The sequence below is a fragment of the Thamnophis sirtalis genome, unplaced genomic scaffold (genome assembly GCF_051295495.1).
Source record: "Thamnophis sirtalis isolate CommonGarterSnake01/CBP01778 unplaced genomic scaffold, rThaSir2_p1.2 scaffold_1, whole genome shotgun sequence".
In the NCBI taxonomy this organism is placed as follows: Eukaryota; Metazoa; Chordata; class Lepidosauria; order Squamata; family Natricidae; genus Thamnophis; species Thamnophis sirtalis.
Window position 1 is genome coordinate 168,103,808 of NW_028261381.1, and position 121,896 is coordinate 168,225,703.

The following is a 121,896-nucleotide window of genomic DNA, read 5'->3' on the forward strand; positions in this document are numbered from 1 at the left end:
GGCTCTTCTCCGGGTAGTTGCCAGACGACATTGGCTTGTTGATGGAATTCGGAGGAGGCCTAATCTATGCGATCTAATCGGTCTAGTGGAGGTAATTGGCAGTAGGATTAGGGGACTGGAGACTAAAACATAGACTGAAGAACGGTTGCAGGAACTGGATATGTCTATTTTAATGAAAAGAAGGACTAGGGGAGACATGATAGCAGTCTTCCAATATCTCAGGGGTTGCCACAAAGAAGAGGGAGTCAAACTATTCTCCAAGGCACCTGAGGATAGAGCAAGAAGCAATGGGTGGAAACTAATCAAGGAGAGAAGCAACTTAGAACTGAGGAGAAACTTCCTGACAGAACAATTAATCAGTGGAACAACTTGCCTCCAGAAGTTGTGAATGCTCCAAAACTGGACGTTATTAAGAAGAGATTGGATAACCATTTGTCTGAAACGGTATAGGGTTTCCTGCCTAAGCAGGGGGTGGACTAGAAGACCTCCAAGGTCCCTTCCAACTCTGTCATTCTATTCTAAGTGTAAGTTTAGAACTACAGGTAAACCTTGACATACGACCACAATTAAGCCCAACATTTCTGTTGCTAAGTGAGTTTTGCCCCATTTTATGAACTTGTCACAGCTGTTAAGTGAATCCCTGCAATTGTTAACTTAGTAACATGGGTCGTGAAGTGAATCTGGCTTCGCCATTGTCTTTGCTTGTCACAATGTCACAAAAGGTGATCACATGACCCCAGGACACTGTAACCGTCATAAATTTGAGTCAGTTGCCAACATTTGAATTTTGATCATGTGACTGGGGAATGCTTCAATGGTTGTAAGTATGAAAAACAGTCATAAATCACAATTATAAAGTTGTGACTGCTCCAACATTGGAAGTTTTAAAGAAGATGTTGGATACACATTTGTCTGAAACGGTGTAGGGTTTCCTGCCTAAGCAGGGGGTTGGACTAGAAGACCTCCAAGGTCCCTTCCAACTCTGTTATTCTGTTCTGTTCTGTTCTGTTCTGTTCTGTGCTATGCTATGCTATGCTATGCTATGCTATGCTATGCTATACTATATTCTATATTCTATATTCTATATACTATATACTATATACTATATACTATATACTATATACTATATACTATATACTATATACTATATACTATATACTATATACTATATACTATATACTATATACTATATACTATATACTATATACTATATACTATATACTATATACTATATACTATATACTATATACTATATACTATATACTATATACTATAGGCTTCGCTGATAATGGATAAGAGCCTGTGGCCTAATGGCTAAGATTTCTGCCTAGTATGTAATATAGCCCAGGTTCAAATCCCAGTAAGGGTATGGCTAGCTGATGAGAGCTAAATAGCTTGAAATAGATCTATACTAGTCTCCCTTTATTTATTTATCAGCACAAATAAAAAAACACAAATATAACAAAGGCAACAGTAAAAGTATTGGGTTTCTGTCGTGATGGACTCTTGTGACGAGCCGATTGACAGGTGATGGAAGCAGTTAGCTTCCTCCCATAATTAGGGCTTACCAGGGGTTGTAAAAAAATCTAATAGATATATACTATATACTATATTATACTATACTACTTTTTCAGTGCCATTTTAACTTTGAACCGTCACTAAATTGTTGCAAGTCGAGGACTGCATGTACCTGTAGTTGAAAGACATTTTCAGGATCTTCTGAATTATGGGAAGTCAACCTATATTTCCAGGTTAAGGAGAAAACGCGGACCTTTCCAGAATTCCTTAGCCACTCAACTTTTTGAGAAGGCTATGAGCCAATATTTGCAATGACTCTTTCGTTTGGAATTTTATTATTACAAAGGCGCTGCTGTTTAAGCTTCCCCCTTCCAGTTTCTGGACCAGGTTGGCCTTTTCCCCTTGTCGGAGGTAGGGAAAAAGGAGCGGGTACGGAGGCATCTCCATTGGAAGGAAGGCCCCAGGCCCCAAGCCCCAGCTGCAAGCGAATCATTAAGGCATGAATGCAAATCCTTCTTCAGCCACTGGATTCATTAGCAATTGGGACTTGCCGGGAATAGCAATTAATCTTGACAGGGGGAGAAGAAAGGGGGGAAGCATGGGGAGAGAGAGAGGGGGGAGAGAATAAAAATTGCTTATGGGGAAGATGTTGCCTTGGTATGATATACATACCCCATGTTTAAAAACTTGACAATCATAGATGGAGACCTATCTATGAGGGAGTGAAAGATGAGAGGGGGTGGGGGGTTGGCCCATTCTTTCCATCCAGGAGAAGAATCTGTTTTTAATTTTAATTAATGGCCGGTAAGTTTCCTTCCTCCCTCCTAACTTATAATAAAATGAGATTCTAATCCAGGAGGTGTTGCTATTCTCTCCTTTGTTTAAGTCGTATCTCATCATCAGGAGGGCAGAACGTTTTTCAAAAGCAAAGAGACAGATTCTCCCTCTTTGACGAAGAACCAGCTAAATCCATGGCCGAAAGGAGCAAAGGGAAGAATATAGATTATAGAATAACAGAGTTGGAAGGGACCTTGGAGGTCTTCCAGTCCAACCCCCTGTTTAGGCAGGAAACCCTACACCACTTCAGACAAACGGTTATCCAACATCTTACAAACTTCCAGCGTTCTTGGAGCATTCACCACTTCTGGAGGCAAGAGAAGGACAAAATTGCCACAACAACAATGCAACAATCCATGCTACCTTTATTTCCCATCTAGAGAATGATGAGAATTGCTTGATTAACACAACACAGAATTGCAATCTCTCGGTCTCTGTTTTTCTCTGGTGTGGCACTGGGGACACCTGATTCTGTTGTAAAAGCACTATCCAGGTAGTCCTCAACTTATGACTACAATGGAGGCCAATTTTTCTGTTGCAAAGGGGAAGACGGTTGTTAAGTTGAATTTTGCCTCATTTTACGACCTTCCTTGCCGCAGTTGTTAAGTGAATCACTGAAGTTCTTAAGTTAGTAACACGGTTCTTAAGTGAATCTGGCTTCCCCCATGGACTTTGCCTTAGTTCTCAAATCTAACTTAAACCAGATTTGCGAAGGCACAGAACTGAAGGAATTGGGGCCATGGGAAAAAAATGGAATTCCTTAAGAGAAAAAGGACTTCACTTCTGCAAGGCCAAATATTGGTTCATTTTTTATTCATTGAATTTATCCAATTTCAAGGCTGCCCAGCTTCTTAATATCTCTGGGCAGCTTACCAATAAAAAGAAGAAAAAAATATATATGAATAGGAATAAAAAGAGATCCTCACTGACCTGGAGTTCAACACTTCCACGTCAAAGGCAAAATTACTCAAGGGAGCATGGCTGGCTCAGGGATTCTGGGAATTGAAGTCCACAAGTCATAAAAGGGCCATAGGTCCCCACCTCTGACCTAGGAGAACAAGGCTTTTAACAATTTCTCAAACCTCACAAAGATGTTCTTTTTGTTAGTTGTGAAGTTTGTCTCCGACCCATTGTGACCCCATGAACAACGTTCCTCCAGGCCTTCCTGTCCTCTGCCATCCTCTGGAGTCCATTCAAGCTCATGCCTGCTACTACAGTGACTCCAGGTGGTGGGTTCCAGGTGGGTTCTGGCTGCCATTACTATCGGTTCGGTAGTAAAAAAAAAAAAAGATGCATGTGTGTGCACATTTTCATTTAAAATGATCTGCGCATGCGCACAACATTAAAAAATGAATAAAAATTACATTTTTAATGAAGATTGTTCTGCGCATGTGCAGAACAGAACACCAAGATGGCGCCGCCGATCATAGAACCAGTACGGACCAAATAGGTAGGAACCCACCTCTGAGTGACTCCATCCAGCCACTTCATTTTCTGTCATCTCCTTCTTCTGCCCTCAATCTTTCCCAGCATGAGGCTCTTCTCCAGTGAGTCCTTCCTTCTCATTAGGTGGCCAAAGTCTTTAAGTTTCCTCTTCAGGATCTGGCCTCCTAAAGAGCAATCAGGGTTGATCTCCTCTAGGACTGACCGGTTGGATGGCCTTGCAGTCCAAGGGACTCGCAGGAGTCCTCTCCAGCACCAGAGTTCAAAGGCCTCTGTTCTTTGGTGCTCAGTCTTCCTTATGGTCCAACCTTCACAGCCATCCATTGCAACTGGGAAAACCACAGCCTTGACTATACTCATTTTTGTTGGCAGGGTGATGTCTCTGCTTTTTAGTATGCTGTCCAGATTTGCCATAGCTTTCCTTCCCAGGAGCAAGCGTCTTTTAATTTGTTGGCTGCAGTCCCCATCTGCGGTGATCTTGGAGCCCAGGAAAATAAAATCTGTCACTACCTCCATTTCTTCCCCATCTATTTGCCAGGAATTGAGAGGGCTGGATGCTACGATCTTAGTTTTCTTAATGTTGAGTTTCAAGCCAACTTTTTCACTCTCATCCTTCACCCGCATCAAGAAGCTCTTTAGTTCCTCTTCACTTTCTGCCATTAGAGTGGCAATGTATGTGTCAGGGTTCCAAATAGCATCCAAAATTAAATCAAGAGTCTGAGGCAAAGGGTTCCTCAAAGTTCCAATTTATGAAGAGTTGGCACAAGTGGGAAAACCCAAATCTGAAAGTTTCCCGGTTTTCCTACCCAGTTGAAAGTTCAAGATCTTGCTCCCACACCTACCAGTCCATCACATGGTTCCAATCTTCCACTGCCATGCTGGCAACTTCCACCCATCCAGTTCCAGTCAGGTGCAGAGATGAAGGATGACCTTGGCTTTCTAGAAAGAATTTTGTTACGGCTGCATATCGTACATCGCCCCTCCCATTTTCCCACAATCAAAAATGCATAGTAGGATAATAGAAAGTGAGGTCCAAAAGAAAAGATGACTTGCAGGCCTCACAATCTGCATATCTTTCTCCCAGCAATCTTAATTCCAACTTTTGATTCACTGGCCTAGGAGAACAAGACTTTTAACAATTTCTCAAACGTCACAAAGGTGAGAGCCACACTAATCTCAGGCAGGTGCTGCCCCCCCAGGCTAAGTGCATTCCAGTTGCCCCGAATGGAGCCAGGCTCTGAGCTGGCTTTCTCCCGAGGGCATCATCAGACCCAATCAGGCTGTAAATCTTTACAAGACAGAGTCCCTATTTCCGCCTTATTGTTCATATCAAGTGATTTCAACAGCAGAGACAAAGACAACAGATTTATGTCCCAAGAGGGAGAGAAAGAGAAGGAGATTGCAAGCGGAGTTGCGGGGTGGGATGAGATGTTGTCATAAAAAATACAAGCAGTGGCAACTGAAGTGTGATAGAGAATCGGAGGCAGGCAAACAAGTGTCTTGACTAGGAAAATGAGTAATAGCATCCTGTACTAGACGGTGTCTTATACCATCAATGTTTTTGTGGTTGTTGCCTTCATTGTAAACAGTAAGAACAGATTTATTTATTTTTTTGCCTGGGGCATTTCCTGGTGTAGCTTCAGAGTTTAAAGGCAACCAAAGCATTGCTGGAACTAGAGTCTGACCTAAGCACAGTGCACAAAATTGTCTGCTACAACAGTTGGAACGGGGCCGGCGGCGTCCTCCTCATGGATGCGCACGGCGTGCGAGCACACACGGGCAGCGCACGCATGTGTCTTAGCGCCTCCGTGATGCTTCGTGATGCTCCAGCTGCTCCGCGGAGCATCGCGCAGGCCAGGGGTGGGTTTCTCGTCCCGTTCCAACCGGTTTGATTGGAACGGGGCCGGCGGCGTCCTCGTGCACGCGCGCAGTGCACTCATGCGTACTAGGGTCTGTGCGATGCTCCAGCTGCTCCTGGAGGATTGCGCAGGCGCTGTATGCGTCCTGCGCATGTGTGGAAGCGCAGAACTCGTCAAAACTGGGTAAGAAACGCGGGCGGGCGGGTGGACCCTTCGGCGTTCCTGGAAGTTACTTACTTCCGGGTTCGTCGACCAACCGGTTCGCGGGGACCGCCGCGAACCGCCTGAAACCCACCCCTGGAGCAGGCGCTGTACAGGCCATGTGTGTGCACGGCAGCGCAGAAGCTTTAAAACACAGGTAAGGAGTTCAGGTGGGCCCTCCGGAGCACCGTACCGAAACAGTATCCGTGCTCCCGGCTGGCTCCAGTACGCTCGTATCCGGGGCGTACCGCCTGCAACCCACCACTGGCTACAACATCCTATCTGTCAATGATTACTTCAGCTTCAACCTCAATAACACACGGGCAAACCATCGATACAAACTCAAGGTAAACCGTTCCAAACTCGATTGCAGAAAACTTCAGCAACAGAGTGGTCAACGCCTGGAATGCTCTACCTGACTCTGTCGCTACATCTTCTAACCCCCACAGCTTCGATCTCAAACTGTCTACTGTTGACCTCACCCCATTCCTAAGAGGTCCGTAAAGGGGACGTGCATAAGAACACCATCGTGGCTACCGTCCCTGTCCTACGGTCCCCATTTATTTGCGTTCATGTCCTTTGTTCATGTCCATGTTCATACCTCTACCTGTTATCTTGTACCTGTTTGACAAACTAAATAAAAAAAACAAAAAATAATGGCACACAGAGATTTTCCTTCTCTTAATTTTCCTCCTCTTCCTCTTCTCTCTCTTTCTCCTTTTTCTCCGCTTCTCCTTCTCCTTCTCTTCTTTTTTTCCTTTTTCTCACTTTATGACCAGCCTTCTTCTTCTCTGCTTTTTCACCTTCTTTCTTCTCTGCCTTCTCCTTCTCTTCTTTCTCCTTTCCCTTCCCTTCTTTCTCTTCCTTCTCCTCCCCCTTCTCCTTTTCCTTCTTTCTCCTTCTTTTGTTCTCCTTCCTTCCTTCCCCTTCCCTTCCCTTTTTCTTTCTGCTTTTCCTCCTTCTCCGTTCTCACTCAATTCGGTGAAAGAGACTCGTTTTCCAAATGGCTGTCAAAAGAAAAGAGAACTTTAGAGAATCTAACAGGTGGCTACCCAGATATTCCTGGGCTCTTTTAGCGATGATGTGAACAGGCTTTGTAGATGGATATTCTGCTTTTCAGTTGGTTTACAGCCTCCCTGGTTTTCCACACTTTCATTCAATACAAGGGGAGAGAAAGGTAGTCCTCAACTTACAACCATTTGCTTAGTGACCATTTGAAGTGACAAAGACATTGAAAAAAGTGACTTATGACCCATTTTCACACCTATGACCATTGCAGCAGCATCCCCACGGTGAAATTGGACGCTTGGCAACTGGTGTGTAATGAGAGAGATGCACTGTTTCAGAGTCATGTAATCCCCATTTGTAACCTTCTCAGCTGGCTTCCGACAAGCCAAATCAATGGGGGGAAACGGATCTGCTTAGCAACATTGTGATTCACTTAACAACCCGCAGTGATTCATTTGCCGCAGCTACTGTGGCCAAAAAAAAAAAGTTGTAAAATGCGGTGCAATTCACTTAATAACTGCCATGCTTACTAGCAATGGAAATGTTGACCTCAATTGTGGTCGTAAGTCAAAGACTACCCGTGTCAAGCTTTGGGATTGCGTGATGGAATGTGAACCTGGGGAGGCAGGAGAGGATTCCTGGTGGCACAGAGTTTTCCCAAGAAGCTTTAATAGCAATAGTCCTTAGACTTATATACCGCTTCACAGTGCTTTTACAGCCCTCCCTAAGCTGTTTACAGACTCAGCCTATTTCCCCCAACAATCTGGCTCCTCATTTGACCCAGCAGGTGGAAGATGGAAGGCTGAGTCAACCTTGAGCCGGTGAGAATCGAACTGTTGGCAGTTGGCAGAATTAGCCTTGCAATACTGCACTCTAACCACAACACCACTATGACTTTTGTCTCCCTAATTCTTTTCTTAGCATTTAGACTTATATACCACTTCACCGTTCTTTACATCCCACTCTAAGTGGTTTACAGAGTCATATTTCCCCCAACAATCTGGCTTCTCATTTTACCCATCAGAAGGATGGAAGGCTGAGTCAACCTTGAGCCAGTGAGAATCGAACTGTTGGCAGTTGGCAGAATTAGCCTTGCAATACTGCACTCTAACCACAACACCACTATGGCTTTTGTGTCCCTAATCCTTTTCTTAGCATTTAGACTTATATACCACTTCACCGTGCTTTACAGCCCTCTCTAAGTGGTTTACAGATTCATATTTCCCCCAACAATCTGGGTCCTCATTTTACCCATCAGAAAGATGGAAGGCTGAGTCAACCTTGAGCCAGTGAGAATCGAACTGTTGGCAGTTGGCAGAATTAGCCTTGCAATACTGCACTCTAACCACAACACCACTACGGCTTTTGTCTCCCTAATCCTTTTCTTAGCATTTAGACTTATGTACCACTTCATAATGCTTTACAGCCCTCTCTAAGTGGTTTACAGAGTCATATTTCCCCCAACAATCTGGCTCCTCATTTTACCCACCTCGGAAGGATGGAAGGCTGAGTCAACCTTGAGCCTCGAACTGCCAAATTGTAGGCAGCTGGCAGTCAGCAGAAGTAGCCTGCAGTACTGCATTCTAACCACTGTGCCACAACTCAATCACAGAGTTGCAACGGCCACCTTGATTTTTTAACACCTTCTTTGGCACACTCCCTGGAAAAGCCTTATCCATGGCATTGAAGCCTTTTTGGCCTGTGTACTATAGGTAGTCTTCAAATTACAACAGTTCATTTAATGGTCGTTCAAAGTTACAACAGCACTGGGGAAAAATGACTTTATTTTTCACACTTTACGACAGTTTCAGCATCTCCTTGGTCCCATGATCAAAATTCATGCTTGGCATATTTATGACGGTTGCCGTGTTCTGGGTTCATGGATTTCCTTTTTATGACCTCCTGACAAGCAAAGTGTCAGGTTTCCAAAAGATGTCCTAATTAATTTATGAGACAAGTTTCAAAAGAAATTCAGTCGTTTATTAGGAGCAACATTGCAGCAATTACCCAAGCGGAGTCAGATCTGACCTCACGTAAGTTACGACTGAATTTTGCCCCTGTTTCCCCACTCCCCTCAATCTGTGTCATAAATCACATTATCCAACGAGGTGCTCCAGCAAGCTGTAGAATTCCACGCCTCACAAACCTTCTGTGGTAATCTGAAATCCGACCCTGGCCGAAGGTATGCGTCAGTGGTGGGATTCAAATAATTTAACAACCGGTTCTCTGCCCTAATGACCAGCTGGGTACGCGTGGCTCGGTGAGCATGTGACTGGGTGGGCATGCCCAACTCAACATCACTCAGGTCGATGGGCACTTCATTTTAGCTGAGATAATGTCATAAGGGTTAACCAGAGAGGGAGTTTCTGTAAGCAGGGCAATAAAGATGAGGCTAGAAACAACACCAGAATATTTCCTTCCTGCCTTCCTTACAGGATTAGCCCTGTAAAAGAAAAAAAAGAGAGATTTCTTCCAACAACCGGTTCTCCCAACTGCTTATAAAATTAACAACCGGTTCTCCCGAATAAGTGCGAACCGGCTGAATCCCACCACTGGTATGTGTGGAATGTGCTCTCCCCACTTCCGCCCATGGCAACTCGATAACAGACATGGAAGTGCTTTGCGAGTTGACACAAAGTCAATAAGGAAGCCAGATTCACTTAACAACTGTGTTACTAACTTAACAACGGAAGTGATTCGCTTAACCACGGTGGCAAGATTTGGTTGTAAAACAAGGACAAAACTCATTTAACAACAACTGCTAGCAACTGTTCCGTTGCTTAGCAATGGAAATGTTGGGCTCAGGGGAGGAGGAGAGGGGAAAGAGAGGGGAAGAATAAAGAAGGAAGGAGAGGAGGAAGGAAGAAGGTAGAGGAGGGAGGTTGAGAAGATGGAAGGAGTAAGGTTGTGGCGAAACAAGATGGAGGCAAGAAAGTGACCAAAACTATATTATATACGTGTGTGTAAAAATGAATATAGAGACTATGATGAATAGACAAATGTTAAATAGCAATTATAAGAATGTATATTGATGAATTTGAAAGGGAAAAATAAAAAAAACTTTATACAAGACATACAAGACAAATAAATACAAATACAAATACAAATTTATATAACAAAAAAAGGTGAAACTCATTTAACAACTGTCTCGCTTAGCAATGGAAATTTTGGGCTCAGTTATGGTTGTAAGTCAAGACCTGCCTGTAATTCCTCAGCTACAGCAAAAGAAAAAAATAGCACACCCGATTCTCAACAGATTCCTTGGCTGAAAACACACAGTTTCCTGTTAAACACACAGTTTCTTTTCCGATTGACTGCTTTCAGGTTTTCACCCCGACCTGCACATATGTGACTCCTGCGTTGCCAGCCACCCTCCGAAGAGCGTGAAAACTTTTAATTGGACTGTCTTCTCCCTCAGCCCATCACCTTTTCTCTCCTGGAGTTAATTTCCGAATCTGGAGCTGTCATATCAGCAAGGCTCACCTTCCCTTCTGGATGCAAACCAAGGAACAATTATCGGAGTTGACAGATGAAGAGAGTCACAACTGCCTGCCCTTTTGGCCTCTGAAAAATCAACCATCCCTTCTCAGCCATCTGGAAGGAGTTCCCCAGCCTCCTATCTTGATAAACCCCCCCCCTTCCCACCCACCCCCCAAATGGTGTGGAAAATTTCACCCGTTTCAAACCTATTATTTTGAACAACATCACACAGAGCAGTACAGATCACACCTCCTGGTCTCTGTGACCAAAACGTTGCAGCCAGAAAGTCCACCAGGAAATGATGAAGGCCTCTGTTGTTTCCCGTTATCGTGATGGTGTTTGGAAGAAGAAATCTGGTCCTGTTCCAAACCAGAGAAGGATGCTGTAGAAATGAACTGGAGGCAGGCTGCATTTTTTGGGTGGTGGAAAGGAGTTCTCTGTTTATGTGGCAGCCAGAAACTACAGCAGCATGTTTCTGGGGTGGCTGACAAAAGTGAGCTTTTATACATTCGCTGGGGCTTTGGGATTGAGATGCCTGTTCCTCTGCAAGAATATGTCCTTTAAATTTTTAATGGCTGTTGCCAGATTCCTATGGGATCATGTAGGGGTCATGGCTGGCTCTACAGGCAAAAGGGGAAATGCAAATCCTAGGTGTTTTGTTTGTCTGAGCTAATCTTGTCAGCTTTGGATCCTTGCCTATTGTGTTGCTTGTTCGGAGTTTCTGGCTGCCCTTTGTTTATGAATAGAGTGGCCCAGCCTTTCTGAATGGGGTACAAAATTTCCATTCCTAAAGACTAACTTCTTCATGCTTCTGTTTGAGGTTTGTTTTCCTATAGCAGGAAGACTGGGCTGCTTTCTGCCTTCAAGAAGATGTCTCTCCTCCAGTGGTGGGATTCAATTTTCTTACTGATGGTTCTGTGGGCGTGGCTTTGTGGGCGTGGCGTGGCTTTGTGGGTGTAGCAGAAGAAGGATACTGCAAAATCCCCATTACCTCCCCACTCCTGGGGGAAGGTTACTGCAAAATCCCCACTAACCTGCCTCCCCACCCCACTAACCTGCTTTCTAGCTCTGTTCTCCTGTTCAGGGCAACAAAAGATGATCAGCTGGGAGGCAGCAGGGGCGGGGCCAGCCTCAAACTACTCAAAATTCCCGCCACCTGTTCTCCAGAACTGGTCAGAACTGGCTGAATACTACCTCTCCTCTCCTCTTCTCCTTTAGGGGAAATATTCTATTCTACCTCTTTTTAATATTAAGAACAAAGAATAATTTATTCTGGGGAGTGGGGGTGTTTTCCTACAATAGGTACTTCTCCTCAACCTACAACCATAATTGGGATCCTTTTTAAGCAAGGTGGTTTTTAAACGAGTCGCACCTGATTTTATGATTTTTGCCTCGATTGCAATTCACTGCAATTTTCAATGAATTGTGCGGTCCTTAAGTGAATCTGGCTTCTCCATGGACTTTGCTCATCAGAAGTCAGCTGTCAAGGTCGGAAATAGCAATCATGTGACTCAGGAAAGACTGCAGTGGTCATAAATACCTGCCGTTTGCCAGGGGCACCCAAATTTGAATCATGTGACCATGGAGCTGTTGCGATGATTGGAAGTGCGAGTCCAGTCGTAAGTTACTCTTTTCAGCAGTGTTATAACTTTGAACAGTCACTAAATAAATAGCTGTAAGTCAAGGATTACCTGTATGGGTAGTCCTCCACTTAAAACAGATCATTTTGTGACCGTTCGAAGTTACAGCGGCACCAGAAGTGGGTTGCTACCAGTTCGCACCGGTTTGGGAAAACTGGTAGTGGTATTTTGGCCTGGGTCGCAGAACCGGCAGCGACCCAGGCTGGCCACGCCCCTGAACCAGTTCCCCGGTCTCTGCTGCTGTTGCCGGCAAGGTTTTTATTGGTTTTTAATGGCCCTTGTGCATGTGCAGAACAATTTACATTGAACTATGCATGCGTGAGCAATGTGTGGCTGGTGTGCGCGAACACAAAGCATGCGCAAAACATGCACAAAGCCTACTAGCAGCAATGCTGGCAGCAACTCACCCCTGAACGGCGCTGAAAAAAGTGACTTATGACTATTTTTCACACTTACAACCATTGCCGCATCCCTATGGTCATGTGATCAAAATTCAGATACTTGGCAACTGGTTCATATTTATGATGGTGGCTGTCATGCCCCAGCATATAACTTTTATATACTGTTGTTGTTCTCTAACTCCATCTACTGGCCGGAGAGACAAACACCAATTATATTGTTTGAAGCTGACCCAACCCCTCTAGTCATCAGTCCACACTCTCAAAACAAGTGCACGCTGGGAAGCCAGACTCCCTTTCCTTTGGCATTTGGAGAAGGCAGAAGCACAAAGAAGAATCCATCTTAATCTGTGGCACATGGTCATCCAAGGACAAACCCACACCCCACACACAGAGCATAGCTGGTGGGATTTAAATTACTTGTGTTTATTAACTGTCACATTCAGCAGTAACTCAATACTGCCTATCTTGTATTTGGTTCTCAATGTATGTATCCCTATTTTCCCCAGTTTCACCATATCCTGTTCCTTCAACAAAGCATTCCGATCTACGCACACAATCTGTTTTATTGGAGGATAGGTGGGTTTAGCTGCATGTCGAGCTAACGTGTAGTGAGGACAGAACAGTTGTGGTGTCTTGGGGGGGTCATGCAATCCTCTTTGCGCAACTTTCCATCAAGCAAAGTCAGTGGGGAAGCCAGATTCACTTAACAACCCAATGTCAGGGATCCAAATAGCATCCGAAAGTAAATTAGAGTCCAAGGCAAGATGGCTACAGGCCAGACACCCATATTATTAACTTAAGAAGTGCAGTGATTCACTTAACAACTGTGGCATGATAAGTTGCAAAGCTCGTTTAACAAACGTCTCGCTTAGCAACAGAAGTTTTGGGCTCAATTGTGGTTGTAATTTGAGGACTATCCTGTTTTCCGAGTGGCTGGGATTCAGAACTGAGCTGCCCCCGAACAGGAATACGGCACATCTCTGTATTTAATAATAAAAAAAAGCTTTCCAGGAGGTCCACCTATTTTAATGACCAGTGCAACCACTGGTGCAGTGCAGACCTTTCAAGTATCTCTGAGCAGTGAGTCCCAGCAGGGAGAGCTGGTCCCTATTCTTTCCTAAAGAGGATCATGTGAAGCCTTTCTTTCCCTCTGTTTTGCATTGATGCACTCTGTTTAGCAGGGGGGAAACAGAGCTTAGTACATGGAAAGAAATTTTATTTAATAATTTTATTAAGAACTAGCTGATAACCCAGTGTTGCCCGGGTATTTATTTATCCTAATCTTGCATTAGACAGGAAAAGCATTTTGGCAACAATTAAATTAGTTACAAATATTTTCCCTGTGCCCCCGGAAGCCATACGTTTGTCCTCAAAAATAATCAAAGCCTTGTTGAAAATGTCCGGACCAAACGTAATTTCTAATGTTGGATTTTACCCCATACCAGAGAGAGCCCCCTTGTGGAGTACTGTGCAGCTGTTATCATGGCGACTTCACTACGCTGTACAGTAGAAGCCATTTTAGGGCAGTGTGGTAGAATCCATTTTAAGGCACAACAGGCTGTATCTTAACAGAACACACACCCCAAGGGGTGTTAGGGGTATCTTACCCCCCATAGTATTTGTTTCCAGAGAGTAAGTCATCTGTGTACCAAATTTGGTTGAAATTGCTCAAGGCGTTCCAGAGTTGTGCTGGAACGTACGCGCACGCGCACACACACATACACACACACACACAGGGGGGAAGGAGGGAGGGAACCATATATATAGTCTCCCTTGATTTATTTATCAGCAAAAATGCAACACAAAAATGGTTATATAGATATACACACATGCATACACACACACACACACACACGGATAAAAAATGCAAACAGGAAAAATACAAAAAGAAAAAGTGGATGTGAAAAAGGAAAAGAAAGAAAAAAAGGAAGAGAGAAAAGGGGGGCGGGAACACAGCCTCTCTCTTCACCCCAGCAGGAAGAAAACAGTTTTAATTGCTTATCACCATCTCTAAATAAAACATAACCTCTCTCTTCTCCCTCACCTCTTAGATAAGGAAGACAAAACCAAAATGCTACGTCAATCAAACCTTGCTAGCCAGAGCCCAGGAAGGGCAACCAGATAGAATGATTGTCTTCATAATCTCTCTTCTCCCAATAACTGGACTCTTATACAAGGAAAGAATTTTAAAGGGTGACAAATTGCATCTGCTCTAATTCCAAAATTAATATTGAGGCACAAATGGACCTGCACCAACATACAGGTAGTCCTCGACTTATGACCACAATTGGGAACACAACAGAGGTGAGTTCCTACCGGTTCAGTGGCCTGGGTTGCTGCAACCAGCAGCGACTCAGGCCTGCCACGCTCCCAAACCGGGGCGTTCTCCTACGTCGCCACCATCTTCATTTTCGGTCCTGCACATGGGCAGAACGATTATAATTGCACAAATTTATTTTTTTTCCTTTTTTTAATGTTTTGCGCATGCCAAGACCTACTTTTGTGCAAATGTGCACTCGTTTGTAGCACGGGTATGGCGTGCGCACCAAAGTTTTGCATGCACTGAACTGGCCGTAATACCGGGAGCAACCCACCCCTGGAACACAAGTCCTATTGTTAAGCAATGGAGCCCCTCCATGAGGGAGATGGGTAGTTATTAAGTTTGTGATAGCAATTGTTAGACTTACATACCACTTCATAGTGCTTAACTGTTGCAGAAAATGACAGGCTTTAGACTTCTCAGGATACAGGGAAAGTTTATTTGGCAGCCAGGTTCAGAAAGCCAGCCCATTGCAAGTTCTGAACAACCTTCATTATCGAAGCACACGTTCTTATACATTCTCAAAAGCATTGCAACACGGAAATACTTAACTCATTTCTTATTGGTTATTTTGGGGGGAAAGCCTTATGAGTAGATGAGGGTCTTACTTCTCCTTTTGTTACAGGTATGGACTACGTGTCATTAATGAACTTTATCTGAACCTTGTGGTTTGGATTTTTGACATAGGGGCGTTGGCTGGAACATCTTGTGGTTAGAGGCTGATAATATTTCCTTTAAGCAGTCTTCTAACTGTCCCTTCTATGCCATGTCTTCATTCTTATATTTTTAGTCCATATTTTATTCTGCTTTATAACAGCCCTCTTTACAGAATCAATCTATTGCCCACAACAGTAAAGCCAGACAAGGAATAATGGATGGAAACTGAACAAGGAGAGATTCAGCCTAGAAATAAGGAGAAATTTTCTGACAGTGAGAACAATCAACCCATGGAACGGAAGTTGCCTTCGGAAGTTGTGGGAGCTTCATCACTGGAGGTCTTTAAGGAGAGACTGGACAGTCTGAAATGGTATAGCATCTCCTGCTTGAGCAGGGGGCTGGACTAGAAGACCTCCAAGGTCTCTTCCAGCTCTAGTCCGATTCTGATAGAGCAATTGTTAAACGTATTGCACCCAATTTTATGACCTTTGTTTTGCCATGGTTGTTAAGCAAATCACATAAATTATGTGATCGTTAAGCAAATCTGACTTCCTGTATTGATTGTGCTCATCGGAAACCCGCTGGGGAGGTCGCAAATGGTGATCCCATGACCCCAGGACACTGGAACCATATAAATAGCATGCTGGTTGCCATTGCTTAGATTTTGATCATGTAACTGGGGAATGCTGCAATGGTCGTAAGTGTGAGGACCAGCCGTAAGTCATTTTTTTCACACTGTAATTTCCCATGTTCATGAAACGAATGTTGGTAAATCAAGGACTATCTGCATTACATTGCATAGCCTCTGTAATAGCGTTCCGCCCAGCTACCCAGCCAGGCGCTGCTTCCTTGCGTCTCTGATTTTTGTTCTATTTTGTTTTTCTTGCCTGGCTGACATTCAGCATTCTGTCACTAATGAGCATTCTCTATTCTTACTGTTGTTTGGAGAAGGGTGTTATTCTTATTGCTATTATTATATTGCTGCTATTATAATATTTCTGCAAAATCTTAGGCTTTCCCGGAGGATGTCAATAACTCCCTCTTGTTTCTCAGCAGACAGATTTCTGATTACCCCAGACATGTCAGCCTGCGCTAGCTGGGTTTACTATTAAAAGGAGTGAAAACAGAACACAGTGCATTTCCAGAAGAATAAAAGAACAGAACAGCAAACCTGTTTGGTTTGATTCTGGGGCCATAAAGCTCAAAAGAGCTAACCCTGTTGCAAAGAAAAGGAACAGAGAACAGCCAGCTAGAACAGGGCATACGTGCTCAGATAAGAGCAGCAAATTGCGGGTTAAATTTATGGCTACAATTAGGTATTAAATTAAAAGTAGGGAATAAATTATGGTCAAATTTAGGGTTTGGTGTCGGTCAGCCCTATACATTTAGAATAGAATGGAATTGAATGGAATACGATACGATACGATACGATACGATACAATACAATACAATACAATACAATACAATACAATAGCTACCTGTGCTTTTTCTCTATCTACTTCACGAAATGAATAGAACAGAATAACAGAGTTGGAAGGGACCTTGGAGGTCTTCTAGTCCAACCCCCTGCTCAAGCAGGAACTCTAAACCATTTCAGACAAATGGCTGTCCAATCTCTTCTTTAAAACCTCCACAATTTCTGGAAGCAAGTCATTCTACTGATTAATTGTTCTCACTGTCAGTGGAGAGTTTCAATCATCAGCTAACTTAAGGTTTGTAGGAAGCACACCAGAATAGTAGTGGGGGATTTTAACTACCCTGACATCAACTGGGAAACAAACTCTGCACCAAGTGGAAGATCCAACAGGTTCCTAACAAACCTAGCAGACAACTTTGTTTCCCAAAAAGTAGAGAAGGGAAGAAGGGGATCAGACTTATTGGACTTAATTCTCACTAACAGAGAGGAAATTATAGAGAGTGTTGAAGCCACAGGAACCCTGGGGGCAAATGACCATGCAATATTGGAATTCAACATTATGCAAACACAGTAGAACAAAGTGAAACTAGAGTCTTGGATTTTAAGGGAGCTAATTTCAATAAACTTAGAGAGAACTTGGGAAACATTCTATAGATGAGAATCCTCAAGGGGAAAACAACTCAAGAAGCTTGGGAAATTTTGAAAAATGAGATTACAAAAGCCCAGTCTAGCACAATACCAATGAAGAAGAAAAATAACAGCTCCCAAAAGAAACCAGCATGGCTGCATAAAGAACTCTCTGACAAATTGAAAGACAAAAAAGATAAGTATAAAAAGGGTGACGGAAAGGGGGGGGGAGAGATAACTAAGGCAGAATATCAGCAAATAGCCCGAGTATGTAAAGATGAAGTGAGAAAAGCTAAGGCTCACAATGAAGAAAGTCTTGCCACAAAAGTAAAAATTAACAAAAAAAAAGCTTCTTCCAACATGTTAAAAACAAGAAAAAAGTTAAGGAAACAATTGGTCCATTGCTGGGAGAAAGTGGCAAGAAGGTGACAAGCAACAGGGAGAAAGCAGAACTATTTAACTCATGTTTTGCATCTGTCTTTACACAAAGGGATAAAACAGTCCATCCTATCAAAAACAGCACCACAAAAATCAGATTAGAAGAAAATGGTAAGTGAGCACCTGTCTACCCTAGACGAGTTCAAATCACCAGGACCGGATGGATTACACCCCAGGGTTCTGAAGGAACTGGCAGACGAGATCTCAGAGCCACTGAACTATATCTTTCAGAGATCCTGGAGCACCAGGGAACTGCCAGAGGACTGGAAAAAAGCTGATGTGGTTCCCATCTTCAAAAAAGGGGGGAAAAAACAGATCCAGGAAACTACAGACCTATCAATAGCAATAGCAATAGCAGTAGACTTATATACCGCTTCATAGGCCTTTCAGGCCTCTCTAAGCGGTTTACAGAGAGTCAGCATATTGCCCCCAACAATCTGGGTCCTCATTTTACCCACCTCGGAAGGATGGAAGGCTGAGTCAACCCTGAGCCGGTGAGATTTGAACCGCTGACCTGCTGATCTAGCAGTAGCCTGCAGTGCTGCTTTTAACCACTGCGCCACCTTGGCTCTATCAGCCTGGAAAGATACCAGGAAAGATTCTGGAAAAGATAATCAAGCAACGAATTAGCGAACACCTAGAAGCAAACAAAGTAATAGCCAAAAGCCAACATGGGTTTGTCAAAAACAGATCATGCCAGACTAATCTTATTGCATTCTTTGACAAAGTGACAAAATTAGTGGACCAGAGGAATGCCGTCAATATAATTTACTTGGACTTCAGTAAGGCATTTGATAAGGTAGACCATAACCTACTACTAGATAAAGTAGAAGAATGTGGGTTAGACAGCATCACCACCAGATGGATTCGTAACTGGCTGACCAACCACACTCAACGTGTAGTCCTCAAAGGAACTGCATCTTCATGGAGGGAAGTATGCAGTGGGGTACCCCAAGGCTCTGTTTTGGGCCCAGTACTCTTCAACATCTTCATCAATGATTTGGATGAGGGAATAAATGGGGAATTCATCAAATTTGCAGATGACACCAAGCTGGCAGGAATAGCCAACACTCCAGAAGATAGGCTTAAGATACAGAAGGATTTTGACAAACTTGAACACTGGGCACTATCTAATAAAATGAAATACAATGGTGAAAAGAGTAAGGTTCTACATTTAGACAACAAAAACAAAATGCACAGGTACAGTATAGGTGGTACCTTGCCCAACAGTAGTAACTGTGAAAAGGATCTTGGAGTCCTAGTGCCCCCCCCCTCACAGCCCGTTTTTGCTCCCAGGAGGCTGCAGGGAGGCCTACTAGGTCCAAAACGGTGTGCAGGGAGGTCGCGCACGCATGCGAGAGGAGAGCATGGGAGGGTCACATGTGCACAGGGGTTGTCACATGTGCATTGCATTATGGATGTGGGCACGCAACTGCGCATGTGTGTGTTGTCATGGGCGCGCACAGTTTCGGCACACAATGACAAAAAGGTTAGCCATCACTGCTCTAAGGATTGGTAGACATAGTTAGAAAAACTAAGTATAGCTACATGTGCTCATGGCCACCTTGGTGCCTTTCAACTGCATACTTTTCAAGGACCAGAGTGAAGATGCTGTTCAAAAAGACAACTGGACTATCTTGTGGGGGGGGGGTTGTTTCCTCTTGAAAACGTTTCATTTCTCAACCAAGAAGCTTCTTCATTTCTTGCATGAGAAGCTAACTGTTTTCAAGTTAAAAACCAAGAAAGTCCAGGTGCCTTCTGGGTAAGAACCTTTGGGACAACGATGGCCTGGATAGATTTCCAAGATTACTTTTCAGCTGCCCCTGGGTTTCCTCTATTTCATCCTTTTCCCCAGTTGCGCTCCAAGTAGTCCTCCACTTACAACCACAATTGGGGGGGGCAGTATTTTGGTTCCACCACAAAACCGCGGTCGACTAAAGCGCGCTCGACGAAACCGCATACCTGACGTCATCACAGCGTGATGAAAAAAGCACGCTGTGAGCGGTAAAGCTAAAATTAACGCGTAAACCTAAACCTAACCCCCCCAAACCTAACCCTAAACCTAACCCTAAACCTAACCCTTAACCTAACGCTAAACCTAACGCTAACCCTTAACCTAACCCTAAACCTAACCCTAATGCTTAACGTAACCCTAAACCTAACCCTAACCCTTAACCTAACCCTAACCCTAAACCTAAACCTAACCCTTACCTTTACGTGAATCGGCTTGCTTTAAAAGCGCTTTTTAAAGCGCCCTTTTTTCTCCGCGGTCGTTTTTGTCGCGCTGCTGATGACGTCAGCGGCGCGCTTTAATCGGGCGCGCTTTAGTGGACTGCGGTTTTGTCGTGCCACAAGTATTTCAGTTGCTAAGAAGACCATTATTCAGCGAATCATGTCCGATTTTACAACCTTTTTGCCATGGTTGTTAAGCAAATCACCCACCATAAGCCACTTTTTACAGTGTAACTTCAGTCACAAAATAAATGGTTATAAGTTAAGGACGATCTGTATGGTTTAATTAAGCGCGATGGGGATGATACCCCAAACACTCTTTGCAGACTATAGATCATTATTTCTCAACCTTATCAACCTTATTGTCCGCTGGGGAATTCTGGGAGTTGAACGTCAACACATCTTAAAGCTGATCAGGTCGAGAAATATTGCTATAGGCTATAAAAGGTTATTTTTATTACTTTTATTACTTCACAGCTTTGATTTTCATTGCATTCCAGTCTCCCATATTGCTGTTTCAGGAGGAGAAATTCAGCAATTCGTTCCAGAACTTCATGCTGCAAAAAAGATTCAGTCCTTTCTATAAAGGGACAGCGTCTTCCTCCTTAGATGATTGATGCATCAATCATTCTTGCTCGGATGAAACATTGCAAAAAAGTAATCTATATTTCCTATATAGATAAAAAGCAATCTATATTACTTCTCTTTAACATCTGCAAGAATCTCCTAGTGGACATCATGCATCGGTTTGGGATGAAATATCATCAGGATCTGATGCTACCTAATTATACATCCCAAACCTGAGCTGAGCAGAGATGTGGTAGAAGGCCTTACCCTTGTCTGGAGACTGTGGGACAATGGATGGGAATAAATAGACTTTATTCATTAAATAAGGGAGGGCTGTTTATTCACAACCCATTTGTCGGAATGAAACTGTCCCAGTCAGAAGGAGGAGTCAAGCGGTGGTAGAAATTACAGTCTCCTGTTGATTTGGCCCAAAGCCACCAGCTGGCTTTCGTGGCAAAGGCGGGACTAGAACTCACAATATCCTGCTGATTGGCCCAAAGTCAGTCAGCTGACATTCATGGGACTAGAACTCACTGTCTCCTGGTGATCGGCCCAAAGTCAGTCAGCTGACATTCATGGGACTAGAACTCACTGTCTCCTGGTGATCGGCCCAAAGTCACCCAGCTGGCTTTCGTGGCTAAGGCGGGACTAGAACTCACAGTATCCTGCTGATTGGCCCAAAGTCAGTCAGCTGACTTTCATGGGACTAGAACTCACTGTCTCCTGGTGATCGGCCCAAAGTCACCCAGCTGGCTTTCGTGGCTAAGGCAGGGCTAGAACTCACAGTCTCCTGTTGATTTGGCCCAAAGCCACCCAGCTGACTTTCATGCCTAAGGCAGGACTAGAACTCACAATATCCTGCTGATTGGCCCAAAGTCAGTCAGCTGACATTCATGGGACTAGAACTCACTGTCTCCTGGTGATCGGCCCAAAGTCAGTCAGCTGACATTCATGGGACTAGAACTCACTGTCTCCTGGTGATCGGCCCAAAGTCACCCAGCTGGCTTTCGTGGCTAAGGCAGGACTAGAACTCACAATATCCTGCTGATTGGCCCAAAGTCAGTCAGCTGACATTCATGGGACTAGAACTCACTGTCTCCTGGTGATCGGCCCAAAGTCAGTCAGCTGACATTCATGGGACTAGAACTCACTGTCTCCTGGTGATCGGCCCAAAGTCACCCAGCTGGCTTTCGTGGCTAAGGCGGGACTAGAACTCACAGTATCCTGCTGATTGGCCCAAAGTCAGTCAGCTGACTTTCATGGGACTAGAACTCACTGTCTCCTGGTGATCGGCCCAAAGTCACCCAGCTGGCTTTCGTGGCTAAGGCAGGGCTAGAACTCACAGTCTCCTGTTGATTTGGCCCAAAGCCACCCAGCTGACTTTCATGCCTAAGGCAGGACTAGAACTCACAATATCCTGCTGATTGGCCCAAAGTCAGTCAGCTGACTTTCATGGGACTAGAACTCACTGTCTCCTGGTGATCGGCCCAAAGTCAGTCAGCTGACATTCATGGGACTAGAACTCACTGTCTCCTGGTGATTGGCCCAAAGTCACCAGCGACTTTTATGTCTAAGGCAGGACTAGAATTCACAGTATCCTGCTGATAGGTCCAAAGTCAGCCAGCTGACTTTCATGGGACTAGAACTCGCAGTCTCCTGGTGATTGGCCCAAAGTTACCCAGCTGGCTTTTCTGGCTAAGGCAGGACTAGAATTCACAGTCTCCTGGTTTCTAGCCTGATATCTTAACCACTCAACTAAACTTACAAATTGGAAGGTTTGAAACGCTTCATTCTTTCCTAAATAGTCAAAAATTAAATCACCAAAATAAAAATCAGGTGTAACTGATCCCAAGAACGACCAATTTCTGATTCAGTCTCCAGTTTCAATATACACATTCTGTCCTGTTTCTCTGTTCCAGGTGCTGTCCTTTTTTGTTTCACAAACCCTGGTAATTTGAACGTATTCTTGGACAGTTTATTAATACACATTATGATAATACCGTATCTTATGCTACCTTTTGAATATAGAGATTATTTTTTTAATGGCCAGACTGGCATTGCATTCTATCCATTCGATTCGATTCTTGGCATGCATATTTTGTAAACATTTGCTGGTTCTTGACTGAATAAAAGTTAGTGTCTAGACAACACCAGATTAGGAATGCTTTAATCCTGACTTAAGGGAGGAATCCTACCTTAGCTAAAGGCCTCCAACTCTTACAAGAATAGTGAAATAACTCCTGCCAGAGAAAAGCCAAGTTGCCATGGCGATGGGGGAAAGGAAGGAAAAATCAATTCATTCCCCCCTTCTTGTCCCTTCCAGCCCCTAACCCCAGCTTTAATCCATTCTGCTCCAGATCCATTCTAAGAGGAGCTGAAAAGGACCTTTCGCGAGTACAATCCGGACAGAAAACCGACCATCTTTTGTCCGGCTTTGCGGTCACCCAGAGCTAGCTGCTGCTCCATCAAAGCTACCACAGATGACAAGACAAAGGGCTGCAGAATTCTCCCCCCCCCTCCTTTCCGTCCTCAAAGAGACCAGTGCCCTGGCTCGTCATTATTTTTATTTTAAAAGCTACATCTGCCATGCCCTCCACTTCCCAGTTCCGGACAGTTGTCAAAAGAAAAGCCGTTGCTGAGATGAAAAACACCTTAATCAAAAGAAACAAGAGAACAGGACGGATCTGAAGCACGAACCCCAAAACAGTAGAGTCGGATGAAAGGTGTGTGAAAACAAATACCTGTGGATCCCTTTCCTGAACAGCTGTAAAGAGGGGGCCTTACTTATTTATTCAATGTACGTGCTGTTGCCTATCTCACTGTCCGCGATTCTGAGCCTTGGCTTAGTTTCAGTGGGTGTGTCTCAGTGGTGGGTTTCAAAAATTGTTCGAACCTACTCTGTAGGTGTGGCCTCCTTTGTGGGAGTGGCTTGCCGCCCATGTGACTGGATGGGAGTGGCTTGCCACCCATATGACGGGATATGAAGTTGCTGACGATACTTGTCAGAACCACCTTAAATTACCTCACACACAGCACTGGCATGCATAAGAATATGATGTAAACTTGTTTTTTAAAAAGGCATCTTTGGTTTGCGTTAAAACAACTTCAACACACGCAATGTTCTGATTGCACCACAAACGCAGTAGTCATCCTTGCCTTTCACAGAGGCACTGAGTTTTATAAATAGGAGCATGATAGTGTAGAATAATCATATCCAAGGACCAGTGGTGGGTTTCATAAATTTTTGGAACCTCTTCTGTAGGTGTGGCCTGCTTTCCAGGTCCACTGGTGGAACCTCTTCTAACCGGTTCGGTAGATTTGACGAACCGGTTCTACCGAATAGGTGTGAACTGGTAGGAACCCACCTCTGGTGTGTCTTTTATTGTCGAGCCCCTTTGACAATTTAGGAACATGAAGGAAGCAAAATCTACCCAGATTTCAGTAAGGTTGTTAGATATTAGCAACTGTTATAATGGTTTCCACCAAGGTCCTCTGTTCCGGCGGGAACAGAGATTCAATCTCATTGGTCGAAGGGTCTGACAGCTCCCTATAAACCTTCACTGGATTGTGCATAGTTGTTCTGTTACAATAAAGAGCTGTTGTTGCTTAAGCCTGAGTATGCCTTTCCTTTACCCAATCTAACACTGGCGACGAAGGTGTGATTAGAAGGCAACTAGGCATACAAAAAGAGCACGACAATCCAGCGAGTAAATCCAGCCCGAAGCTCAGCGCAGCTTCAAGCAGCCATTTTTGAGCGGCAAACTCAAAACGCCCTCAGAACACAAAATGGCTATGCACGCCCCACCAACTCCATAAGACCCAGTCACCGAACACTGGGAATCATACATGCTGAAGTTCGACTGCTTCCTCGAAGCCAACAACCTCATGGGCCTTTCTGAAGGCCGCAAGAAGAACATGTTCCTGGGTTACTGTGGACGGGAAGTGTTCGAGACAGCCAAAGGTCTATCCGAGCCAACACCACTCCAATCAGTCACTTGGTCAGTGCTCCAACAGATGCTGAGGACACACTATGCTCCCAAACCGTCTAAGCACATCCACCGGCACGAATTTAATATTTGCAATCAAAAGGAAGGCAAATCTATCAACGAGTACGTTGCAACGCTAAGAAAGGCCGCAGCGTACTGCGAGTTCAGAGACCTAGACGAACTTATACTCCACTGCATCATAGGAATGGGGTGAGGTCCACGGTAGACAGTTTAAGGTTGAAGCTGTGAGGGTTTGAGGATGTAACAACGGAGTCAGGTAGAGCATTCCAGGCGTTGACCACTCTGTTGTTGAAGTCGTATTTTCTGCAATCAAGTTTGGAGCGGTTTACCTGGAGTTTGTATTGATTGTTTGCCCGTGTTTTATTGAGGTTGAAGTTGAAGCAGTCGTTGACAGGTAGGACGTTGAAGCAGACAATTTTGTGCACTACACTTAGGTCAGACCGTAGCATTCACAACTTCTGGAGGGAAGTTGTTCCACTGATGAATTGTTCTCATTGTCAGGAAATTTCTCCTCAGTTCTAAGTTGCTTCTCTCCTTGATTTAGTTTCCACCCGTTTCTTCTTGTCCTGCCCTCAGGTGCCTTAGAGAATAGTTTGACTCCCTCTTCTTTGTGGCAACCCCTGAGATATTGGAACACTGCTATCACGTCTCCCCTTGTCCTTTTTTGAACAAGTTGAACAAGTCTATTGGCCAAATTCATCTCATCCAAAAAATAATAATAATAATAATTCCATCTGGAACTTCTGGAACCATCCAACCATGAACTCCTGAGGAAAGAGACATAACCTTAGTATCATTGGTATAGGTAGTCCTCAACTTACAACAGTTCATTTAGTGACCATTTGAAGTTACAATCGCACTGGAAAAAGAGACATGACCATTTTTCACATTTAACAACCGTTGCAGGAGCCCCATGATCACGTGATAAAAATTCAGCTGCTTGGCAACTGACTCATATTTATGACGGTTGCAGTGTCCCGGGGTCACGTGATCTCCTTCTGCAACCTTCTGTCAAGCAAAGTCAAGGGGGAAGCCAGATTCACTTAACAACCATGTGACTGACTTAAAAACTGCAGCGATTCACTTAATAACTGTAGCAAGAAAGGTCTACAATGGGGGCAAAACTCACTTAACAAACTGTCTCACTTAGCAACGGTAATTCTGGGCTCAGTTGTGGTCGTAAGTCGAGGACTACCCGCACCTTCCCTTGCCTCACCCCAAAGAGCAAAACGGTGATGCAAAGCTTGAAGCGGATTTGAGCGGGTGAGAGCCATTTCCTAGATGCATTTAATTTATTGGCTGCTCAAACAACGGCTCAGCTCTGTATGGGATGCAATTAAGTCCCTTTTCCTATTTCACTGCTTATGAAAAATACAGAAAGTCCTTTAAGAGACCCTCTTTCCAATGCTTAGATGCACGGCATTGAGATTAAAAGCCAGTCTGCTCCAGAACAGACGGCAACGTTGGGAATGCCAAGGCAAGATCCTTGGCTGAGGCTCAATTTGGCAACGGCAGGATTGTTCCCACTAATAGCATCCGAAGGCATTGATTCATACGGGGAAATATTATAAATACATTTCACATTTACGGGCGGTTCCCTGAATGCCTGCTAAGTTCTGGCTTAGACGGAGGCTAAGGAAGTCATTCAATTATCTTAGGGATTTTTTTAAAAAAAATTACTATTTTTACCTGTTGTAATTTGTTGTTGGCAAGTGAGCCGCTCTAGAAATTGACTAAACTAAATAAACAAACAACAGATTGAGGATGTAGGAATACAAAATCAGCCAAGCCTGCTGGTTGCCTTTCACAGACAGTCCTCAAATGATGACTACAACCGGAATCTGAATTTTGGTTGCTAAGGGAGACGACGGTTAAATTAGTAGCGCCTGATTTTCAGGACCTGTTGTGCCACCGTTGTTAAGCGAATCACTGCGATTGTTAAATGAATTACACAATTGTTAAGAGAATCCAGTTTCCCCCTTTGACTTAGCTTGTCAGAATCGGTTCCACCACAAATCCGCAAAGCCCTTATCCGCGGAGACATAAGCGCAAAGACTAATTCGCGCCGTTCTAAGCGCTAAGGAAAAACGCGACCCTACCACGATGACATAATCGCGGAGGGCAAATTCGCGCATTCCCAAGCACTCAGTACTCTAAACCTAACACTAAACCTAACGCTAAACCTAACCCTAACCCTAACCCTAACCCTAAACCTAACCCTAACCCTAACCCTAACCCTAAACCTAACCCTAAACCTAACCCTAAACCTAACCCTAAACCTAACCCTAAACCTAACCCTAAACCTAACCCTAAACCTAACCCTAAAACAAACCCCTAAGCCTAATCCTAACGCTTACCTTAATTGAAGTCAGCTTTCTGCCGCGGCGCCGTTTTAAAGCGCCCTTCTGTTGCCGTGCTGTTGTCGCGGCGGTGATGACGCGCGGTGATGACGTCGCGGCTTTAGCGCCACAATTTTATCACCGCGATTTTGACGAGCGCGGTTTTGTCGTGCCACGGTCGGAATCTAGCTGGGAAGGTTACGAACGATGACCCGGCTACATTGCAGTAGCAATAGCACTTGACTTATATACCGCTTCATAGTGCTTTACAGCATTCTCTGAGTGGTTTACAAATGTCAGCATATTGCCCTCCACAATCTGGGTCCTCATTTTACTGACCTCAGAAGGACGGAAGGCTGAGCCAACCTTGAGGGATCAAACTCCTGGCTGTGGGCAGAGTTTGCCTGCAATATTGCATTCTAACCACGGCCGTCATCATAAATACATGCCAGTTGCCAAGCATTTAAACATTGATTATGTGACTGAGGGGATGCTGGGATGATTTAACTACCATAAGTCGTTTTTTCAGTGCTTTTGAGCCGCGGTGGCACAGTGGTTAGAGTGTAGTACTGCAGGCAACTTCTGCTGACTGCCGGCTGCTTGCAATTTGGCAGTTCGAATCTCACCAGGCTCAAGGTTGACTCAGTCTTTCGAGGTGGGTAAAATGAGGACCCAGATTGTTGGGGGCAATACGCTGACTCTGTAAACCGTTTAGAGAGGGCTGTAAAGCACTGTGAAGCGGGACAGTACCTAAGTCTAAGGGCTATTGCTATTGTTTTTGTAACTTTGAACGGTCACGACCGTATTTTTCGGAGTATAAGACACACCAGAGTATAAGATGCACTAAGATTTTGAAGAGGCAATTGTTTAAAAAACAAACAGACCTCCCAAAAACGGCCTGCTTTTTCTCCCCCCTCTCCCTCCCTCCCTTCATTCATTCATTCTCTCCTCCCTCCCTTCCTTTCTTCATTCCTTCTCTTCATCCCTCCTTCCCTCTCTCCCTCCTTTCCTTCATTCCCTTTCCCATCTTTCCCCTCCCTCCCTCCATTCATTCATTTATTCATTCTCTCCCTCCCTTCTATTCCTCCCTCCCTTTTTTCATTCCTTCCTTCACTCCCTCCTTCCTTCCTTCCCTTCCTCCCTCCTTTCCAGTGGTGGGTTCCGGCTTCTTTTACAGCCAGTTCGCTCAGGGATGTGCTTTGCGCGCATGCACAGTAGTGAAAATTTGCTTCTGTGCATGCACAGAAGCAAAAAACAAGATGACAGCGCCTACGGCAGCATCGATAAACCCAGTTCAGGGTCATGGCCAGCCAAGTTACTGCCTACTCGACCGAACCAGTCCGTACTGGTAGGAACCCACCTCTGCTCCTTTCCTTCCTTCATTCCCTCCCTCCCTCCCTCCCTCCGTTCCCTCTGGAACGAACTCCCCGCAGGGATTCGGACCCTCACCTCTCTCCAGGCCTTCCGAAAAGCCGTCAAAACTTGGCTTTGCCGGCAGGCCTGGGGTTGAGGAGTTCCCCTCCCCTCTCGACTTGTGTGGTTCTGTGATTCTTGCTTATTTTAATTATTTGTATTTTGTTCTATGTTCCCCTTTCCCCCTTTTGAGTTGTTCGCCGCCCTGAGTCCCTCCCGGAGAAGGGCGGCATACAAATAATAAAATTCAATTCAACTCAATTCAATTCCTTCCTTCCTTCCTTCCTCTCTCTCCCTCCTTTCCTCCCTTCCCAAGTGAAATTGGCCAGAGTCCTGCCTGCAAAATGAGGCATCAGAAGAGACAGGTGTCAGCTATGAGATGTCCCCAAAAGAGAAACTTATTCAAAAAGTCCATCAAAGTTTTGCCCGCAGAAAGAAAGGCGATTGGTGCTCACTCTCCGAGAGCCGACGGGAGGGGCAAAAAAGCCAGAGCATCCCCCCCCCCCAAGCGGGAGCCGTGGGAAAGCAGCGGAGTCCCAGGCAAAGCACCAAACCTTCCCCGCAGGCAAAACAGAGGGAGGGGCTGAAATCCAGAGAAGGATTCCTGACGTCTTCATTCCCCGCCAGTTCAGGAACACGATGCCTCAAAGAGCTTAAGGCTGTCGTGAAGAAAAGCCCTTAAAAACCACTTACCTAAACTTAAATACAGTTGGGTCTTCTACAAAGCTTGCTTTAATGCTCAGCCCTCGGCAGCCCTGGAGGGAAGATTTAACAACTTTTCTAAGAGCCTCTGCCCTTTTGAATCGGGGAAGGCTGAACTGTGAAGTTCACCGATAGTCACCCGAGGACATGAGAAACCCCCAGCAGTGGAAACGCCAGGCCCCGTGACTTCTATCTTCATTACGTCCTTCTCCTTATTGTGGTTGTTCAGTTGCTAAATCATGTCCGACTCTTCACAATCCCCATCAGGGGTGCTTTTCACTTACCTTCCCTACCGGTCAGGGGTGGACTTCAAAAACTTTAGCAAGGGGTTCTCTGCTTGGTTACTGGGTGGACGTGGTCTAGTCTGCCTCCTGCACCACAGTAGGAGGCCATATTTCCCCTTCCCAGACTCCAGAGGCTCTCCTTGAGACTCCGGGAGAAAGAAAATGGCCTCCCCAAGCTCCGGAGGCTCTCTGGAGGCCAGAAACGTTTCCCAAACTTCCGGTAGGCCTGTTTTTCACCCACCCAGAGCCTCCGTGTGCAACATGCACTTACCTACATCCAAAACGGGCTGCGCGGAGACTCCTGGGAGGGGAGGGGTGGGCAGGTGGGCGTGGCACGACAAAAGCACGCTCCACTAAAGTGCGCCCGATTAAACCGCGTCGCTGACGTCATTAGCAGGGCGACAACAGTGACCGCGGAGAAAAAAGGGCGCTTTAAATAGCGCTTTGAAAGCAAGCCGATTCACGTTAAGGTAAGGGTTAGGGTTAGGGTTAGGGTTAGGGTTAGGGTTAGGGTTAGGGTTAGGGTTAGGGTTAGGGTTAGGGTTAGGGTTAGGTTAAGGGTTAGGGTTAGGGTTAGGGTTAGGGTTAGGGTTAGGGTTAGGATTAGGTTTAGGGGGGTTAGGTTTAGGTTTAGGGGTTAATTTTAGCTTTAGCGTTCGCAGCGTGCTTTTTTCATCGCGCTGTGATGACGTCAGCTACGCGGTTTCGTCGAGCGCGCTTTAGTCGAACGCGGTTTTGTGGTGGAACCCAGGTGGGTGGGTGGGTATAGCCAGGAGTGGAATTTGAGGGTTCTCCAAACTGCACAGAATCTTAGCTAGAGGTTCTCCCAAACCCCAACAGTCCACTCCTGCTAACGGTTCACAAATGTGCACGGACATGCGCCCCGCCTTCCGGGCATGCGCTTTGCTCAGAAAAACGTCTCTAAATAGTCCGACATAGAGCCAGGGCAATATCCGCTACCAATTCGGGTGAACCAGTCTGAACAGGCTGAATACCACCTCTGAATCCCATGGACTATAGCACGACACCAGGCTAGCAATAGCAATAGCAGTTAGACTTATATACCGCTTCATAGGGCTTTCAGCCCTCTCTAAGCGGTTTACAGAGTCAGCATATTGCCCCCAACAACAATCCGGGTCCTCATTTTACCCACCTGGGAAGGATGGAAGGCTGAGTCAACCTTGAGCCGGTGAGATTTGAACAGCCGAATTTCAGAACTGCAGTCAGCTGAAGTAGCCTGCAGTGCTGCACTCTAACCACTGCGCCATCTCTCCTCCCCTTTCTCCCTGAATCTGCCCAAATTCATCTTCATTCCGTCAATGATGCTAACCATCTCATCCTCTGCTGCCCCCTTCTCTCCCTTTGCCTTCCGCCTTTCCCAACATCAGGGCTTCGTTTTCCAAGGACTCCTCTCTTCTCATTGGGTGGCCAGAGCATCTGAGCTTCAGCTTCAGGATCTGCCCTTCCAAAGAACACTCAGGGTGGATTTCTTTTAGGATTGACTGATCTGCTCCGAAAGTGATGGCCACCTTTGAAAGGAAATGAAAGTCAGTGCAGCTCACACAACAGAGGTGTGTTACACAGGCAAACCTAGGATCTCCCCTTGCTGTCTGCCAGTGGTGGGTTTCAAAAATTGTTCGAACCTATTCTGTGGGTGTGGCCTCCTTTGTGGGAGTGGCTTGCCGCCCATGTGACCAGATGGGAGTGGCTTGCCACCCATATGACCAGATATGAAGATGCCGACGACACTTGTCAGAACCACCTTAAATTACCTCACACACAGCACTGGCATGCATAAGAATATGATGTAAACTTGTTTTTTAAAAGGCATCTTTGGTTTTTCGTTAAAACAACTTCAACACACGCAATGTTCTGATTGCACCACAAACGCAGTAGTCATCCTTACCTTTCACAGAGGCACTGAGTTTTATAAATATGAGTATGATAGTGTAGAATAATCATATTCAAGGACCATTTTGGAAGCTCTTCTGTAGGTGTGGCCTGCTTTCCGGGTCCACTGGTGGAATGTCTCTTTTAACCGGTTCGGTAGATTTGACGAACCGGTTCTACCAAATAGGTGCGAACTGATAGGAACCCACCTCTGTTGTCTGTGCTGCTGCATTCTGGACCAGTTGAAGTTTCGATAGTCTTCAAGGGCAGCCCTACAGAGAGTGCATTGCAGTAATCCAATCAGGACCTAGTAGTAAGTGCAAGGCCTATTGGTCCAAGAAAGGGCATCATTAGTAATAGCAAAAGTACTTAGACTTATATACCGCTTTACAGTGCTTTACAGCCCTCTCTAAGCGGTTTATAGAGTCAGCCTATTAACCCCCAACAATCTGGGTCCTCATTTGAAGGCTGGGGGGCTAAGTCAACCTGGAGCCTGGTGAGATTCGAACTGCCAAATTGCAGGCAGCTGGCAAGCAGCTGAAGTAGCCTGCAGTTCTGCACTCTAACCACTATGCCACCGTGGCTCATTAAAAGATTGCAATATGGTAGTTACTTTATTTTTAATTTTAATCTGAATTTTACCATTTATTTGGTGTTTGTTAAACACTCTTAGGGCTTGCTGACGTAGAAGATTGGTTATATAAAATAACATGAAATAAAATGGACGCTAGCCAATATTAGAATTTATTGGCAGGAGAATCACAGTGGTAAAAATAATCAGACTTTAAGATGTGTGGACCTCCATTCCCAGAATTCCCTAGTCTGTGTCTTCGGAATTCTGGGAGTTGTAGTCCACATCTTAAAAAATTAATGAGCTTGAGAAACACCGGTCTACATTTCTAAAGGTAAAGGTTCCCCTCGCACAAATATGCTAGTCCTTCCCGACTCTAGGGGGCGGTGCTCATCTCCATTTCAAAGCCAAAGAGCCAGCGCTATCCGAAGACGTCTCCGTGGTCATGTGGCCAGCATGACTCAACACTGAAGGCTCACGAAACGCTGCATTTTACATGCTTTCAAACTGCTAGGTTGGCAAAAGCTGGGACAAGTAACAGGAGCTCACTCCATTACGTGGCGCTAGGGATTCAAACCGACAAACTGTCGACCTTTCTGATCAACAAGCTCAGCGTCTTAGCCACTGAGCCACTGCGTCCCTACATTTATAAAGCACCCCAAATTTGGTTTTCTCCAGATATTTTTCTTGTATCAAGCCTGGGTGACGAGTTTGAATATGGTGGTTATTTATTTAAAACATTTATATAGCTGCCCATCTATTAACCAACTCTGGGAAGCTCCCTGTCAAAGTTTGTTTCCTCTGGGCATGAGGCAATTACAGGTAAACTACCATTAAATATGCAGGTTCTTTTTTAACTCACAGTTTAAGTAAATCTATCTTTCCCTGGTTAAAAGATGCACGGTGAGACTTCCAAGGAGTTGGTATTAATAAGTGTATATCTTTAATATTATGAAGTGGAACCATAGAGAATGGGGAATTTTGTAGGGAAATAAGTCCAGAGACATTTATTAGTTGCTTAATAAGATAATTAAATTGAGTTGCAGGTTTAAAAGGAAATCATTTAATTGGATTTTAATCAGGGCTTTCCCCATGAAAGCACATCCACACAAAAGAGACAACTCTTGTAAATAATTTACATAATTCCTCTGATTGGATGATATACTTAGGGGGAAAAAAGATTTTCCAAAATTATAAATCATTCATTTATTTTTTATTGCCCGCAGCCTCTTCATCACGTTCAAAAGTCGAAGCTTTAACTTCAGCAAAGTCTGCCAGGAGTTCAGCCTAGGACTGAATGCATAAAATCCAGATCATCCAGTCGGAGGAAGAGGCGCCAAATCTACACTAGACTCACAATGGCAATCTGTGTGGTGCAATGACCATGTGCTTATGAATGCAAAGGCCCCGCTGATCCAGAAATAATTTAAATCAACAGAAAGGAACAGAATAACAGAGTTGGAAGGTAAATTAGAGGTCTTCTAGTCCAGCCCCCCTGCTCCAGCAGGAAACCCTATACTATTTCAGAAAAATTGTTATCCAGTTTCTTCTTAAAAACCTCCAGTATTGGAGCACGCACAATTTCTGAAGGCAAGCTGCTTCACTGGTTAATTGTTCTCACTGTCGGGAAATTTCTCCTTAGTTCTAAGTTGCTTCTCTCCTTGATTAATTTCCACCCATTGCTTCTTGCCCTGCCCTCAGGTGCCTTGGAAAATAGTTTGACTCCCTCTTCTTTGTGGCAACCTCTGAGATATCAGACGACTGCTATCATGTCTCCCCTAGTCCTTCTTTTCATTAACTAGACATACTCAATTCCAGCAGCTGTTCTTCATATGTTTTAGCCAGTGGTGGGTTCCTACCAATTCGGAACAGTTCGACCAAACCGGTAGTGGTTTGGCGGCCTGGGTCACTGGAACCGGCAGCGACCCAGGCCTGCCACGCCCCTGAACCGGTTCTCCACCATCTTGTTTTTTGCTTCTGCTCATGCGCAGAGCAATTTTTATTGCACTGCACATGCACACAAAGCGTGTGTGAGGGGGGCACAACCACAAGCGAACCAGGAGTAGTGACTGTTGGAATCCACCCCTGGTTTTAGGCTCCACTCCCCTAATCATCTTTGTTGCCCTTCTCTGCACTCTTTCTGGCGTCTCAACGTATTTTTTTTTAAATATCTTGACGACCGAAACTGGATTTAACGTTGTAAGTGTGGTCTTACCAAGGCATTTATCAAGTGTTACTGTCATGTCATGTGATCTTGAGTTCTCAAAAGTTCTCAAACTTTACAGCCATAGAATCTATCATTTAAAAAAAAAAAGTATCAGATCCCCTGATCAAAGCTCCAGAGCTAAAAAAAATAATTGCTCTGGGACTGGTCAGAAATGTGGGAGCGATTGGGGAAATTTGGAGCAATAAATAGCAATAGCAATAGCAGACTTATATACTGCTTCATAGGGCTTTCAGCCCTCTCTAAGAGGTTTACAGAGTCAGCATATTGCCCCCAACAACAATCCGGGTCCTCATTTTACCCACCTCGGAAGGATGGAAGGCTGAGTCAACCCTGAGCCGGTGAGATTTGAACAGCCGAACTGCAGAACTGCAGTCAGCTGAAGTAGCCTGCAGTGCTGCATTTAACCACTGCGCCACCTCGGCTCCAAGGGGTGGTTGGAGCTGCCAGCTGTTTGTGTTATCTCTGTGCTGAGCCCCGGATCGACACAAGGATCTGGCTGACCTTGCTAATGAAAGAGAAGGAAAAAGACAGGAGTGGGATTCAGCCAATTTGGACTGGTTCGGACTAAATGGATGCTAATTTTGCATCCGGTTTGCTGAACCGGTTGTTGCAAGGACCGGCCCACCCCTCCCCACCACTGCCAGGGGTCTCCAGGTGACCCATTCATCATGCCAGGTAAGTACAGGGCCTGCACAGACACTCTGGGAGGGCGAAAAACGGGCGTACCAGAAGTTCCAGAAGTCCAGAAATGCCCGTTTTGGGCCTCCAGAGGGCCTCCGGAGCCTGGGGGAGGCCATCTTCGCCCTCTCAGAGGCCCAGGGAGAGCCTCTGAAGCCTGGGGAGGGCAAAAAACAGGCCTCCTGGAAGTCCGGAAACAGGCCTGTTTCCAGCCTCCTGGAGAGCCTCCAGAGTGCAGGGGAGGCTTTCACCCTCCCGGAGGTTCGAGGAAAGCCTCCGGAGCCTGGGGAGGGTGAACCCCCTCCCTGCCATGAGGAGGCCGAGGAGGCCATGCCCCCCCTCCCATGGCCACACACACTCAGCAACCGGGCAGAGAAACGGTTGTTAAGTTTTTTCAATCTAACCCCTGGAAAAAGGTACTAGTGAAATCAATGATCCCTTCTCTGGACCGGTTTTCCCACAAGCTGGCAACTCAGCCAAAGTACAGGCAGTCCTCACTTAATGGCCAGTCACTTAGCAACCATCCAAAGTGATGATGGACCTCCCAAAGGTATTTATGACCTGATTTCAAAGTTACAACAGCCCCCCCCCCCACACACACACAGAGTCACATGATTACCTTTATGGCTGTTTGCGGTGTCCCCGGATCATGTGGCTATGATGTTTTTCTGCTGGTTGCTGGTGTTTACTTCCCCAACCCATTGGATAAAACGGATTCACTTAATGACCACTACATTCGATTAACAGCCACTGCCAAAACAGTCCCCCGTTTTGACCCACTTAACAACTGCAATGACTGATGGCCATAATTTCAGGCTTAATTATGATAGCAAATTGAGGACTACGTGCATCTCCCACCTTGGCCACGTTAAGATTTGTGGACTTCAACTCCCAGAATTCCTCAGCCAGCCAAAGACGTAAATGAATCAATTTCTGGTCAAAGATATAATATTTTGTCTGTGGAAAGAACTCAGTCTTGATTGAAATATCTGCATTTTTCACACCCCGTGATTTTACCTCAGGGTAAAAAGAATTCCGCCAGAAATCCTCTTGAGAACCAGTGTGTGCATCCTGTTGTTGGCTATTCCACAGGGACACAAGAGATAGGAAGGAAGGCTGATTAGGTGTAAACAACCGAGGAAGGGAAGAGGAATCTGCAGGTAATTGATCTTGTAAAGAGCAACTAAGCCCAGGCGGCAAAAAAGCTGGGAAGAAACATTTGAAAACGTTCAAAAAGACTCTGCCTTAATAAACTCAGTAAGAGTTGAAAGTGCCTCTTGCAGTTTCCAAGATCTAGTCTAGTCTAGTCTAGTCTAGTCTGGTCTAGTCTAGTCTATAGTCTATAGTCTATAGTCTATAGTCTATTTTATTCTATTCTAGCCTAGTCTATGGTCTATAGTCTATATAGTCTATTCTAGTCTAGTCTAGTCTAGTCTAGTCTAGTCTATATAGTCTAGTCTATTTTATTCTATTCTAGCCTAGTTTATGGTCCATAGTCTATATAGTCTATTCTATTCTATTCTATTCTAGTCTATATAGTCTAGTCTATTTTATTCCATTCTAGCCTAGTCTATGGTCTATAGTCTATATAGTCTATTCTATTCTATTCTAGTCTAGTCTAGTCTAGTCTAGTCTAGTCTATATAGTCTATTCTATTTTATTCTATTCTAGCCTAGTCTATAGTCTATTTTATTCCATTCTAGCCTAGTCTATGGTCTATAGTCTATATAGTCTATTCTAGTCTATTCTAGTCTAGTCTAGTCTAGTCTAGTCTATATAGTCTATTCTATTTTATTCTATTCTAGCCTAGTCTATAGTCTATTTTATTCCATTCTAGCCTAGTCTAGGGTCTATAGTATATAGTCTATATAGTTTATATAGTTATTCTATTCTAGTTTAGTCTAGTCTAGTCTATAGTCTATAGTCTATTCTATTTTATTCTAGTCTAGTCTATAGTCTATAGTCTAGCCTAGTCTATAGTCTATAGTCTATTCTAGTCTACTCTAGTCTAGTCTATAGTCTATAATCTATTTTATTCCATTCTAGCCTAGTCTAGTCTATAGTTATAGTCTATTCTATTTTATTCTAGTCTAGTCTATAGTCTATAGTCTAGCCTAGTCTATAGTCTATAGTCTATTCTAGTCTACTCTAGTCTAGTCTATAGTCTATAATCTATTTTATTCCATTCTAGCCTAGTCTAGTCTATAGTTATAGTCTATTCTAGTCTAGTCTATAGTCTATAGTCTATTCTATTTTATTCTAGTCTAGTCTATAGTCTATAGTCTATTTTATTCCATTCTAACCTAGCCTACTCTATAGTCTATAGTCTATTCTAGTCTAGTCTAGTCTATAGTGTATAGTCTATAGTGTATTTTATTCCATTCTAGTCTAGTCTAGTCTATAGTCTATAGTCTATTCTAGTCTAGTCTATAGTCCATAGTCTATAGTCTATAGTCTATTCTAGTCTATAGTCTATAGTCTATAGTCTATTCTATTCTATTCTAGTCTATAGTCTATTCCAGTCTAGTCTAGTCTATAGTCTAGACTAGTCTATAATCTATAGTCTATTTTATTCCATTCTAGCCTAGTCTAGGGTCTATAGTATATAGTATATAGTCTAGTCTAGTCTAGTCTAGTCTATAGTCTATAGTCTATTTTATTTTATTTTAGCCTAGTCTAGGGTCTATAGACCCTCTGTTCCATGGATTCATTGTTCTCACTGTCAGAAAATTTCTCCTTATTTCTAGGTTGAATCTCCCCTTGGTCAGTTTCCATCCATTATTCCTTGTCTGGCTTTCAGGTGCTTTTGAAAATAGCTTGACCCCCTCCTCTCTGTGGCAGCCCCTCCAATATTGGAACACTGCCATCATGTCTCCCCTGGTCCTTCTCTTCACTAGATTAAAGGTAAAGGTTCCCTTCACACATATGTGCTAGTCGTTCCCGACTCTAAGGGCCGGTGCACATCTTGATTTCAAAGCCGAAGAGCCAGGGCTGTCCGAAGATGTCTCCATGGTCATGTGGCTGGCATGACTCAACACCGAAAGCACACAGAACACTATTACCTTCCCACCAAAGGTGGTTCCTATTTTTCTACTTGCATTTTTACATGCTTTCAAACTGCTAGGTTGGCAGAAGCTGGGACAAGTAACAGGAGCTCACCCCGTTATGCAGCGCTAGGGATTCGAACCACTGAACTGCCAACCTTTCTGATCAACAAGCTCAGCATCTTAGCCACTGAGCCACTGCGTCCCTACTCAATTCCTGCAACCATTCTTCCTATGTTTTAGCCTCCAGTCCCCTAATCATCTTGGTTGCTCTTCTCTGCACTCTTTCTAGAGTCTCCACTGAGCCGAGGTGGCGCAGTGGTTAAATGCAGCACTGCAGGCCACTTCAGCTGACTGCTACTTGCAGTTCGGCGGTTCATATCTCACCGGCTCAGGGTTGACTCAGCCTTCCATCCTTCCGAGGTGGGTAAAATGAGGACCCGGATTGTTGTTGGGGGCAATATGCTGACTCTGTAAACCGCTTAGAGAGGGCTGAAAGCCCTATGAAGCGGTATATAAGTCTAACTGCTATTTTTTACATCATAGTAACCAAAACTGAATGCAGTATTCTAGGTGTGGTCTTAGTAAGCCTTTATAGAGTAGTATTATAATCTCACGTGATCTTGACTGAATCCTTCTGTTAAGGCAAGTTAGGATTTTAGATATTCTACTCACCCGAAACTAACACCTCTTGCTCTCCAAACATTCCCACTTTTTAGAAGCATGTGTCCATCTTTCCATCCTTCCCACGGCTCCATTCCAGTTTCCTTATCTCCCACCCACCCCCAGGCAAGCTGGTGATTATGGAAAAGGAAAGGAAAGACCGAAGGCCCTTTCAATAGGCATGAGTTGATGGGCCCATTTATTCCCCTGGCAGCGAGAACACTGGGTTGCATTATGTCTTCTGAATGCAGCCATTGCCCCGGCCACTGTGCCAAGATGCTGCCTTGCAAGGGACAAAGCTCGATGCTTCCTCAGAGTTAATTAGCTGTGTCAATTGATTTCCCATATCCGGGCAGGGAGGCTGGCCTTAAGACAGAGGTGGGCTTGTCCTGCTGGATGCCATTCAGTTGGGGTAGTAGTGCCAGGATCTGGGTTCTTCCCCCCCCCCCCCCCCCCGCGCATTCTGAGCTTCAGATCCTTGAGTTGGTCAACGGTCAGACTTTTCACATAGCCAGAAAAAAAGGCGACCATCTCCAGATGTGCAGTTTGGCACAACTGCAAATTGCAAAGTAATAATAAAAGACCACCCACTCAAGAATCATAGTATTTCGGATTAAATCTGACGAGATAGTCAAGAATCATAATATCTCATATTAAATCTAAGACCAGATAGTCAAGAATGATAGTATTTCAGATTAAATCTAAGACCAGATAAACAAGAATGATAGTATTTCAGATTAAATCTAAGACCAGATAAACAAGAATCATAGTATTTCAGATTAAATCTAAGACCAGATAGACAAAATCATAGTATTTCAGATTAAATCTAAAATTAGCCATTTAAGAATTATAGTATTTCAGATTAAATCTAAGACCAGATAGACAAGAATCATAGTATTTCAGATTAAATCTAAAACTAGCCACTTAAGAATTATAGTATTTCAGATTAAATCTGAGACCAGATAGTCAAGAATCACAGTATTTCAGATTAAATCTAAAACTAGCCACTTAAGAATTATAGTATTTCAGATTAAATCTGAGACCAGATAGTCAAGAATCACAGTATTTCAGATTAAGTCTAAAACTAGCCACTTAAGAATCATAGATGGATTCATAACTGGCTGACCAACCGCACTCAACATGTAGTCCTCAATGGAACTGCATCTACATGGAGGGAAGTATGCAGTGGAGTACCCCAAGGCTCTGTTTTAGGCCCAGTACTCTTCAACATCTTCATCAATGATTTGGATGAGGGAATAAATGGGGAATTCATCAAATTTGGAGATGACACCAAGCTGGCAGGATTAGCCAACACTCCAGAAGATAGGCTTAAGATACAGAAAGATCTTGACAAACTTGAACATTGGGCAGCAGCTGCCAAAAAAGCCAACACAGTTCTAGGCTGCATAAACAGAGGGATAGAATCAAGATCACGTGAAGTGTTAATACCACTTTATAATGTCTTGGTAAGGCCACACTTTGAATACTGCATTCAGTTTTGGTCGCAACGATGCAGAAAATATGTGGAGACTCTAGAAAGAGTGCACAGAAGAGCAGCAAAGATGATTAGGGGACTGGAGACTAAAACATATGAGGAACGGTTGCAGGAACTGGGTATGTCTAGTTTAATGAAAAGAAGGACTAGGGGAGACATGATAGCAGTGTTCCAATATCTCAGGGGTTGCCACAAAGAAGAGGAAATAAAGCTATTCTCCAAGGCAGAAGCCAGCTGGAAAGGTTATAAATGATGATCACTTGTGACTCGGGGACACTGCAACCATCATGAATGGTTGCCAAGGGCCTGAATTTTAGTCACGTGACCCTGGGGATAGCAATAGCAATAGTTACAGAGTCAGCCTATTTCCCCCAACAATCTGGGTTATCATTTCACCCACCTCGGAAGCAGTGACGTGCGGTGAGGTTTATACCTGGTGAGGCTCAGCTGGGCATCCTTTTGCGAAGCAGCGAAGCAGGGCAGTGGTCGGCCTCGGCGGGGGGGGGATTTGCATCGCGGGAGCAGCCAAGCGCCCGGGTCTGCAGCAAAGGCACTTGGCGGCTCCCGCGATGCAAAGTGCCACGCAGCCTCCGATGCTGCCGCCTGCCCGCTGCCCCGGCCTGCTTCTCCAGGCTCCGCCGCTGGAAGTCCCGGATCGTCTCTGGGGGAAGGCTGGGTGAGAAGCAGAGCGAAGCTTCTCCGCGGCCTCCCGGCGCTGCGCAGAGGCTCTCGCAGGAGCGCATGCCAGCGGCCGGCGGTCTTGCAGCCAGGGCCACTCCGGGCCGCCGGCCGCTGGCATGCGCTCCTGCGAGAGCCTCTGCATAGCGCCGGGGAGCCACGGAGAAGCTTTGCTCTGCTTCTCACCCAGCCTTCCCCCAGAGACGATCCGGGACTTCCAGCGGCGGAGCCTGGAGAAGCAGGCCGGGGCGGCGGGTCACTTTGCATCGCGGGAGCCGCCAAGCGCCCAGGTCTGCAGCAAAGAGGCAGGCTCCTCCTTCTCGCCCACTCCTCTCTCCTCTGAAGCACGCCCCGCCCAACGTAAGCGTGCTCAAGAAGACACGATTCGCTGCTTGCAGATCAGGAGGCGGGAGAATTAGTGCCTCTTTTCCATCTGAACTTCTTTGCCTTTTAACTCTTTCTTAACTTTTAGAAGGCGAAAAATTCCTTATGGAAAAGAGGCCCCGAGTTCTCTCGCCTCCTGCTTTGGTTAACACTAAGCAGACACCAAGCCACTGTGAGCTGGAATCTGGTAGCAACTATCTTGGCTTTAATTATTTTTAAAAAAATATATTTAAATTTCTTTCTTTTTCCTGAGGAGACTGGTGAGGCTTCGCCTCCCTTGCCTCTAGTGACTGCACGTCCCTGCTCGGAAGGATGAGTCAACCTTGAGCCTGGTGAGATTCGATCTGCCAAATTGCAGGCAGCCATCAGTCAGCAGAAGTAGCCTGCCCAACTGCGCCACCGCGGGATGCTGTGAGAAATATAAGAATAAGAACTGCTTGTGATTAATTAACTGTTAAGTTGAATTGCTGGACAAGACTCCTGCGAGTCCCCTGGACTGCAAGACGATCCAACCAGTCAGTCCTAGAGGAGATCAGCCCTGACTGCTCTTTAGAAGGCCAGATCCTGAAGATGAAACTAATGCGAAGGAAGGACTCACTGGAGAAGAGCCTAATGCTGGGAAAGACTGAGGCCAAAAGAAGAAGGGGACGACAGAGAATGAGGTGGCTGGATGGAGTCACTGAAGCAGCAGGCCTGAGCTTTAATGGACTCCGGAGGATGGTAGAGGACAGGAAGGCCTGGAGGAACGTTGTCCATGGGGTCGCGATGGGTCAGACAGGACTTCACAACTAACAACAAGAAGTTGAATTTTAAAATTATCTTTCCCCCTTTTTAAATTTTATATACAGTTTTTCAGTTTTAATATTTTATTGGTACACTGAGCCCAGAGTCCCTCTGTGAGAGAAATGGGCAGTTTCTAAATTTGATAAAATAAATAAATAAAATAAATCACTTACAGATTATTCATTTAGTAATTGTTCAGAGTTACCACAGGCACTGAAAAAAAAAAGTGACTTAGGACTGATCCTTGCAGTTACAAGCAGCACAGCATCCCATCATAGTCAAATCCGGGTGCTGGGCAATCAGCATTTATTTCCAATAGTTGCAGTATCCCAGGATCGCCATTTTTTGTACTTTCCAGCTAGCTTCCAACAAGCAAATTCCATGGGAGAAGTCTGATTCTCTTAATGACCCCCCTGGTTCACTTAACAATGACAGTAATTCACTTAACAACCGTGACCCAAAAAAGTTCTTAAATTTGGTGCAACTCACTTAACATCTGCTTCACTTGACAACAGAAATTCTGGTCCCATTTGTGGTTGTAAGCTGAGGACTATTTGTACCCAGCCACACTGCAACTTTGAGCAGTCGCTAAATGAAATGGTTGTAAATCAGTGGTGGGATTCAGCCGGTTTGCACCTATTTGGGAGAACCGGTTGTTAACTTTCTAAGCAGTTCAGAGAACCAGTTGTTGGAAGAAATCTCATTTTGTTTTTTCCCACTTTACAGGGCTAATCCTGTAAGGAAGGCAGGAAGGAAACATTCTGGTGTTGTTTCTAGCCTAATCTTTATTGCCCTGCTTACAGTAACTGCCTTTCCCCGGTTAACCCTTATTGCATTGTAACAGCTAAGGCGAAGCGCCCATTGATGTGAGTGACGCTGTGTTGGCTACACCCACCCAGTCACATGATCACCGAGCCACGCCTACCCAGCTGGTCATTAGGGCAGAGAACCAGTTGTTAAATTATTTGAATCCCACTTACCGTTGTAAGTCGAGGGCGACCTTAAGGTAATCCCATTTGGTCTAGAACTGAATTCCTTATTTGGTGATGAAATCAACCTTCCTTCCTTAAATGAAATTATACATTTCTGAGCAACGGTGGCAGGAAAAGTCACTGCCTGGACGCTCAAAAAAGCTACAGCTTCAGGCTATTTTTATGCCTTTTTTTTCTCCATGGGGGCTTTCAGTTCCCTTGGATCTGTTGTCTCTGCAGGTGAAATCTCTTGTTCTCTTCAGCATCTTCTCCCCGATCCCAAAAAAAACCCCAGCCTTGGCAGCCTGCTGGAGGTAGTTTTGGCTGGGATCACCGCAAGCAAAAGAAGAGGGAAGCCTCAAAGAGATTCACGAGTTAGGTTGAGGTTAGATGTCGTACAATTTGCACCATCGCTGTTTCGTTACGTGGTTTGTGTTATATTGTCCTTGTGAACTGATGCGATGGTGCAGAAGGCCAACAGCTGCTTGCAGGGCTGGCAGAAGAGAGTGATCAGAGGGTCTGCCATCTGAGGGCCCCCCGGGGGGCAGGGGGAAAGCTGGCATTCAAATTGAACATGGAGGACAGGGACATAGGAAGGGGGAAATGGGCAAATCCATAATAAGGAAAATTAAAGGAATGGAAAAAGAACCCCCGGCAGGTGGCTAAAGGAGATTAGATTACTTAAGAGGGACCAAAAGGTTCCCTTATTTTTAATTTTATTGATTTGTTGGTTGGCTGCTTCCAGTGAATCAGCTGATTCAATTGTCAAAAAAAGTCTAGGTGACATACAACTTAGGTAAACAATAAAACAAATAGAAAACAGAAAGGAATGAAACCCAAACCCTCTGTACTCCTTCCTTTCCTTTCTTCCTTTCTTCCTTTCCTTCCTTCCTTCCTTCCTTCCTTTCCTTCCTTCCTCTCCTCTTTTTCCTTTCGCTTCCTCCTTTCCTCTCCATTAATTGATTTACACAGCTGCCCAACTTATAAAAGGCAACCCTTGGTGGCTTAAAACAGAAAATCAAACAAAATAACCCATAAAAATAAAAATAAAAAACCATTAGAAATAATTGTGTGTGTGTTTTTTTTTTTCAAGAGGCAACTGGACTTTCTGGTTTTTCTTTGAAGATGTTTCGCTTCTCATCCAAGAAGCTTCTCCAGGTCTGATCTTCTTGAATGAGAAACGAAACGTCTTCAAAGAAAAAAAACAAGAATATAGCAATAGCAATAGCAGTTAGACTTATATACCGCTTCATAGGGCTTTCAGCCCCCTCGAAGCGGTTTACAGAGTCAGCATATCGCCCCCCACAGTCTGGGTCCTCATTTCACCCACCTCGGAAGGATGGAAGGCTGAGTCAACCTTGAGCCGGTAAGATTTGAACCGCTGAACTGCAGATAACAGTCAGCTGAAGTGGCCTGCAGTGCTGCACCCTAACCACTGCGCCACCTCGGCTCCTCCAGTTGCCTCTTGAAAAAGCATCTTTGAGACAACCATGACCCGGATGACTGAGAATCTCCATAGACAATAGAAATAAAGCTATTGAAAACCAACTATTATCAGATTCACATGTATTCCAGATGAAGCCATCAGTGCCCAAGGAGGTTTCCCATGGAAACCAGCAATTGCATCTTTTCAGCTGTGATGCCTGCCTTATGGAACAGCCTATACCTAAGGCAGGCACCATAACCAGAGGTGGTATTAAGCCGGTTCGGATCGGTTCGTCTGAGCCGGTAGCGGAAATCGCGGGTGGGCCTACCCACTCGCCCCCCCCCCAGCTCTATGCCGTCCTATTTAGGCACGTTTTAAAGGCGAACCAATGGTAACAAAATGTGAAACCCACCGCTGATCCTAACAGAGGAGATGTGATTGCTGGATTCCATTGGATGACATTATTTAACAGACCCAGAGCATGAGCATTAGATGCCCCAAAGGTGCTTTTTCAGGAGGCAACTGGACTTTCTGTTTTTTCTTTGAAGATGTTTCTGAGCCAAGGTGGCGCAGTGGTTAAATGCAGCACTGCAGGCTACTGCTAGATCAGCAGGTCAGCGGTTCAAATCTCACCGGCTCAGAGTTGACTCATAGCAGTAGACTTAGCAGTAGACTTATATACCGCTTCATAGGCCTTTCAGGCCTCTCTAAGCGGTTTACAGAGAGTCAGCATATTGCCCCCAACAATCTGGGTCCTCATTTTACCCACCTCGGAAGGATGGAAGGCTGAGTCAACCCTGAGCCGGTGAGATTTGAACCGCTGACCTGCTGATCTAGCAGTAGCCTGCAGTGCTGCATTTAACCACTGCGCCACCTTGACTCAGCCTTCCATCCTTCCGAGGTGGGTAAAATGAGGACCCAGATTGTTGGGGGCAATATGCTGACTCTTTGTAAACTGCTTAGAGAGGCCTAAAAGGCCTATGAAGCGGTATATAAGTCTACTGCTATTGCTATTGCTATGTTTCACTTCTCATCCAAGAAGCTTCTTCAGCTCTGGTGGGGAATGGAAAGCTTTATACTCCTTGCAGAGAGCTGGTCATTTGCATTCTTTTAGAGAGTCCTTGAAGTCACTTAGAGGTTTAGCTGTGTCCTCCGGGTCACCTGAGTGGTGCAAATGAGTGTGGAGCCTTCTTGGAACTGTTGAAAGCACCGTGTTATAGACTGGAGATAGATGATGTCATATCCCTCAGCCCTCTGTTGAGAGAGGGCTGTTTCGATTTTGACATAGATGGCCTCTATGATCCCACTTTCAAACCAGCGGTCCTCTCTGTCCAGAATATGGGCTTTGCTGTCTTCAAGAGAGTGGCCTTTGTCTTTTAAATGAAGATGGAGGGCTGAATCTAGTCCTGATTCAGGTTTATTCTCCTATGTTGTGCCATGCATTTATGAAGTGGTTGTTTTGTTTCCCCAATGTACAGATCTTGCACACGGCTCGCTGCAGAGGTGGGTTCCTACCGCGCGAGCGATATCAGGTGTACCTCGGTACACCCATGTTACACCTATCCTCCGCGAGCTGCACTGGCTCCCTTTTGGTCTCCGGACACGCTACAAAGTGCTGGTGATTACCTTTAAAGCCCTACATGGCCTCGGACCTGGATAAATGAGAGACCGCCTCCTGCTACATACCTCCCAACGTCCGATGGGAACCCACAGGCTAGGCCTCCTCCGGGTGCCGTCAATGCCAGCTGGCGACTACTCAGGGGAGAGCCTTTTTAGCTGCTCCGGCTCTGTGGAACAAGCTACCAACAGAGATCCGGACCCTTCCCACGATCGCGGCCTTCCAAAAAGCCACCAAGACCTGGCTGTTCTGACAGGCCTGGGGTTGCTGATCTATAAATCAGGTCCAACCCCCAGCTAAGCCAAATGTATGTTGTGTTTTTTTTAACTGTTTTTGTTTCTCTCCCCTATTTGTAATTTTATTTTATTTCGTATTTGTAAGCCGCCCGGAGTCCTCTGGGATTGGGCGGCATATAAACTCATTAAATTACAAATTACGAATTACCAGTTCGCACCTGTTCGGTAGAACTGGTTCGTCAAATCTACCGATCCGCTTAGAAGAGGTTCCACCAGTGGACCCGGAAAGCAGGCCACACCTATAGAAGAGGTTCCAAAAATTTTTGAAACCCACCACTGACACACACAAACACACACAGAGAGAAAGAGAAAGAAAGGAAGAAATAAATAAAGAAAAAAAGAAAAAAAGAAAGAAAAAGTGAGAGAGAGATGAAAGAAAAAAAGGAAAAAGGAACAGAGAGACAAAAGGAAAGAAAGAGAGAGAGAGAGAGGGAGAGAACGAACACATGGCCAGCAAGCCACTCCCACCAGGTCACATGGCCGGCAAGCCACTCCCACAAAGGAGGCCACACTCACAGAGTAGGTTTGAAAAATATTTGAAACCCACCACTGGCTCGCTGCATATACCACATTGCTCAGTATGTGTCTGGGTGTTTTATCTTTGAAGTGGATTCAGCAGTCCATCTGCTTCAAAAAAGGTCACTTTTTTGAAGACAGCAAAACTGACCCAGGTACAAACTTCAATTGGAACCTCTGTTACTCACCTCTTCTCATGTTTTTCTTCGTGGGGTTGATTCAGTGGTGGGATTCAAATAATTTAACAACCGGTTCTCTGCCCTAATGACCAGCTGGGTAGGTGTGGCTCGGTGGTCATGTGACTGTGTGGGCATGGCCAACTCAACGTCACTCAGGTCGATGGGCGCTTCACCTTAGCTGTTACAATGCAATAAGGGTTAATCGGAGAGGCAGTTTCTGTAAGCAGAGAAATACAGATTAGGCTAGAAACAACACCAGAATGTTTCCTTCCTGCTTTCCTTATAGGATTAGCCTGGAAAGTGGGAAAAAACAAAAGGAGATTTCTTCCAATGACTGGTTCTCTAAACTGCTTAGAAAGTTAACAACCGGTTCTCCCGAATAGGTGCGAACTGGCTGAATCCCACCACTGGGTTGATTGGATTGGATTGAAGAAAAGTCCTCCTGCTTATTTCCAAAACTAAAAGGAAATGTTTTCTTCCATCGTTTTTAGAGCTCAGAATCTACACGGGGGGCTTGTCTTCAGCTGGAAGGATTGATATACATAGTCTGATCTTCTTAGATATTTTTAGTATCAGTAGTAATATTATTTGTATTTTTTTTCCCAATCTGCCCAGCAAACCCTAACTTGTCTGTATCAAATAAATCATGAAGCTATTAAACTTTCAAAGCAGGAAAAGAATACAAAGTAAACCAGAATATCAAAGAGAAAGCAAGAAGCTGCGAGATTCAGTCGAAAAGATGCCAAAAAAAAAGAGAAAAGCTCATGTTTCAATACAATAACGGGAAATTTTAATTTATCTGAGCTGTCTGTGGAAGTTGCCAGATGATTGAATATGAACAATGAGTGGGGGGAAAAAACCTATCCGTTTTCAATTTTATTTTTGATTTATGCTCAGCAGATTCTTACCCCGTTGTGTTACACTGTCATTTTTCTTCCTGTTTGCCACTGTCCTACTTGCTGACGGAGAAAGCTGTTTTCATTGAGGGTCAAGCCAACACAGACAATAAAGAACCGCAAGCCCAAAAAAAACCCCACCATCTTTAATTACCACTATTAAAGACAGGGAAGAAAAGGCGGCTGTCTTTTGAAGAAATCGCTATTAGCCCTTTACGGTAGAGAGAGAAAGGCCATATCCAATGGATCCTGCTAGATTTGGAGAATCTCTGCTTTTTTCATTTTTATTTAACTGAAACTGGTGCGTTAAAGAATGAGAGGAACCCAGGAAGCTGCTGTATACATCTGCACTTCCATAACTGCCTGGTTTGGTTCTGCAGCCCAACAAGACAGACAAAGACTTCAGAGGATAATCAGAACTGCAGAAAAAACCATTTACTGCCAACCCGCCTTCCATTGAGGACCTGTACACTGCAGGAGTCAAAAAGAGGGCTGTGAAAATATTTACAAACCCCCTCGCATCCTGGACATAAATTGTTTCAATTCCTACCTTCCTGGAATACTGCAATGTGCTCTACATGGGGCTGCCCTTGAAGAGCGTCCGGCGCCTTCAGCTAGTCCAGAATGCGGCCGCGCGAGCGATCGTGGGTGCACCTCGCTTCACCCATGTAACACCTATCCTCCGCGAGCTGCACTGGCTGCCTGTTGATCTCCGGGTGCGATTCAAGGTGCTACTTATCACCTACAAAGCCCTTCATGGTATTGGACCTGGGTACTTGAGAGACCGCCTGCTGCCAATTACCTCCAATAGACCGATACGATCACATAGATTAGGCCTCCTCCGAATTCCATCATCCAGCCAGTGTAGACTGGCAGCTACCCGGAGGAGAGCCTTCTCGGTGGCTGCTCCGACCCTCTGGAACGAACTCCCCGTGGAGATTCGGACCCTCACCACCCTCCAGTCCTTCCGCGCTGCCTTAAAGATCTGGCTGACCCGGCTGGCCTGGGGTTAAGATTCTGACCCAACTCGAATTGTGTGATTGTTGTGTTTTTAATAATGATGTATTGTCTGTATGTTAGAAATTGTTTGTCCTTCCCCCCCCCCTTTTTGAACTGTGAGCCGCCCTGAGTCCCCCCAGGGAAAAGGGCGGCATACAAATAAAGAGAAAACTAAAAAAAAAAAAAAAACTAAACTAAACTCTAATATTGGTTCTGTCAGGAAATTTCTCCTTCTTTTTGGTTGAATCTTTCCTTGATCAATTTCCATTCATTGTTCCTTGTCTGGCCTTCGGGTGCTGTGGAAAATAGTTTGACAACCCCTCCTCCCTGTGATACCCCCTCCAATATTGGAAGGCTGCTATCATGTCTCCCCTGGTCCTTCTCTTCACTAGACTAGCCATGCCCAGTTCTTGCAATACTTCATTGTATGTTTTAGCTTCCAGTCCCCTAATCATCTTTGTTGCTCTTCTCTGCACTTTTCCTAGAGTCCCAACATATATTTTTTTAGTGTGGTGACCAAAACTGGATTAATATTCTAGGTGGGGCTTTACTAAGGCTTTATGGAGCAGTACTAATACCTAACATGATCTTGATCTTGATTGTAGAGCCGAGGTGGCGCAGTGGTTAAATGCAGCACTGCAGGCTACTTCAGCTGACTGCAGTTCTGCAGTTCGGCTGTTCAAATCTCACCGGCTCAGGCTTGACTCAGCCTTCCATCCTTCCGAGGTGGGTAAAATGAGGACCCGGATTGTTGTTGGGGGCGATATGCTGACTCTGTAAACCGCTTAGAGAGGGCTGAAAGCCCTATGAAGCGGTATATAAGTCTAACTGCTATTGCTATTGCTATTGATTCAGTCTCTCTATTAATGCAATTTAGGATTGCATTGGCTTTTTTGACTGCTGCCGCACACTGCTGGCTGATACTGTATTTAATTCATTGTCCACTACTGGTGGTGTTAAATAAGTTGCACCCAATATTACAACCTTTTTTGCTATGGCTGTTAACTGATCACTGCAGTTGTTAAGTGAATCAAGAGGTTATTAAGCAAATCCGGCTTCCCCTTTCGACTATGGCTGTTGGAAGCTGGCTGGGAAGGTTGCAAATGATGATTAAGTGACCCTGGGATGCTGCAAGCATTGTAAATACAGGCAGTCCTCAACGTATGACCCCAATTGAGCCCAAAATTTATCTTGTTAGGTGAGAAATTTGTTAACTGAGCTTTGTCGCATTTTCTCACCACATTTGTTACAGTAAGTGCATCACTGCCGTTCTTTTTTTTTTTTTAATAAATGTTTTTTAATTTTAATTTAAAACAGGTACACATCTTTCTTTACATCTGTAAGAAATATATCAATCAATTACAGATAAGTTTTGGTACATCTCCTCCACAGTCAACCAACATAACTCATATTAACTAAGGCATTATTATATATCCATTTTCATTTAACTGTAATTATCATTTAGCAATATTGATGAAAGTAATAATCTTGAACAATCCCTGCCCACACCGGTTGGAGAGGAAAAAAGAAAAAAAAAGAAAAAAAAAAGGACAGATAAAAAATTAAAATTAAAATTAAAAATAAAAAATAAAAATAATACAAAAAAAGACAAAAACGACAAAAGACAAGGCAGGAAAACGAAACAGAACACAGGTGTCTATCATGAGAAAAAAAAAGAAGTATATCAACTGGTTACAACATGTTTTGGTGCTTCTCTTCCATTAACTCATATTAATTCAAATATCTTAACTCGAATATTTACCATATCAACATCATTATACCTCCAGTTTTAATTACCTATGGTTATTTAAACATCCTTCATCCTTAGCTATGCATTACATAATTAATCCATAACACATGCTGACAATTCATTTACTTATTTATAAAATCCTCTATTATCATCAAATCATCACTGCCATTCTTAAATTAGTAACACGGCCATTAAGTGAATCCGGCTTCCCCATTGACTTGGCTTGTCAAAAGGTCACAAGGGGGGGGGATCACATGACCCCCAGGACACCGCAACCGTCATGAATATGAGTCCGTTGTCAAGCATCTGAATGTAAATCACATGATGCTGCAACGGTCGTAAGGGTGAAAAATGGTCATATGTCACTTTTTTTCAGTGCTGTTGTAACTTTGAACTCTTGTAAGTCAAATGAACTCTTGTAAGTTGAGGACTACCTGCATGTGCCATTAGCCAAGGGGCCAAATTTTGATCACAGGACCATGGGGAATGCTGAGACAGTTTTAAGCGTGAGGAGGAGCAGCCGTAAATGGCTTTCTTTCAGTGCCATTGTACCAGGGATGGGTTCCTGCCAGTTCTAACCTATAGAAGAGGTTCCACACGTCTACAGTGGCGTTTAGAACCGGTTCCAGCTCCCTCCCCCCCACCCATCCACACATCATCAAGATGAAGAGCGAAAGGAGGAACTCTGGGAGTTGAAGTCCACAAGTCTTAAAGCTGTCAGATTTAAACACCCCTGGTTTTTTTTTTCTAAAGTGTTAGGCGTGGAAGGGTCTTGTAACTTGACAGCTTTAAGACTTGCACACTTCAATGCCAGAGTTCCTGAGCCAACATGACTGGAGGAGGAATTCTGGGAGTTGAAGTCCACAAGTCTTAAAGCTGTCAACTTTGAACACCCCTGGGGTTTTTTCCCTAAAGGGTTAGGGGTGCGAGGGTCTTGTAACTTGATAGCTTTAAGACTTGCGTACTTCAAATGCCAGAGTTTCTGAGCCAACGTTTTGGTTGCTAAGCAAGAGCGTTCTTAAGTGAGTTTCACCACATTTTACAAGTTGGCCATGCCCACCCAGTCACATGGCTGGCAAGCCACTCCCACCCAGTCACATGGCCAGCAAGCCATACCCACAGAGCAGGCCACACCTACTGAAGAGGTTCTAAAAATTTTTGAAACCCAACGCTGCATTGTAAGGTAAAGTCCCAAAATGTACTTGAGTCCCCAGAATGCCAAAGACGGAGACCGAAGAAGAGACTTGGAAAAATAACAGCTTTTATTTGTACAAGGAAGTGCTGGTTAGACCATTCCACAACATACAGACAAAGCTCAGGCAGGGAAAGGCCACACCTTGGGGAAGGCATGGCGTCCTTTTATACCTTCAGAGACATCAGCTTAATACCCAATTCTGCCCTCCCCCCCCTGGTCCATGCCTTCCTTGTAGCCTAGCATTGGCAGTGCAGCAAGAAATAGTGGGGCTGAGTCAGGGGTGAAATCCAGCAAGTTCTGACAGGTTCTTTTCAGTAGTTCGGAGAACCGGTAGCAGAAAGTTTGAGTAGTTCAGAGAACTCGCAAATGCCACCTCTGGCTGGCCCCAGAGTGGGGTGGGAATGGAGATTTTGCAGTATCCTTCCCCTGCCACGCCCACCAAACCACACCAAGCCATGCCCACAGAACCGGTAGTAAAAAAAAATTGAATTTCACCACTGAGTTGAGTGCTTAGCAACACAGGTATTTGCCCGATGAGGGATTCAGCCAGTTTGGGCTGGTTCAGGTGAAGCGGTAGCTCCGACAATCAGCTGGGGCCCCCTGCCCGCCCCTGTGCTTTACTTACTTATATCCTCTCAGCTGATTCGCTTGGCAAAGCAGATGGCCACGCCCCAGCTGTTCTACTCCCCAGAAGTAAGGTGGAAAGTAAATTTTGTTAAAACTGCACACACGTGCGGAGTGAAGCACACGATCACCGAACCAATTGTTAAACCCACAAGATCCCACCACTGGGTAACCCTGCCAGGCCATGACATACCCCGCACCAGGCACTGAATTGTACCCAAAAACAAGTTAGCAGGAGTTAGGCGGAAGCAAATGGCAGAGGCAATTCTTACAGGAGCAAAGCAATTCTTACAGAAGCGAAATGGCAAGTTATTATTATGTCTCAGTAATTCTACCTATTCTATTATTATTATGTCCCTTTGGTAACTTCAAATAGCCATTAAAGGAACGTTTCTAAACCGAGGAATCCCTGGGAGCTTGTATTCCGGATTCTAACATGGTTCTCGAATTGAGGGAGTTAGAATTCACCCAGCATCGTCCTTATTAGCCTCCTCCCCAGCCGAGAAGGGAGGGGAACGTGTAAATAGAGCGTTTTTTTTCGTGAACTCTCTTTAATCTTTTTAGAGTTTTGCAAATTGATTATGTTGCCTATCAACACAGAGTGCAAAAGAAGAATGCAAATGAAGGGTACACAAAACATTTCACGCCGATCGAGAAAGAGTCTATGCCAAGGGCGAGCTTTTTTGCAGCTGGGAAAAATAAATTGTATTTTCCCGTATTTTCAGCGGGTGAGGAAAGAATGCAGGGGCCTTGACGGTGACAGAGGGACATGGTTGCAACCATAAGGTCATAGGTTTTGGTGTTTGAGGTCCCTTGTTCCAGGTCACTGCAGCAAAATAAAATAAAATCGGTACATTGGCTCTTTTTGACATTTAATGTCTTTTTTTTACTTCTTGTTTTTCAGGAAGGACCTGTTGAAGCTGTTAGGAATGTAATCTAACGGTTGGGTTGGCAATATATAAATCACGTAACAATGCTACAACTGTTTCTTTAAATCATACTGTAAAATGTGATTGGCTGCTGTTTCCTCAATCGGCCATAAGAGGGAGCCAGAAGGACTGTTAGCTCTCTGTTTGTTAGATGCTGGGCTGATCTGATCTGAGTGTTTTGGAAGCTGGCTGTTAGAAAGTGCCGTGAGCTATTGTAAGTTTTGCAACTGCTAGCAAACTTTGAGTACCGGACTGTGTGTATGATTATGGACTATGTTATTTGGATTATCCCTTAACTGAAAGACATTGATGACTGTCTTATCCGTGTATGACTTGGACTGTTTGATAAACTCTGATTCCTGTATTTCCATGAAAATAAAAGCCTATTTAAACTGCAGTGTCTCTGTATGCTGGTTTGTGTGTTCTCCAACACAACTCTCACAACGCTTCTCTGAACGCACTCGCTCTCCCTAGGTTCTGTTCACCTAACAGAAGCATTTGATGCTATGATGCGAGGGCTACTTAAAGTGTGGCAGTCAGATCTCTGGGCATTGCAAAGGAAGGTGTGGGAGTCACAGGCGTCCTGTCAGCCACCGTTTGGCCACATACTTATGCAAACACCCTGAAAATGCAGCCTCTCCATGGAAGTCAGGTGATTTTGTCTGCTTTGAGCTACGTCGGTTTAGTTGAGCCAAGAATTGGACACGCATCAGTGGTGACTGGCAGGATCGTTCTGGATTTGTGTGTAGGTGTCTGCGGGATTATGTCTTTGAGTCAGTATTGGCTCCTGGCAACTGTTTGGGCAAATCTCTACAGTTTTCTTGGCAAGGATTTTCAAAAGCGGTGTCAGGGTTCCAAATAGCATCCAAAAGTAAATCAGAGTCCAAGGGAGAGTATTGCTCAAAGTACAATTTATTAAAAGAGCCATTTTGGCACATCTGGGAAAACCCGAATCTGGAAGTTTCCCGGTCTTCCCCACCTACTTGAAAGTTCAAGATCTTGCCCCTACAACCACCAGTCCATCATATGGTCCAATCTCCCACTGCCATGCTGGCAGTTCCATCCATCCAGTTCCGGTCAGGTGCAGATTTACAGAGACAAAGGACGACCTTGGCTTTCTAGAAAGAATGTTGTTATGGCTACATAGCATCTCACTCCTTACAATCTCCCCTCCCATTTTCCCACAATAGAAAACGCATAGTAGAATAATAGAAAGTGTGGCAGGCCAAAGATCCAAAAAAGAACATATGGCCTGAAGGTAGGGCTTCCTGCCTTAAGCAGGGGGTTGGACTAGAAGACCTCCAAGGCCCCTTCCAACTCTGTTATTCCATATTATTCTATATCCTACTTGAATAACTTTTATCCAGCCGGATGCTATCTTTGGTCTCTCTTAGTAAGCCCATCCAGCGGTACGTCTGACTCATATCTGGTTTGTGTACAAACTCCTGTTCCAAAATGGCTTTTTACAAGCACGATTGTCAGGTCAGGGATCCTCCCATCGTACACCTGCGTGTATTTAATTCCTGCTTGGAGATATCGCATTTGCAAATTGCACGCTGTGAGTTTTCGCAGCCTATTTTACCGAAGGCAGGAGGGCTGTTTTGAATGTTTATTTCAAGCCTGCAGTTTTGATAAGCCTTCCCTCTCTGCCTCTTCAGCCGAGCAATTAAAAAAAAAAAAGATAGGGCAAAAAAGAGGCTACAGAACTGAACCTTGGGGCAACCCCCCTCCCTACTCCCGTCCCTTCCTCGGTTTGATGAGGAATTGCTGAAGAGCCCACTTGGATACCATTTTCAAACTAGCTCTGGGCCTCCTTAATTGTCATGCCATCCAACCCCACTTGCAAATTGAACTCCGGTCGTATCTGAAAAGAGCCACATTATTCCATTTCGTGCTCAAGTACTTCTCATTAGAGAATTCACAACATGAACACAGGACGTTTCTTGTGTGTGTGTGTGTGTGTGTGTGTGTGTGTGTGTGTGTGTGTGTGCTGTATTTGTGCTGATAAATAAATAAAGGGAGACTAGTATAGATCTATTTCAAGCTATTTAGCTCTCATCAGCTAGCCATACCCTTACTGGGATTCGAACCTGGGCTGTATTACATATTAGGCAGATGTGTTAATCACTAAGCCACAAGGTTCTCCTCTTTTATCAGCTGAGCCAGGGAAATAGGTATGTATTTAGTGTCACAACCCCTGGTATGCCCAAATATTGTGACACTAAATACATACCTATTTCCCTGGCTCAGCTGATAAAGGAGGAGAACCTTGTGGCTTAGTGGTTAACACATCTTCCTAAGATGTAATACAGCCCAGGTTCGAATCCCAGTAAGGGTATGGCTAGCTGATGAGAGCTAAATAGCTTGAAATAGATCTATACTAGTCTCCCTTTATTTATTTATCAGCACAAATACAACACAAATGTAACAAAGGCAACAGTAAAAATATTGGGTTTCTGTCTGGATGGTCTCTTGTGACAAGCCGATAGACAGAGAATTGAAGCAGTAGGCTTCCTCCCATATTTGGGCATACCAGGGGTTGTGACACTAAATACATACATATACATATACATATACATATACATATACATATACATATACATATACATATACATATACATATACATATACATATACATATACATATACATATACATATACATATACATATACATATACACATACATACATACATACATACATACATACATACATACATACATACATACATACATACATATATATATATATATATATATATATATATATATATATATATGTATATGCCCTTCTGGACCAAATAGTCCCCTTGTGTCTCCACTTAGGAATGGCGCATCAGGAAATTAGCTTTGTGACTTTCCTAAATCCTAAATTGACGTAGAGCAGGGGTGTCAAACTGCATTTCTTTGAGGGCCAGATCAGCATTGCAGTTTTCGCCTGGTGCGCCAGTTGCGACCCTTCCTGAATCGGGAGGCTCTCACAACAGTCACTCGGGCCCTTGTGACCTCTAGGCTGGAATACTGCAATGTGCTCTACATGGGGCTGCCCTTGAAGAGCATCCGGCGACTTCAGCTAGTACAGAACGCGGCCGCGCGAGCGATTGTGGGTGCACCTCGGTTCACCCACATAACACCTATCCTCCGCGAGCTGCGCTGGCTACCTGTCGATCTCCGGATGCGCTTCAAGGTGCTATTAGTCACCCATAAAGCCCTGCATGGTAGTGGATCTGGGTACTTGAGAGACCGCCTTCTGCCAATTACCTCCCTGCGACCGATTCGATCTCATAGATTGGGCCTCCTCCGTATTCCATCGGCCAGCCAGTGACGGCTGGCAACTACAAGGAGGAGGGCCTTCTCAGTAGTAGCCCCGACCCTTTGGAACGAGCTCCCCGTGGAGATTCGTACCCTCTCCACCGTCCAGGCCTTCCGCACAGCCCTTAAGAACTGGCTAGCCCGTCAGGCCTGGGGACAAGGATAGCCGCCCCTCCCGAATGATGAATGTATGTTGGGCTGGCAAGGGATGGGGGTGCTGAGGCAGGGGGTGAGACGGGACCAGAGGTGGGTTCCTACCAGTTCGCACCTATTCGGTAGAACCGGTTCGTCAAATCTACCGAACCGGTTAGATGAGGTTCCACCAGTGGACCCGGAAAGCAGGCCACACCTACAGAAGAGGTTCCAAAAATTTTTGAAACCCACCACTGGGACAGGATCTTGTAACTTGACAGCTTTAAGACTTGCGTGCTTCAATGCCGGAGTTTCTGAATAGCTACTTGGACCGACCTAAGTACTAATTCATAATTTCATATCCGGTCACGTGGACAGCAAGCTACTCCCATCCGGTCACATGGGTGGCAAGCCACTCCCACAAAGGAGGCCACACCCACAGAGTAGGTTCCAACAATTTTTGAAACCCACCACTGGGCAGGACGGACAGCAACCTGCCAGCCAAAATAGGGTGTGGGGAGCACCGTGTGTGCTCCCCCCCGGCCTGATTTTGGCCTCCTGCTGAAGCACTCTGCCAGGCGAGAACGGGCCACGCATGCCACCCCTCATGCCCCGTTTTGGCCAGCAGAGGCACCGTGGGCTGGTCCTTTGATATTTCCAGACAGGCCCCGCAGACCAGATCAAAGCATCCTGCGGGCAGGATCCGGCCCACGGGCCTTGTGTTTGACACCCCTGACTTAGAGAGAAGTGAATGCAAATCCCACATTTTGGGGAGGTTCCGAGTTGAGGCAAGGAGGCCCTGCTTTTTGTGACATGGAACAGCTTCCCTGTAGACATTTATTTATCAAGCAAACATATACATATCTATTAACAGGTATTCGTACCTTAAGTTTATATGTATTGAGCAAATCTGCTCATTACCATCGATATGTATTAATATCTTACATGTATATTTATTGAGCAAATTTACATAGTTCTATTAATATGCATTAAAACCTTAAATGGATACTTATTGAGCAAATTTGCATATTTCTATTAAGATGTATTAATATTTTAAATGTATATTTATTTAGCAAATTGATATATCTTTATAGAGATCCGGCTGGCTTCCTCTTTGCAGCTCCCCAGGAGACTTTGAGTTCTAGTCCCGCCTTAAGCATGAAAACCAGTTGGATGATTGCAGGGTCAATCACCAGGCGGCCATGAGTTGTAGTCCCACCTTAAGCATGAAAGCCGGTTGGATGGCCAATTGGGTCAATCTGCAGGTGACTGTGAGTTCTAGTCCCGCCTCAGCCATGAAAACCAACTGGCTGACTTTGGCCACAGTCACTACGAGACTGTGAGTTCTAATCCCACCTTAGGCCCAAAACCAAGTTGAGCCTTGCTTCTTCCCAGGTGCCCTGTGATGAGATGGGTAAAGGGTTAAAGTTATCATGCCTTAATCCCATCACCCTGGAGCTGAATGAGGGATATCTTTGTTATGTAGAATAGACTGGCTCAGGCCTTTAATGGCCCATTGACAAAGGTATTAAGAGCGAGTCTGCTTCCTGCCTACAAACAGGTTTCTCCATTTCTGATCCATGGAAATATAATATTCTGTCTTTTCAATATTTCCCAGGATATTTCATTTTTCTAGGAGAGGGGGGGTGGATTTTAACTTTCTACAGCGAAGTCCACGGGGAAGCCAGTTTTCCAGGCCAACCGGATTGCTAACTGAACACCTGCAGTGATTCAACTTAACAACTGTGACGAGAAAGGTTGTAACGTGAGGCAAAGGTCACTTAACAAATGTCTCACAGCATCAAAAAAATTGGCTTTAATTGTGGTCATAAGATGAGAATTACCTGTACTATTACAGTTACTCGGTGTAATTTTTCTCATTTTGCCAAAAAAAAAAAGGAATCTCACCACCGAAACAAGGTTGGGCCTCCTGGAAATTTATTCTGCAATTTTGCATGGTTATTACCGCTGCCAAAGAAGAGACCTGCTGGGATGGGAGGGATTGGGGGTGGGGTTGGACTAGATGACCTACAAGTTCCCTTCCATCTCTGATAAAACTCCGTTTTAAATATCCAGGCCTGATTTTTCTCCCCGCTGCGATGCTACCGCCACCTGGTGGATGAAGAGGCGTGACGCAACCTACAATTTTGGATTACAATGATTTCCCCCCACCCTCCACCGCAGGTCTGTTTTTTCGGTCGTGTCTCTTTAAGATTTTCCAGGGCTGCAGGAAACCGGAAGTGTGAATGGCACGAGGCGAATTTCTCCTGTTCTTTGCTTCTGTTCCTGCTTCTATGGCTTTTTTCCCCTCCTGCCTGGATGGGAGAGAATAAGAAATAGACACAGGGGGTGCATCGGTGTTATTTTCGGTGTCTGCTCCGCTCTGTAAAGTTTGCAGGTCAGTAGAAAAAGCCGGTGGCCAAAGTTTTCCCTTTGTTCTTTTGCCTTTTGTGCATGCAATTGCTTTGTCAAAATAACTTTAATTTCCATGCTGGAAAGAGAGGGGGAAAGATTGGATTTAAAGATCAGTTGTTTTCCAAGCTTTGCGACTTTAAGAGGAAAGGACTTCAATTCCCAGAGTTCCCCAGCCAGCCCTGCTGAATTCTGGGAGTTGAAGTCCACACCGCTTAAAAGTTGCCAAGCATAAAAAACATAGATTTGGGGATTAAATTCCCGGTCAGAGCTCTCACGCAAAAAGTGGGCAGGTAGTCCTCAACTTATCTTCATCAGTGATTTGGATGAGGGAATAAATGGGGAACTCATCAAATTTGCAGATGACACCAAGCTGGCAGGAATAGCCAACACTCCAGAAGATAGGCTTAAGATACAGAAGGATCTGGACAAACTTGAACGTTGGGCACTATCTAATAAAATGAAATTCAATGGTGAAAAGAGTAAGGTTCTACATTTAGGCAACAAAAACGAAATGCACAATATAGGTGGTACCTTGCTCAATAGTAGTAACTGTGAGGGCGATCTTGGAGTTCTAGTGGACAACCATTTAAATAGGAGCCAGCTGTGTGCAGCAGCTGCCAAAAAAGCCAACACAGTTCTAGATTGCATAAACAGGGATAGAATCAAGATCACATGAAGTGTTAATACCACTTTATAATGCCTTGGTAAGACCACACTTGGAATACTGCATCCAGTTCTGGTCACCACAATGTAGAAAAGATGTGGAGACTCTAGAAAGAGTGCAGAGAAGAGCAACAAAGAGGATTAGGGGACTGGAGGCTAAAACATATGAAGAACGGTTGCAGGAACTGGGTATGTCTGGTTTAATGAAAAGAAGGACTAGGGGAGACATGATAGCAGTGTTCCAATATCTCAGGGGTTGCCACAAAGAAGAGGGAATCAAACTATTCTCCAAAGCACCTGAGGGTAGAACAAGAAGCAATGGGTGGAAACTAATCAAGGAGAGAAGCAACTTAGAACTGAAGTTCACAAGTCTTAAAGTTGCCAAGGTTGGAGACCACTGATCTACAGTGTTAAATATCTAAATGTGTGTTAGTTCTAAGAATGATCTGGTATGAGACTTGGTTCCAAGTTCATTTTGTTCTGATTCTTCTTTAATCAAAGTGATCGACTGCAGTCATCGGAAGGACACACGAATGTGCACACACACTGTTCTATTTGCCATCAAGTCACTTCGGTTGTGTTTTATCTGACCGGAAGCGAAAGGCATGGCCGTGTCTTCCCTGATCTGCTCTGAAACTATAAGCAGGTGAGTGTATCTTTGGATCTTGGTTTTCAAAATTGCTAAGAGCAACAGATGGAAGCTTATGAAAGAGAGATCCAACCTGGAATGACAGGTAGTCCTTGACCTACAACCATAATTGAGCCCCAAAATCCTGTTGCTAAGCGAAGCAGTTGTTAAGTGAGTTTTGCCCAGTTTTACAACCTTTCTTGCCGCAGTTACTATGAGAATCACTGCACTTATTAAGTTGAGTAACATGGTGGTTAAGTCAATCTGGGAGTCCTGACCTAGGTTTCCCAAGATCACGAAGCCGACTCCTCGTCCCGATAAAACCTCTTTTAATTAGGTTAAAGTGAATTCCTCTCCAGCAAAGTCCTGGCAAACAGTATTTTGTGAGATTTCACAACTACAGACCTTCATCAGGCTTGGAGAGCTGCCAGGCCAATATCTTCCAAACGCCAGTCTGTAGCAGCAAGAAGTCAGGAACAGATCTTCACCCTAATGAATTGAACTAATTGTCTCCTGCAAACTCCACTCCCCTTTCGCTCCTCTTTATTCCCTATGGGAGGGGCCATTCACCATGTCCTTCGGGATTGGGTGGCATATAAATGTGGTTAATTAAATTAAATTAAATTAAATCTACCTGTGGATTTACTCCCAAGGTGGCCCTTGTTCCCTAGCTCTCCCATGTACACACATTGGGAACAGGCTCCAGCTGTTCTTCTGCCTCACTGATCTCCAACTCCGAAGGCAGCTGATAACTGTCAGACGACCCTGGCCCCCCTCTCTGCCTCCGACACAGAGCCCTCGTCAGAGCCTTCTCCAGACTCCAGGACTGGCCCAGGTTCCTCCCCAACCTCCTCACTATCTGTGTCTGCCACCAGCTTTGCCAGCTGCTGGCAGGCCACAACACTGGCTTCCCCATTGACTTTGCCAGTCAGAAGGTCGCAAAAGGTGATCCCTTGACCTCGGGACCCTGCAACCGTCCTTAAATGAGAACCAGCTGCCAAGCATCTGATCACGTAACTATGCTGCAGCAGTCATAAGTGTGGAGAAATGGTCCTAAGTCACATTTTTGGGTGCCGTTCAAATGGTCACTCAGCGAACTGTTGTAAGTCAAGGACTATTTGCCTGGAGAAATTTCCTCTCGGAACAATTAATCAGTGGGATGGCTTGCCTCCGGAAGTTGTGAGGGCTTCATCGCTGGAGGTTTTCAAGAAGAGATTGGAGAACCATTTGCCTGAAATGGTTGAGCAGTGGGTTGGATGAGAACAGGGGTCGGCAAACCTAAACGCTCAAAGAGCCATTTGGACCCGTTTTCCACAGAAAAGAAAACACCGGGAGCCACAAAGGTCGTAACCAGAAGCCCCCTGTTCAATTCTGGAGCTGACCGGAAGTTCAGTTCCCCTACCATTAGAGTCTCCTCCTAGCGCGGCGTACTTTTTCGGTCATAACCAAAAGCCCTATCAATTGTGGAGACAACTGGAAAACCCTCCCCTTGCCATAGAGTCTTCTCCTGGCGCACTGTGCTTCTCTCTCTCTTCCCCCCCCCCCCCGGAAGCTCCTCTCAAAATTGGGGTGCCGAATGGTGACGGAGCCGCAGCAGAGGGAGGAAAGAGCCACATGCAGCTCCAGAGCCACAGTTTCTCTGCTACCGGTTAGCTTTGCAGTGAAATCGGGGGGGGAGGGGGGAATCTCTCCTTCACTCTTGCTTTTCATTTTCTGAATTTTTTAGGGTGAGCTCTGTCCTCAACCGAGAGGTGAAGCAATTTGGAAAGAAGTACATGTTTGACGGAAATGAGGAAACTAGTTGGAGCTCAGACCAGGTGAAGTACAATACAATACAATACAACAGCAGAGTTGGAAGGGACCTTGGGGGTCTTCTAGTCCAACCCCCTGCCTAGGCAGGAAACCCTATACTGTTTCAGACAAATAGCTATCCAACATCTTCTTAAAGACTTCCAGTGTTGGGGCATTCACAACCTCTGGAGGCAACCTGTTCCACTGATTAATTGTTCTAACTGTCAGGAAATTTCTCCTCAGTTCTAAGTTGCTTCTCTCCTTGATTAGTTTCCACCCATTGCTTCTTGTTCTACCCTCAGGTGCCTTGGAGAATAGTTTGACTCCCTCTTCTTTGTGGCAGCTCCTGAGATATTGGAACACTGCCATCATGTCTCCCCTAGTCCTTCTTTTCATTAAACTAGACATACCCAGTTCCCAAGCCTTAGAAGTAACCTCCTACTTTTGCCTGGAGCATTCACAAACACTTCTATTAAACCTTACAACCCACTTGTGGGCTAGGCCAACGCTTGCTTGTTTATTAAATATTTTTGATCCCACCTTTATTATTTCGTATAAGTAACTCAAGGCGGTGAACATACCTCATATTCCTCTTGCCTCCTATTTGCCCCACAACTGCAACCACTCTGTCAGATGGGCTGGTGTGTGTGAGAGAGCGGCTGGCCCAAATGGTAGAATCGGGGTGGGGTGGGGAGCTGGGGAATTCTGGGTTTGGAGCAGGGGTGCAATTGAGCCGGTTCTATCTGGTTCGGGAGAACCGGTAGCAGTGACAGCGGGAGGCTCTGCCCACCCACCCGGACATCATCAATTGTCCCGTTTTTTTGACGTACTCCGCGTGCCCGGAAGGTCCTGTGCATGCGTGGAGGTGGCACATGCGCTCACATTTGCGAACCGGTAGCGAAGATAAGTTGATTTCACCTCTAGATTGGACACACCTTAAAAGTTGCCAACTCTGAAAAAAACTGCATTAGGCTGTTGCAGCTGCCACTGTGTGTGTGTTTATGTGTGTGGGAGAGAGAGAGAGGAGAGGTAGAGAGGAGAGAGAGAGAGAGGAGAGAGAAGAGAGGGGGAGAGAGAGGAGAGATAGAGGAGAGGGGGAGAGAGAGGAGAGAGAGGGGGGAGAGAGGGAGAGGTAGAGAGGAGAGAGAGAGAAGAGAGGAAAGAAGAGAGAGGAGAGAGGGGGGAGAGAGGGAGAGGTAGAGAGGAGAGAGAGGAGAGAGAAGAGAGGGGGGAGAGAGGGGAGAGATAGAGAGGAGAGAGGGAGAGAGAGAGGAGAGAGGGGGGAGAGAGGGAGAGGTAGAGAGGAGAGAGAGAGAAGAGAGGAAAGAAGAGAGAGGAGAGAGGAGAGCGGGAGAGAGGGAGAGATAGAGAGAGAGGAGAGAGAGGGGGGAGAGAGGGAGAGATAGAGAGAGGAGAGAAGAGAGAGAGAGGGAGAGAGAGAGGAGAGGGAGAGATAGAGAGAGAAAGAGAGGGAGAGGAGAGGAAAGAAGAGAGAGGAGAGAGAGGGAGAGAGAGAGAAGAGAGGGAGAGAGAGAGGAGAGAGAGAAGAGAGAGGGGGAGAGAGGGAGAGAGAGAGGAGAGAAGAGGGAGAGAGGGAGAGATAGGAGAGAGAGAGGGAGAGGAGAGAGAACAGAGAGAAACTTGGACAGAAAGCTTTTCTTTTTATATCTGCCTTCCTGTATTTTTTAATTTGTTTGGATTTCTCTTAAACTGGGGATGTCCTGTTTTTTGCTGTATTAGGGTGCCATCCAGTGGCTGACAATGGAATTTCCTCAGACCGTCCAGGCGTCTCAAATTCAAATTCAATTCCAGGGGGGATTTGCAAGCCGAAAATGCATCCTCCAAGGTAAAAAACAAACCTCACCCACAGTTAAAAATGCATGTCCTTGCTCTGTCTTTTTCCATCTGAGAGACAGGTGTGTGTGTCTGTGTGTGTTTTACATATTTAAATGCATTTAATGCACTGGTATTAAGTATAAGTATAATCTTTATTGTCATTGTACTTAAATACAACCAAATTGGTTAAGCTGCAAAAGGCTGTAAATGCTGGCCAGTTGTCAGCACCAACATCTGGTCACATTATGAAGATTCAGCCATTGGAACTTCTGAAGTAAGCAACCTCAGGGAGATCTGTCATAACTTTGAACGGTCACTAAACAACCAGTTGTAAGTTGAGGACCACCCGTACTGTCTCTTCCTCAGTACTTTTCCTTTCCAAATTCTTTTCATTGGGAAATGTGCTTGATAATACTAATGAAAAACACTTCCCAAACATTTTCACAACTGTGCATCTTATTTTTCTGCCTTCAAACTTCCAAAGGAGGACGGAAAGGAGAAGACCTCTCCACTGTTGCCGAAGTCTACCCTGAAGATAACAATTCTCTCCAGATATCCTTTACCAACTAATTCAGAATACCAAGAACCGAAATTAAAAAAAAAGTGTGGATCTATGGCTCACATACACCCCTGCAGGGTTTTCTGGTGTGATTGCCGCTTTGTTTCCTATTTTGTTCTTCTGGCATCTCTCCCTGCGTTCTCACAATCTTTTCTATCCACATACTAGTTGTGCATATTCCACCCTGCCCTATGGATGAGTTCTTCAATAAATTAAGCCTTAGCCACCCTGTGGTTAGAATGCAGTATTGCAGGCTGACTCTGCTCACTGCCAGCAGTTCGAACCTCACCGGCTCAAGGTTGACTCAGCCGGTTCCACCACAAATCCGCGAAGCCCTTATCCGCGGAGACATAAGCGCGAAGACTAATTCGCGCCGTTCAAAGCGCTAAGGAAAAACGCGACTCTACCGCGATGACATAATCGCGGAGAGCAAATCCGCACATTCCCAAGCATTCAGTACCCTAAACCTAACCCTAAACCTAAACCTAACCCTAAACCTAAACCTAACCCTAAAACAAACCCTTAAACAAACCCCTAAACCTAATCCTAACCCTTACCTTAATGGAAATCGGCTTTCTGCCGCGGCGCCGTTTTAAAGCGCCCTTCTGTTGCCGCAGCGGTGATGACGCGCGATGATGACATCGCGGCTTTAGCGACGCGCTTATGTCTCCACAGATAAGGGCTTCACGGTTTTGTCGTGCCACGGACTCAGCCTTCCATCCTTCCGAGGTGGGTAAAATGAGGACCCAGATTGTTGGGGGCAAGAGGCTGACTCTGGAAACCGCTTAGAGAGGGCTGTAAAGCACTGTGAAGCGGTATATAAGTCTTAAGTACTATAGCGGTATATAAGTCTTAAGCACATTATAGATGCATTGCTGTAATAAGAAATAATTTTAGGTGCATCGTGTAACACCTCCATAAAGGATCTCCATCCCCAGTTGTTTTTATTTGGGGGATTGTATTTCTATACTATTTCTATTCACATCGTCTGTTCCTTAACTCCTGCTTCCTCTACAGCTTCCCATTCAAAGCAGAACCACTGGATCAACTGAAAATCACTTTTCAAAACAGCTCCGATTTCTTCGGGCGAATTATCATTTACCATCTCGACATCCTCGGGCAGAAACTTTGATTAGAGAAGGAAGCGAAAGCTGAAGGATTTGTGAAGCTGGCAGACTGGACTGGACGTTCCCTCTGTCAGAAATGGTGTAGGGTCTTCTGCTTGGATGGAAGGTTGGACTAGATGACTTAGAAGGTCCCTTCCAACTCTTGTTAATCTGTTAAAATACCAGTCTGGAACTTCTAAGATGGTGTGAGCTAGATTTGACTGATTTAAGTTTGGTGCTTTGATAGCAAATGAACTTCTTTCCTTCCTGTTTTTCTCCTATGTCAGGAGGACTTTGAACGGCTGGGGGGGAAAAACAGTTTCACTCTTGAGTGTGCCAACTAGAGGTTTTCTTTTTTAAAAAAAAAACCCTACATTTTCCGTGCTGAAAGGAAAGGGCCTCTGGTTCTAACTTGAAATCTGGGCTACTACAGGTGACGTACAATTGACGTACAACAATTTACTCAGTTATGACGTCCCTACAATCACAGGATCAGAATTCAGGTGTTTGGCAAACCACATGTCCCAATGGTGCTTTTTTTTTCAAGAGGGAAATGGACTTTCAGATTCGCTCCACAAGCGTGTAACAAATTTATCAACGTGATAAAAGATTCACTTAACAATGGTGGCAAGAAGGGTGGTGAAATGGGGCAAAGCTCACCAGCAAATGTCTTGTATAACAACAGAAAATTTGGGGTTCCATTGTGGTCGTAAGTCGAGGACTACCTGTACTGCATCCAGCTTTGGTCACCATGTTATAAAAAAGATGTGGAGACTCTCGAAAGAGTGCAGAGAAGAGCAACAAAGATGATTAGGGGACTGGAGGCTAAAACATATGAAGAACGGTTGCAGGAACTGGGTATGTCTATAATCTAGTGAAAGGGACACAGTGGCTCGGTGGCTAAGACGCTGAGCTGGTCGATCAGAAAGGTCGGCAGTTTGGCGGTTCGAATCCCTAGTGTAATGGAGTGAGCTCCCGTTACTTGTCCCAGCTTCTGCCAACCTAGCAGTTCGAAAGCATGTAAAAATGCAAGTAGAAAAATAGGAACCACCTTTGGTGGGAAGGTAAGAGTGTTCCATGCGCTTTCGGCATTTAGTCATGCCGGCCACATGACGACAGAGAATGTCTTTGGACAGCGCTGGCTCTTCGGCTTTGAAACGGAGATGAGCACCGCCCCCTAGAGTAGGGAATGACTAGCATTTATGTGTGACGGGAACCTTTACCTTTATCTTTAATCTAGTCAAAAGGACGACTAGGACAGCAATGGCCAACCTTTTTTCGCTTGCCTGCCATAAGGGGGGGGGCGCAGTGGGGGTCGTGTGTGGGCATGCCGCACCCATAATGCAATGCGTGACACCCCCCCAAATGCGTATGCACGTATGACAGGCGCTCCCCATTTTTTGCATGCTTTTTTTTGCCCTCCCCAGCCTCCAGAGGCGTTATAGGAGCCTGGGGAGGGTGAAAACAGCCTCTCCCCCCCCCAATCCCTGGAGGACCTCCAGAGGCTTCAGGAGCTTCCCTGAAGGCTCCGGAGGACTAAAAACGGCCTAGGAGCAAACCGGAAGTCGCTTCACGAGCTTCTGGTTTGCCCATAGGGCCAGTTTTTTGCGCTCCGGAGGCTTCAAGGAAGCTCCTGAAGCCTCTGGGGGGAGCCTGAGGAGGGTGAAAAATGGTTTTTAAAAAGGCTTAACTCAGCTGGCCATTGCGCACGTGTGCGCTGGCTAGTTAACAAGGCAACACCTCGTGTGCCCTGGCAAATGGCTCCGCGTGCCACAGGTTCACCGTCCTGGGACTAGGGGGGTGACATGTTAGCAGTGTTCCAGAGGTGGGTTCCTACCAGTTCGCACCTATTCGGTAGAACCGGTTCGTCAAATCTACCGAACCGGTTAGAAGAGGTTCCACCAGTGGACCCGGAAAGCAGGCCACACCTACAGAAGAGGTTCCAAAAATTTTTGAAACCCACCACTGGGAAGGATCTTGTAACTTGACAGCTTTAAGACTTGCATGCTTCAATGCCAGAGTTTCTGAATAGCTACTTGGACCGACCTAAGTACTAATTCATAATTTCATATCCGGTCACATGGACAGCAAGCCACTCCCATCCGGTCACATGGGTGGCAAGCCACTCCCACAAAGGAGGCCACACCCACAGAGTAGGTTCCAACAATTCTTGAAACCCACCACTGCAGTGTTCCAATATCTGAGGGGCTGCCACAAAGAAGAGGGGAGTCAACCTATTCTCCAAATCACCAGAAGGCAAGAAAAGCAGCAATGGATAGAAACTAACCACGCAGGGAAGCAACCTACAACTAAGGAGAAATTTACCTGACAAGTGAGAACAATCAACCCATGGAACGGAAGTTGCCTTCGGAAGTTGTGGGAGCTTCAGCACTGGAGATTCTTTAAGAGGAGAACAATTAACCAGGGCTTATCCACTGAAAGACTGGTCCCAATTGTCGCAATTTGAGGACTCCCTATACATGCAAGCCTAAATCAGATGCATTCATGGAAATGAGGAAGTCCAGGAGTAAAATGTAAAGACTAGAACCCGAAGCAGTCGATTTGAAATGAAAATCACTCAGTAAGCCTGTTAACATGTGTATATATATATATTTATGTATATATAAATATTTATTTCTGTTAAAGAAAAATATTCTCTTCAAATCTTGTGAATGTTTTTCGGTCAGCTTCTTCTGACCCAACCCTGATTCACCCCCAGCAACTGAGGAAACGGCATTTCCCCTCCCCCTCTCTTCTGCATACATGTAGAGCCAAAGATGATTTTTGTACAGTTTAAAAGCAACTTTTAAGACTTATGGACTTCAATTCCCAGAATTCCTAGCTTGACCCGCCGGCTGAGGAGTTCTGGGAGTTGAAGTCCACAACTCTTAAAAGTTGCTAAATTTGGAGCAGTGGTGGGTTCCGGATCATGTTGCAACCAATACGGTGCAACAGGGCCCGGCATCCCCCACATGCACACACGCACGCATGCATCCTTCATGATACCTCGCGACGCCCCAGCTGCTCAGCGGAGTGTCGCGCAGGCACCGTATGCTCCGTGCGCGGAAGCACCAAAGAGCTCAAATACAGGTAAGGAGCTCGGGCGGGCGGTTGGGCCCTCCGGAGCACCATACCGGAATGGTAGCCGGTGCTCCTGGCAGGCACCGGTATGCCCATACCAGGGCGTACAACCTGCAACCCACCACTGGTTTGGAGGCTCCTGACCTAACGGAAGCTTTCCTCCCCACCCCATCCCACCCCCAATTTATGGTTTGGCGTTCAGGAGAAATTTCCATAAATCTGCAGGAGAGGTAAATGAGCAATTCCTTGAGAAGAAAGTCGACTTGATATTGGGATCCTGTAACCTCACTGTTCAAGAAAGCCGAGTTTCTTTTGGAAAAACTCAGGTGCTTCAGGTGCTTCTTTCTGTACCCTGTTTTCTGAAAATGCCCGGTTCGGTGCCATCTCTGCAGGCTGGCGTGGAAGATGCCCGTCTCAAAGACGCCCCCCCCCTTCCACCCATTTCTTTGATTCCAGAGTAGAAAACGAGATATTCATCACTCAGACGCTTCTCTTTTGTCATCTCTTCCCTTGTTCCGCAATAACTTGAGAATGTGTTTTTCAATCACTTGCTGGACTGGAAAGGCAAAGAAGAATTTTTTACTGTTAGGAAAAGTATATTAATCGTTTTGACAAACTAAATTGAAACAAGCTTGGAGAACAAATCACTACCAAAATCTAAAAACCGAGGTACAAATATTTTCTACTAGCCGATAATCCGGTGTTGCCTGGGTATTTATTTATAGAGGGGAAATGCCTGGACCAAATGTAATTTCTAATGTAGGATTTCCCTTCTTACCAGAGGGAGCCCCCTTGTGGAGTACTGTGAAGCCGTTACCATGGCAACTCCACTGCACTGTACAGTAGAAGCCATTTAAAGGCACAACAGGCTGCATCTTAACAGAATACACACCCTGAAGGGTGCTAGGGGTATCTTACCCCCATAGTATTTTTCTCCAGAGAGTAAGTCATCTGTGTACCAAGGGTATGTCTAGTTTAATAGAAAGAAGGACTAGGGGAGACATGATAGCAGTGATCCAATATTTCAGGGGTTGCCACAAAGAAGAGGGAGTCAAACTATTCTCCAGGGCACCTGAGGGTAGAACAAGAAGCAATGGGTGGAAACTAATCAAGGAGAGAAGCAACCTAGAACTAAAGAGAAATTTCCTGACAGAACAATTAATCAGTGGAACAGCTTGCCTCCAGAAGTTGTGAATGCCCCAACACTGGAAGTCTTTAAGAAGAGGTTGGATAGCCATTTGTCTGAAACGGTATAGGGTTTCCTGCCTAGGCAGGGGGTTGGACTAGAAGACCTCCAAGGTCCCTTCCAACTCTGCTATTGTATTATTAAAGTATGTTTATTCTACTGCACAGGAAGGATAGGTAAAGGCAGCACAGCAGCTCATTTAGTGAAGATTTGAAGCTGCAATGCCACCAGAAAAAAAAGTGACTTCGCATGGTCACGTGATCAAAATCCAGATGTTTGGGAACTGGTTCGTATTTATGACAGTTGTCGTCTCCCAGGATCATGTGATCCCCTTTGGCCACCTTCTGACAAGCAAAGTCACTGTGAAGATTCCAAAGGATGGCCTAATTAATTTACAAGCCTCGAGACAAAGTTCAAGAGAAATCCATTCATTTATTAGGATCAACATTTTGGCATGTTCTTCTGTGGAGCCGAAACTGATTTCTGCTTAATTGCGTTTGAACTTTACCCCCTGTATCCCCTCCCTTCTGTCTGTGTCATAAATCACATTCACCAACAAGATGCTACAGCAGGCTATGAGCATGCCCGTTTCACACACCAGCTGTAGGAATATGAGACCTGACTGTAATGGACACTTTGCTGATTTCCCGGCTGTGACAAACAAAGCAAAAAAATTGTTATCTAGACATAACATTTATCATATTTTAGAGTTTTACGTTTCATATTTTGTATTTTTTATCATTTGTGTTTTTATCGGAATGTGATGTGAGTGCGCCATACGATAATAAATCTGCTGAGAAGCATTCTGGTTTGCTTTGCCTGTCTGAGAAGGTGGGGCTGCTATGAAAGAATCCCCCCCCCAACTTACCATTTTTGTGACCCAAAGCCACCGCGAGGTCCATTGGAGTATAGCCAGAATCAGCTTCAGTGGTAAGGTCTGCGCCACGGGCTTAAAACACAGAGCAAAAAAAATGGATAGGTTATGAATCCTCATGTCATCGTAACAAGCTAAAATTCACAAATACTGCAGTTTTTGGAGTATAAGACGCACCAAGACTTTGAAGAGGAAAATTTTTAAAAAGTTTTTACACTCTGCAGACCTCCCAAAAATGGGTCCGTTTTTTGTCCAAAAAAAAGGGGCATGCATAGCCTTTAAGAGGCTTATAGAGTGCTCCTAGGGGCTGGGTAGGGGGGACAAAAATGAGCAAAAAATGGCTTGTTTTTCACTCATTTCTGCCCTCTCCAGTTCCCAAGAGCACTCTCGAAGCCTCCTAAAGGCTATGCACGGCCATTTTGGTGAAGGAGGCGGGGTTTCAGGAGGCCAAAAATGTTATATTCAGTGTATAAGACGCACCCAGATTTTCACCCTTTTTTAAAGGGAAAAAGATGCATCTTATATTCTGAAAAATATGGTAATTATAATGAATGACCACATCCTAGATTGTGAACTTCACTGCAGCCGAATTGGGAATCATTTTGGGGCAACCTAAAAGACTAGGAAAAACATTGCAGCTGAGGCTTAAATAGGCTGAAATCTGCTTCCCTGAACGCAGGGAAGGGTAACTTGCAGGGTAACCAAATAGCAGTTAGCAATAGCAGTTAGACTTATATACCGCTTCATAGGGATTTCAGCCCTCTCTAAGTGGTTTACAGAATTTTTTAGAATTTTAGAATTTTATTAGTATTTGTAGGCCGCCCTTTTCCCTGAGGGGACTCAGGGCGGCTCACACAAAACCGGGAAGGGGGAATACAGACATTAAGATAGAAACATATAATAAAATAGTAAGCAACATACATTCATCATTCGGGAGGGGTAACTATCCTTATCCCCAGGCCTGACGGGCGAGCCAGTTCTTCAAGGCTATGCGGAAGGCTTGGACGGTGGAGAGGGTACGAATCTCCACGGGGAGCTCGTTCCAAAGGGTCGGGGCTACTGCTGAGAAGGCTCTCCTCCTTGTAGTTGCCAGCCGACACTGGCTGGCCGATGGGATACGGAGGAGGCCTAATCTATGGGATCTTATCGGTCGCAGGGATGTAATTGGCAGAAGGCGGTCTCTCAAGTATCCAGATCCACTGCCATGTAGGGCTTTATGGGTGATTAATAGCACCTTGAAGCGCATCCGGAGATCGACAGGTAGCCAGCGCAGCTCGCGGAGGATAGGTGTTATGCGGGTGAATCGGGGTGCACCCGCAATCACTCGCGCGGCTGCGTTCTGCACTAGCTGAAGTCGCCGGATGCTCCTCAAGGGCAGCCCCATGTAGAGCACATTGCAGTATTCCAGCCTAGAGGTCACAAGGGCCCGAGTGACTGTTGTGAGAGCCTCCCGATTCAGGTAGGGTCGCAACTGGCGCACCAGGCGAACCTGGGCGAATGCCCCCCTGGTCACAGCCGTTAAGTGGTGGTCAAATGACAGCTGTGGATCCAGGAGGACTCCCAAGTTGCGAACCCTCTCTGAGGGGTATAAAATTTGACCCCCCAGCCTGAGTGGTGGAATATTAGCCAAATCTTTGGGAGGAAAACACAACAGCCACTCGGTCTTTTCTGGGTTGAGCACAAGCTTGTTAACCCTCATCCAGTCCATAACGGCCTCAAGGCCCCGGCTCATCACGTCTACCGCTTCATTGAGTTGGCACGGGGCGGACAGATACAATTGAGTATCGTCCGCATATTGATGGTATCTAATCCCGTGCCTGCGGATGATCTCTCCCAGCGGTTTCATGTAGATGTTGAATAGTAGGGGGGATAAGACCGAGCCCTGAGGCACCCCATAATTTAGGGGCCTAGGGGACGATCTCTGCCCCCCCACTAACACCGACTGTGACCTGTCCGAGAGGTAGGAGGAGAACCACCGTAGCACGGTGCCTCCCACTCCCACCTCCCGCAGTCGTCGCAGAAGGATACCATGGTCGATGGTATCGAAAGCCGCTGAGAGGTCAAGGAGGACCAGGATGGAGGAATGTCCTTCATCTCTGGCTCTCCAGAGATCATCCATCAATGCGACCAAAGCGGTTTCTGTGCTGTAACCGGGCCTGAAGCCTGACTGGAAGGGGTCTAGATAGTTTGCTTCTTCCAAGGACCGTTGGAGCTGGAAGGCCACCACCTTCTCAACAACCTTCCCCAAGAAGGGAAGGTTGGAGACTGGACGATAGCTATTAAGAACAGCTGGATCCAAGGATGGTTTCTTCAGGAGGGGTCTCACCACCGCCGCTTTCAATGTGGCGGGGAAGTTCCCCTCCCGAAGGGAGGCGGTTACAACCGCCTGGATCCAGCCTACAGAGTCAGCATATTGCCCCCAACAACAATCCGGTCCTCATTTTACCCACCTCGGAAGGATGGAAGGCTGAGTCAACCTTGAGCCGGTGAGATTTGAACAGCCGAACTGCAGAACTGCAGTCAGCTGAAGTAGCCTGCAGTGCTGCATTTCACCACTGCGCCTCCAGGAAGTCCTCGACTTAACGACCACAACTGGGCTCAAAATTTCTGTTGCTAAGCAAGACATGTGTTAAGTGACTTTTGTCCCATTTTACCACTTTTCTTGCCACGGTTATTAAGTGAATCTGGCTTCCCCATTGATTTTGCTTGTCAGAAGGTTACCAATGGTGATCACATGACCCGGGACATGGCAACTGTCATAAAAGTCAGTCACCAAGTGTTTGAATTTTGATCACATGACCACGGGGATGCTGCAACGGTCGTAAGTGGGGAAAACAGTTATACCATATTTTTCGGAGTATAAGATGCACTCCCCCCCCTAAAAGAGGTGAAAATTTGGGTGTGTCTTATATACCAAATGTAGCCCCACCTACCGCCCCCCCTAACCTTTGGCCTCTGCCTCCCAGCAATTTACTCTTTGCATCAGGAAATGGGACTTGTGGAAGCTGCAGTAGGCCATAGCAGTGATGGTGAACCTTTTTTGGCTCCCGTGCCAAAAGCGGGGGAAGCACGGGAGGGGGGTTGTGCGCAGGCATGCCACACCCATAATGCCATGCATGTGATTTCCCCCCCCCCCTGCTTTTGGCATGGTTTTTTTCACTCTCCCCAGGCTCCAGAGGCTTTCTAGGAGCTTGGGGAGGGCAAAAACAGCTTTCCCCGCCCCTCCTGGGATGCCCCTGGAGGCCTCAGGAGTTTTCCTGTAGCCCCCGGAGGGTGAAAAACGAACCTAAGGGGAAACCAGAAGTTTGGAAATGGTGACTTCTGGTTTGTCTGTACGGCTGATTTTCAACTTCCAGAGCCTTCAGGAGACTTCCCTGAAGGCTCCGGAGGTCGAAAATTGGCCCTATGGGGAAACTGGAAATTCGGGAATGGTGACTTCCAGTTTTTCTGTAGGGCCAATTTTTGACCTCCAGAGCCTTCAGGAGACTTCCCTGAAGGCTCCGGAGGTCGAAAATTGGCCCTATGGGGAAACCGGAAATTCGGGAATGGTGACTTCCAGTTTTTCTGTAGGGCCGATTTTTGACCTCCAGAGCCTTCAGGAGTCGAGGTGGCGCAGTGGTTAGAGTGCAGTACTGCAGGCTACTTCAGCTGACTGCACTTCTGCAGTTCGGCTGTTCAAATCTCACCGGCTCAGGGTTGACTCAGCCTTCCATCCTTCCAAGGTGGGTAAAATGAGGACCCGGATTGTTGTTGGGGGCAATATGCTGACTCTGTAAACCGCTTAGAGAGGGCTGAAAGCCCTATGAAGCGGTATATAAGTCTAACTGCTATTGCTATTGCTATTGTCCGTAGGACCGGTTTTTGCGCTCTGGAGGCTGAAGTCAGCTGGCCAGCACATGCACACTGGCCAGCTGACAGGGCAACACCTCGTGTGCCCTTATAAATGGCTCCACATGCCACCTGTGGCACGCGTGCCATAGTTTTGCCATCACAGGGCTAGAGCAATCCCTGCAGCCCGAAACAGCTGATGATCGGGAGGCTCCTGCTGAAATTGAAAGGGAAACTTGCTGTTTGCTGCAGGAGGCAAATTGCTGGGAGGCAGAGACAGATTTTTTTTTCTTGTGCTAATCAGGCTGCTGCTATTTGCTGTTTGCTGCAAGGATGTAAGTCAATAACTATAAATGCCTATAGAATGTTCAAATTATTACACTTATTTTTTAAGGACTGCTTTATTATTGTTCTAGACAACTTAACAAAATGGAGGTTTTTAAAAGAAATACTTGACCTGAAGAGGCCCAGTGCTATTGTATCTTCTTTTAAATAGCAGAGAATAACTATTCTTCCAGAAAGCCACATCTGTACAAGTATAATCTAAAATGTAACACCACAAACAGTGTATATTGTCTGTATTGTTTGCTGTTTGTTGCAAGGGGGCAAATTGCTGGGAGGCAGAGACAGATTTTTTCCCCCTTGTTTTCCTCCCCAAAAGCTAGGTCCGTCTTATACTTCGGAGCGTCTTATACTCTGAAAAATACGGTAAGTCACTTTTTCCAGTGCCGTTGTAACTTCAAATTAAATAAACTGTTGTAATTTGAGGACTGCATGTATTATTATTATTATGGTTGGTTGCACAATCAGCCAAATGTTTACGCTGGATTTGGCATTTTAGTTCGCCCGAGTCCTTCCTCAGCATCTGGGACAGGCAGATGTTCTTTGATGGCGTTAAAGGCATCGTCACAGGATGGAAGCTATTCCAAGTCAAGCTGCCTTTTGCAATTGACTCATGGTGATTTTGTCAATGCCAGCAGTGTTCAAGGGGTGCTCCAGATGTTTTTTGCGATTGCACCCAGGGGGATCTATTTACTATTATTATCTCCTGACTGGGTTATAAAATTTTGATGGAGCCAATTGCCCCAAACTGACGCTGAGGAATTCTGCCATTTTGGATGGAATTCACAGTCAATGTTTTATAATCTGTAGCGTACATGAAAAATGCAATGCTTAAACCTGGAAATAATATAAAAGCTTCCAAAAGATTGCCTTCTATCCCCCCCGCCCCCCATTGAAAAAAAAGTTATTCTGGCATGGAGGATTTAGATTAAATGATCAAGCATAGCAGAGGCATTTGACTTACCTAGCAAGGCCTCAACGCACTTCACATGATTGCCCCGTACGGCATAAAGCAGTGGAGTCCCACCATTCTGTAAAGAATAGAATAGAATGACAGAGTTGGAAGGGACCTTGGAGGTCTTCTAGTCCAACCCCCTGCCTAGACAGGAAACCCAATACCATTTCAGACAAATGGCTATCCAACATCTTCTTAAAGACTTCCAGTGTTGGGGCATTCACAACTTCTGGAGGGAAGTTGTTCCACTGATTAATTGTTCTAACTGTCAGGAAATTTCTCCTCAGTTGTAAGTTGCTTCTCTCCTTGATTAGTTTCCACCCATTGCTTCTTGTCCTGCCCTCAGGTGCTTTGGAGAATAGGTTGACTCCTCTTCTTTGTGGCAGCCCCTGAGATATTGGAAGTCTGCTATCAGGTCTCACCTAGTCCTTCTTTCTATTAAACTAGACATACCCAGTTCCTGCAACCGTTCTTCATATGTTTTAGCCTACAGTCCCCTAATCCTCTTTGTTGCTCTTCTCTGCACTCTTTCTAGTCTCCACATCTTTTCTACATTGTGGTGACCAAAACTGAATGCAGTATTCCAAGTGTGGCCTTACCAAGGCATTATAAAGTGGCATTAACCCTTCACATGATCAACCGATGGTTGATAAGGTTAAGCCACAGTTGTCCCAATTTGGGGCGGGGAGGGGGAGTGGTTGTGAGAAGATTGGTGCAACTTTTGCCTCAGAGAGGTTTCATGAAGCAAACTCCTTGTCTCAACAAAACAAAAAAAAACCCTTTTATTAATTTACTGTGAATTCTCCTCATTCACATCCAGCAAAGTCTTTCAAGGGAGGATTTACAGTCACAGACCTTATCTGGCTTGGAGAGCAGCCAGGCCGATATCTGCAAAACTTGGCAAGGAGTCTCGGAGAGTCACGAACCAATTAAGCGAACTAATTGTCTCCTGCAAACTCCACTCCCCTTTCGCTCCTCTTTTATTTCCTCTGGGAGGGGCCATTCATTATCTGGCTTTACTCCCAAGTCGACCCCTGTTCTTTAGCTGTTCCCTTCATCTGGCAACTCTGCGCATGCGAACACTGGGAACAGGCTCCACTTTTTCGTCTGCCTCACTGATGTCTGACTCTGAAGGCAGCTGGTAATTGGCATATGGCTCTGGCCCCTTCTCTTCCTCCGACACAGAGCCCTCATCAGAGCCTTCCTCAGACTCCAGGATTGGCCCAGGTTCCTCCCCAACCTCCTCACTCTCCGAATCTGCTGCCAGCTCTGATGGCCACTGGCAGGCCACAACAAAGACAATGTTTCTCAACCTTGGGGATTTTAAAATGAGTGGACTTGAGTTCCAGAATTCTCCAGCCAGCCATTCTAGGAACTGAAGTCCAGAGATTTTAAAGTTCCCAAGATTGAGAAACAAAATTCTTAAGAATCATAACTCTCCTTTCTAAATGCCTTTTGATCAAGAGGGCACAGTGTACCTGCACGTAGATACTTTCACCTGGTTTGCTCCACAGGTGTTGAACAGGTCCTATAATCCCCAGCCAGTATGGCTTAATGCAACAATGAGATCTGGACATTCAGTCTCTCCTACATTCCTATTTTGTTAATTATTTTGATTCTAGTTGACTTCTCTCCAAAAGCATTATATATCTGCCTGTGTTCATTATCTACAGAAGATAACAGGGCTCAACAAGGCAAGATTCAAATTTTAAAGTTAATTCAAATACGGTACCCTTTCAGCCACACATTTGATCTCAATTATAGCCTCTTCATCTTATTATCTTGCAGGATTGCTGTGATATGAATATGGGCAGGTATGTAATGCTTTTGAAGAGAAAAGTCAACTAAAATAAAAATGATTACCATATTTTTCAGAGTATAAGACGCACCTTTCCCCCCAAAAAAGAGGTTGAAAATCTGGGTACATCTTATACACTGAATACAGCATTTTTGGCTCCTGAAACCCCACCCACTTCACAAAAATGGATGTGCAGAGGGTTTGGGAGGTTTGTAGAGTGCTCCTGGGGGCTGGGGAGGGCAAAACCGAGCGAAAAACGGGCCATTTTTTGCCCATTTTGCCCCCCCCCCCGAGCACTCTACAAACCTCCCAAAGCCTATGCATGCCCTCTTTTTTAAAAAAAAATGGGCCTGTTTTTGTGAAAAGCGGGCCTTTTTTTGCTCGTTTTTGCCGCCCCCCCCCCAAGCACTTTGCAGGCATCTCAAAGCCTCTGCATGCCCCGTTTTTCACAAAAAAAACCAAGGCCTGCAGAGGGTTCGGGAGGCCTGCGGAGTTCAAAAACTTTTTTAAAAAATTTACCTCTTCAAAATCTTGGTGCGTCTTATACTCCAGTGCGTTTTATAATCCTAAAAATATGGTAATAAAATAGGAATATAGGAGAGACTGAACGTTCGGCTCTTTTGGATTTTAGGAGGTAGAAAAAAAGAGGTTGGGCTCATACGACATTCCTGATCAGGTCAATTTAAAGAACCTGTCCAGATTGGGCTGAGAAAAAGGGCAGTTTTAATGCAAAATAACACCACAGCAATTCTGAGTTAAATTACAAGCCCCCATCAATGAGGCTGGCCCCAAAAGCATGCAAACTCCAGGACGTTGTCCAAAACTTAATCCTCTAAGGCAGTGGTTCCCAAACTTGGCAACTTTAAGACTTGTGGACTTCAACTCCCAGAATTCTCCAGCTAGTTCTTCTGGCTGGAGAACTCTGGGAGTTGAAGTCCACGAGTCTTAAAGTTGCCAAGTTTGGGAACCACTGGCTTAATGCAACAATGAGACCTGGACATTCAGTCTCTCCTACATTCCTATTTTGTTAATTATTTTGATTCTAGTTGACTTCTCTCCAAAAGCATTATATATCTGCCTGTGTTCATTATCTACAGAGGATAACAGGGCTCAACAAGGCAAGATTCAAATTTTAAAGTTAGGCTATACTGTAATTCAAATACGGTACCCTTTCAGCCACACATTTGATCTCAATTATAGCCTCTTCATCTTATTATCTTGCAGGATTGTTGTGATATGAATACGGGCAGGTATATAATGCTTTTGAAGAGAAAAGTCAACTAAAATAAAAATGATTACCATATTTTTCAGAGTATAAGACGCACCTTTTCCCTAAAAAAGAGGGTGAAAATCTGGGTACATTTTATAAACTGAATACAGCATTTTTGGCCTCCTGAAACCCCACCCACTTCACAAAAATGGATGTGCAGAGGGTTTGGGAGGTTTGTAGAGTGCTCCTGGGGGCTGGGGAGGGCAAAACTGAGTTTTGGACATTGTCCAAAACTTAATCCTTTAAGGTAGTGGTTCCCAAACTTGGCAACTTTAAGACTTGTGGACTTCAACTCCCAGAATTCTCCAGCCAGCAGCTGGCTGGAGAATTCTGGGAGTTGAAGTCCACAAGTCTTAAAGTTGCCAAGTTTGGGTACCACTGCTCTAAGGGAAAGAGACAAAAGAGGCAGAAATTTAGACAACCCCCATCCTCTCTGTCATCTCCCCATTTTAGAGAAGGTTGCTGAAAAAATGGCGGACTTGCAACCAGAAAGAACTGAAGAGGAAGCAGATTATCTCAACAGTCTTCCATCCAGGTTCAAACCTGGAGAAGGGTATCCAAACCACGAAGGGCTTTTGTGAATGATTCATGGTGGGACTGAACAGAGCTGGCCCTACGGGATGCCCTGTGGCTTTTGACCCCTTCAATCATTCTATCTCACTGGGGCACTTCAGCTCTCCTCCCTCAGCGCCACAGACAGTTACCCAATCATAGGTGTTGATGTCCACGGCCTTCTCCAACAGCAAAGTGACAATGCCCGTGTATCCTCCTGTGCTGGCGAGGGACAAGGCACTCTCTCGCTGCTTAGCAAGGACGTGGGGATCTGCGCCCTACAGGGAGGGAGAGAAAGATTTATAGCAGGGATCTCCAACCTTGGCAACTTTAAGACTTATGGACTTCAACACCCTGGCTGGGGGATTCTGGAAGTGGAAGTCCACCCATCTTAAAGCAAGTTCGCTGGGGATTCTGGGAGTGGAAGTCTACCCATCTTAAAGCATGATGACTGGGGGATTCTGGGAGTGGAAGTCCACCCTTCTTAAAGCAAGTTGGCTGGGGGATTCTGGGAGTGGAAGTCTACCCTTCTTAAAGCAAGTTGGCTGGGGGATTCTGGGAGTGGAAGTCTACCCATCTTAAAGCATGATGACTGGGGGATTCTGGGAGTGGAAGTCCACCCATCTTAAAGCAAGTTGACTGGGGGATTCTGGGAGTGGAAGTCTACCCATCTTCAAGATGCTGGCTGGGGAATTCTGGGAGTGGAAGTCCACCCATCTTAAATCAAGTTGGCTGGGGGATTCTGGGAGTGGAAGTCCACCCATCTTAAAGCAAGTTGGCTGGGGGATTCTGGGAGTGGAAGTCCACCCATCTTAAAGTGTGATGGCTGGGGAATTCTGGGAGTGGAAGTCCACCCATCTTAAAGTGTGATGGCTGGGGAATTCTGGGAGTTGAAGTCCACAAGTCTTAAAGTTGCCTGGAGACCCCAGATTTAGAGAACACTTAAAACTGCCAGAAATATTGGCTTTCTAAGGCCATTATCTCCAGGCAAGCTTTCGTACCCATTCTAGCATGCTGCGGACGGTTTCAAACTCTCCAAAAGCCGAGGCCCACATCAGAGGGGTGAATCCTCGCTCATCTGGCTTATTCAGCAGGTTCTCACCTGTAAAAAGGATCAAGTGGGCAGTGGGGCCTGATTGAAATCCATTGTCAGGGTTCCGAGTAACACCCCCAACGAAAGAAGACTCCGAGGCTTGAGGTTCCTCAAAGTTCCATTTTATTAGAGATGTCATATTGGCAAAACTGAGAAAGCCCGAATCTGAAAGCTTCCAGGTTTTCCCCACCCAAATGAAAGTCCAAGACCCTGCCCAGCACCCACATGTCCATCACATGGCCCAACGAGGCACCGTCCCAACTGGAAATGCCTCCCAGTCACACCACTCCAAGTACAGGGCAAGATGTCCTTGACTCTGAGAAAGGAATGTTATTATGACTACATATCTCCCATACTCCATATAATTCCCTTCCCATTTTCCCACAGCTTTGGATGTGGCAGGCCTGAAGGCCCAATGCAATTTTGAATATCTTTTTTAACAATCAAGCCCATTTCAGATTTACTGAGGTGTTAATTCAAGTACGTTTTATATTACATAATTTTATACTGATTTCAGTGGGTGAGAAAGGAGCTAAGTGCAATATTTTTAAACTTGGGAGAAATCTTATTCATTCCTTTAGCAAAACATGCATTATCTTGACAAACCCATGGGACAAAAATTTGACTCAAAAAAGTGACATCCAAAGCCCTAAAACTGTCAGGGGTTGCCCAAAGATTCTCTCAGGTGTCCTCAGTCAAAATTATTTGCCAGCCTATGTTAAAAAATAATAAAATGTTAAAATTCCATTAATCAAACGCGACTAGCAATAACAAATCCATTGGTTTTAATTTTTAATATGGCCAATGTAACTCCTACAAATAAAAACTCTTTTGGGGTACTCCATAATTTTTAAAAGTGAGAAGTGCTCCTGATAGAAAGTTTAAGAAACACTGTTCTAGCATAGCGTTTCGCGAACGGATCAACTTTAAGAGGTGTGGACTCCAACTCCCAGAATACCTCAGCCAGCATTCTGAGGGATTCTGGGAATTGAAGTCCGCAATTCTTAAAGCTGTTCAAACTAAGGCTCTCTCTAGCAAAAGAGTGAGAAATTTCATGGCTCACCTTTTCGGAGGTTTTCCTTTAACAAGATCAGTTCACCCTGAGCTGCAAGCTGGTGAATGGACAGAGCTAGAAAATCAAAAGAGAAGACAATGATCAAGACAGCTTAAGGGTTAATAAATTAATAAATATGAATGAATCGTGCAAAATAATGCAATTTTGAATATCTTTTTTAACAATCAAGCACATTTCAGATTTACTGAGGCACAGAGTTGCTAATTCAAGTACGTTTTATATTACATAATTTTATACTGATTTCAGTGGGGGAGAAAGGAGCTAAGTGCAATATTTTTAAACTTGGGAGAAATCTTATTCATTCCTTTAGCAAAACATGCATTATCTTGACAAACCCATGGGACAAAAATTTGACTCAAAAAACAATGAACACAAAAGCTTGATTATAAGGAAACTGAATTTTTCATCCAGTGCCTTGTAAAGGTAAAGGTTCCCCTCACAGGTATGTGCTATCATTCCCAACTCTAGGGGGTGGTGCTCATCTCCGTTTCAAAGCCAAAGAGCCAGCGCTGTCTGAAGACATCTCCGTGGTCATATGGCCGGCATGACTAAATGCCGAAGGCATATATAATGCTTTTACCTTCCCACCAAAAGTGGCTCCTATTTTTCTACTTGCATTTTTATATGCTTTCGAACTGCTAGGTTGGCAGAAGCTGGGACAAGTAACGGGTGTTCACTCCATTATGCGGTGCTAGGGATTCGAACCGCCAAACTGCCGACCTTTCTGCTCGAGAAGCTCAGGGTCTTAGCCACTGAGCCACTGCGTCCCTTCAGTGCCTTGTCTAGCATGTGTTTTTTTAATTATTAAGAGACTAAAATCGGTTCCATTTCTCCTGCAACATTCAAATTAATTCTTATACATTGATTTAGACCTAATCTTTAATTAGACCTGATTTGAACCATTAAATGTACAAAAGAAACAAAAACAAATGAATTGTCCCAGCTTGAGTCACTCATATTTGAATTGATTAATCAATTCAATGAATCAAATGTTGGCAAAAGCCTAGCAGATTTTCACAACAAGGGAAAATATGTTTATCTTTTTTCCAAGAGACTTATGTTTTTAACAGAAACAAATACAGTAGTGTACAACAGAATGAAAGCTGCAACTTAAAGCATTTTTTTTAAATGCCAATCTTTCATTTTTGAATTTATTCAGAGTGACTGCAGTGGAATCCTGCACTGAGAAGGGGTTGGGCTAGATGACCTCCAAGATCCCCCACGCACCCTTACATTCTATGATTTTGGAGCTTCATGTTGATGAGCTGTGTTGCTTTATATAGAAGTACTTGAACTGCCCTGAGGTTTATGAATAACTATTAATCTCTAACATTTGTAATAAATAAATACAACTTTTCCCACTGTTTCTCAGATGAAGTATTTAAAATAACATTTGAATGCCTTTTGCCTATTGGTCTACCACTTCAACAGGTTTTCCCTCTCTCTGTGCTTAATCTTGAAAGCTGAAAACCTAAAAGGGTTTTCTTTTGTGACACAGAAAAAACTCACTATCCAAAGTAGCTGGCAAGGCAGAGACTTCATTGCCACGTTGGCGATTTGTCAAGGTGTTGGAACGGTTCAGGATGCCCCCATCTGCATTTTGAGAAATGAAAGAAAGAGAAAGTTGAATCTTTAGCTCATCGAATTCACCACAATTAGCGAGATTCAATTGGCTTGCTAAGTTGTAGCCTTGCTTTAGAAGCCAAGTTGAGTTCCACCAAGATAACACCCAAGTCAGGAGTTGTCAGAGTTCCAAGTAATAGACCTATACCAGTGGTGGGTTTCAAAAAATTTTGGAACCTCTTCTGTAGGTGTGGCCTGCTTTCCGGGTCCACTGATGGAACCTCTTCTAACCGGTTCGGTAGATTTGACGAACCGGTTCTATCGAACCGGTGTGAACCGGTAGGAACCCACCTCTGACCCATACCAAGCAAAACTCCAAGGCAGATGAATTCCTCAAAGAATCGCTTTATTGGATATAATACTGGCACGAATCTGGTGAAAACCGACTCTGAAGGTTCCTGCGGTTTTCACCTAATTAAAAGTTTTTCCCTCAATCCCAAAACAATCAGTCACATGGTCCAATAAAGGCGCTGTGTGGTGGCCTGGTGAACATCACTCCTCCTTCCTCTGGCCAAGTGTGAGAATGTCCTTGGTTCCCAAGCAAAAGTGTTTTGTTTTGACTGCACAGCCCCAGCTATCTCTATTCCCCCCCCCTCCTCCCTATCCCTCAGCTCGTGTGTGGCAGCACTGAAGCTCCAAGATGGCTTCACCCAAGCCAACTTCAGGGTTGACAGGAGTATCCACAGGGTGCAGACAAAAAAAAAATCAAAAAGGCTATCACAGAGCCATTGAATCCTTGCCTGTTTATATGGCGGCCATGCAAAATGGTGGTCATTTTGACTTTTTTGACTATAGGCCTGCTCTAAGGCAACAAATAAATAGGAGAAAGAGAAGGCCTTAAATCAGGGGTGTCCAAACTTGGGAACTTTAAGACTTGTGGACTTCAATTTCCAGAATTCCCCAGCCTGCTGGGGAATTCTGGGAATTGAAGTCCACAAGTCTTAAAGTTCCTAAATTTGGACACCCCTGCCTTAAATGAATGCCATTTTTGTTAAGAATGACCGTTGTCTTACCTGAACGGTCCTTCTATGTGTGCTGCAAGGGGAATCCAAGCATGGGTTAACTTTGTCCATTAGCCTAGAGACTGAGTTATGTAAATTGGTGACTGTGCCTCCTCTGACTGAATGGGTCAGTTTTGTACGAAGTCAGCCTGTTAATGATGTATAACAATGTCAAATGATGGCCGTAACCCAATAGGTGTACAGTCACGTCAGAAACACAAGTCACTGGCCTCCGAATTTCATCCGCCGGCCAGTGCCGACTGGCGACTACCCAGAGGAGAGCCTTCTCTGTGGCTGCTCCGACCCTCTGGAACGAACTCCCCGTGGAGATTCGAACCCTCACCACCCTCCAGGACTTCCGCAAAGCCGTTAAAACCTGGCTGTTCCGACAGGCCTGGGGCTAAAGAGCTGTTGCCCCCGTTTCGAATGGTATGACTGTTGTGTGTTTTTAAATTATGTATTGTTATGTTTCGTCTTTTATTTTTTGTCTGTACCCCCCTTCCCTGATTTGAATTGTGAGCCGCCCTGAGTCCCCTTCGGGGGAAAAGGGCAGCATATAAATATAATAAAATCAAATCAATCAAATCACAAGACAGGTAAAAGTCAGTCATAGTCAATGTCAAAAGTCAGTGAAGAGTCAGTCAAAATCAAATGTCATGACAGCCCTGGCCAGCCGAAGCTGCGGGCGGGTTTGGATTCCCCTCGCAGCACACATAGAAGGACCGTTCAAGTAAGACAACGGTCGTTCTCCTGTGTGCTGCTTGGGGAATCCAATCATGGGACATGCCAAAGCAATTAAGATTCAGGGCGGGAGCCAGGCTGGCCAGGGTCCCCTGCGGAGGGGAGCACCTGTTGCAATACTCGCCGCCCAAAGGAAGCCTCAGCCGAGGCATACACGTCAACCTTGTAATGTCGGATGAACGGCGATGGCAAAGACCAGGTAGCCGCTCTACAGATTTCTTCCACCGAGGCTTGCGTGGCCCAGGCCGCCGTAGTAGCCGCACTCCTGGTAGAGTGAGGAGTGATGCGCCTGGGAACCTGTTGAGATTGGCTGTCATAAGCAAGAGCAATGCACGCCTTCAACCATCAGCCTATAGTATGGGAAGAAACCTTCTGTCCCATGGATGATGGCTGAAAGGACACAAAGAGTGCTTCCGACCGCCTGAAGGACACTGTGCATTTCACGTAGCGACGGAGAACCCTGTGCACATCCAGGTGATGCCATTGGCGTTCCTGCGGATGAGAAGGATCGGGGCAAAAGTCCGGAAGGACGAGCTCCTGAGCCCTGTGGAATAACGTGTTGACTTTTGGAACGACTCTGTTGGGATGGAATATACAGAGGTCCGCCCGAACTGACAGTGCCGCCAATTCTGAGACCCACCTGGCTGATGTAATAGCCACCAAGAACACGGTCTTAAGAGTCAGTAGCCGAAGACTGATGGACGTAATAGGCTCGAATGTAGAGGTCATAAGCGCCCTGAGCACTAATGTCAAGTCCCACGTAGGGTAGCGGTGCACGGTCAGAGGCCGGATGTTGGCCACCCCCTTCAGGAAGGCTTTGACCTGTGAATGTTGAGATAAGGAACATCCCTGACCGCCCCCAATCACCATGGCGAGGGCCCTGACCTGCCTGCAAAGCGTGTTGGGCGCCAAACCCTTGTTAAGTCCAGATTGCAGAAAGTCCAAGACTCGGGGCACTGAATCCTGGAGGGGATCTGCCCCAGCCCGGCGGCACCACCTGCAGAAGGGCTGCCAGGTGGCCTCATAAATTCGAGTGGTGGAGGGGCGACGGGCCGCTTGAATTGTGTCGATGACCTCGCTGGAATAGTGAAGGTCGGTCAGAATAGCCCGCTCACGTGCCACACGGCTAACTGCAACAACTGGGGGTTCGGATGTATGAGGGCCCCCTGGTTGAGCTGGATCTGGTCATCCGGAATCCTCCATGGGTGCGAGATCGACAGGTGCACAAGGTCGGCATACCAGGGGCGCCGGGACCACATCGGGGCCACTAAGAGAACCTCCGCTTGCTCCGCCAGTATTTTCTGGATGACCGCCGGAATCACTGGTAGCGGTGGGAAGGCGTAGAGAAGGCCAGCCGGCCACGGGCTGTGCAAGGCATCCACTCTCTCCACCCTGGGAGTCACGTATCTGGAGTAAAAACGGGGCAGTTGCGCATTGTGGGGCTGCGCGAACAAGTCCACTGCTGGATGGCCGAACTGGCGAGAGAGTTGTTGGAAAAGGTCGGAGTGGAGCTGCCACTCCGCATGATCCACTGTGGCTCTGCTCAACCAATCTGCCTGGACGTTGGAGTTGCCCGATATGTGTTCCGCCCGAAGGGACAACAGTCTGGACTCCACCCAATGATGCAATTTCTCCGCCTCCAACATGAGGGCCCTGGAGTGTGTGCCCCCTTGGCGGTTGACATGTGTCTTGGAAGCCACATTGTCTGTTAGGATCAGCACGTGGTTGTGAATCACAATGTCCCGGAACTCTCGTAGGACCAGTCGGATGGCTCGGAGCTCTAGCCAATTGATGCTGTTGGTCAGCTCCTGAAGCGACCAACGACCCTGTGCCACCCAATTCAGGGCATGGCCGCCCCACCCGAAGAGGCTGGCATCCGTCGTAACTTGGATGCGGTCCGGCTCCTTGAATGGGCACCCTTTGAGGAGCTTGGATGATGCCCACCACTGGAGGGATCTGAGAGGCTTGGATGGAAGTCGAACTTTGAGTTGTGAATAGCTGGTGTGGGACCTCTGATAGGGGAACAGAAACCATTGCAGTGGACGTGCGTGAAATCTGGCCCAGGGAACTATGTCGATGCAGGAGATCATCTTCCCTAACAGCTGGGAGAGCAGGGCCAGGGGCACAAGCCGCTGAGCTGACACCTGGGCTGCCAGTCATTGAATGCTCTGCCGTCTTTCCAGGGACAGGAAGACCTCGCATGTGGCGGAATTGATGATGGTCCCTAAGTGAAGCAGTGATGTAATTGGCTGCAGATGACTCTTGGGGAGGTTCAGAACGAAGCCGTGCCTCCGCAGGGAGTCCATTCTTACTTGTAGATCCCAGAGGGCCTGTTCCCGAGACGGTGACAGGACCAAGATGTCGTCTAAGTAACAATTCACTCTCACCAGAACCGAGCGAAGCGAAGCCACCACCACCGCTAGGAGCTTGGTAAAGGTGCGCGGGGCCGAGGAGAGACCGAAGGGCAAGGCCCAGTATTGGAAATGATGGTCTGCGAACTGGAAGTGCAGAAACCTTCGATGTGCCGGGTGGATGGGCACATGGAGTTACGCCTCCTTGATGTTGACTGATGTCATCATGTCGCCCTGGCGGATGGATGCCAAGATGCTCTTTAAGGACTGCATTTTGAACCTTTGATACTTGATGTACCAATTGAGTATTTTCAGATCTAGAATGGCCCGCCATCCCTCTGAGTTCTTGGGTACCAGGAATAAGATTGAGTAAAACCCCAGGCCTTCCTGCCCTTTTGGAACCTGTTCTATGGCGTTGATGGATATGAGATTATGTATTTCAGCCTCCATGAGACGCCGCTTCATGGAGCATCTGGGGACTGGACACCTGATGAATCGCCTCGGGGGGATGGAGAGAAACTCTAGGGTGAGACCCAGCCTCACCACCTGAAGGGCCCAGGCATCGGACGTGGTCTCCGCCCACTGATGAATGAAGGCCAGAAGACGCCCGCCCACCGGTTCCTCCCCGTGGGAGTCACCGGTACCTCCAAAAGGACCGGTTCCCAGATCCACGAAAGGACCTCCTGTTGTGGGATTGCGCCTGATGCTGCTGGCGCCCCCTATCCCTGGCCCCTGCACGGTCCTGGCCATGGTCCTGTGGCTGGTGGAAAGCCCTGTTGTAGTGGGGAACAAAGGGAGCTGCTGTGTATCCCAAGTAACCACCTCGAAAGGACTGTCGTCTGTTATATGGCTGCTGTCTCCTGTTATTGCGCCCCCCAGTGGAAGGGAGAACCTTATGTTTGTCCCTGGTCTCTATGAGTATGGGACCAAGCACGGATCCAAACAATGCCCTGCCCTTGAAGGGAGTGGATGCCAGGCGCCATTTAGACTTAACATCCGCCTGCCAATGGTGGAGCCACAACAGGCGTCTAGACGCCACATTGGACACCACAGCTCGCGAAGCGAACTTGGCCGCATTCAGAGTGGCGTCTGCCGAGAATTCCAGGGCAGCCATAATCTTGGTGACGTCTTGGTGAAGACGCACCTCCTCAGGGGCTAGTCTCTCCTGCAACTGTTTGAGCCAAAGGACTGAAGTTCTATTAAAGAATGATGCCGCAGTAGCAGCGCGCAAGGCCCAGGCCGCAGCCTGGTGGGTCTTACGAATGACCGTCTCAGCCTTGCGATCCTCTGCCTTCAAGCCTTCAAAAATTTCTAGAGCCGGGGAGGCCAGTGCCGCTACTGGCTGATCCACAGTTGGGAATTGCAAAATACCTTCCAAGTCAGGAGTGGAAGTGTATAATTTTCTGTCCCCATTGCTGGGCGGGGTAACCGCAGTCAGTTGGTCCCATTGTTTTTGAATAAGATCCAGAAAAAGCTTTGGAGAAGGAATAACCTCCTGCAGTGAGACTGGTTCAGCAAAAAGACGCTCGGTAGTATCAAGGCCTATTGCAGAACTGTCCTTAGGAGCCACACCCCCCCCCCATATGGGTAGTGGCCTTAGCTTTATATAATAGGGACTTGAATAGCGTGGGGCGAAACAGGCTAGAGGAATTAGGTTGATCAAATATCAAGCCCTCATCATCAGAGAAATCTCTATCTATCAATTCCCCTTCCTCCACCAACGCTGAATCCTCGCTGTACGTAGAAGGAAGAGGCGAAGAAGGCCCAGCTGGAAGATCGACTTGAGGGGCCTGGAGAGTAGGCCCACCTTGGGCACTGGCAACCACAGGGGCCTGATTTCTACGGAGCAATTCAGCATCCACCCGCCCTGGAGATAGCTGCAGAGATCATCTGGTAAAGGTCTGGAGAAAGGCCTTGATCATAGCCTTCCATAGGCCTTAGGCCTGCAGCAGTAGGAGTAAAGGTGGCAGAAGGCCCAGCACATGGCAGCAAGTAGGCTGAGGCTGCATGGGCCTCAGTAATGACTGGAGGGAGTTGGATCCCCAACCCCCCCACCCCAGCCTCAGAAATAACAGGCAAGGGGCGATCAGGAGACCAGGCCTGGTGTCCTGCTGGCTGCGGAATAGGGGCTGGTGAAACCCAGGAGCCGAGGTGGCGCAGTGGTTAGGGTGCAGAATTGCAGGCCACTTCAGCTGACTGTTATCTGCAGTTCAGCGGTTCAAATCTCACCGGCTCAAGGTTGACTCAGCCGTCCATCCTTCCGAGGTGGGTGAAATGAGGACCCAGACTGTGGGGGCGATATGCTGACTCTGTAAACCGCTTAGAGAGGGCTGAAAGCCCTATGAAGCGGTATATAAGTCTAACTGCTATTGCTATTGCTATTGCTAACCCGCTGAGGCACTAGCGTGGGAGGAGAAACCCTACCCTCCCCAGAGGCCTTAGGTGCTGTCATTGATTTATCCTTTTTCTTATGACCCTTATCCGGAGCCCCGGAGGTGTCCCTGGGCCTCTGACTGGTGGCTCTAGAGGCGGCCCTGCCAGGCCTCGAGCTAACCCCCGCCTGGGCAGAATGCTGGGCATCAGTAGAGGGCTCTACAATACCTCCTGAGGTGGATTGATCGGCCATTGTAACTTTAGAAGTGAAAAGACTCAAATAGCACAAAAGGCACAGGTTTACTATGTAAGAACGGCGGGCCTCGTGGTCAGCAAAGGCAGCGGTAGCACGAGCCTCTCAACAGCGCGACCAGGCTCGAAGTGAGGGAAGTGGGAGGGGCGATGACTCAGCAGCCTTCCCGGCGTGAAGAAATACAACGCCTCGATCTTAGCTGCCTAGGGCGCATGCGCTAAAAACGGTCCCAAAATGGCAACCGCAATTCGGGCGCCAATTTTAAACTTGCCCTTCAGCTAGCAAGCCGCCCTGAAACTCCACAGCATGGAGCGAGCTGGCGGCGTTGGCGGCACACTCCCGTCGCGTTCAGTAGCCAAGGAGCTGGATAAACCGTGCCGCGAACAGCGGGTGATACGCAGCTGCTTCCGGATAAACCGCACCGCGAACGGCGGGAGTCTCCCGGGCATCCGACGCGGCTGGAAAGCTTTAGGCACGGCAGCGGAGCTATCGGTGAGAAGCCTCGTTGTGGAAGCCCATTCGCCAAGCCCCAAAACAACAACGGGCTCAAGAGCCTGGCGCCAAGCCTCAATCCAATGGCTCCAAGAGCCAGCCCCCAAGCCCCAAAGCAGCGGCTGCAAGAGCCAGCAATTACCTGGCACAAAGGATAAGAGATGGAAAGACTGGGCAGACAGCGAAGTGTCCCCTCCCCTTTACTATTCCATAACGAGTCTCACAATCATCCACTTGAAGAATCCAAACAGAAGCAAAATTTGTCTCAGTAGTCTGGAGAAAATTGGTATACGTCTCGTCTGGCTGGACTGAGTTAAAAAACTGACCCATCCAGTCAGAGGAGGCGTGGTCACCAATTTACATAACTCAGTCTCTAGGCTAATGGACAAAGTTAACCCATGCTTGGATTCCCCAAGCAGCACACAGGAGAATTAACCTTTTTTTTTTTTTTTGCAGATCTGTCCTCCACTTTTTGGGATAATTTAAACTGGGTACATTTACTCCACGGGTCAGAAAAGATTCAACAAATGAACAAATACTTCATCTTTTGGCGGAATGCAGAGCACAGAAACTTCCCTTCTGCATATTTTCTCATTACATTTATGCAAGGTGCTCTCAAGAATTATAAAATGTATCCTGCCCAATTAAATGAGGTTTATTTTTTCAGGGTGTAACAGGATTGTCATTAAGTTTAAATTAGACACAATATTTCACTACTCAGCATCTTCATAATTCCTAATTCAACTGGAATACAGATAGTCCTCGAGTTACAGCCACTCACTTAATGACCATTCGAAGTTACAACAGCACTCCCTGAAAAAAGTGACTTATGACCGTTTTCCCACTTACAACCGTTGCAGGATCCCCGTGATCACATGATCAAAATGATTAGCAACTGGCTCCTATTTATGATGGTTGCAGCGTCTCAGGGTCATCTTTTAGCGACCTTTTGACAAGTAAAGTCAGTGGGGAAGCCAGATTCACTTAACAACCGTGTTATTCACTTAACAACCGTGTTACTAACTTAACAACTGAAGCGATTCACTTAAGAACTGTAAAATGGGGCAAAATTCACTTAACAACTGTCTTACTTAGCAACAGAAATTTGGAACTCAGTTGTGGTCATAAGTCGAGGACTACCTGGAAGTAGGTAGTCCTCGACCACCTAAGACTGAGAAACTTCCATTTTTATTCTGAAAAAAAAAAAAACAGAGATTTTAACAAGCTGAATTCTGCTGCGGTTATCCTCTCATATCTCATCTTCCCCTCAGAACTCCCTCCATTCGGGCTTCAGCTTTGTAAGCGTACCATTTAAATCATTCCCAGCTTCTGAATACGGAAACAATTGCAGATTTATTATCGTGTCATCGTCGTCATCTGTTCTGTCACTAGCTGAAACGTCCGGATCCCTCTGGCCGGTGGCTTGGATCATTTTAGAATCGCGGCGTTGTTATTGTGTCTGCTGGTGTGTTGACACACGCTGAAAGTGAAGGGATAATACTGAATGAGATTGGCTTGGGTGGGCTGGGGGGGGGGGGGCAACATGCCTGGCAAGATAGAACGGAAAGGATTAGAGCATAGTGTTATGGTCCGCCACCAGCCAGCAGAACTGGGAACAGATTAGGACAGTGAGGAGGTTGGGGAGGAACATGGGTCAGTCCTGGAGTCTGGGGAAGGCTCTGATGAGGGCTCTGTGTCAGAGGCAGAGGGAGGGACCAGAGCCGTCCAACAGTTATGAGCTGCCTTCGGAGTCAGACATCAGTGAGGCAGAAGAACAGCTGGAGCCTGTTCCCAGTGTGCGCATGCGCAGAGTTGCCAGACGAAGGGAACAACTAAAGAATAGGGGTTGACTTGGGAGTAAGGCCACAGGTGGACGATGAATGGCCCCTCCCAGAGGAAATAAAAGAGCAGCAAAAGGGAAGTGGAGTTTGCAGGAGACAATTAGTTCGCTTAATTGGTTCGTGACTCTCTGAGACTCCTTGCCAAGTTCTGCAGCTATCGGCCTGTCAGCTCTCCAAGCCAGATAAGGTCTGTGACTGTAAATCCTCCTTTAAAAGACTTTGCTGAATGTGGATGAGCAGAATTCACAGTCAATTAATAAAAGGGTTTTTTGTCGGGACAAGGAGTTTGCTTCATGCTCTTGGGAAGCCTCTGTCAGAACACATACAGTGTGTACCTAACTCAACTTTTGAAATTCTTTGCTGCTGAGAGAAGCTCCATTGTAACCTAATGCTCTGTCTGCATAGATAAAGCCTCTAGGCTGCCAAGTAGCTTAGCCAAGTAACTTTTCGTGAAATGCAAAATGTGAATTCTGCCTGTTGTAACTAAGATGAGACAGCACCCCCTAACAAAACTAAGGGCTATATGCCAGAAAATGTATTCCTTTCTCCTTTTGGAGGTCCATTGCTTTCAGAGCGCTGAGAAAATCATGAGGTTTTCATGGACTAATGGCTATGAAATTATGTTTCTAACACTATGACGATCTGTGCAAAGCTGTGTAAACTGGCTTTTTCTCTCTCTGCCTGCTCTGTTTTAAGGTGGGAGATGAAAGTTTGCTCAGTTTTGCGTTGGCCATAAATAAAACTGATTATCAGTTGCCTCATGTTCAGAGTTTCGCTGGATTTATCAGATTCTGAGCTGCACCCAAAAACCTAGGTAAAGATAAAGGTTCCCCTCGCACATATGCGCTAGTCATTCCTGACTCTAGGGGGCGGTGCTCATCTGCCTTTCAAAGCTGAAAAGCCAGCGCTGTCCAAAGACGTCTCCGTGGCCATGTAGCTGGCATGACTGAATGCCAAAGGCGCAAGGAACGCTGTTACCGCCCCACCAAAGGTGGTCCCTATTTTTCTACTTGCAATTTTTACGTGCTTTCGAACTGCTAGGTTGGCAGAAGCTGGGACAAGTAACGGGAGCTCACTCTGTGGCACTAGGGATTCAAACCACGGACCTTTCTGATTGACAAGCTCAGTGTCTTAGCCACAGAACCACAATTAGCTAATGCAGTGTTTCTCAGCCATGGCCACTTTAAGAGGGGTGGACTTCAACTCCCAGAATTCCCCAGCCAGCTGGCTGGGGAATTCTGGGAGTTGAAGTCCACCCCTCTGAAAGTGGCCATGGCTGAGAAACACTGAGTTAATGGATGAATCCATAGCATAGAGACCAGCTACAGCTTAGCAATGGCCAAAGAGGAAGCAGTAAAGCAATTTCCAAGAAGAACAACAAGCAGGAGCAACTTGGTTCGAAGACGCCATTCTTAACTCACCTTTCTTTACTGGAGACTTCTTCAACCCGGTTTAGAAGGATGGGTAAACGATCAATCACCGAATGATCAAAGCATGATCGTCCGCAATCCCAGCTTCGACAGGAAGTAATGTTAACCAACAGCTCTTATTGCCATTCGTCCCTCTGCTGCCCTCTGATGCAAAGTGAAAATAACTTTCTCTTCCCACAATGCATCTGATTCTGAAGCTCTGGTTATTTTTTTTTTTTAAAAAACACCTGGCTGATGGGCTCTTTAAGGGATTCCCGGGAGTCTATACGGAATTTTATGAATGAAGCGACGGAATTTGCTCCACCCACGCGAACACTCCGCCTATTAATGTGTCAGGAGGGGGCGGAGCTGCTTTCGCCCGAAAGCTTAGCCTTAAAGGGACCGCTCTTCTTCTGTTGTTTTCTAAACCCAAACCAAAGGGAACGGGCTGTCGACTCTCACCAAGCAAAAATTAATTCTTCCCTGGCAATTTTGGGAATTCTTGATGTTCGCTTGTAAGATTTCAAATTGCGATGCAGTTATTAAAAATAAATGTAAGATATCCGGGGCTGGCTTGATTTCCTTGGGTATGAATAGCTAAGGAAAGTAAAAATGATCCCAAAATAATGATGGACAAAGTAAGATATTGTATTTTCTCTCTCTGTGTAACTATATAGCTCATCTCCTTTCCTTCCTTTCTTTTCTATGCCCCTTTTCCTCCTTCCTTCCTCCCTCTCTCCCTTCTCTTCTCTTCTCTTGGCTTAGAAAATCCATCTAAAATTAACTCCCTAAAACCATGGGATACATTTCAATCATTTTTTAAAAAAAAATGTTTAAACAGTTAACCAATTCGAAATAAAAGTGATCGTAATGGCCCCTGTTTTTCTTTCAATGCCTATTCCTTGCCTTGAAAAACCGTTCCATTACTTTCTATAAGATTACACTCACAAAACATGTTCAATTTGGCTAACTGCTTTTAATCCATTTTCTGGGGGTGGATAATCCAATGTCAAACTAACCCAACAAGCGGGGTTTCTAGGCCACCCTAAAACAGAATGAAGCCTAAACAAGCTTTCAATTTTCCATGCTCAACACTGCAAACACAGATTAAATATCCCCCCATTTTTTGGAGGGGGCAGACAAAACAACCAATTCTTTACAGCAAAACAGTATTTTTCAACCATAGCAACTTTAAAAATGTGTGGCTTTCAACTGCAAGAACTCCCCAGTATGTTAGAAGAAGTATTATAAATAAAAACCACAACACTAAAACCAATACTGCATGAAAAGAATAAATACAAAAACTGAAAACACAGGAAGAAACCAAACATTTTAAAAAAATTAAAATCTTTAGAAGAACATTCCATGGTTCCTGGAAGAAGATCCCTCCACATTCAGAGGATTGTCTATTTTTCTGTCGTTTGCCTAATTGAGACACCACCACCCCCGCCAAAAAAAAAAATGCACTGGGCTTTTGTGCTTGGTTTTCTGAATTACACAAATGCAACATACGATTCAACTGAGCACAGCGGGATTTATTTCCAGGATCCATTGACCGTGTTAGAGAGAAAGCCTCATTGAACCCACTAGGGGAGGAAAAAGATTATTCGTTAAGTACCTAAGTGACATCCATTCGTTTGGAAAGGGAAACGCTCTCTCAGAAGCCTTGTCATCTTTTTAGGCCTGAACCCCGACACGGGAAATCCGGGCATCAAATAAATCAATAAATCCTGACGGATGAAAGAAACTACATTTTCCGCACCGTTTTGATTTTAAAAACAAAAACCCAGTAAGAACCTTTCTCCTCAGGCGGTGTTTCCACACAGGTACGTTTCTGACGATGCACCCAGCTTTCCGGAAGTTGCTGCTCGGCTGGAGTTCCGCCCCGGCTTTGCGGTCCGCTTTTTCTCACGCCGGGTCGAGCTCGGTTCGGTATCATGGAGGAGGCTGAAATGCAGCTGAAAGTGAAAAAGGGTAACAATGACGGCTACTTCCGGGTTATGTTACACTGAAATGAGTCCGGGGAGGAATGGGGGAAAGGGATGCTTATTCTCTCCCCGTCCCTCTCGGTTGAGATTTGGGTGTTAATGGAGCAAAAGTAAAACTGGTTAGGGCTCTTGGGTTGGCTTGCGGGATCCATGCCTGGATAATTTCTGCCTACCGGGTGAAATAATTCCCACCGTTTTTAATTTTAATATTGGGGGGGGGGGGAATGGCTCTGTTAACAGTATAGATCAGGCATCTTCTCCCAAGGTAGAAATGGGACAGGGGATTTCTGTTGCATTGAATGAGACAGATTTCATTTTTATTGTTCTGGTCTGGCTCTGCAAGCGTTTTCATCCTACCTGGGCTGGTCTCAAACGAGCAGTTGCAGCTGGCTAATGCATGGATAGGAGACCACTCAGTGATTCCAGAAAAGTAGGCTGACCTGAGTGTGGAGAAAGGCAATGGCAAGCTAACTGTTGTGCCAAGAAGTTGCCGTGGCCAAGAAGGAAAGAAACAAGCTAGAGCAGTGATGGTGAAACATTTTGGCACCGAGTGCCCAAACCAGAATGTGCCTGCATAGGCACGTGCCAGAGTGCCAGAAACCCGAAGACTAACTGGCTACTGCACATGCATGCGCAGGCCAGCTGGTCTCATTTCTGGCATACGCATGTGTGCCATCCAACTGGTCTTTATGCACACCTGAGCACCAAAAACCCAACGACCAGCTGGCTGATATGCGCTTGCCTATTTTGGGGGCATTTTGGACCGTTTTTCGGGCCGTTTTCAGGCTGTTTTCAGGTTATTTTTCAGACCGTTTTTGGTCATTTTTGAGCTGTTTTGGGGGCCCAAAATAGCCTGAAAACAGCCCGAAAAACAACCCAAAATGCCCCCCAAATGGACTGTTTTTGGACTATTTTCAGGACATTTCCTAAGCACTCCACCGCTCATGGACCAGCTGGCTGACACACCAGAAACTAGAAGAGCAACTGATGACGGCACATTTGCCCACAGGGAAGGCTCTGCATGCCACTTCTGGCACACGTGCCATAAGTTCGCCATCATGGAGCTAGAGCTTAAGGAGAAATTTCCAACGGTGAGAGCAGACAACCAATGAAATAACTTCAGAAGTTGTGCTCCCATCACTGTAGACTTTCAAAATGAGACTGGACAACCATTTGTCTGAAATGGTATATGGTCTCCTGCTTGAGCAGGGGGTTGGACTAGAAGACCTCCAAGGTCCCTTCCCACTCTATTATTTTGCATTCTAAGTTCCCAGCAGTTGACTCTTTTTGTTTTAAAAAGGTGCAGCTTGAAAGTCTGCATGTTTCTCCAGAAGTAAAATCAGCTAGAATGAGCAGGATTTACTCCCTGATGAGTGTTTTAACCTTAGAAAAGAGCATGCTGAGGATTCAGTTCTCAACTGCTCAGTTGCAGTCTCTGCACCTGTGAACCTCTGCTCACAGGTTCATTATGAGCATAAAGGGATTGGGCCACATTGATCTGACCTACGCTTAAAGATACATTTTAATCATAATAGTATTGAGAATTCCAGCTACATTTGGGAAACTGGCTGAGTGAGTTTGGCCCAATTGCTTTCTCTCAGCACAACCTTCCTCACAGGGTTGTTGTTATGGGAAAGATAGGAGGCCAGGAGCATTAGGTATGTTTGCTGCCTTGAGTTACTTGTTTTAAAAAAGCAGATACAAATATCATATTTAAGTATGTTTGCCACTTTGAGTTATATATAAAAATCAGGATAGAAATGTAATAATAATACAGCTTACATGCTGCAATAATACTTCTAAGACCATCAAACATCAACACCTGACTATCCCAGGTCCTTGGGGTGGACTTGATAGGGTGACAAAAATGCCAAATCCAGTCTGAACATCTGGCTGACTGTGCGACAAACCAAAACAACTGAAGTATGAAAGATTCACATTCATTATCACCCTCCTGGATTCCTATTCTGTTTTCCAATTTCACTTCTCTCCTTTTGCACCAATGTTCATCTATCATTCTGAACCAATGGTCTTTTTTAGACTGCCATCTACCTTAACTTTTTTTCGGGTTCTGGTTAGTTTTTATACTCTGGAATTTTCTCCAAGCCTAAACATCCCTTTCTTGTGGCCTGAAATTATGACATGTATTATTTGAACCCTGGTTTTTTTTCTCCCGGTGTGGAAGCAAAACGGAGGAAAAAATATGCTTTCTTTTCTCCTTATAGTGACAGACAAGTTTACAGAGAGCATGTATGTCCTGGCCAATGAACCTTCTGTTGCATTGTATCGGCTTCAAGAACATGTCAGGCGGTCTCTCCCAGAACTGGCCGAACACAAAGTAAGATGTGATCGGAACTGTAAATGAGAATGGATGTAGTGTCATTTCGTGTGTGTGTGTGTGTGTGTGTGTGTGTGTGTGTGTGTGTGTGTGTGTGTTCGTTCGTTCCAGCATAACTCTGGAATGCCTCCAGCAATTTCAACCAAACTTGGTACACAGATGACTTACTCCCTGGAAACAAATACTGTGGGGGTAAGACACCCCTAACACCTCTCGGGGTGTGTGTTCTGTTAAGATACAGCCTTTTGTGCCTTAAAATATCTTCTACTGTACTGCCTTAAAATGGCTTCCACTGTACAACGCAGTGGAGTTGCCATGGTAACGGCTTCACAGTACTCCATAAGGGGGCTTCTGGTAAGGGGGAAAATCCAACATTAGAAATTACGTTTGGTCCGGACATTTGTGAATGTCTAATACAGGGTTGGGATAAACAAATACCCAGGCAATGCCAGGTTAACAACTAGTAGTCTATAAAACCTATTCTGTTACGGATAGGATTTAGAGGCTCAGACGTTTAACTATTCCTCCATACTTTGTAATTACTCGCAGGCAGAAAAGTAGTATATTGGGGAAAGCAAAACTGGATATTTTTGCCATTATACATTAGTTTTCAGCGTACAAAGTATCAGACCAATGTAGAGGCAGCTATGAGAAGTGAGTATGTTTATGCATATCTGCAAATTGAAGTCTTCTGGAAGGTCTTGCTATCCCTTCAAGAAAGCAAAACTCTTGAAACAGGTAGCGTTTCAAAAGGAACTTTTATCGGAAGATAGTGATAGCAAGGAGAATAGGCAGGACCTAAAGTTCCGGTGCGAAAACAAAAGGTTAGGTTAAAAGTTATTCGTCAAAACCCCACTCCACCGCTCAGTCCGACGTGAGCCAATCCCCAGGTGTGAAGTTGTGAGAACTCCAAGTTATTGTGAGAACTTCAAGCTGAGAAGATGATAAGAAGCTGGACTCTCCTCTCTTCGGAGCTGAGACAAAACAGATGGCCCCAGGCTCATCCCTCCCACTCCCAGGAAGTGACAACAAAGTGAATAAGGACCAAAGCAAGTGACAGAGCATAAAAATACCAAGGCTCCCCCCTCTAGGCTGAATGGCAGCATCCCAATAGGGATCTATGGGGACCTGACATCTCCAGAGCATTTTCTGTAATGGAGAAGTACTGGGCTTTAAGGCCTGAGGATATATATCTGGCCTTTTATCAGTCTGGGCTTCTTACATTGCTAAGAAGAACGTGGTAAAATGCCCCTATGAGAGCGGGAGCACTACCAGCTTCTTTGAAAGAGTCATTAATTAGTCTACTCCTGAAAAATAAATTAAGGCAAATTAAGAAGCTGCAGGTCGTCCTTTCACATCCTATTGGTTAAATACTCATGGATCATGTCCAAATTGTTTGGAATGCAACCGGTTTTCTATAGCGACTCCATCCAATTTCTTCAGGAGAAACTCAAAAAATACTCACCTTAAGAAGCTGCTTATTGGGAAGGGAATAATTCCCTTCTGGATAATTATATTAGAGAAAGCTCTATCTTCACTTACAATAGCAGAGTTGGAAGGGACTTTGGAGGTCCTCTAGTCCAACCCCCTGCTTAGGCAGGAAACCCTACACCGTTTCAGACAAATGGCTATCCAACATCTTCTTAAAGACTTCCAGTGTTGGGGCATTCACAACTTCTGGAGGCAAGCTGTTCCACTGATTAATTGTTCTAACTGTCAGAAAATTTCTCCTCAGTTCTAAATTGCTTCTCTCCTTGATTAGTTTCCACCCATTGCTTCTTGTTCTACCCTCAGGTGCCTTGGAGAATAGTTTGACTCCCTCTTCTTTGTGGCAACCCCTGAGATATTGGAACACTGCTATCATGTCTCCCATAGTCCTTTTTTTCATTAAACTAGACATACCCAGTTCCTGCAACCGTTCTTCATATATTTTATCCTCCAGTCCCCTAATCATCTTTGTTGCTCTTCTCTGCACTCTTTCTAGAGTCTCCACATCTTTTCTACATCGTGGTGACCAAAACTGAATGCAGTATTCCAAGTGTGGCCTTACCAAGGCCTTATAAAGTGGTACTAACACTTCACGTGATCTTGATTCTATCCCTCTGTTTATGTAGCCTAGAACTGTGTTGGCTTTTTTGGCAGCTGCCGCACACGGCTGGCTCATATTTAAATGGTTGTCCACTAGGACTCCAAGATCCCTCTCACAGTTACTACCATTGAGCAAGGTACCACCTATACTGTACCTGTGCATTTCGTTTTTCTTGCCTAAATGTAGAACCTTACTCTTTTCACCATTGAATTTCATTTTTTCTTCTTCTCCTCCTTGACCTCTTGGTTTCCCTTTGCTGTCTTTTGAATGTGTCCCTGTTACTTAACTGCATTGTTAATACTCTTATTCAGCGTGTTGAATTTGTATTTTACCGATAAAGAAATAACAGGAGACTAGTATAGATCTATTTCAAGCTATTTACCTCTCGTCAACTAGCCATGCCCTTTCCAGGATTCGAACTCTTATTCAGCATTAACTAAACAGTGATGGGAGAAATTACAGGTAGTCCTCGACTTGCAACAGTTCGCTTAATGACCGTTCTAACTTACAACAGCACTGAAAAAAGCGACCTATGACCGTTGTTCACATTTATAACTGTAGCAGCATCTCTGTGGACGCATGATCAAAATTCAGAGGCTTGGCAGCTGACTCATACTTATGACGATTGCAGCACCCCGGGGTAACGTGATCACCTTTTCCGACCTTCTGACAAGCAAAACACAGTGGGGAAGCCAGATTCACTTAACAACCGTGTTATTAACTTAACATCTGTAGTGATTCACTTAATAACTGTGGCAAGCAAATTTGTAAAATGGGGCAAAATTCACTGAACAACTTTCACTTAGCAATAGAAATTTGGGGGTCAATTGTGATTGTAAGTCGAGGACTACCTGTATTCTTCCATCCTTCAAAGCAATGGGAAAGGGGTTGTGTGGACTAATGTGGAAAATGGATGGTACCTAGATAGAATATGAGAAAAAGTTACTCTTTTTAAAAAAAATAGCAATAGCAATAGCAATTAGACTTATATACCGCTTCATAGGGCTTTCAGCCCTCTCTAAGCGGTTTACAGAGTCAGCATATTGCCCCCAACAACAATCTGGGTCCTCATTTCACCCACCTCGGAAGGATGGAAGGCTGAATCAACCCTGAGCCGGTGAGATTTGAACCGCCGAACTGCCGAACTAGCAGTCAGCTGAAGTGGCCTGCAGTACTGCACTCTACCCACTGCGCCAAAAAGGAGAGAGTGAATTCCTTGCTTGACCAGAGCCATTGTATCTGCTCTTCTTCCATGCTTTGCATAATGTGGTTCACCTTTAAAGAGAATACAGATAGACCTCAACTTAACAACCATAATTGGGACCAGAATTTCTGGTGTCAAGCAAGGTGGTTTTTAAGTGAGTCACACGTGATTTTATGACCCTTTTTTCTACAGTTGCCAAGCAAATCAGCACGGCTTCCTTCCCCCCCGTTTATTTTGCTTGTTGGAAGCCAGATGGAAAAGTCGCAAATGATGGTCACATGACCCTGAGATGATGCAAGCGTTGTAAATATATGCCAGTTGCCAAGCGCCTGGATTTTGATCACGTGATCCTGGGAACGCTCTGAAGGCTGCAAGTGCAGGAACTGGTCATAAATCACTGTTTAGGTGCCACTGTAACTTTGAATGGTCTCTAAACAAACAGTTGTGAGTTGAGGTTTACGTGTAGCGTGACAAATATGTACATGTTCTATAAAAGTCAAAAGCTTAAGGGGAAAGCGTATCAAAGGTAAATCACCCCCCCCACACACACACACACTTTTTTGTGTGTTTTGCATTTCTGCACAGGACACAAATGGTGACAGAAGGTACCAGAAAGTTTTATAGCAATAACCATAGCACTCAAGACTTATTATACCACTTCATAGTGCTTTACAGCCCTCTCTAAGCGGCTTTAGAGTCAGCATATTGCCCCCAACAATCTGGGGCCTCATTTGACTGACATCGGAAGGATGAAAGTTTGAGTCAGCCTTGAGCTGATCAGGATCGAACTCCTGGCAGTGAGCAGAATTAGCCTGCAATACTGCATTCCAACCACTGTGCCATCAGGGTTCTTCTGCTTCTCTCTACCTGGCAAAAAATCAGCTGTCCTTTCTCTTTGCAGGCTGACATGCAGAGCTGGGAAGAACAAAGTCAAGGAGCCATTTACACCGTAGAATATGCCTGCAGGTGACTGCCCTTAAAAACTCATTTAATATATATTAATATATGTTTAAAGGTTGACACATGTGCAACTATTAAAAATGGGGGTGGGGGAAATGGTGGAAGAGGGAATTTAAGATGTAACTACAGAACTGGGTTTGCTGTAACGCCATCCCGAAAATACTCTGGATTAAAGATGTAAATATAGCAACGAAAAGGAGGAATGGAGAGAGGTGTAGAGGGAAGGGTAGGAAGAAGAGAGGAGAAAGGAGAGGGAAAGAAGAAAGGGGAAAGGAGAGGAAGACATGGAGGGGAGTAGGAGTAGGAGAGAGGGTAGGAAAGGGAAAAAGAGGGGAGGAGTGGTGGAAAGGAAGGGGAAGTAGAGAAGGGAAAGGAGAGGAGGAAAGAAGAAAGAGGAGAGAAAAAGGGAGGGAACTTGAGAGACCGCCTGCTGCCAATTACCTCCCAAAGACCCATTAGATCACACAGATTAGGCCTCCTCCGGGTTCCGTCTACTAGCCAATGTCATCTGGCTACTACCTGGGGGAGGGCCTTCTCTGTGGCGGCTCTGGCCCTTTGGAACGAGCTCCCCGCAGAGATTCGGACCCTCACCTCTCTCCAGGCCTTCCGAAAAGCCGTTAAAACCTGGCTGTGTCGGCAGGCCTGGGGTCGATGAGTTCCCTTCCCCTCTCGAATCGTGTGGCTGTTGGTTGTTTTAAATTCCCTGTACTTTTTGTTGTAGTTCTTGTGTTTCCCTTCCCCTCCTTGGGTTTGTGCGCCGCCCTGAGTCCCCCCAGAATAGGGCGGCATATAAATAAAATGAACATTGAACCTTGAAGGAAGAAGGAGGAGAGTTGTTATAAAAGCAACCTTAATTATATTTTTAACTTTAGGAGGAGGAAAAACTGTTATAAATATTAAAAAAATAACACATATTATTAATGAGAGTTATGAGATTGTATATTTGTGAATGTGTGTATGAGAAATAAAAAAAAAACTTTTTTCATTTTTAACCATTCTAACCACTGCGCCCCCACGAGAAATACTCTCCTTTCTGTCCCCTTATTCCTGGATTTCTGAGACTGGGACACTCTGGATCTCCCCCTTTCCCCAACTCTAACCAGGTGCTTTCCCTCCTCTCCAGTGCCATCAAGAACATGAAGGACAGTAGCATGTATTTCAAGAACATCGAAGGGCTCCTGAGACACGCCATTGCCGTCAAAGATCGGTTGAATTCTGCACGGAGGTAGCCCTGGAGATCCAGATCTGGGAAAAACTCCATGGCCATCCTCTCTATTTAGGGAGAGAAGCTTCAGATGCCAAGGGGAAGCCGCTCTACACACCAACGCGACCAAGACACGTTTATATTAACCAGTCTCCAGGTTTAATCACTTTGTAACATCAATAATTACTGTTAATTTAACTACAAGCAAAGAACATATGTTAGCAATACTTCATTTCCAAGGAAGAAACGCTGTAGGCGAGTTCTTATTGTGTCCTGGGCTTGTACAAGAGCTGGGATGAGACCGGATTGGCTTGGTGGAGTAAGTGGGCGGGGAGAGAATGCACGGAATCCCATTATATCGAGCCAAACCATTGGCCCATGTAGCTCATGATGGATGGGAAGTTGGTCACCTGAGCTTCCGATGTGCCAGCTCTTCTTGGAAATCTCAGATTTTGAACCCAGGATCTCTTCTACTTGCATAACAAGTGTTGTGCCTTTTGTACTGGCTACCTATTCTTCCAGTTCTACCCGCTCCATCTTCTCCTCTCCTTCCCTTTTTCAAGATGTCCCAAGTGCTTTTCCTTCTGTTCTCACAGACAAAGGGAGATTTTTGCCATCTCCTGCAGACAATCTTAGATTTAAGATGACCCCCCCTACTCCGCCCTACACAAGGGAAGGTTAAAAGAGACAAACCCTTGAATGCTTCCAGCTGTTTTATAACCAGGCTACCAAATTCAGCCCCTCCCAGTTCAAGCTCAGTTATGTAGAAGGCGGCTTCCGTTTTCTCCGTCAGACAAATACATATAATGAGATTTCAGAAGGGTAAAGATGTTAACTGGGAATGCAGCCAGTCACTTATGCTGCAGGGACCGGTTCCACCACAAAATCGCGGAGGACAAAATCGCGCTTGACGAAAGCGCACATTTGACGTCATCACAGTGCGACGAAAACATCGCGCTGTGATCGAAAAATGTAAAAATAAAGCTAAAACCTTACCCTAACCCCCCCCAAACCTAACCCTAAACCTAACCCTAAACCTAACCGTTAACGTAACGCTAAACCTAACGCTAACCCTTAACCTAATGCTAAACCTAACGCTAACGCTCTAAACCTAACCCTTAACCTAACCCTAACCCTTACCTTTATGTGAATCGGCTTGCTTTAATTTTAATTTTATTTCAATTTTTAATTTTTTTCGTCGCGCTGTGATGACGTCACATGCGCGCTTTCGTCGAGCGCGATTTTGTCCTCCGCGCTTTTGACGGGTCACGGCAGGGACCAACATCATCCCAAGTTTGACTTCGATCCTTAGCATGCTCATTCTATTTTACACAGAGCTATTCTCACACTGAATCTAATGGGTTTCTGGTTCTGTATGAAGAGTTGGCCAGACCTCATTTGTGTATCTGGTGAGAGCCCACTTTTCCAAGGACGGCATCAACGCCTTCCATCCACTTTTCATGGTCTCCAGAGCCCCCCCTCCCAAACTTCAAGGGATGAAAATCAGAGACTCCTCTCTTACCCTTTTGAAGTGGGGATCACAACCCACTGAAAGTGTAGGAATCCCTGCAGTTGGATGGATGTCATATAAGAGCCGAGGTGGCGCAGTGGTTAAATGCAGCACTGCAGGCTACTTCAGCTGATTGCAGTTCTGCAGTTCGGCTGTTTAAATCTCAGCGGCTCAGGGTTGACTCAGCCTTCCATCCTTCCAAGGTGGGTAAAATGAGGACCCAGATTGTTATTGGGGGCAATATGCTGACTCTGTAAACCGCTTAGAGAGGGCTGAAAGCCCTATGAAGCGGTATATAAGCCTAACTGCTATTGCTATTAAAAGGAAAAAATCCTCCCCCATTTTCTTAAGGGAAAATCTCCAAAGTACTTGTGACAGCTCCCTACCGTCCCAGCTCTTACCCTTTCCCCAGTGGTGGGATTCAAATTATTTAAAAACCGGTTCTCTGCCCCAATGATTTCTTCCAACAACCAGTTCACCAAACTGCTCAGAAAGTTTACAACCGGCTCTCCCGAAGTGGTGCGAAATGGCTGAATTCCACCACTGCCTTTTCCCTCCCCCCCTCCACAAAATAATAATAATAATAAAAGCCAACCCTAGCCAAGGAACAAGTGTCCATTTAGATCAGGTGAATCTCCCGGGATTTGGAATTATGGAATTTATGCTCCTTTTTCAGCAACAGCACAAGGACGTTGAGCTAAGCTTCATATATAGCTCTTGTTATTTATGGTGTGTACTTGCCGGGGTTTTTTTAGTGTCAGGGTTAGGGAAAGTTTTTCGAAATATTCTGTTGATGCTTTAGCGTCAGGAATTTTGCAGGGTAAGTCCAGATAGTGCTTTTCAGCCATTATTATGAGGCTGTGAATTTTCTCTCTTTCCACTGAAGTGGAAAATTCTGTTTGAAATTCTGAGTGCCCTTTGCATATGCGTGTTTCTCCTTGGACAGGCCTTCATTCCATGTTTTTGCTTATGTCAATGTATGGTTAATGGTTCTGACTAACATCACTAAAGGCGTGTCATTCATGACTTGAGGTGAGGTTTGTGTTGCAGGCATTGGCTCTCCTGAATCCTAATCGGTACAGCTTTCGGTACGGCACCTGAACGGATTCACAAAATGATCTGATGTTGGCATTCCATCTTCATCAGAGGTGTCAAACTCAATTTCATTGAGGGCAGCATCAGGGTTGTGTTTGACCTCAGGAGGGGGGGGGATGGTGGGGGTGTGGCCCACTCGATGTCACTCGTGTCAGGGTCGCCTGTAGCAGCCCAAGCGCTCTGCCAATAAAAACAGGCTTCCGAGCTCCGTTTTTGGCTGCAATGGCCTCCTGCAACTCTGTTTCATTGAGGGCCGCATCAGGGTTGTGTTTGACCTCGGGGGGGGGAGGGGATGGTGGGGATGTGGCCCACTCGATGTCACTCGTGTCAGGGTCGCCTGTAGAAGCCCAAGCGCTCTGCCAACAAAAGCAGGCTTCCGAGCTCTGTTTTTGGCTGCAATGGCCTCCTGCAACTCTCTTTCATTGAGGGCCGCATCAGGGTTGTGTTTGACCTGGGAAGGGGGGAGGGGATGGTGGGAGTGTGGCCTACTCGATGTCACTCATGTCAGGGTTGCCTGTAGAAGCCCAAGCGTTCTGCCAACAAAAACAGGCTTCCGAGCTCCGTTTTTGGCTGCAATGGCCTCCTGCAACTCTCTTTCATTGAGGGCTGCATCAGGGTTGTGTTTGACCTCGGGGAGGGGAGGAGATGGTGGGGTGTGGCCCACTCGATGTCACTCGTGTCAGGGTCGCCTGTAGCAGCCCAAGAGCTCTGCCAACAAAAACAGGCTTCCGAGCTCTGTTTTTGGCTACAATGGCCTCCTGCAACTCTCTACCAGCGAAAATGGAGCTCGGAGAGGCAGGGGGACATGTTGCCCTCGCAAGCTCCGTTTTCATTGGTAGAAGCACCGTGGGCCAGTCCTTCGATTTTTCCAGGGCGGCCCCGGAAATGTAAGCACCCCAAGGGCCAGATCCGGATCCCGGGCCTTGAGTTTGACATCCCTTGGTCTTCACTGTAATCAGAAAATTTATCTAGCCTTCAATTCAGTACAGACAGTCCCCACATTCAAAGCTACAACGGACTCCCCGAAACTACTTGCAGCCCAGTTTTGAAATTAGGACAGCTGCACATACATACAGCCCCTCTGGTGACGTGATCATGTTTTGTACACTTGGCAACCAGCTCACCTTTGCAGCATCCCATGGCCGTGTGACCATGATGGTTTGTTTTGTTTTGTTTTTACAAATTTTGCTACTTTCCAGGACTTCCAGTTTCTGGTAAAAAAAAAAAAAAAACTTATTCTGTAAAATGTATTCGCTTAATAACACCACCAGAAAAAAGTTGAAAAATTGACCATGTAATGCCTCAAACTTACGATGGTAATTCTGGGCTCAATTACAGTCATAAGTCAAGGACTACCTATTCCAGCGGTCGCCAACCTTTCCAGCTCAACACACTGGCGGAGGCAACAGCGGGGGGGGGGGAGAGGGCATGGTTACGCGTGTGCGGCTTCATGTGTGTACACTTGCCCACCAGTTCCGCAGCCCAGTTCCGAATGGAGTACGGACCAACACGGCTGGGGACCCCTGACCTATACAACCCACTTTCCTTTGCTAGTGTGAGTCCCATGTTATTGTAGTCTGTTTCAATAAAATGTAGTTCTGGTCGTCTTATGGAGCTGATTTTTCTGGTCTGCTCTACCCAGTGGAGCTAATCTCCTTTTACAAAGGAATCAAAACACGCTTGTTCCCCACTTCTTACCAGTGAATGAGAAAGCACATGAAGTTATCAAGCTACCATACTTTTCAGAGTATAAGACGCACTCCCCCCCTCCCATAAGATGGTTGGAAATCTTGATGCGTCTTATAACCCGAATATGACCATTCCCCACTCCTTGCATCCGTTTTTGCCCAAAATGGGCCTGTTTTTCACAAAAACGGTGAGCTCAGAGGATTTGGGAGGCCTGCAGAGTGCTGCTGGGGGCTGGAGTAGGGGTGAAATGCTACCGGTTCGGGCCAGTTTGCCCAAACCTGTAGTAAAAAATGCTACTGGTTCCCAGAACCGGTAGTAAAAAATACTAAAACGGTTTTTTTTTAAAGTTCCGACGATCACACGTCGCACAGCTGATCTTTGGAACTTTAAAAAAAAAACTTTTAAAGCATTTTTTTAACTACAGGTTCTCTGGAAACGTGGGAGTGGGTGATCCATTTTTGCTGCCAGCAGGCTTCCCTGAAGCCTGCTAGGCCAAAAACAAAGGGGGGGGGTGCTGAGAAAGAAAGAAGAAAGAGAGGGAGGGAGGGAAGGAAAAAGGAGAGGAAGAAAGGACCACAAACCTAGCACTAGACACAGCTTCAGAGGATAATCCAGGGCTGGAAGGGACTTCGAGGTCACCTAGTCCAACCCTCCTTAATAGGAGGGAGGCGGGAAACCCCTTGCAGGGTAGGGCTGAGGATTATGCTCAATTCTTGGCGGACAAAGTAGCTCGGCTTCGATCGGACCTGGACTCCACCGCAGTAGATCCAGCTGAGACGCAGGAGGATCATCTGTTACATCAGCTCTGGGTTGAGTTCCAGGAAGTTGCCTCAGGGGATGTGGACAAGGCCATTCGAGCTGTAAGTGCCTCCACTTGTATTCTGGACCCGTGTCCCTCCTGGCTGGTGGCTAACAGCAGGGAGGTGTCACATGGCTGGATCCAGGCGGTTGTCACCGCCTCCCTTCGGGAGGGGCACTTCCCCGCCGTACTTAAAACGGCGGTGGTGAGACCCCTCCTGAAGAAGCCATCGTTAGATCCAGCCATTTTAAATAACTTTCGTCCTGTCTCCAACCTTCCCTTTATCGGGAAGGTTGTTGAGAAGGTGGTGGCCTTTCAGCTTCAACGGGCCTTGGAGGAAGCTAGTTATCTTGACCCCTTCCAGTCCGGCTTCAGGCCTGGTTACAGCACAGAAACCGCTTTGGTCGCATTGACCGATGATCTCTGGAGGGCCAGAGATGGAGGCTATGCGTCCATCCTGGTTCTCCTGGACCTCTCAGCGGCTTTCGATACCATCGACCATGGTATCCTTCTGCGACGACTGCGGGAGGTGGGGGTGGGAGGCACTGTTCTGCGGTGGTTCTCCTCCTACCTCTTGGACAGGTCGCAGTCGGTGTTAGTTGGGGGGCAGAGATCGTCCCTGAGGCCCCTAACATGTGGGGTACCCCAGGGTTCGGTCCTATCACCCCTACTATTTAACATATACATGAAACCGCTGGGCGAGATCATTCGGAGGCACGGGATAAAATACCACCAATATGCGGACGATACACAATTGTATCTGTCCGCCCCGTGCCAACTCAATGAAGCGGTGGACGTGATGAACCAGGGTCTGGAGGCCGTTAGGAACTGGATGAGTGCTAACAAACTGGTACTCAACCCGGATAAGACCGAGTGGCTGTTGTGTTTCCCCCCCAATAATTTGGCTAATACACCAACGCTTAGACTGGGGGGTCAAATTCTATACCCCTCAGATGGGGTCCGCAACTTAGGAGTCCTCCTGGATCCACAGCTGACTTTTGATCACCAGCTGTCGGCTGTGACCAGGGGGGCATTTGCCCAGGTTCGCCTGGTCCGCCAGTTGCGACCCTACTTAGATCGGGGGGCTCTCACAGCAGTCACTCGAGCCCTTGTGATCTCTAGACTGGAATACTGCAATGGGCTCTACATGGGGTTGCCCCTGAAGTGCATCCGGCGACTACAGTTAGTCCAAAATGCAGCCGCGCGAGTGATAGTGGGCGCACCACGGTTCGCCCACGTTACACCTGTCCTCCGCGAGCTGCACTGGCTACCTGTTGGTCTCCGGGTGCGCTTCAGGATACTGATGACCACCTTTAAAGCACTCCATGGTAGTGGATCTGGGTACTTGAGAGACCGCCTTCTGCCGATTACCTCCCTAAATCGACCAATTAGATCGCACAGACTGGGCCTCCTCCGAATCCCATCCGCCAGTCAATACCGACTGGCGACCACGCGGAGGAGAGCCTTTTCTGTTGCTGCCCCGACCCTGTGGAACGAGCTCCCCATGGAGATCCGCACCCTCACCACTATCCAGACCTTCCGCGCAGCCCTCAAGATCTGGCTCTCCCAGCAGGCCTGGGGATAGGCTCCTAATTACCCGCCCGAGTGTTTGACTGTTGAATGAAAGTTGGGTTTTTATTACTTTTCTGTTGTTCACATATTGTTTTGTTTTGACCTTGCACCTCCCCTTCCTTGTGGTTGTAAGCCGCCCTGAGTCCCCTCAGGGAAAAGGGCGGCATATAAATCCCAATAAATACCTAAATACCTAAATACCTCCTCCAGCAGGACATTGTTAAAGTGAGATCCCATCTTTTGATCGCCAAGTTAATTACTACATAGCCACGCCCACCTAGTCACATGACCCACCACCACTAAGCCACGCCCACAGAACCTGTAGCAAAAACATTTAGATTTCACCACTGAGCTGGAGAGAGCAAAACCTGGATGCGCGGAGGTGAAACACTTTTTTTTTTTACTAGTTTTCATCTTCGAAATCTTGGTGCGCCTTATAGTCCGAAAAATAGGGTATAATACCTTATTTTTCGACGTATAAGACTCACCTTTTTCTGTCAAAAAAGAGGCTGAAAATCTGGGTGCGTCTTATACACTGAATATAGCATTTTTTGCCAGCCAAAACCCCGCCCCATTTGCAAAAATGGCCATGCAGAGCCTTTAGGAGCCTTGCAGAGTACTCCTGGGGGCTGGGGAGGGCAGAAATGAATGAAAAATGGGCCGTTTTTTGCTCAAACTTGCCCCCCCCCCCGAGTCCCCAGGAGCACTCTATAAGCCTCCTAAATGCTATTCATGCCTTTTTGACAAAACGGGCCCATTTTTGCTTGTTTTGGGGGGGTAACACCCCTCCCCCCAGGAGCACTCTACAAGCCTCCTAAAGGCTATTCATGCCCCTTTTGGGGGGGGGAAACGGACCCATTTTCGCGAAAAATGGGTTGTTTTTGGGAAGTCTGCAGAGTACAAAAACTTTTTAAAAAATTTGCCTCTTCAAAATCTGCGTCTTATACTCCAAAAAAATACGGTAGTAAGTGTTCCTTCCAAGTGTTCCTTCCAAGCAAAGGTCAACGGGACTCAGGATCTCCTCACTTTCTGATATTTCACACCAAGGTCGAATCTTTGCCTGACCTCGCAGGTTTGCGAGACAGGATTTTCTTCATTTCCTGCCTCACCCCGTGGCTCAACAGAAGGCCGGACTCCGCCGAAAGTGTCCGGTGCATCCTGGGGATGCTGCTACCGCCCTCTGGCTCCAGGGTCGCTGCAACACTGTCCACGGATGTGACGTTGGTGCTACTCCCTGGAGTGGTTTGGTGTTCCACGTAGGACAGGTATGAAACCTCCGGATGAGTTTCCAGACGTGACTGTAAAGAGGTCACCTTTGCGCCATTGCTAGGAGGAACGACGGCTGGGATTTCGACATTCTGGGCCGAGTCGTTCTCGTAAAGATTGTGCGGCAGTTCCCCTGGGCTCCGCCTGGAAGCCCGGACGAGCGCGTGAATCACCGTAATGATCAAGACGACGATCCCAGAGGAGAAGATACAAGCACAGGTGATCCCTGTTTCTGTCTCGAATGCCATCATCACGTAGATCGAGAGGGCTGGAGGGCAAGCAGAGAGGGAAGATGAAATTAGAATAGAATAACAGGAAGGGACCTTGGAGGTCTTCTAGACCAACCTCCTGCTTAGACAGGAAATCCTGTACCACTTCAGACAAATGGTTATCCGACATCATCTTAAAAGTGTTGGGGCATTCACAACTTCTGGAGGCAATTTCTGTTCCACTGATTAATTGTTCTAACTGTCAGGAAATTTCTCCTCAGTTCTAAGTTGCTTCTCTCCTTGATTGGTTTCCATCCATTGCTTCTTGTTCTACCCTCAGGTGCCTTGGAGAATAGCTTGACTCCCTCTTCTTTGTGGCAACCCCTGAGATATTGGAACACAGCTATCATGTCTCCCCTAGTCCTTCTTTCTATTAAACTAGACATACCCAGTTCCTGCAACCGTTCTTCATATGTTTTAGTCTCCAGTCCCCTAATCATCTTTGTTGCTCTTCTCTGCACTCTTTCTAGAGTCTCCACATCTTTTCTACATCGTGGCGACCAAAGCTGAATGCCGTATTCCAAGTGTGGCCTTACCAAGGCATTATAAAGTGGCATTAACCCTTCACTTTCTGCCATTAGAGTGGTATTATCTGTGTCAGGGTTCCAAATAGCATCCAAAATTAAATCAGAGTCTGAGGTAAAGGGTTCCTCAAAGTTCCAGTTTATTAAGAAAGCCATGTTGGCACATCTGGGAAAATGTGAATGTGGCCAATATATTAAGAGCCAGTTTGAATAGAATAGAATAGAATAGAATAGAATAGAATAGAATAGAATAGAATAGAATAGAATAGAATAGCAGAGTTGGAAGGGACCTAGTCCAAGCCTCTGCCTAGGCAGGAAACCCTATACCGTTTCAGACAAATGGCTATCCAACATCTTCTTAAAGACTTCCAGTGTTGGGGCATTCACAACTTCTGGAGGCAAGCTGTTCCACTGATTAATTGTTCTAACTGTCAGGAAATTTCTCCTCAGTTCTAAGTTGCTTCTCTCCTTGATTAGTTTCCACCAATTGCTTCTTGCCCTGCCCTCAGGTGCCTTGGAGAATAGCTGAACTCCCTCTTCTTTGTGGCAACCCCTGAGATATTGGAAGACTGCTATCATCTCTCCCCTAGTCCTTCTTTTCATTGTTAAATTGTTAACCACCACCAAAGCTTAAAACAGCCTACAAAGGAATTGGGTATTAACCAAGTTTGTGTCTTCCATACAAGATGCTAAGAATTGGATTCCCTCAACACACTGACTCGCAATTGTCCCATCCATTAGCATGCTGAAAAAGGCTTGGCCTATACCCGTGATGGCGAACCTATGGCTTTGTGGGCCACAGGGGGGGCACTCAGAGCCCGCTCTGCAGGCACCTGAGCTGTCTGCCCCGCTCAGCTCCACTGTGCATGTGAGCACGCCTCCTGCCGGTCAGCTGGTTCTGGGATCTCTGCCACACATGTGTGGGTTCATGCATGGGGACGGGAGGGTGTGCGCATGGGCTGGGGAGCGCGGGGGCCAGGGCGCACACGGGATTGCATGTACATGCATGGGGCAGGGCCTGCAGGGGGGCGCACACACGTTGCATTAAGGACGTGCATTGCACACATGCTTTTGTCCCATGGCGACAAAAATGTTACCAATCACTGGCCTATGCAGTGGTCCTCGACTTACAACAGTTGATTTAGTGACCGTTCACAAAGTTAAAACTGCACTGAAAAAAAGGGACATGGCCATTTTTCACGCTTATGACCATTGCAGCATCGCCATGGTCACGCGATCAAAATTCGGGCGCTTGGCAACTGGTTCATATTTATGACGGTTGCAGAGCCCTGGGGTGATGTGATCTGCTTTTGTGACCTTCTGGTCAGCAAAGTCAATGGCGAAACCAGATCCACTTAACAACCATGTTACTAATTTAACAACTGCCATGATTCACTTAACAGCGGTGGCAAGAAAGGGCGTAGAATGGGACAAGACTCATTTAACAAATGTTTCTCATAGCAACATCAATTTTGGGCTGAATTGTGGTCATATGTCTAGGATTACCTGTACGCTTTATTGCAATTTATTTTATTTTAAATTAAACCACCCAATAGCTGGAACTCTCTGTACAGTTTATAATAAAACACTAAAAAATTCCACTCTAAATTCGACAGTAGGGCTGTCGAAAAACAGCCCTACGGCCAAACTGGAAGTCTGAAGAGCCGAGGTGGTGCAGTGGTTAAATGCAGCACTGCAGGCTACTTCAGCTGACTGCAGTTCTGCAGTTCGGCTGTTCAAATCTCACCGGCTCAAGGTTGACTCAGCCTTCCATCCTTCCGAGGTGGGTAAAATGAGGACCTGGATTGTTGTTGGGGGCAATATGCTGACTCTGTAAACCGTTTAGAGAGGGCTGAAAGCCCTATGAAGCGGTATATAAGTCTAACTGCTATTGCTATTGCTATTGCTGTTTCCAAATTTCCGGTTTGCCCGTAAGGCCACTTTTGCGCACTCCAGACGCTTCAAGGGAAGCTCCTGAAGCCTCCAGAGGGCCTCGGGGGAGAGGGGAGGCTGTTTTCGCCCTTCCCAGGCTCCTAGAAAGGAAGCCACAAGGAAGCCTCCGGAGGGCAAAAAAACGGCCACAAAAGAAGGCTGAAGTCAGCTGGGCCGCACGCATGCGCACTGCAGCTGACAGGGCAACGCCTCGCGTGCCCTAACAAATGACACACGCGTGCCATGGGTTCGCCATCGCGGCTATAGACCATAGATAAATATAAATTAAAATAGATTGGCTGCTTTTGTAACTTCTCTTCATACCATTCCTTTATGTCTAATTTGTTTTTAAAGAATGGTTCTGAGAAGTCATATGGGTGGGAGATTTTATTTCCTTCTCAAACGTAAGTTTCAAACCGCTTTTTGAACATTTCTTCTAGGAAAGGACAAGCAAAGGAAGGCAGAAAGGGAAAAGAGAAACAACTCACCTGATAGGTAGGCTAAAACAGCGCAGCAAAATACACCAACAGCTACATGTCTCACTTTTCGACTCTCCAACAGGAACCAGTCGCCTCTGTGACATAAGAACAGTATATATTTTTGATCATTTTTGTCTGCAAAGTAGACAGATCCCTGCTCCAAACATCTCATATGCAAACCTACTGTAATGTTGATAAACTTACATTTTGCCCTAAAATACAGAGTGCCTTCGACATACCAACTTTCTTTCTTTTTTAAGGTTTTTTTTTTCTTTTTTTAAAGGATGAACATTCCATCTTTCCTTAAACAGTGTGTCCTCTGGATACAAATATCTCTGTGCAATAACCATCAAAATTTACATCATTCACATTGATGTTAATTCCCTAATCTTAAAATTATAGCATATTAAACAGTTGAACATGGTTCCACCACAAAACCGCGGTAGACTAAAGCGCGCTTGACGAAAGCGCGTACGTGATGTCATCACAGCGTGATGAAAACAGCACGCTGTGAGTGGTAAATTTAAAATTAACGCGTAAATCTAACCCTAACCCCCCCAAACCTAACCCTAAACCTAAACCTAACCCTAACCCTTAACCTAACCCTAACCCTTAACCTAACCCTAACCCTAACCCTAACCCTAAACCTAACCCTTACCTTTATGTGAATCGGCTTGCTTTAATTTTATTTTTATTTTAATTTAATTTATTTTTAATTTTATTTGTCGCGCTGCTGATGACGTCAGGTACGCGCTTTAATCGGGCGCGCTTTAGTGGACCGCGGTTTTGTCGTGCCACGGTTGAACATACCCTGTTTCACCGAAAATAAGACCTCCCCAGATAATAAGCCCTCCCCAAAAATATTGCAACACAGCAGCAGCCATGAGGTGACCACGCTCTCCGCCTCCTGCACCTCAAAAATAATAAGACCTCCCCAAAAATAAGGCCAAGGGCTTATTTGGGGAGTCAAAAGAAAATAAGACTCTGTCTTATTTTGGGGAAAACAGGACAGTAAAACCTGTTTGTTTTTCCCTCTTAACATATCTTCTAATAAAAATGTGATAATAATATTTAGCATCATAATCCTTGTCATCATAATACTAACAGTTATCATATTGTTTATATCTCTATCTTAACATATTTTCTGCTGTTCTTTAATCCCCTCCTTTTATTTCCAACTTCCATTTTTATTCTCTAACCATTGATAAAATAATTTCCCATATCATATAATATTCAGTTTGTTCTTTCTCCTTAATCGTCAGTGTTGATCTGTTCATTTCTGCACATTCTAATATTTTCCTACCGGTAATCACAAACCAATTTTCAATAGGGGCCATTCTAAGTTAACAACGGTACTGAAAAAAGTGACTTACAACCGTTTTTCACCCTTAACAACACCCAAACAACTGTTTTTCACCCTTAACAGCAGGAAACCCATGGTCAAAATTTCAGCCCTTGGCAACTGGCCTGTATTTACGATGGTTGCAGCATCCAAGGGTCATGTGATCACTATTTATGACTTCCCCAGCTGGCTTTTTGACAAGCAGAGTCAGAATTTGCTTAATCTTGTGATTTACTTAGCAACCATGATTTGGTTAATGACCATAACAAAAAACAAAAGTTGTAAAATTGGGGGAAGCTCACTCAACCACCACCCCGCTTAGCAACAGACGTTCCGATCCCAATTATGGTCATAAGTCAAGGACTCCTTGTACTGATTGCCGTCAACAAAATGTGAACAGGCAAAAAGCAATATGTTGGACCTGCCAAAAGTTTGAGGAAGCAAGCCATCAACTCTTTGAAATAACTCCTTTGTCAGCTCAAACTCAAAAACAGATGGCTTTTTATTAATGTCCGACCCATTTCTTTGAATGAAACAGCTCTTCTAAACTCTTCCTTCGGCCAGACCTCTTGTTTTGTTGGAGTTTTGTTGCAGTTCTCTTCAACACGCAGGAATTCAAGCAGTTACTGGGGAGCAAGAATGTGGAACATTGGTGGGAAAGGGGCAGTTGGTTACCAGAATTGAAACTTCAGCTTCACAGGGAGCCTAAGTCCATGGGATGGGGATGGAGCACGCACGGGGTTGGGGGGGATGGAATCACTGCCTGTCTTTTGGGGGGGGAGGGAAGGGAGGGGGAAGGAAAAAGAAGGAGGTGAAGGGAAAATGGGAAGGAGGGCGAGGGAAAGGAGGAAGGGAAGGGAAGAGGGAAAGGAAAGAGGAATGGGAAAAGGAAGGAAAGGAAAAGGAGGAAGGGAAGGTGGAAAGGAAAGGGAAAAGGGAAAATGGGAAGGAGGGCGAGGGAAAGGAGGAAGAGAAGAGGGAAAGGAAAGAGGAATGGGAAAATGAAAAGGAGGAAGGGAAGAGGGAAAGGAAAGGGAAAAGAAGGAGGGAGAGTGAAAGGAAAGGAAAAGGAGGGAGGAGGGAAAGAAAAGGGAAAAGAAGGAGAGGGAAAGGAAAGGAAAAGGAGGAAGGGAAAAGGGAAAGAAAAGGGAAAAGAAGGAGGGAGTGAAAAGAAAAGGAGGAAGAGAACAGGAAAAAGGAGGGAGAGTAAAAGGAAAGGAAAAACAGGAAGGGAACAGGGAAAGAAAAGGGAAAAGAAGGAGGGAGAGTGAAAGGAAAAGGAGGAAGGGAAGAGGGAAAGGGAGATGAGAAGGAAGAAGAGGGAGGGAAAGGGGGAAGGGAAAATGAGAAGGAAGGAGAGGGAGAGGAAAGAGAGGAAGGGAAGAGGGGAAAAAGAGAAGGAGGGAGAGGGAAAGGAAAAGAATTGAATGTGGATTATGGGACAGAGAGAGAAGATAAGGGAAGGGAGATGGGAGGTGGAATCCAGAAAGAACATTTGAAGTGTTAATTCAGAATCACCACAGCAACTTAGGAAAAATGGAGGAGCTGAGATGAAAGCATAATGAATACAGTGAATGCCAGTAGGCTGGATTCCAAAATCGCTCATTAAAATGGAATTTCACTTTATAAAGGCTGGCACATGGATGTGGTTGGTGTGTATTACATTTTGCCATTTTGCACAAGAACGTGATCAATGCCTCAAAACTGATGTGAGCCTGGAGCAAAACTCTAGAATGGGGAAACTTATGCAAACATTATTTTCCTATGATTCTGTTGCAGTTTTAATAAATTTTGTCGACCTTGGAAGTATCTAAATATTAACTACCAGCATCCTAGAGTCTTCATGGGTTTGCACATGTTAGATTAGCCAAACATGGATTGTAGTTCAACATGTTGTGTGAATCAGACTATTATAGTAAGCCTTACTCAGGTTCCTTTGTTTAGGTACAGGTTTTAATGTAAACACAAACACTCTGTTTTTTTTTAACCCTCCTTCAGTGTATGATGTGAACCCAGCCTTTATGTGGCTTAGCTCAATCAAAATCAAAGCCAAAAGAAAGACTTTAAATTATGTCAAGCCCAAAAGGCAACAGAATTAAGATATCTGCTTAATTCGATTCACCTTTGGATCGATTTTCTATTGTGGTGTTTCTCAACTTCAGCCATTTTAAGATTGTGTGGACTTCAATTCCCAGAATTCCCCAACCAGCTTGTTCATTGCAGAATACTCTGGGAATTGGAGTCATCTTAAAGCTATCAAGATTGAGAAATCAGTATTTTCTAGGCAGGTAAAGAAACATCTGCAAGAAAATGACCAAGTCAACCAGAGGTGGGTTCCTACCAGTTCGCACCTATTCGGTAGAACCAGTTCGTCAAATCTCCCGAACCGGTTAGAAGAGGTTCCACCAGTGGACCCGGAAAGCAGGCCACACCTACAGAAGAGGCTCCAAATTTTTTTGAAGCCCACCACTGGTCCTTGGATGTGATTATTCTACACTATCATGCTCATATTTATAAAACTCAGTGCCTCTGTGAAAGGTAAGGATGACTACATTTGTGGTGCAATCAGAACATTGCGTGTGTTGAAGTTGTTTTAACGCAAACCAGAGATGCCTTTTAAAAAACAAGTTTACATCCTATTCTTATGTATGCCAGTGCTGTGTGTGAGGTAATTTAAGGTGGTTCTGACAAGTGTCGTCGGCATCTTCATATCCGGTCACATGGGCGGCAAGCCACTCCCATCTGGTCACATGGGCGGCAAGCCACTCCCACAAAGGAGGCCACACTCACAGAGTAGGTTCGAACAATTTTTGAAACCCACCACTGAAGTCAACCTACAGCCCAATCATAAATTAGATATATTCTCGCAAAGATAAAGGTTTCCCTTCCACATATGTGCTAGTTGTTTCTGATTCTAGGGGGCGGTTTTAATCTCCGTTTCAAAGCCGAAGAGCCAGCGCTGCCTGAAGACGTATCCGTGGTCATGTGGTCGGCTTGACTAAATGCCGAAGACGCACAGAATGCAATTACACAAAGGTTACCTATTTTTCTACTTGCATTTTTACATGTTTTCGAACTCCTAGGTTGGCAGAAGCTGGGACAAGTCACGGAAGCTCACTCCATTACTCAGCGCTAGGGATATATTCTCTACTATCAGACTAATGCTCCAAAATCTTGATTTCACCCTTGCATACTTTTATCTTTTTCCTGTATTTATGTATTTCTTAAATATATATATATATATATAGCCACTCATCTTATAACCAACTCGGGGTGACTCCCAATCATTGGTTTAGATCAGATTAAATAAAATTCAAAGGTATATCTTGATTGACAGCATATAGGGTGTCTAGAGGAGACTCTAGAAAGAATGCAGAGAAGAGCAACAAAGATGATTAGGGGACTGGAGACTAAAACATATGAAGAACGGTTGCAGGAACTGGGTATGTCTAGTTTAATGAAAAGAAGGACTAGGGGAGAAGTGATAGCAGTCTTCCAATATCTCAGGGGTTGCCACAAAGAAGAGGGAGTCAAACTATTCTCCAAAGCACCTGGGGGTAGAAAAAGAAGCAATGGGTGGAAACTAATCAAGGAGAGGAGCAACTTGGAACTGAAGAGAAATTTCCTGACAGAACAATTAATCATTGGAACGACTTGCCTCCAGAAGTTGTGAATGCTCCAACACTGGAAGTTTTAAAGAAGACGTTGGATAACTCTTTGTCTGAAGTGGTGTAGGGTTTCCTGCCTAGGCAGGGGGTTAGACTAGAAGACCTCCAAAGTCCCTTCCAATTCTGTTATTTTATAAGGCTATCCAAAGGTATGCTACCCCCTCAGCAAAGCAGAGGTCAATATACACCTTGGCTTAGCAGAAGAAATGAACCCATGTTACATCCTCTGTGCCAACTAAATGCCCCCCCCAATTCAAACCCAGTTCCGAAAGAGCCACTCGAGAAAAGCCTTCGCGACCCCCGATCGCCTTCCGTCGCTTCGGGGCTCCCAGGGAGAAGAGAGCAGGGACGCCGCTCCGAGGCTTACCGCCCCCTCCCGCCATCGCATACGCACCTCTCGCTGCCCAGCGCGCCCCCCGAGGCCGCGCATCGCTCGGCGCCGCAGTAGCCGTGCAGGAGGCTGAGGAGCAGGCAGCTCAGGCTGAGCACCAAGCCGAGCGAGGCCAGGCCGGCGGCGATCGGGCGCAGGAGCGCGCGGAGCCACGAGCTCAGGTCGCGGTTGCCGCCGGCGCCTCCTTGGATCTGGAAGAGCAGCATCGAGGCCAGCACGGCCACCAAGCCCGAGGCGGTGCCCAAGAGCATCAGCGCGCCCAAAGCGCGGTGCCCGTATTGGGAGAGCATGAGGCCGGGCCGGGTCCGGGCCGAGAGGGAACGAAGCGACCGCGGCGAAAAAGTCCGCCTAAAACTTTTTTCCCCTCTCCAAAGTTGCGTCGAGGCGGCGCTTTTGGAGAGGGCGCGGCCGAAGTGAGCGGCTGCGCGGGGGGAAGGGGGCTGCTGCGGGGGTCTTTGTCGCCGCTGAGCGCCCGGTCCTCGGACCGGCGACCCAATGGAGCCTTGGATCCTATCGTGGGCTTCATCCTCCGCCGCAATAAAAACCCGGTTTGGCCAAACTCCGTCGCTGTGCGCTCAAAGGCAGCGCTGAAAACCAACCACACCGTGGCTTGAGTCGCGCCGAGCCCCCCCCCCCCCCCCCCCGAGATGCGTTCAGCCTTTTGGAGCTGTGGTTCCCAATAAAGCTCCACTCAGCTCTTTTTTTTTTTTACATTGTTTAGTTTGTCAAACGTGTACAACAGATGTAAATATAAACATGGACACGAACGAAGGAAATGGGTACAAATAAATGGAGACAGTAGAACAGGGACGGTAGCCTAAGTGCTAGTGCGCTTCGGCATGTTATATAAGGTAAAGGTAAAGGTTCTCCTCGCACATATGTGCTAGTCGTTCCTGACTCTAGGGGGTGGTGCTCATCTCCATTTCAAAGCAAAAGAGCCAGCGCTGTCCAAAGACGTCTCCGTGGTCAAGTGGCTGGCATGACTAAGGCGCAAATACCTTCCCACCAAAGGTGGTTCCTATTTTTCTACTTGCATTTTTTACATGCTTTCGAACTGCTAGGTTGGCAGAAACTGGGACAATTCGAACCGCCGAACTGCCAACCTTTCTAATCGACAAGCTCAGCGTCTTAGCCACTGAGCCACCATGCCTGTCCCTTTGCATGTTAAGCATGATACTAAGTTTTTGATGCCAGGAAAAGATGGATTTATTCTTCTAGCCCTTTAATGCTAGCAGTGTAAGCAGTGGTGTATTAACCATTAAGCAGACTAGGCACCTGCTTAGGGCACCAGGCCCAAAGGGAGCCCCACAAAGTTCAGAAAGAAAAAGAAAAAATGAAGATTTGTACTGTATGTACAAAGAAGAGGCACCAAGATTTGTCAGTGCTTAGAGCACCAGTGAGCCTTAATCCACCACTGAGTGTAAGGAAGCTTCTAATTGGGGCTTATAGCAATAGCACTTAGAGTTATATACCACTTCATAATACTTTACAGCCCTCTCTAAGCGGTTTACAGAGTCAGAATATTTCCCTCAACAATCTGGATTCTCGTTTTACCAACCTCAGAAGGATGGAAGGCCTTGAGCCTGGTGAGGATCGACCTTGAGCCTGGTGAGGATCGAACTTCTGGCTGTGGGCAGAGTTAGCCTGCAATACTTCATTCTAACCAGTGTGCCACCACGGCTCATATACGGGCAGTTCCTCAACATACGACCTCAGTTGAGCACACAATATCAGTGGCTAAGTGAGACATTTGTTAAGAGAGTGTTGTCCCATTTCACGACCTTTCTTGCCACCGT

At 45.7% G+C, this 121,896-nt stretch overlaps 4 protein-coding genes across 8 annotated transcripts; 2 read left to right on the top strand and 2 right to left on the bottom strand.

The window, feature by feature from the left end:
* Positions 1-60,227: 60,227 nt before the first annotated feature.
* Positions 60,228-67,113, top strand: NR2C2AP (nuclear receptor 2C2 associated protein). Its single transcript, XM_087702572.1, has 5 exons — positions 60,228-60,369; positions 62,078-62,168; positions 63,883-63,988; positions 64,463-64,530; positions 65,553-67,113. The coding sequence occupies exons 1-5, from the start codon at positions 60,329-60,331 to the stop codon at positions 65,667-65,669; spliced, it is 423 nt and encodes a 140-aa protein (XP_087558698.1). The 5' UTR covers positions 60,228-60,328; the 3' UTR covers positions 65,670-67,113.
* A 1,948-nt stretch (positions 67,114-69,061) lies between these two features.
* Positions 69,062-95,744, bottom strand: RFXANK (regulatory factor X associated ankyrin containing protein). Of its 5 annotated transcripts, none has more exons than XM_087703215.1 (10): positions 95,400-95,744; positions 93,794-93,886; positions 91,840-92,011; positions 83,207-83,290; positions 81,686-81,751; positions 80,531-80,631; positions 79,682-79,807; positions 75,919-75,985; positions 70,779-70,859; positions 69,062-69,280 (listed from the first exon to the last, which is right to left on the bottom strand). In XM_087703215.1, exons 3-10 carry the CDS (start codon positions 91,961-91,963, stop codon positions 69,201-69,203), a joined length of 729 nt encoding a protein of 242 aa, XP_087559341.1. In that variant the 5' UTR covers positions 91,964-92,011; positions 93,794-93,886; positions 95,400-95,744; the 3' UTR covers positions 69,062-69,200. The 5 variants fall into 5 exon arrangements, with proteins under 5 accessions (XP_087559341.1, XP_087559336.1, XP_087559349.1 ...); XM_087703210.1 differs by having other exon boundaries at positions 93,794-94,001; XM_087703223.1 differs by lacking the exon at positions 93,794-93,886 and having other exon boundaries at positions 95,579-95,744.
* On the top strand, positions 95,639-103,823 carry BORCS8 (BLOC-1 related complex subunit 8). Its single transcript, XM_087703236.1, has 4 exons — positions 95,639-95,755; positions 97,995-98,107; positions 102,302-102,366; positions 103,484-103,823. Exons 1-4 carry the CDS (start codon positions 95,719-95,721, stop codon positions 103,587-103,589), a joined length of 321 nt encoding a protein of 106 aa, XP_087559362.1. The 5' UTR covers positions 95,639-95,718; the 3' UTR covers positions 103,590-103,823.
* Positions 103,824-111,266: 7,443 nt separating this feature from the next.
* On the bottom strand, positions 111,267-120,390 carry TMEM221 (transmembrane protein 221). Its single transcript, XM_087702685.1, has 3 exons — positions 120,104-120,390; positions 114,709-114,794; positions 111,267-111,763 (listed from the first exon to the last, which is right to left on the bottom strand). Exons 1-3 carry the CDS (start codon positions 120,388-120,390, stop codon positions 111,267-111,269), a joined length of 870 nt encoding a protein of 289 aa, XP_087558811.1.
* Between the last annotated feature and the right edge of the window lie 1,506 nt (positions 120,391-121,896).

Excerpts from the sequence above, each read along its gene's own strand:
- NR2C2AP (XM_087702572.1), top strand. The coding sequence starts at position 60,329 with ATGGCCGTGTCTTCCCTGATCTGCTCTGAAACTATAAGCAG. Across the intron at positions 62,169-63,882 it reads CTAGTTGGAGCTCAGACCAG|GGTGCCATCCAGTGGCTGAC; the intron begins GTGAAGTACAAT and ends TTGCTGTATTAG. Across the intron at positions 64,531-65,552 it reads AAGATAACAATTCTCTCCAG|AGCTTCCCATTCAAAGCAGA; the intron begins ATATCCTTTACC and ends TGCTTCCTCTAC.
- RFXANK (XM_087703223.1), bottom strand. The coding sequence starts at position 91,963 with ATGATCCAAGCCACCGGCCAGAGGGATCCGGACGTTTCAGCTAGTGAC. Across the intron at positions 80,632-81,685 it reads AAAGGAAAACCTCCGAAAAG|GTGAGAACCTGCTGAATAAG; the intron begins GTGAGCCATGAA and ends TCCTTTTTACAG. Across the intron at positions 75,986-79,681 it reads ACATCAACACCTATGATTGG|AATGGTGGGACTCCACTGCT; the intron begins GTAACTGTCTGT and ends TATTCTTTACAG.
- BORCS8 (XM_087703236.1), top strand. The coding sequence starts at position 95,719 with ATGGAGGAGGCTGAAATGCAGCTGAAAGTGAAAAAGG. Across the intron at positions 95,756-97,994 it reads GCAGCTGAAAGTGAAAAAGG|TGACAGACAAGTTTACAGAG; the intron begins GTAACAATGACG and ends TTCTCCTTATAG. Across the intron at positions 98,108-102,301 it reads CAGAACTGGCCGAACACAAA|GCTGACATGCAGAGCTGGGA; the intron begins GTAAGATGTGAT and ends TTCTCTTTGCAG.
- TMEM221 (XM_087702685.1), bottom strand. The coding sequence starts at position 120,390 with ATGCTCTCCCAATACGGGCACCGCGCTTTGGGCGCGCTGATGCTCTTG. Across the intron at positions 114,795-120,103 it reads GGCGCGCTGGGCAGCGAGAG|AGGCGACTGGTTCCTGTTGG; the intron begins GTGCGTATGCGA and ends CTTATGTCACAG. Across the intron at positions 111,764-114,708 it reads TGTTTTAGCCTACCTATCAG|CCCTCTCGATCTACGTGATG; the intron begins GTGAGTTGTTTC and ends CTTGCCCTCCAG.